Consider the following 115,170-nt stretch of genomic DNA (forward strand, 5'->3'; position numbering starts at 1 on the left):
GAACCACCAGGGCTGGATTCTGGTTCCCTACTCGACATTTTGCAGATTTTGTTCCACGGAGGATCCCACTGACACCGTGAGGGCAGCCTGGGCTGCTCTCAAGCGTAGGAGCCCAAGGACGAGCCCCAGCTCCTAACCTGGCAGAGCTGTGGCTGCTGAGCCGGGGCCCACGGCAGCCTTCCAGACGGGTCGCGAAGGGTCCTGCAGCACATGGGACGTGGGGGCCTGTCCCTGCCCAAGCTGCCCCACACCGTGGACGAGGCCGTGGCAGCGCATTCTGCCTCCTGGACACCTCAGGGGGCAGGGAGAGCAAGGAAGCCATGGGGCCATGCGGCGCGGCCGCCACGCTCTGGGGCAGAGAGCTGGCGGCAAGGAGCAGCTGATAGTGTGTGCACAGCACCGGGAGGGCTTCACAGCCACAGTTCTGTCTGTGGCAGCGCAGGCCTGGCATGCCCTGCCCGATCAGCCTCCTCACGGCCAGGCAGGGCCGCGTCCCGGGGACAGCCATCGCCTGCGGGCTGAGGCCGCCGTGCACGCGGGGAGCGCCTCGCCAAACACTCGCAGTCCAGAGCTGGAAACAAAGAGTGCAAGGAGCTTCTGCCTCAAGAATTTTCCTTAAATTAGGAATTGCTTTAAGCGAACATTACCTCTGCTTCCTGAGCACACACAAGGCTACTGCCCTGGAAATAATCTGCATTAGCCGTACTGGAGTGGCCACGTTGCCATAGTTACCGTTGGTTTCTCTGTACCTCCAGCCTGAAGTATTTACTGTGATTAAAGCCCATCCCATTCTTCCTCTAAAAATTGTGCTGAAAGTGTCACAAAGTGAATTATAATCTAACCCTTCCTTTCAGAAAGCCGTTGTAAGGATTCCAGGAACAGTCTCAGGCTGGTGTGTGGCAGAGATCACTGACCTCTGGCTGGACTCTCTCTCTTCAGACATTGCTGCTGCTTTATTTGTAGTGATATCTGAATAACAGAAAATCCTGACTAACCTCATTTCAGCTTTGCTTTTTTTTCTTGCACCTTTGTGTTGCAGATTACTTAGACGAAAGATGTTTAAGGTCCTCGATACGGCCATAAGCTCGGACTAACCTGGCAGGAAAATCAGAGCCTGCCCGGTGGCATAGCTGGGTAGTAGGGAACGTTGCGGCTCACTCGCCTAGTAACTGTGAGTGCTGCAGGGAAGAGCAACTGGCACAGGGATGGGCATTTAGAAACGGCCCAGCCTTCTCTTTTGCTGCGGGGTTGTTTTTTGGAGGGGGGAGAGGCAGCACACGGGGCCGGCCGTGCCCCGGCAGCGGCGGCGCCCCCCGCACAGCCCCCGGGGGCGGGGCCGCAGGGGCGGGAGGGGCGGGGCCAAGCGCTCGGCCCCGCCCCCTTCGACGGCCCTCTCCGCCCTGCCGCTGAGGGCGGGGCCGGCAGGCGGAGGAGGGGCGTGTCCGCGCCCCGCCCCAGACCCGCCCCCTCCCTCGCCCCGCCCCCTCGCCCCGCCCCTCTCCGGGCCGGCGGCGCCGCTGCGGGCAGCGGGCAGGGGCCGGGGCCGGGGCCGGGGCCGTGCGGGGGCCGCAAGATGTCCTCGCAGGGCAGGTTCAAGAAGGACAAGGAGATCATCGCCGACTACGAGGCGCAAGTCAAGGGTGAGCGGCGCCGCCACGGCCGGCTTTGTGTGCGGGGCGGCCACCGGGAACGGGAACGGGAACGGGGCTGGGGCTGGGGGCTGGGGGCTCGGGGCTGCAGCGGGCGGCGCGCTCCCGGCCGGGCAGGGGCCGGACCCGTCCCGCCCGGTCCCGTCCCGTCCCCGGCAGGTGCCCCTGGGGGTGGCGGGGCCGCGGCTCGGTGCTCCCGGTGCTCCCGGTGCATCCCCGGCCCGCCCCGCCCCGCCCTGCTCGGGGGGATGGCGGCACCGGGGCCGCACCGCGAGGCCCCCGCGCCCCGAGCCGGGCCCCGAGCCCACCCGCGGAGCGGAGCGGAGCAGCGCGGGGCTCCCCGGGGGCTGCGGGGCTCCATCAGCAGCCAGCCCGCAGCTGCTGCCGCCGGGCAGCCCCGGAGCCCACGGCGAGCCCCGCGCTGCAGCCGGTGTGTGGCCCAGCGGGAGGCAGCCCGGCCCAGCCCGGCCCAGCCCAGCCCAGCCCGGCCCGGCCCAGCCCCGCTGCCCGCTCGCAGCCCCCCGCTGCCCCGTGCCCCGCGGCTCCCCGCGCTGCGAGGAGGGGGCTCCCTTCGGGCCGGTCGCTCCACAAAGGCACTGCTGTGTGAAGCCTCTGCTTGAGACCGAATTAATGCCAATTAGGACGTGGCTTTTCTGAAAATCGGCCTGTGTGTGTGTGTGTAAGCTCAGCCCCGGTTTCTCTGGAGCTCACTGAGCATGCTGGGTCTGGAGCTGTGTTCGGCGATGCCTTGTCTGGTCTCCACACACCCCGCTCTGGGGCCGCAGCTGCGTAAATCCTGCAGCGTCGTGCCAGATGGAAGGGGTCTGGGGAAGGGGCTGGCTCTTGGTTTTGTGCCATTGTTTACTTCCTTGCGTTTCAGGCTTTTGTAGTTGGCTTTGAGGAATGATGTAACAGTCACAACACGCGCTGCTCGGTGCCAATTACCTTTCTGCTTGTGTATAATTTGGGCAAATTGATGTTATTGCACCCTGCAGTTAAGCAGATGAAATATTCCTGTAGGCTGCGGTGCCGCTCCGTGCTGTGGGAGGGGAGGGGAGGGGAGGGGAGGGAGGGAGGGAGGGAGGTCGCTCGCCGTCACCCCCCGCACAGCCCCGCCGGGCCCGGGGTGCTCCCCGCTGCAGCGGGACGGGGCCTGGTCTGCTCTGCAAAGTCGCTGCAGACACCGCTGATGGTTTTTGTCTCGGCGTTTATAGCTGGAATACTCATTTGCCGTGATCGTTCTTGGCCTGACATCTGTCGTGGCCTCCTGGTTTCCATATGGCAGATCACTGATGCTGTAAGCGTGGCTTATTGCACCGCGGCCATCGCATTTTGGGCCGCGTCTCTGGGCAGCCGTAACGCAGGCAGTTTGCTGGTGGGATCGTAATCGTTGTGTCGATGCTGTCTGTGACTGACTGCATCTCCAGAAACATCCACGGCTCAGGGCACCCGCTCTGCGTTTCCATCTGGGTAGCTCTGCCAGAGGCTGCGCTTCCTCCTCGAGGAGGCAGGCAGAGCTGGGCAGAAACGCAGAGCAGGGCACCTCTGTCGGGCTGCTGCAGGGCCCGAGGAGCGGGGTTCCCTGCGGGGCCGCGTGCCGTGAGCGTGGCACTGCTGCCGGCGGTGTCGGCGGGGCTGGCGCAGGGCTGCTGGGCCTCCAGCCTCACGGTGCCCCGGGTCGCTGCCCTTCTCCTGGCTCGGCCTGGGGATTCCCCGTGGGTCACCCCGCTGTCCCAGCTGCCCTGTTTGGTTGCCTGGGGGTTTAGTCCCTTACAGTCCTTGTTCTGCTCCTACTGGCTGTAGTGCCCTGGTGAAGAGTCGTGGACACCCAAATCTCCTGAGATCGTCTAAAAAGGAAAAGAAATGGGGGAGGGGGAGGAGTGAGAGTGAAGGAGGCCAGCGGAAACAAGATGTTGGCACAGAACAACTGACAGATGAAGATGATAAAAGCTGAACACTTGAGGAAGTGGTGTCTTGTGATGGGGGTCGGGGCTGGGATCCCAGCACAGCGCTGCTCCCCATGGCGCGGCCGGGCGAAAGGCAGGGGGAAAGCTGGAAAACCCCAGCCATGAACCGCGGGGAGCGTGTCTGCGTGGGTGCAGGTGAAAGCAGCTCACGGTGCTGCAGCCTTTAAAAGGTGTCAGAGAGAGAAACGGCTGCGTCCTGGCCAGCACGCCCTGCAGGGCACGCTGCAAGGTGTCACCAGCCTGCGGGGGCCTTGTGGGGCTGTAACCACCCAGCAGTGCCTGAAGCGCCTAAAAACTGGGCTCTGCAGATAAAGACCTGACAGGCAACTGGGCATAACATGGCAAAAAATGTAGATGTTTAATGTAAATATCTATGTATATTGCTTAGACTGATTTTTCGGGAAGTTCTGCTGAGAGCCTTCCTGCTCGGGCTGTTGAAGAGCAGAGCAAAGGCCCCGGGCGGGCAGAGCACGTCGATAAGAGCGTGGAGCCGAGCCCTGCCCCGACCTCCTGCGCTCCGGGGCGCTGTGGGGCCGGCGAAAATCGATGAGTCCACAGTTTGTGTGGGGAGCGCGATTGGCGTAAGTGGAATTTAACTGGTGAATAATCGTCGTGCGCAGGGGTGATTTATCAGCCATGATGACTCTGTATCTGCTTTCCCTCTCTGGAGAATCCTATCTGCTTTCCTCACGGCGGGAAGGAGTCATCCCGAAAGTGCTTAGGGCAGATAAGGGCGCGGGGTGTGTGTGCGTGCGCCTACACGTGCACAGGGGTCGGCCCGGTGGGGATCGCTGGGGGCTGATAGCGCGGGCACGGCTGCGCGTGGCACGGGGCGAGGCACGGCGCCCGAGCCTTTGGGCTGCTGCCTCCTCGTTTTGGGAGTGGAAATACCCAATCCGTGCTGCCCGTGGGGCTGCTGCAGGCTGCCCGTCCCGTTGGCTCTCTGCAGCGGGTGCCATCTGTCCGTGCGTGGGGACCTGACTCCGCTCCCTGCCGCCAGGCACGGCCCCGCGGTGCGCTCCCTCCTGCCCCTTGGGTCCCTGCTGCTGCTGCTCGGCGTCCTGCTGCAGCTCTCAGATGAGAGGGCTGGCAGCAGGTGCTTGTGTGACGAGACAAGACAGAAGGTACTTGTATTGAGGGTACCTTTTAGGAGGGAGGTTTTCTTATTTGTCTGTCTTGGATTCGTGGACAGGAATGGTTGCATTAAAAATAAATGCTAATAAAGCTGTGGCCACATATTTACAGCCACCACCTTGAAGCTGCTTGTGGAGTATTGAGTACAGGAGATCCTCAGACGCGTGCTTTCAGACATACAATTTTAATTGGTCTATCTGGGCAGAGTGATAAACAAATGTCGTTTCTTCCTCATTACTGTCAAATGCATGATTTGTTGCTTTAAATACAGCAAAATGAACCAGTCTTAATTACGTAGATGGAACCAGCTATGGTAGAGCATAATAAATCTTGCAGAAAATGGAGCATCCTGTTGAATGTCTCTTAAATTTCATACTGCCTCCTGAAGATATTTTTTTTAACCCCAGCAGAATTCAGGTCATTGTGTGATCTGTTGGGTTATGTGGGCAGGAAGGCCGCTGTGATTCAGTAGCATCTCGTTCTGTGCGTCGGGCAGGTGCAGAGCATCCATGGTGATCCTCGAGGCTGCAGGCTTCAAATGCTGCGTCTGGCTGCAAAGTGGTGAAGAGAGTTTCTCGTACGTTAAGGACTCTCAGTTGTTTGAGTTGGGAATAGATCTAGCGTCTTGATGGATTTAGCATGCAAAAATATCAAAAAGGTTTACAGACCTGGGGCCAAAGAGAACCAAAGTGTTGTTTTTTTTTTTTTTTCCCTATTTTCACAGGAGAACTGCAGGTTAGGTTAATTTATCATTGCTCGTTAGCTTCATTGTATTTTTCTATTGCAGCAGCCGCATCCTTTCTTTTTTGTCTCTTCTCATTTCCTGCCTAATGGCCTCTTTCCATCTTGCTCAGAGAATTTTGGGAAAACTTCCATACCAGACTGTTTTCTAGGATTATGGTTTGCTTAGGTGGAAAGCTTGGCTGCGCTTGGAGGAGGCATCGAGGCTTGAAACTCGACAGCCCTGATAACACGGCAGCTCTGTGCAAAGAGGGGTGAGTTCCGCCCTCTGGACTGTCCCGTACGTAACTGCTGGACATTCGTGGAGCCTTGCTTGTGGAGCCACCTGCAACAGACAGGAACGAGATCCGATTCCCTAGAGCCAGCCCCTGGGCTTCAGAATACCCCTCAGCGGTGCTCCTCGTTCAGCTGGCTGCGGTGCAGGTTTGCCCCTTGTTACCGGCCATTTACCTTTGTGTTTCCTCGCTGGGGTCTGGTGGGGTGGTGCTGCCAGATGGATTTTACACGGGACCCCCACCCGCCGGGGCTGGGAAGGCCACGTCTGGAGGAGAGCAGAGGCGATCACCTGTGCAATTCGTAATAAAGATTAATTGGTGGTCTCTAAAGGAAACAAATGGGATCCATCGGAGATGTTTCCTGCCATGCTAACGTCCAGCGTGCATCGGCAGAGGCTGGGGCGGTGCAGCTGAAGGCAGGCTCCTGCTGGAGGCTGCAGCTGGCAGCGCTGTGCCTCTGCCTTGCCCAGAGGCAGGGGGCTTGGGCCTCTTCTGTGCTTAGAGGGGAGAAAGAGCCAGCGGCTCGCAGGGCCTGGTTAGGTGTGTGTGTGTGTGGATGTGGATGCCTCGTATCTGTGTGCCTGTCTGCATGAGGCCTGGTGCTGCCAGCTCTGAGTGGGGACGATACTGGGTTAATTGGTTTTAAAGGAAAAGATTGGTATCACTAACGTGTATTTTCCTTATAGCACAGAGGTCTTCAGCACTAGCAGCTTTTGAAGCTCTTTCAGCAAATGCTGCAGAGTGCCCCTGGCAGGGTGAACCAGGGAAGCCCTGCTCTTGTTTTGCAGATGGAGGAGCTGGGGAAGGGGCAGGCCGTGGGTCCAGGGCCTGAGCTGTGCTGCGGGGCTGCGCTTCCTCTGCCCGCACCTCGTCACTCCTGCCAGGTTATCAGCCAGGTTACGTGTGCTGGGCTTCTCCTCGCCACGTCCTGAGCTGGAGGGGGAAGCTGAAGCACTAAAGCTCTGTGGTGTGGTCTGACCCCTCGCAGCAGGGCAGGAGTGGTGTTAGCAGCGGGACTGCTGGGGGCCTCCGAGGGGCTCTGGGGGCAGGTGGGGCTGTGGGGTGAGGCTGGGCGCTGCCCCCACAGCCCTGCAGGCTGCGCTCCCTTCAGCCTCCTTGTCACTGACTTTCTTCTGAAGCATGGGAAAAGTGAAATCCAGCCGTGCTTGGGACCACGCTGTGGTGAAGAGGGCTCCCTTGGGCTTTATCCTGTAGGAGGCCTGCTTCATGTCCTTGAGCCCCTGCCTCGGGCTCAGGGCCTCGTGGGGAGCCGGGGTGGGCGCACACACGCCTGGAGCACCCTCGGCAGCTCCTGTGGGGTGAGCGTGTCCTTGGGAAGGCGTCTGTGCCGTGAGCCTCTGCCCCGGCACTGCCTCTGCTCAGAGCCGTGCTCCAGCAGAAAGCGAGGGTGTTCTGAGCTTGTCAACCCAGTCACTTTCTGTTTGAGCAGCTGATGGGTGTCTGGGTGTAGTGGGTGTCACTTATCAGCCTGCCCTTCTTGTGGTGGTAATGGAAACCTTGCTGCCCTGCCTCGTGGCCTGCAGCTAGTCCTGCTTGCAGGCGAGGAGTTTTACGGGCTGTAACTGCAGCACCGAGTGTGCTCCGGGCACTGACAGCACCTGAAAGCCTCTGCAGGGGCTGTGTTTGAATTCCTGTGTGCACGAGTTCAGCCTCTGTTGAGAGCAGGGTTTACTCCCGTTCTGCTGGCCCATTGAAAGTGGGGAAAAAACCCAACCCTTTGAGCTCTTACATTTTTGTTGCCTGGCTTTGGCCTTGTGTCAGTAGCTGTTCTGCAGCCCACCACCCGCAGCAGCATCACTCGCTCTCTGAAATGCGTGTGCCGACCTCAGAGGCGTTTGTGATCCTGACGCAGTCAGCGGCTGCACTGGGGGGCAGCGGGGTGGGCACTGCTCTCCTCCAGCACATGCAGTGTCATCTCCCCTCCTCACAACCTGGATGGCAATTTGATCCTGAACGTTCATTTAATCCCAGAAGGCTTTTGCTGTGCTGCCAGCAAAGCTTCCTCTTTAACGAAGATGAGTGTTTCTTACTAACAAGCATTGTGCTGCTTGCCCCACCTCTGTGTATTTTATTGGTATGTATCATAGCAGCAAGGGAGGACATAGAAACGAATAAACAGCACGAGCCCACGCAATGACAGTGGTAATAATAGTTTATGCCTATCATTGATGACCTCCTTCGGGTTTCCAGGCTTCTCCCAGTGCGCCTGCTTTGTGCCTGCAGTTGCTGGATGCACTTTAAGCCGTTCACATCTCCAAGAGCTCGTAAGCTGTTCTCTGGAAAACTGGCCCGAGCTGACTTATTTTGATGTCCCTTTTCTCACCTCTGGAAGGCAGCTGCAGGGGTTTGGGAGAGGCAGCTCTGAGCAGCATGTTGCAACATGGTTTTAGGAGAGGAAGCGGAGCATCGAAGTCAAATTGCTGGGGCAATCACAGGGTGGTAGCACTACTCCCCAGTCTGGGATGGAGTTGGTGTGATTGGAGGAGTGTGCTTCTGGGTGCCACAGTGCTGTGAGGTTGTGTGTGATGGTGAGCGCTCAGCACCTTGGGTTTAGAGTTCGTGTGAAGAATGGCACCAACAGCACAGCATCCCTCACGTGCCTGGCCAGGGAATATACAGCCTCGTTATTTATCCCAGCATTGTCGTTACTCAGTGAGCAGGCAGCTGTTAGGATCCCGTCCATGGCAGGGAGGGAGTTTTAAATCACCCTCTTTGTTTTAAATCATGCACTTTCTGTTAAATCATCCTCTTTATTTTAAGTCTTAGCCTTTGTTTTAAAAACAAAGGTACGTAAAGAGGTGTAGTGTTATAGTTCCAGTGTGGAAATTGATGCTTCTGTGGCTGTGCTTTCTGGAGGGCTGGTCCCCAGCTTTAGCTCCGTGGGCGCCGCCTCGTTGGAGGGGAGCAGCAGCCGCAGGGCAGCTTCGCCTGTGCGTGCAGGCGCTGGTGCTGGCAGGTTTGTTGGGACGTGGCTGTGCAGTGGTGTCTGTCTGTCCTGACATGACTTCCACAGTTCGGGAGCCCCTGCTATGGGACCAGTGAGGAGGCTCAGGGATCTGGGTGCTGGGAGAAGGGTATGGCTGTGGGACTCTTTTGCTTATGCATCTTGTGCTGCGGTGCTGGCTCAAACCAACGTGCCACCCGAAATGGTGGTCGCTAGCGACAGAAGAGTTCCTGTGAACTTTACTGATGGCCTCCGAGTGCTGAAGCCGTGCTGACGTGCAGGGGAGGCGCTCCCTGACAACACCAGCGCTGCAGGCTGCTGGTCCGGGCGCCGGAAAGTTTAGGAAAATTGCACAGCCTCTGAGTCCAACAGCCCCAGGGAAGAATTTGCATTAGTGTCTGTTACTCTTCTTTCCTTTGGAGCTAAGGAATTGCTTTGAAGAGGGAGCGAAGAAAAAAAGGTTTTACTCTTTTACCTAGGCCTCTGGGAGGATCTGCCGTGTGTGCAGGGATTGCAGTCGCTGTGCACCTTGCTGCTTGAAGAGGCTCAGTAACACACTGCTCCGTCTCGTAGGCAGTCCGACTGCAGGCGTTCTAACAGAAAGTGTCGGAGCTTCTGTGCGCTCCCCATCGCTACAGCTCCTTGTGTCCTCGTTGGACAGGCACAGAGGAGAGGGGGTTGCTCCTTAGCAGAATCTTGTTGATTTTTAGGTATGTTCCAGTGCCCCAGACTCTGAGCATCGGGGCCTGTGCACAAAACAAATGTCAAAGAGGGGATGTGGCTGCCTGGATGGCCACAAACACTGCTACTCCTGGGACCACTCAGGGCTGCAGCTCCTTAGGATTTTATCTGGGAAGCTCTTGGTTTGGTCATAATCTAGACAGCAAAGCTGGCGGGAGTGGTGAGGTGAGAGTCAGTGTTGTTTTACTGTCTGGTAAGACTAAATTCTCGAAAAGAAAGTGGAACACAAAGCCATGTACATGCACTGGAGTCCCCGCTTTCTGCTTTTCTTTCTTCAAGGACATTTAGCTCTGGTGCTATCATTTAATCACTGACGTTCGAGAACAACTTGTAACAGGGTGAGAACCGAGGGTGAAGCTGGTGGTGCTGCGGGTTCACGCCGGGGCTGCAGCGTGGACGCGCGGTGGCTGTGGAGCGGGGTCGGGTGGGGACCCCTGCTCTGCCCTGGCCCCGGGTGCTCAGACCGCTTGGCCTCAGGGGTGGAGGACACGCTGATAGCTGGGGACACATCAGGCCCCCCAGGAAAGCATTACTGCAGGCAGCCGTTTCTGCCGCTGTGCCCTTGGGAGGCTGTGCTATCTCCTCCGGGACACAGCGTGCCCGAGGTGACAGCGTACGGGTGGGCACATCCCGCTCTTGTGTAGGGCTGTCTGGGAGGGACTCGGCTGCTGCTGAGCACAGCTCCTGCCGGAGGGCTTGGGGCGAGGCCCCCCGAAGGGCTGAGATGCCTCCATCAGTGCTGGCACGTGCTGCTCCGTGCCCTTGGTGCTGTGCCAGCATCCTTGCTGGCAGGAGGAGGCAGGCCGTGTACACTGCGAGGCTCGGAAACAGTGGCAGTGAATCCTTCTCCTTGCTGCTTGTACCACGGCCACTGAAAGGTCGGCCCCGGCCTCCACAAAGCAAGAGGGGAGGCTGGCAGGGGTCCCCTCCGTGCTGCTCTTGTGGTGGAAAGCCTCGCTGGCTGCCACGGGGAGCAGTGCTCCAGGGGCAGCGTGCAGGAGTGCTGATCTCTCGCTGGGAGACTGTTGGTGTTGCTGCTCAGCAGGGTTAAAATCTGCCGAGTGTAGGCTGGAGCATTGTGATGTGGTTTTGCACCGCGGCCCAATGATTGTTTCTTTTTGGAGACGGGCACATTTTTAAAGGGCTGAGTACTTTTGCAGTCGATATTATGTACAGTTAAGCATGCTGAAGTCAGCACAATCAAACATCATGCTTCAGGGCTGAATGTGATTGCTGGAGAGATCAGGAAACAATTTCTGCTCCCGTGTAGAGCATTACACAACTGGCTGGGTACGTTATAGCTTCCCCTGCAGCATCGGAGTGCTGCTCTGAGAGAGGCCGCTGGATCAAGTAACACCGGCGTCTCTGTAAATACCCGTGGAATTGTTTCCAAATACGTGAGAGCACCAAAGGCTTGGTTCCCCTGCTTTGAGAGGCAGGGGCAGTGCTGCGTTCAGCAGCTCCAGGCGGCAGCGCGGGGCGGCAGGAGCAGGAGCCGGCTCCTTGAGCCTTGTGTCCGAGGGACGGAGGCTGCTCGGGTGCCGGCGGGTTGCTTCCATCGGACGTGTCCTCTGTGGTGCCCCAGTGGCCAGGTGCTGTGTGTGCTGTGTGATTTGCCTTCAGCCTGCTGCTCAGCTGCCGGTGAGGTCCCACAGCCCCGGGCTGCTGGTGGTGGTAGGGCTCCCGGCGCCCCGCTGCCCTCCCCGCCGAGCCGAGCGCTCCCCAGCCACTGCTTCCTGCTGCGGGGCCAGGGGCAGGGACGGCTCCTCGTCTCCGCCACCCCGGGGACCTGTCCCCAGCCGCGTGCTCCGGCTTTGCTGCAGCCTGGGCTTAGACCTGGCACAGGTGGGGAGACGTGAGTCCTGTGGGTGTTGTGCCGACACCCCGGTAACTCAGGACAGCCAGCCTCGCTCTGCTGGAAACTAGAGCGCTTCACACCCCAGGGCAGCCGGAGGGCGTTTTGTGGCTGGGGCTGTCTGTGTGCATCCGCCAGAGACACGGCGAAGGGGGTGCTCGCGTTGGCTCTCTGCAGCACGTGGCTGCCGAGAGTGCTGTGCAGGTGGCAGCACCTCCCGTGTGCCCAGGGAGGCTGGGGCTGTTGTCAGCCCAGTCTCATGTCTCTGTTTGGGAACTCTGAAATGGCCGTAGCAGAGTTAAATAACTCTATATAAGAGAAACTCTGCAAGGCCAACCTTTTACTGTGCTGCATTTTCCTTAAACCACTCTTTATTTTACTTTGCACTGAATACAGCCCATGTTTTGTAGGGACTTTATATTGCCCGTTCGTTTTACTACTAGAGTGAATGGAACTTCTACTGCTGGAATAAATGGAACTGGGAATTACAACGGAGATTCTACGTGTATTTTGGGGTAGCTGAGGATAAACCCGAGGAGGTATGGTAAAAACTGAAGAAAAATAGAATAGCAGCGTTGAAGCCTTTTTAACTTAGAGCACACCAAGTGAATTGGGAATCACAGTCTCAGCAGCAGGTTCTTACAAAGCCTTTTCGTTTCTTTTAACACTCTTTACATGATGGCATTCCAAGTGATTCATGTTTTAAAAGCAGTTTTTCCTGTGCAGCGCTTCTCTGCTCTTGACGTACTCTTGCTAAAATCTCTAAAGAGACAATAAGCAAACATGCTGTAAGTGAGAATGTCATATTTATAAACCCCTGGAAGTGAAACCATAACAAAGAAAGTATTTACGCAGCCATTGTTCTTGTGGGCTGGCAGCTCGAGGTACTCTGCTTCATCTGGTCAGATCAAAACTAAGGGCGAGGAGAAGAAAAACACCCGCACCTTGATTGCTGCTCCTATCACACGGCAGGTTCCCGTCCATCTCGGGCTGTGCTGTTGATGTGGTTCCCTGCATTGCTGCAGAAAGGGGCACGCAGATGTGTCACTGCCTCGTAGGTGCTTCTGGATGCAGCGAGCTGACTCCGTGGCAGGCGGGAGAGGACCGTATGCAGACGGCTTGCCTCTCCTGAGGGCTGTGGGCAGGAGACAGTTCTGCAGGTCACAAAAGCAGAGGAGAACTTCTTTAGGAATAAACTTTCATTGGGAATTTAAGAAAAATGTTCAGGAGGCCTTCTTGGGGATTACTCCACACAAGTTCATAGATAGGAGTGTTTGGCTGCTGTTCTGGAGCACCTGGAGAACGAGGTTAGCAATGCTGGCTTTTTGGAAGAGAGGTTTCCTGAAGGGGGTAGGTCGTGCTTTGAGGCTTTAAGGCGTTGTATTGACGATGAGGCACGCCAGCAGCACTGGTTCCTTGGGTTAAAGGTGGTGAAATAGGGCTGTTTTCTCAGCCACAGCGAGCTCTTGTGGAGGTCGTCCAGTTGCTCTGACCACTGGTTTGTGCAACGCAGCGGAGATGAGCTCCGTCCGAGGGCAGCTGCCGGTCGTGGCAGTAGCCATGGGATTCCCTCGGGTCCTGCCGTGGGGTCAGAGCACTGAGGGGTGGCCCAGCTGGTTCCCGGAGCACTGAGCATGGCCAGCATGCCAGGGCCTTATCTGCAGGCTGGTCACGGCACCGGTGGGAGTGGTTGCTGCAGCGTCCTTCTGCATGGTGTAGTTTGTAATGACAATTAAAAAAAACCACAGAAGGCATTTATGGCCCCCAACCTAACTCCTAAGCCTGCAGAAACTCCTGATAGTAATATGCCTTTGAAAGAAAGAAAAATCTCCAGTGAACACTTCCTCAGCTTTTTTGGGGCTTTACCAGCCTGCATGTGTGCAGAACTCTCTGGAAGGAGCTCAGCTCCTCGCCCCCAGCCCCATCCTTGTGTTTAAGCCTGCCCCCAGGTCACTCGGTACCTGCCCCTTGGCAGGCTCTGCATGCCCAACGTCTTTGCTGTGGCCCCGTGGCGACTTGGGTGGGTGTGAGGCATCTGGGAGGGGGCAGAGGCCGTGCTCCACTCCGTGGGCGCTCTGATGGCATGGCCGGCTTTTCCCAGCTCTTCCCTCCTGGATGGCTCTGTCCGGGCTGCCCTGGTGTGGAACCACGCGTGTGCCATCGGTGCTGCTCCCGGTGCCCTCCTCGGCTCTTGGCCTTGCCATAAAACCCGTTCAGACACTGGCTGGGGGAGCTCTGCGCTCTTTAATTGTTGTTTGTCGTCGTGGGAATTGCTTGTTCTAAAACCAATTACAACCTGACAAAACTGATCTGTCTTATTTACAAATACATCCATCTGGTCGCGGGCTGCCTGCTAGCGCTGCCAGGACAGCGCGGGGTAACAGCGGGCTGCCGAGCTGCTGGAGGGGGCGCTGCCACCGCCCCGAGCCGCACCGGGGCCTGTGTGCGTGGGGGTTGTGGGGTAGGGGGAGTTAATTTCTAAACTGATAATAAATTCCGTGTGAAATGAATGTGGAGAGAACCTAGAGTGCTGGAGCTCATCGTCAGCTGGCGTGTGTGATATGGCCGGGGCTGCTGATGCTGAAGGCAGCTCCCAGCTCCTCTGGGCGCCGGTACCGGGTGCGGGGCCCCTGTGCAGAGCTGCGGGCCCCGGGGCAGCGTGTGCTGAGGGCTGGCCGGGCTTTGCTCCGTGCTGAGGGCCACGAGCTGCTGCTGGAGCCAGGCTGCCTGCGTGGGACACGCTCCGTTTGGGCCTTGTTTTCTAGAAACCTGCTCGGTGATCGACGTAGGGCACCAGTCCTGCCTGCAGCCTCCTGACGGGCTTCGAGCAGAGCATGGGCAAGGGAAGCAGGCAGAAGTGTGAGGAGTGAGACTCCTGTGTCTGTCTGTGTGTGTGTGTGTCTGTCTGTCTGTGTGTCTCCGTGTTCCTGGAAATCAATTTTGCAAAGGCTCAAAAAAAGGAAAGAAACGGATGACTGGTGTCAGGAAGTTGGAACTTAAAAACCATCACCACTGGTAGCCAGCGCAGTTTCCGGCTATTTCATTTTTTCCATGGATGTTCGGTTACAGCTGCAGAGAGAGGCGAGGCGCTGCGAACACCCCCGGTCTCACCTCCGGCCAGCCCCCAGCTGGGCACGGCGAAGCTCAGAGGCGTTCCCTGAGCCGCTGCCCCTTGGTCGCTGTGCGCTGCCCACGGAGGGCAGGAAGCAGGCTGATGGATGCAAACACGTGTGGCAGGAGGGAAAGAGGGAAGAGTTGCCCCCTAAATTAAGTAATTACAATTAGCACAACGAGGTTGGAGGTTAGTTATTGTGAACAACGTAGGCCTGACAACCTCGGGCCTATTTTAGTTTGTGATGCATCTGAGGACGAACTTCAGCGCTGGTACTTACACGCCTGTTTCTGCCGAGTGGTGAATCAGTGCGAGCTGCAATCCTCAGCCCTAAATCTGCCTGTGGGAGCCTGTCTCCAGAGCTGGGTTTTTCTCCATCACCATGGCAACCCAGTGAGCTCTGCAGCAGCCGCTCCTCGCACCGCAGGGCCCTGGCGGTGGCCTGAGGCAGGGTGCTTTGGGGAAATGGGGTGCTCTGGGGAGATGGGGTGCTCTGGGGAGATGGGGTGCTCTGGGTGCCCGCCTGGCACTGTCAGCCCTGGGGTGCGTCACTGCCCGGGGCCAGTGCTTGGGGTGGCACTTTGCTGCTCACCCCTTGGCAGGGGTACAGGGTGCAGCCCCCGGCCTCTCTTGGCTCCTTTGGAAATTTACGTTGGATAAGGACGTACTGCTGGGTGCAGCTAAAAGCAGGGGGATGCAGAGGAGGACACAGGGTACCATTGGGGAAGGGGAGCTTGCCAGCAGCTCTCACAAGGCCAGCTCTCAGCTCCATCAGGGCTCAGCTCTTGTGGCTGAATAGTACTGTGTTTCTGTTCCTTCTCTTCATGCGGAGCTGCGCACCCAAGGTGGCCGTGCCCCACGGGGTGGGTGACACCCCCGGCTGGTCACGATGCTTGTGGCTGCCCTGCTGTGTCTCTGCAGCGGGCGTTAGCCCCGGCTGAGTCGCTGCAGCCCTGCAGCCGAGTGCGTCTGCTTCAGCTCCTCCAAGCAGGCCAGAAGCGTGGAGGTACTCGGAATGAGAGGTTCTACACTTCAGCATTGGGGGTTAAATTTATTCACTAGTGTTAAATCTACATGGAAAACCATTTTCTTTGAAACATAATTATATCTCTGTATAATACAGCTGTTCTTCATCCAGTAGTTACTAAAATATCCTAGCTGGAGGCACCGTTTTGGACACTAACTTATGTGTAAAGGGATCTCGTGACATTTTTTGGAGGGAGCGAAAATAATCTATTAATGTTTACAGTAAAACTGTTACGGTAAAATCCAGATATTAAGAAAAAAGTGACTTTGCTTATAATTATTAATACATTCTATGGCTAAATTTGCTTATGACTTGGCTGGACAGTTTCCCTACCCTGTTTATATTCAGCTTGTGTTTGAGTCACAAGACTCGAGTCAAAGGCTTCTGAAGCTAAGGGGAGATTTTTGACTGGATTCAAGGGTTTGGAATCAATCCCTAAGAAGTTGGACACACAACATTTATACGTCTGTTATTGCAGGGAAACACTGATGCAGGACCATCCACCTCTTCACTACCGTGACAGCACTGTTATTCATAACTTACATTTTAAAAACTTTTGAGAAAAGTCTCAATCTCCGTTGTGATCTCGAAATGCCTTGAGCGGCACTAGGCCAGCCCGGCAGCCCGCAGGGCTCTCAGCTGTTTTCTTCCCCGCACTTTGCCTCCCCCATGTTCTGTCCCTACCCTGCCGCCTCCCCCGGCTGCAGCATATTCGGCTTAATGAGCTCCCCGAAGGCCATTATGCGCTGTTTTGCCCAAAAAGGGAAGGAGCACAAGGCCATCAAAATGATAAAGACCTTGAGGCCGCTCCGGCTGTTGTGTGGCATTACCATGTGAATGGGCGCCCGCTGCTCCCCGTGTGTGGGGCTGGCTGGGGGCTTCTCCCCACCCGGCCCCCCATCCCAGCCGCTCTGTGCCCAGCGGGTAACAGGCCAGACCAGGCAGCCTGGCTCCATGCGTTTCCCTGAGTGCTCATGAAAAGCAGTTGGCAGGCCCTCACAGAGCAGCGCTCCCTGCGCCTTACTTCTGCCCTGCCCTTCCAACGAGCACAACTTTCCTCTTGGAAGGAGGCCGTGAGCACTGGAGCTGTGTTTTTAGCACGCTTTACTTTTACCAGCTAGGTAGGCCATGGATCCAAGCCAAGCATGTTTTATTCCTCCTGTAATTCAGATTGATGTGTGCTGAACAGAACAGACATCCTCTGGGAGAAGAGAAACACAGCGCACACACACAAAAGCAGATAGCTACATGGGTTGAAATGTTGTTCCTCTGATATTCAAAGAATTAAAAGGCGGTATAAATCTCCTTTTATGCTCGTTACTGTTCTGTGACCGAGGGGGGGGAAATATGAATTGTTTTTGCTGGACCAGATGAGTTGGTTTCGCTGTGATGGATGACGGGCGATGCCTTCACAACTCATCATTCATGGAGGTGCACAAATGGCAAGGCGGGAGTGCCTTGGTTCATCAGCATGTGCATTTATCATCTAGTTTAAAGCAGCATCATTAGTTGCATTGGCTGTTGTGCGCTGTGTGCTCTGTTGACTTGGTAAGAAGTGAAACGTGGCCTGGCCTCCGTGCTGGAAACTACACGGTAATGAAACACGAGCAGCTTTTGGAGTGAGCCTGCGCTTGGAGACAAAGGGCAGCACGGGGAAGCACTGTGCCCCAAGGCGAAAACCCCTTCAGAGAGACCATTAAGCTGTTATTAGAGTCCCGTTATATCCTAGGTGAAGCGAGCAAATAGTTATGGTGATCCTCTACCTGAAATGTCCGACTGACACGTTGAAGGCTTCATGTTCCCGAGCAGGGGCAGTGATAGACCAGCCGGTGCTGCCGGCTGGTGGGGAGGAACAACCCCAGGCACCAGCACAGGCCAAAGACCTGCTGGAAGACAGCCCCTGAGAGAAGGACCCTGGGGCTGTGGCGGACGGGAGGTTGACCAGGAGCCAGCAGGTGATGGCAAAGCAGGCCGGCAGCACCCTGGGCTGCGTTAGGGAGGGCTCGTCGGGCAGGCTGAGGGAGGTGGTCGCGGTCCCTTCCCTCTGCTCAGCACGGTTTTAGATGGTGATTGAACAGCAGGGTGGCTGCCAGGAGGGGTTGTCAGGTCCCCATCCTCGGGGACTGGGCCGGAGGGTCTGCAGGGATCCTCTGGTGCTCCTGGCTGAGACCAGAACTCGTCGGTGTGCAGGTAGGCAGGAGGACACGGGGCTGAGCGGCTGCTTGGCTCCCCTGCCGCCTGTTTTCTGCGGATGTGGGGCACGTTTCCCCCGGGGCCCACAGGCTCCCTGGCCGGCGCTGTGCCTCCCCACGCTGAGCTGCGGCCACGATCAGCTGCTGGGCGCTGCCTGGCACTGCTGCAGCCCTTCCCTCTGCGGTGTGCAGCCTCTGGGCAGCCCGCTCCAGCGTCGGATCGTCATTTGGAAACAGAAAACCACCAAGCTTTGTGGTGGAGCAACCGTGGCACGCTGCTGGCTGCCATCCCCCTGCGCCCCTTCGCCTTGTCCCCCAGCACACGCCGCAGCGGGGGGCCATCGGCAGCCTCGGGCCCGCCTCGCCGTGCTGGGGGAGATAGATAGGGCAGGATGATGTTGCTAAATACTCGTGAAGTACTGTAATGCAGCTTGGAGGACTCGTGCTTGAAAAAAAGTCATGTGCCAAGAGTACCTTTGAACAAAATAAAAACAGAAGCGTTAAATCTGAGTGAGTGTGCTCCAGAATTGGTTCAGGATGCAGGGAGGATGAGAGGTGGGTCTCCCAGTGTAGCAGGAAACTCTTTATGCCCGCCGCTGATGATCAGTTGTTCTTTCCTTAAGAAAATAACTACAGATTAGAAATGTAAACAATGCGGAAATTGGTTTCCTGCTTGCTTATTTAAAGCGTGATTGAAATGGTCAGTTCCAATCAGCCCGCTCAGACCCAGACGGGAACGTGGCCGCTCGCAGCCTTGTGGCTGAGGGTGTGTTGGTAGGAGATGGTTTTGGGATTGGGCCTTGGTAGGTTGGTGCCTGTTCCAGGCAGCTGCTGGGAGCTGAGGCTTAGAGAGCGGGGTAGGCCTGGCTCTTAGCTGTTAGGTGTGGGGGAACCGTGTGGGGAACGGGGGTGGTTTCATGTGCTTAGGAACAGACAGAAAGAACAACAGCAAGGAGCATGATCCGAGGGTGCTTCAGCCTCTAATAGACTTAGTGAATAGTGTCTGATGAAAATTCACAAACTTGAGTCTCTTTCTCCATCCTGCTTCCTGACAAGCTGACTTCCTGAACCGTATTTATAATCCACTTTGGAAGGAGATGTGCCAAGGCAGTGCAAATGTGAAGGTTGTGTGTGGCTTTGGTTTTTTCTTTTTTTCCAAAGACAGAGGCAAAAGTCCTTTCAGATTCATTATACCTTTATATGCTAAACTTTTTAACAAGTGCACTAATAAAATGGTGACGGGCTGGGTTCCATCTGCGTTTAAAATACTTCACAGATTCACTCGTGTCTTTCCTATCGTGATGCCAGAACATGTGTCACGACTTTGGGGAGGCAGCAGCTGCAGTCTGGAGGGAGTGCCAAGCAAGAGTCCCACATCTGTGCGTTGAATGGGATCTTCACTGGTGGAGCTCCCTACCCTTGCTAAGAAGGCACTGAAGCGTCTCTTCTTCTTCTTTTGTGCCATTAAATCCAACCAGTGTGCTGCAGCTCCCTCTAAAATAAAATCTGACAGAGGTTGCAGACGTTCAGCTCTCGGTTGTGGCCGTGCCGTGCCGGGGCAGTGTGTGCGGGGCTTGGCCTGCAGCTCGAGCTCCTTCAGGCAGCTCCTGTCAGACACAGGACACCACGCTCCGTGGGCTGGACAAGGGAAGCTCCCCAGAGACCTTCTCCCCCAGCTGCTGCAGGGCCTCTGGCTTTGTGCAGCTTCAGGCTGGCTCTTAGGAAAGGCAGGCCTGGGCCAGGAATCGCGGCCTGCAGCAGCAGGAGTATCTCGCTGCTGTGCTGCTTGTGCTCCGAAGTGGTAACCCCGTGTCAGACTGCAGGGACTGGAGAATGCAACCCACACACGCCTTGTGCTGCCGCTGCTGGCGCCTGGTCACACCGGCCGCGTGCTGAGCAGCACCCGGGGACACCGGGGGCTCGGAGAGGTGCTGACGGGTGTCTGCACCACTGCAACCTTCCCTCTTCTTCCTCTGCTTGGGAATAGCCTCTTCTTCTTGGGGATGTCTGCTTCATTTTCTCGGTAATACCTTCTTCCTCTTTTTTTGGTAATACGATGTATTTTTAACAATACGTATTCCTACAGCGTTTTGCTAAGAGAAAGCAGTATTTCGCTGGCCACTGTAAGACTGTGCTTCAGACAAGGAAGTGAGGACTGTGCTTCTGCCATCCTCTGCCGCATGGAGGAATTCTTCACACTTGCAGTAAGGACACAGCTGTCCTCCGTGTTTCTTTGCCAGTGCTCAGTAGATGCTCTTTTAGCAGAGAGGGTGTCATGAGGAGGAACTGTTAGTGGCAGTAAAACTTAGCATTTTGTCCTATTTTGCATTTATTAGCATGCACTAATTATTCATAGAGATAATTACCCTTTACCAGTTCACATTAATTTAGAGCGCTTCTGAAAAGCAATCAAGAGGAGCGGGGAATGATAATACATCAAAGTGAATAAGAATATGGCACAAAGGAAATATGGTGCATTTTAATGTAGGAGACCACGTCAAGTCACTGTCAGCCTTTTCCTTCAAACTGTAATTATTTGAGCTCAGTTTGATGGTCGGTGCTAAAGGCCACCAGTTAAAGGCATTCCCTGTTCCTGAAGTCCATTCATGCTCTTCATCTCACGTGTCTCTTCAACAGGGAAAAATGTTATCTTACGGGGCCACAGTATGGGGTGGGACAAAGATGTGGTGGGTTGTTCTGCCATTCAGATGCTGCTTGCCTGGCCCCGAGCACGTAGGTTGGATTTCCGAGTTGCTTTTGTTGTCAGGAGCATCTGAAACTTGTCAGTAACTCCGAAGAAATCCCCATTCGGGAGCAGCTGTGGGTGCACTGGGTGCCCGCCTGCCCTGCCCTGCTGGGATGGCAGCCTGGCTTGTCCCACATAACGCAGCGGTGCGGGGCGGCTGTGGGACCGGGCAGTGCCTGCTGCTGCGGTTCATTAGCAGGCGGCAGCACGTCCCACCTGCATTATTGGTCTCTGAATAAGGAAGCAGCATCGGGTATTGGTTCACTGCCTCATCTCTGTGCTGTCAATGCAAATAAGGGTGCTGTCTGGAGCGCCGTGCTGTATCCGGAGATGTGCTGATCGTTCCACCAGAGGCTGGTGCTAAGGGAAAATCACAGTTATTGTGCGATTACAGTCGTCTGTTTATTCCCAGCCTTGATGGCAGGATGTAATCATAAAATTAGGAATTCGTGTGAGGAACGCTCAGGGCATGTTTTCATCTAGGTACAAAATCTTACATTAAAAAACCAAATATCTGTACACAGCATAAGGACACGAGGGACCTTGGGTGACCTTCACGTAAAGGCTTTCTCTTCAGCTCCTGCAATGGTCTCCTCAGCCTTCCAGACTTCACCTTCCCAGCTCTGCACCGCAGCGGCCTGCAGGCTGGGGGCTCGCTGGCCACGCCGAGCTGCTCGGGGCTGCTCCAGGAGAGGACAGGAGGGGCTGCGGGGCTGGGGGCTGCGGGGCCGGGGGCTGCGGGGCTCTGCGCCGTGTGTGCCAGACGGAGACACCACAGCGGGCAGAGCGCTGCGGCAGAGGGAGGAGGGCACGCTCCTGCGCTGGGAGCTGGGGGGACGGAGAGCAGATGGTGCAGGGGCGGGGAGGAAGCGTCCCCAGCTCGTGTGCTAAAATAACTCACTGCGATGACGAGCCTGTGCTGCGTCCTGATCCCACCAGCACCCAGCCTGCTCCGTGTCCCAGTCCCACCAGCACCCAGCCCGCTCTGTGTCCCAGTCCCACCGGCACTGCTCTGCCCAGGGCCAGCTCCCCGCTGCCGGAGAGGTGTCTGTACAGCAGCCGTGTGGGCCCGGGGCTTAGCCCTTAGGGCAGGCCAAGCTGTGGGGGGAAGAGATGGCACCACACAAATCTCAGTGGCGCAGATTTGGGTTAGTCGATGCGTGGAAGAGCAGGAATTACACACAGAGCAAAGCAAGGAGGTGCTGGCCCAGCGAGGAGCTGGAGGATGCCTGTTCCTTGAGAGTTGGTCAGGGGTGGGGGCGATCAGGCTCTCAAGGGCAGGGGGGCACAGTGCTATGGAGCGAGCAGATGTGCCTGCTGTGAGAAGCGGGGTGAAGCCCGCTGTGATGCTGCTCGCTGGAGTAAAAGGTGGTGAAGTGATGTGCACAGAGAACTCGGGCTCCGGGAAGGAGAAGGGAGATGAGGTGGAGCCTGCCGGTGAGCTGGAGAGGGGTGCTCACAAAGGAGCTCTTGCACCGAATTGTGCAGTTTTAGGATGGGTAATGTTGTGGCTGATCCTTCAAAACAACAACCAGCTAGTGCAGGAAAGATAACGTGTTTGGAACTGGAAGTCTAATCTGAATAAATAAAAAGGAATTTGGAATCTTTTAATTATTCCTGACAAATAGATGAGGTAAGTGGGATAGATGTCAGAGAGGCCTGTGCTGGATTCCAGCGAACGCTGTTTGCTCAGCTTGACCCGTGTGCTGGAGCAGCAGTGCTTGCAACAGAAGAGCTGGGCGTTGGGAAACCGAGGAGAAGGCAGGGGGGAGCGGGGTGCCAGACGGGGTGCTGGGGAGGGAGCTGGGAGGGCTGACCCGTGGGCTCAGCGGGGCAGAGCCAGGGACCGGGTCTGGTACTGACCCTTTGCATTGCACTGCACTAAGTGCCCTGGGGCTGCCCGTGCGAGCAAAGGTTGCGGGATGGAGCGTTGCCATCGCTGGCCTCTGCTGCAGGGCTGCTGTGAGAAACGCATCTCAGAGCTCGCCTCTGCTCCCCGGGCATGTGGCCAGCGCGGTGCCCTGCAGCCAGCACAGCAGTGATGGGAAACGTGCACGTGGAAAGGGAGCAGAAGCCGTAACAAATATAAAATAAAAAAGAGTCCTGAAGCTGGGGAGAGGACTGGGAGATCCCTGAAAGCAATCTTCAAAGTAAAGCACGGAGCAAAACGAGGAAGTACAGCGAGCCTTAGATAAATGGGAATATTTTGACTAATCCTCAAGGCTTGGAATTTGTGCTCGCACCAAGAAGGAGCGGGGGAGAAAGGAAGAGAGCTGTCTGCTCTCCTGAAACAACTCATCAGGGAAGCTGGAGGCTGGGGATAAGGCATGGTACTGCTGTGATGTGTTTTGCAGCTGTCTCGGAGGTTGGAGCGCTGCCTTTGGGGACAGCTCAGATTTCCTGCCGTAGCTGGCTGGGGAGGCACATGAATGCCGAAATGTGGGCTTGTTTTCTGAAAGCGTTGCCTGGTCTTAAAAACAGTAACGCGTAGGGTCCCAGCAGCTACAGACGCGCTGATACTTGCCAGGGTTGCGGCAGCAGTGGTTTAAGGCTAAGTGGTCTGCCGGGGAGATCGCTCTGGGGAGGGCAGTGGCGTGGTGAGCGCGGCTGATGCGTGCCTGGAGAGCGTGGTGCTCCCTTGTGTGCCCGGTGCTGGAATTTCTAAGAACTTTTCCAGGGGAAGCACTTGCCTTTTTGTTACCCCTGAGTAACTTCAGGGCTTTTCTTTGTGGTGAAAGCATCTGCATTGCTTATTCTTTCTTTGTTGAGCTTTCACTGGCCTATGTAAGCGCTGACGGCAGGGCCGCCTTGTCTCAGTGCCTGGGCAGGCGGGCAGGGCACGCAGCCCAGGTGTGCCCACACCTCCTGGCCATGGCACTGCCCTGCTGAGTGCCCGAGTTCAGTGTGTCGGTCACCTCAGCCACACGTACAGCCACCCTTGTGCCACCTGTGCACGCGCCGTGTGCTCGTAAGGAAGGCGTTCGGGCGGTTACCTCTGCAGTCGCTCTCGCTGAAGGAGCAGCGTGCAGGTGTGGCCACGTGTGTGTTGTGTGAGGCAGGTAACTTGGCGATGAGGGGCTTCCCGACTTCACGCGTGGGTTTCTCCTGGCCTGATGTGGTGGTAGGTTTCTGTTCGATGGGAGGTTGTGGCGTTTAATGGCTGGAAACCAGCTCGGTCCTCCTGCAGGGAGGTAATGGAGGAATTGGTGGTGTTCCTGTGTTTGGAAGCGGAGATGGCTGGCAGGGATTTTGGAGCAGTGTGCCTTCGTGCTAAGTGGTGGGTGTGCGTTGAGGTTGTCACAGTCGCAGCTGACAATTCAGGAAGATAAAGGGAAAACTGTGTTTTGATCTGCTTTTGCTATGGAAGAGTATCTGGTGATACAGTCATGAGATGCGCTGCGTGAGGGGTTTGTTTGCAGCGAGGTTTGTGTCCATAACCACGCCTGCTGCTCGGTGTGGCCGTCTGCAGCTGCAACCTGCAGCACGAGGCTCAGCCCCGCGGCACGCTGCTCGCTTTCCCTGCGGGGCCGTGCCACCGCCGAGCCTCCCCGTGCTGCCCCAGCCTGCTCTCGGCGATGCGGGTTCCTGCGCGTCCTTCTAGTCTTCACTTCCAGCACCGCTCTACCCTCCATAAAACCCGTGGCTTTGCAGAGAGCGGTGCCCGCGTGCCCCTGCAGCCTGCCAGCGTGTCGCAGGGACCAGGGGCGCTGCTCGGGGCGCGGGACGGGGCGGCAGCAGAGCTGTGGGTGCTCAGAGCCCCCCAACACCAGCTGACACAAGCCAGGGGTGTTGTGCCGCATGCAGGGCGCAGCCAATTTGGCATCAGCGTGGGGTTCCTCCCCGTGCTCCCTGACCTCGCTGGGTGCTCGAGGTTCCTGAGGACGCGGGGCCGCACCGCGCTGCGAGGTGTCCGTGCGGGGCTGGCCCTGGTGTGCGGCAGGAGCCGTGCCCGCGTGCTGCGCCTTGCTGGAGCTCCAGGTGGGCGGGCAGTTCATCAGTCCTCCTGCAGCATCTATGCAGATTGCAGTCTGAGCTTATTTTAGAAGAGCAGAAATCAGGAGCAATTAGCAATCTGCTTCGGGAGGAATTTATAAAAAGCAGACAGCAGCTACACTGCACGCAGCGTGCGGGGCTCTTCGCTGACTGCCAGGCCCCGTGGCCTGTGGGGCTGCACGAGCCGAGGCCGAATGGCATCTGTGTGCCGGTGGCTCTGCTGACAGCCCGCAGCTCACACAAAGCAGCTGCAAATAACTAACACGGGAGCTCCTGGGCTTGCTTTTTCTCTCGTGTGTTTTAGCTGCAAGGTGCAGTTTCGCAGCCTGAGGTACAAGGAGGGAGCTCTGGCAGCAGTGCTGTCAGCTGTGTGCGGCCCGGGGTTCAAACAAGGCTGCAGGAAGCTGAAGGGCAGGGACTGCTGCGGGCTGTGCTGCGGGGCTGGTCCCGCGCTGCCCGGCACGGCTCGGGTGGGTGCCAGCTCCCGGGGGGGGTCAGGCAGTGGGAGTTCGGGCTGGCACTGGGCAGGGTGTTTGAACGAAGGTCAGATCTGCTTCCAGGTGGTTAGTGTGCAAAGAAACAAACTGAAATCTTTATTTGCTTCACCCTGCTAGGATGGCACATTCTTTTTTTTTTCCTCTTTAAAGGCAATGTTATTTGATTTGTACCTCAGTCAGCCCAAAAGCCCCGTATTTTTTGCTTTGCATGAAGGGATGTGAATTCAGAGAACCTGAGAATTCTGCACATCTGAGTGTGAGCGGAAAAGAAGGAAGGTATTTGCTGTTTTTCTGCCGTGCTTCAGCAGAAGGAATGCTTACATCCAAACCTTGTCTTCCTTGCAAGTGCGATGAAAGGACAGCATGGCAGGAGAGCCCTCCAGAGACAGCACTGCAGACCTTCTGGCTATGTGCATACCAAGTGGATGCAGTAAAATATTTGCGGGATTATTTTCTAGGGGTGGCAGACACCTGCAGAGCCAGCTGACCTTAGCCAGAGCTGTAGCTGCTGGGAGCACGCCCTGGTCCATGGTCCTTCAGGGAAAGCCATGTGTTTGGTGCACATCGCCTGCATTTGCCTGCAGCCTCTCGTCAGCTGCCCTATTACCTTTGGAGCTTTAGTGCCCTTTGGTATTTTAGTGCCCTTTGGTATTTTCTGGGTGGGAATTTAATGCTTTCCTTTCGCTGCTGGCCCAGGGAGGGGTCCGCGGGAGCGTGCCCATGCCCTGCAGTAGCTCGGGGGTCTCTGCATGGTGAGGCGGTGCCAGGAGAAGGAAATGGGTGAAGGGTGAGCACAGAAGAACCAGTGTGGTCTGGGGACAAAAGTACAGTGTGCACCCGTGCCATCCCGCTGGCAAAGACAAGCGCAGCACGAGGCTGACCTGGCGCTGGGGCCAGCAGGAGCTGAGCTGGGCTGGGTGTGGAGGCGCCTGCCCTGCTGCTGTCGGTGCCGGCCCCTCCTCTGCTTGCTCTCGAGGATGCATTGTCTGGGAGGAGGAAGAGCTCGGTACCGACAGGATATTTCTGTGTTTTCATTCGTATTGTTTATCCATCTCCAGCTGGTTCTGTGCCCACTAATAAATAAAGCCTGGGATGCTGGGGAAGATGGTGAGAGGAGGCAATACGCTTTATGCTGATCTTCCTGGGGGAAGGAAGTAACGGGATCGCTCCGTGCCACAGGAGCTGATGGCTCGTACAGAAACGAAGCGCTGAGGGCGATTCTCCCTCTGCTTTGTGGGCGGCAGCTGCACAAGCCAGTGATCCCAGTGCAGGGCATGTTGTTAGCCTCCAGCTGAGCTGTCTGCAGCCTGAAATGCACTCAAGGTCTGTGGTGGATGATGAACTCGTCATGGAACGGTGCAGTGTGTGTTTGGGATCCTGTCTGGCATGGAAAGCCCTTTAGAGAGGCTCTGCACCTCGTGGTTTCTCCGTGCACACTCTTTGCCTTCTGAACGTCCGCGCAGTCCTGCAGTACCGCAGTGTGTCCGATACCTCAGGGAGTTTTTCTCAGCTGTTCCATTCAGCTGAAGCTGACCGTGCAGGTGCTAGGGAAGGGCTGTGCCGGCTCCCTCCTCTCACAGAAAGGCACCGAGGATGGAATTCCTCCTTATCTTCATGCTTCCTTCCTGCAGTTTCCAAGCTGGCTGGGCCTGCGGACAGTGTTCTTTTATTGGCCATGGCATGGTTTTCTCTTACTTCTTCCAACGTGAGGCTTTTTCCAGGAAAGGAGGAGGAGTGCAGAGCAGTGTCAGCCTCGGCCTGACGTCTGGCTGAGGCAGCAGGACGAGGAGGAGGAGGAGGAGGAGGAGGAGGAGGAGGAGGAGGCACCGTCGGTTCCCCAGATGACTGCATATGGTCGCGTGTGCCGCAGGGAGGTCGAGGGGCAGATCCCAGCAGGCAGTGTGCGATGTGGGTTCTGCTGGAGTCACACGGTGAGGATAATTCACCAGGAGGACATGGAGCATTTCTAGGTGGTTAGGACATGCTCCAAGTGAGGTACCCTCAGCCCCTGGCGGTGCACAGGACGTTTCGGAGCAGGGGCATGGTCATCTGCAGGGGTCACTCCGTGCCGCCTGGCTTCCCCTCCGTGGGGTCGGTGCTCAGCAGTTGCACTGCCTGGCCATTTGCTTTAATGCTCTTCCCGAAAGATGTGCCCGTTTCTTGCATTTCCAGCGCGTGTGCCTTACAAGCCTTCCTGCTCAGCGCTTCGCTCGGAGGTTTCCTGGGGAGGATGCTCTGATCCCCTTGCCCATGCAGGGCGCACAGGCAGCGGCTCTGCTCGATGGCCCGGCCGTCCCCACCTTGGCAGCTTCCCCTCGGCAGCTTCCCCGCGCCCCCAGCCTTGGGCAGTGCCGTTGTCAGACACGCCAAGTTCTTCGTGCTCCCGAACTGGAGACTGCTGTTCTGCACTTTGTTTTTACTTGTCATTTTCTGCAGCCTTCCCAGGCTGTGAGCCGTTTGGCCTTGGCGCAAAGCACGAGCGCGTTTGCACGGCAGAATGGCACAGCTGGGGGCAGGAACGGCGAAGAGTGAGGAAACAATTTATTCCTGATCTGTAAAATTGGCCTAGCAATCCCTTCCTCCTCCTCAGAGGCTGGGTGAGGTTTGCAGTGCTGCAGTTTGCAGGTTGCTTTGAGATGCTAGACGAAAAGTTCTGCAAGGAATGATTGCACCTTACTCATGTACAGACACAGAGCAGCAAGGCACCTGCCTGCACGAGGCTCCTTGCGGTGGGTTTGTGGCCGCCCAGACCCCTCGGCTGCCGCGGGGTGACCCGCACAGAGCTGGGGCTGTGCTGGGGGTGCTCTGCCGAGGGCTGGCAGTGCCCTGCCCGCAGGTACCCGCGGTGGCTGCAGCAGCCTCTGCCCCTGCAGCTGTGCAGCTTTCCCTGCCTGGAGTAAGGGGCGCGAGGTGCTGGAATGAACCACTTAATGATCTTCTTCATTCCCTTTCGGTGGCTCGGGGTGCGATTCACATTCTTGTACAGCTCCCTTTCTTTCTCCAAGTTTAAATAGACTCTCTTTTGCATTTTAATAGCCCAAAGCAGAGAGTTCTGGTGACGTCAGCGGGGGCATTCAGCGCCTGAAAGGCTTCCTCCATCCGAGCTGGCAGGGACAATGCCCCTGGGCTGAATGCGCTGGTTTCTCAGCCGGGAAGGGGCCTCAGAGCTGCTGCACCCCCGAGCCCTGCGCAGAACGCCCTTCTCCCCAGGGAAAGGCACGCCATCTGCTTTCGTGGCACTTCCTTTTGTTCTTCTTAAATCTTGAGCAAACACAACAACCGGGCTCTTTGGCTCCTTCTTTCTAAGCTTTAACCGTCTCTTATGGATGTCTTGCTTCTTTCTTGTGTTCCTACCAAGCAAAGGCAGCAGTGCAGCAGCCAGCTGCCGGCCGTTCGGCTTTCCACCTCCCCTTCATGCTCCCATTCCTGCATCCCTCACCCGGGAAAGCGCCTGACTTCGTAACCTGGCCTGCCTCCTGTCCAGCAAACCGAGCTGCTCGTGTCCTCTGAAAGCTGACGGGTCTGGTTTTGTCTCTGTTTCTTTTGTCAGACTTGCAGAGCGGCACAGCAACCTGCGTGCTGAAAAGCTGTGGGTGGCTGCTGGATGCCCCTAGCCCAGCACAGAGCTGGGATTGTTCTTTGTGAAGGGCTTTGCAAATCTCTTCTGAACGTTTCAGCCGGACCTGCTCTGACTCCTTCTCTGCCCCTTTGTAAACTCCACCAGTTTTTCCAAGGTGGTCAGAGAAACGTTTTCCTGTAGCTTAGGCCAGATCTGAATCAAGCATTCGTGCTGCTGGATGTCTCCTGGCTGTGTTTAGTGAGGGATCGGCCTAACCCAGTCTGGGCAGTGTTTGCCTCGCCTCCTCTGTTGTGTTTATTTCGTTTTGTGTGTGCAGATGTGCGTTCTGTTCAGGTGCTGTGTAGTCACTACATCAGCACGCTTACAGCTGGCTGCGGGGCGCTGCGGGACGGGGCCTCTGAGGAGAGGCAGGGGATGCTCAGGAGGGTCCACGGGATGGGGGCTCGGAGCTGGCTGCTTCCCCAGGGCTGGTGTCCGTGTGCTGGTGGCAGTTTGGCTCGTTGGAAACCAAGACAAGCCAAACCAGGAGCCACGTCTTGCACTGCTAAGTGCTTCCTTGGGCTCGTTCCATCCCCAGTCCCATAAATCGCAGCCCCCAGTACCTCAGTGCAATCAGTGCGGGGCAGCGTAGCCCAGACAACAAAGTGCACAGGCAGTAAATGAGATTTACGTCCCCTGTGTCGCTCACGGTCAGACAAAAGTGGAGGCAGATGCAGGCAGTTCAGCCTGTGGGGAACTTGGCTGTAGGTCACAGAGGTACTGGGGCTGCCCACGGTGTGCCCTGCAGCTGCTCAGCGCAGTGCCCCTCGCTGCCAGGGGATGCTGTTCTCCTTCACAGCTCTTGTGCTGTGTCCTCACTGCTGTCCCTAGGAGAAGAAGGAAAGGAAAGGTGGAGGCAATGGGTGGTTACGGGGATGGTTAAATAAAGGAAGGACGTGTCCAAGCCATGCAGGGGAGGTGAGGGGGTGCTTGGAACGGGGCAGTCTTGTGGCTGGCAGCAGCAGGGCACTTGCTCAGCGTGCTGGTGTGTCGAGGTGTGACCCAGCTGTGGCAGCCTGTCCCCTGGCAGTGGGGCTTGGTCTTTGCTGTCCGTGCTCACCTGAACTCTGCTGGCCGTGTAACAGCAGACCCGTTTCCTAAACACTGCTTATCTCTGCGTTCAGGGAGATGGTATGTTCTTGCTCCTGCTTGCTTTAAAAAATAATTAAAAAACATAATCTGCAAGTCCTGTTCTTTGCCGAGCTCCCACATTCATCTCCTGGGCTTGGTGTCAGGGTCTGAGGTCCTTGTGGTCCTTTTTACATTTCACATTTGTGTGAGCTGTGGCTGTGCTCTGAGAGGTACCAGACTAATCCTCCTGCTGGCTGGTCTCCTTACAAAGCAGGAGAAAACTTGAAAGTATGTGCTTTGGCTGCCTAGATTTAGCCCCCAGAGCTTGTCTGGTGTCGGCAGCAGCTCGTGGTAAACCACAGCTTGGAAGTGAGGGTCAGCCGCAGCTCCAGCATCCCCCCTGGGGCCGTGGGTGACGACCTGCCGAAGGGGCTCTGCGTGTGCACGTTTCTCTTCCTGCAGAGAGGAAGGGAGAAGATCCGATTCAGGTTAATTTTTCAGTTTTCTGTGGAATGCAGTGAAATAAACCAGAGCCTACTCCGAATGGGGGCAGCCTCAGGAGTTACCCAGGCTGGGTCTGAGGAGGCCGGCCCCAATGCGTGCCAATAGCGGGGTAAGGGTGATGCTCTGGTGAAGAATCGCAGCGCACACAGCTTCTCCTCTGCTGCAGATGTTTCTGGCCGCAGCCTCCCCAGCCCTGTGTCCCCTCCCACCACGATCCAGGGCTGTCGCGGTGCCTCCCGGCCATCCCGCGGCGTGAGCAGCCCGCGTGTCCTGGCGGATCCCGGAGCTGCTGTGTGAGCGCTGGCTTTGACTCCTCGCTGGGTTCCTCTGTGCTTTTGTCTGGTCCCATTTAAACGGTTGCATTGGCACTACTGTATGTCCCGTATAGCTCAGGGGCTGCTGTAAGAAGTAGCTGTATTCTAAGATCTGTTTAAACATCCTCTTGCTGTAGTCCTTTTGGACCACCTTCAGCAATCCTGGGCTACTCCAGGAGTAACGCTGCTGCTGCCCAAAGCCTCGGCCCCTGCCAGCGGCCCCGGGGCTTGCAGTGCCCAGGTTGTGCAGGGAATGGCAGCAGGGCATCGATCCCACTGGGCACGGAGGTGTTACGGGGTGTACAGAGGTGTTATGCACCGAGGTGGCACCTTTCTCTGCAAGAGTAAAGATTCATGGCTTTAAATGGATATTGCTGGCTTCATGCACTGCCGCGGGCGTTGTGTGTCTTGAACCCAGAGCACCTCTGGCACCCCTCCTCCTCTGGAGGAGGGGGCCTGGCCGCTGGCTGCTCCCTGCTGTGTCCCCCTTCGCCCTTCCCCACCATGTTCCCAACGTGCTGCCGGCCGTGCTCCCGGCGGGGCGTTGTGAGCCCTGTCCTGACCGACCCATTCAGTGCCTGTGCTTCAGCTCCGTTCTGCCCTGCGTGCTCCGCAGGGGTCGGACGTCTGGGCTTCTGGCTGCCCCCAGCAGGACGTGCACACCCGCGAGGACACGCACAGCTGCACACGCACGACTCCTCTGCTGCTGGCTGCATGACCGCCCGCTGTGGTTGGAGGTGTGCTGCGTGTGCAGGAGGCTGCTGCAAGATCCTGGGTCAGTTCTGACTGACAAGGCAATTATTGTGAAGAGAGAAGGAAAATTACTCTCCAGAAAGAATTACTGACTACAGGAGGGAGGCTGTCATACGGCTGGCTTTTCTGGACAGCTCACAGTTTAGGCCAAGGCTTGTTGGAGACTGAAATCAAAGAAAACTTCTCTATGGTGAAGGTGAACTCGATATTGTCCAGACTGAAAACTGGACCTCTGAGAGCTGGCGGCAGCTGGGCCGTGAAGCAGGGGTTTGGCTGCTCTGCCCCGGTTTGTAGGTGGGACTGAGCTCGCCGGGATGGCGCTCTGAGGAGTGACTCCCTGCTGGGGGAGGACAGCAAAAGCCTCTCCTGAGGGACTAATGAAAACTGCAGGATGCTGCCGATGTCTCTCAAAACAGCTCTGATCCCTGAGTGCTTCTGGTGGGAAGTTTGGAGCCAGGTTTGTGGAGCTGGCTCCTCTTGGCATCAGGCCCTCGTGCCTCATCTTCCGATGGAAATGTCTGCAGTTACCTTGACACAGCATGGGTGTTTCTTCAGTTATTGGAAGAAAAGGTATAAAATGACTGAATTCTGCTTTATGTTTTTCCTCTCTTCTCTAATAATGCTGAACATCTTGCCAAGTTCTTTAGAAAACAGTGCAGTCATCAGCGCATTGAATTCATTAGGGGCTGGCATTTAGGCGCTCAGTATGTGAGAGCTGCTGACGCCCCACGAAAAAATCTGCAGTCCGTTCACTTGAGGACCAGTTTTGCTTATGGATTTATCTGGGTGTTTTTTTGTCTATGCTTGAATTCATTTGGAAATTTGAAATTCTGTTTCTGTTTTTAAATCAAACATAATTGCAACACACCATCACATTTGTTATCAGACAGTCCTGATCCGTGGAAAGTTTTGGTCCTGAGGCTATTAATATTAATACTGTTTTTTTTCCCAGTTGCTGTCCAAGGAAAGCAGGCTTTCCAAGCAGGGAGAAGTTGCGTGCATTCGGGAGCGCTGCATGCTGATGGAAGAAAACGGGCTGCTTTGCTTCACCCAAAGCTTGTCCTGCATTTCTGCTGCACGGTGCCTTTCCAGCGCGAGCAAGTCTGCTTGCAGCTGATGGTGTGCGAGGAAAGCAAGCAGTCGGTGGCTTCTGCAGGTGCAGCCTGCAGCAGCCCCTGCCAAACGCCACCTCCCTGCCGGCCGAGCAAGCGCTGCCGCGTACGTGGCTCGCAAGCAGAGCGGGCTGTGAGCAGCAGCCTGCGAGATCCGCGGCTGTGGTCCTTCTCCGTGGGAGAGGTTTGACTGGTTCAAGTGCTTGACCAGCTTAATGACTTCAAGCCTCCATTGTCACCACCTCAGCTTTGATCCGTGTTCCCGGGAGCTGTCTGGGAGCTGCCCGGCTCTGCCTTTGTTCTGCACATGGGCCGGGCGGTGCTGCGCCGAGCCTCTCCCCAGCTGCGGAGGGGCTGAACGCCACCAGCCTGTGCCAGCATTGGTGGCGTTGGTAGGGGCACAGAGCCCTCCCCGCTGGGGTCCTGTTGTACCTGAGGATTTCTTCTCTCCTGCTACCTGCCACGGGAGCGGTGTGCTGGGGCATCTCCTGGGGCTCCGACAAGTCCGCTTGGTGGGTAAAGGCCTGTCAGAACAGTGCGACCTTGGGTGTGCTGTGACTGTCCCAGCACCCTGTTTTGAGCAAAACCGTGGTTTTTTAGGACTGTTCCTACATCCCCAGTGATAGTGTTCTGGACACGTGAACTGGGCACATTCTGCTGTCAGTTGTCTCCTGTTAGTACTTTAATTCATAAAATCGTGATGGTATTTAGGTCCTGACAGGGGCTTTATGGAAGGGGAAATGTAGAGCTTCAACTCTCACTTCAGCTCTGCCTTGTCAGAGACACCTGGAGTGACGAGGACTTGCCCAGCCCTGACCCCAAACTCCCCTTTTAAAAAAATTATCTTACAAAGCTTTCTTCAAGCCAGCAGTTTTTGTGTGCTCTGGTAAGAGTGCTTTGGTTTGAGGCTGCCAGTGGCTGCAGACCAAATGTGATGCTTTTTGCACGTACAAAGCAGGAAAAGGATGATTTTATTTTTTTTTCCTCCAGGATCCTCTCTTGCTGGCAGCCTTTGCAGCAAGCTCAGCCAAACCTCTCCTTCCTGAAGCAATGCCATAAATCGGGGCTGGCATTTGTCTTTCTAACACTACCGTTGCAGAACACAGACACTGCAACGCATCTGCTGCGTGCGGGGGAGTGTTCGTTAGGAGGCTGACTAACGAGGTGCATCTCTGAAGCAGGAAGGACACAGTTGTACTGGGGCACTGGTGTTAGTTGCAAGAAGGTGTTACAGGCAAGGCGGTGTTAAATATGCTTCTGAGCAGGAGGCCAGGAACAGCCCTGCGGCTCACTGCCATTCCCTTGTCACTTGAGCTTGTATGTAAAAAAATAGATTTCTCTTTGTTCATCATTTGTTGTGCGTATTTCCTTTCTGACCTATAAAGAAGGCTAGTAGACGTGCTAGTGCAAACTGCTCTGAAATTCTTTGAAGGAAGAAACAATGATGAGAAAGAGATGTTTTTCGTAAGATAAGGCGAATGTGAAGTTTCTTTTAACCAGAAAGAAACGAACGCAGTTTCCTGGAAGCTGCGTCTGCCAAAGCAGCGTGATGCCGCTTTGTCTGTAGGAACAGTGACAATCACAGGTGGCTTTTACAAAATAAATCACTTTTTGCCCCAGATCTGTTCCCACCAACTTTTCTTTGGCGTAGAGCACTCCTGTCTGGCGTCCTGCATGCCTGCAGATGGCCTTGGCTCGTGTGCAGTTAGGCGCAGAGCCCGTGGCCTGGAGGGGAGTGGGAAGTGAGGTGGCTGCAGGCAACTGCTCTGGAGCTTCCTCGGCTCCGGCTATTTCTCTGGATCGCTGTGCTGATCGCAGCTCTGGTCTCTCAGGATGCCTGGTCTAGTTTCTGCAGGCTGGAGAGGAGGGGATAGGAAGAGAAGGCTGCCATGGCTGGCAGGGCTTTCTCTGCATGTGGCATTCCCTGTTACGGTGCCGCTGCCCGCGGGCTGGAAGGTTGCTCAGGCAGACCTTGGGCTTGTGTTGCTTTGCAGAAGGCTGCTGCTTGCTGCCCCAGTGCAGAGGCATCGGCGTCTCGGTCGGGGAAGGCACAATCGTCTCCCTGCACCCTTCTGACCAGTGGTTGCGTGTGGGTGCGCAGGACCTGTCTGTACTGGGATGGAGGAGCAAACACATCTCATGAAAATAAGACTCCAAAGAGCAGGCCGTGCTACGCACGCATGTACACTGATGTCTGTGTGCATCTGTCAGCAGGGCTGCTGCTCCAGGAAGTGTGGCCGGTGGGAAAGAGCTGAGCTGGTTTATTTATCCGCTGGGTTTTCTGCGGAGGCGTTAGCTTTGCAGGGGAGTCTCATTAGAAACAAACCCGGCAGGTAACTGCGGAGAGCGGGGAGGAAGATGGCCCATGGGCAGCAGCTGGAGGGCCACAGTCATGTTTCTTCTGCTGGGAAGCCGTGGCCCAGGGCACTCCTCGTGGTGCTCCTCGTGGCTGCGGCCTGGGCTGGGGACACGCTGCTCCCGGCCTCCCCGCGCCCTGCGGGGCCTGCAGGGCAGGGAGTTTCTTCTGAGGAGGAAACTACTCAATTTAAGATCTAGTTTCACACGTTTTCACTTCCTTTTTCAGCAGTTACAAGCCAGGAGGTTACCTCAGAGCCCAGCACATGGTGCCCTAAGAGCCCACATGGGCAAGAAGGCCCAGCCCGGCGGTGTGGTGTGGTGTGGTGTGATGGAGCCCCCCGGCCTGTCTCCTGCCGCACCCGCCTAAACTGGGGGTTAAAAAAATGCATGAAAAAAGTTGAATGAAAGAAAGCCAATGCTATAGGATCAGGGTTTGGACTTGAGCAGTGTTTTTCTTCCTTTTTTTTTAAATGATTTTCTAAAATCTGAAACTTCCAGCTTTGGATTAAAGGCTTGTCTCTGTGTTGCTAAGAGCCAAATACCTTGTCTGCTTCTGGACAGGATTGCTGATAGCAGCATGTGTGAGGAGGGAGGCATGGTTACTCGCCGTGAGCCATTTGTTCTGCTCCTTCCCCAGGTCTCTCAAGCACCTCTGCCACCAGGGGTGCTCCGCGGGCAGTGCTTTGCTCCAGGTGCTCCCGTCTGCGTAGCTCCAGTGGCCCCACTGGCATTTTAATTCTGAACCAGGCCCAGCGCTGTGTTGGATGGTGTACATGTATGCAAGGGCTCTGCCGAGGGGAACGGTGCATATGGTTGAAAAACAGGATGGCAAAGTGCTAGAAAATACATAAGAGGCAGTTCTGCTGGAAGAGGGTTGGGTGTTTAGTGAAAGAAAAACGTGCTCAGTCTGGAGGAGAAAATAAAAGAAGCTTGGAGTCAAGTAGCCCTTGCAGTGTATTCCATATTTGTAGAAGAACTGGATTCTCCTTTGAGTCCAACTTGCCATATTATATTTGCAATAAACTATTGGGTCTAATCCCGGTTGTGAGGAAAATAATGGGTTTTGTTGCCAAGCATATTTTCTCACTTGTCACGAATCAGTGGGGTGAAACATATGTTACAGGAACAGCTCTCCTAGACTGTCCATTTTGGAGATCAGCTGAAGACATTGTTCTCCTGGACAGAGAGTTCAGCATCTTCTCAGGCACTAGGTTTCCTTCAAAATCACCTGTGTTCTTTGTGTGTATTGTTCAGGGCAGTAAATGCCGCAGCTCTTGGAGATCTCTGAGCCTTAGAGGCGATTCTATTTTATGGTGTTTAAAAATAATATTGTAGGTATCTTCTTTTTTTTTTTTTTAATGCATTTCTGAGTTTTTTTGCAAGCAACCTGTCTCAGCTCTGGGCTGCAGAGGTGCGGTGCAGGCCAGAGGAGGCCCAGTGCCACCGCTGCTCCGCTCCGCGGCCAGGCCCAGGCCTGCTCCTGTCACCCCATGGGTGCTGAGCCCCTCAGCTTGGTCCCGCCGTGCAGAGGCAGCCGGGGCAGGAGGAGGTTCCTGGCAGCCTTCATCGCGCCCCGTTGCCAGAGAAACCCCGCTTTTGTCCGCAGCATCTGAGCAGCTGCCCGACGCCGAGCCTGGCGCTGGCGGGGCCCTGCGGCGGGGGCCTGCGACAATGGGACCTCCTGGGGAAGGAGCGTGCTCGGCCTGGCGAGACCAACCCTGCCGGGAGGCCCCGCGGGGCGAGGACAGAGTCACACAACTGTAGGGCTTGGAAGGGCCCTCCAGAGATCCTCGGGTCCAACCCCTGAAGGATGGGCAGGTTGCGTCGGCTGCAGCACCGCTGCGTGGCGGGGACCGTGCTGCTGGCCCCAGGCTTCCCTCCCGGCTTGTGCTGCCCTGCTGTGACTCTCAGTTTCAGTTCAGGCTACCGACCCTCACGAGCTTTAACTTTCAGGCTTCTTCCACTGTAATTTTTTTACCTGCTTTTCCCTGTGTACGATTGGTTTTGCTTCATAAGCCTGTCCAAAACTTGCGATATGATGCTCATTTGTGGACTTTGTAACAGGTCTGTTTTATTTCAGATAAATTCTGAGTTACTACCTTACTCAAATTAGAAACTTTCCTCATTAGAAACTTTGCTTAGTAGATAAACAGTGAGAAATGCCTTCTTATGGCATTTCTGAGCCAGCGAGTGGTCTCCAGAACAGACAGGACTATTCAGGTATGATAACTCCTGCCGAACATAAAGCAGTTCTGGAAGGTGAGGTGACCTGCCAGCACATGCCGGTAGCAGTTCACGTCTGGGGGGATTATTGCTTTTTTTTTTTTTGTTCACTTTTCTGCAGATGAAAGTTGCTCAGCCGCTGTGGAGGAGGGAGTGGTGTTTCTCTGCTTGGTGAGTCCATCACCAAGGTTGCCTTGGTTGGAATTTCCCTTGTTCTGCCCTTTGCAAATGCCCTAAGCCTTACTCAGGGGTGTTTCCTTCTGTGTTTCTTATTACCTCATCTCCCCATGAGACCAATTTTTTTTTTAACCCTGGATTCCTAAAGAAGCCAAGCACAGGCTGTTGCTCTGCGTTCATGTGCGACACCCGCCAGTAGCTTTGGTGGTCAGAACCAGGGTTCTCGTGTCTGTCTTATGTATGGGATATTCATGAGAAATTATGGCTGGGGAGGAAAAAAATATCTCAACTTCCTCCACAAAATAGCAGCAGGAAAATCTCCCCCAGGAGCTCACTCCTTACTAGACACCAGAGAGCTCGTATGGGTCAGAACAACCTTGAGTGCCCCGGCCAGGGACAGCTCCAGTGGGCACCCTCTGGTGGGGCTGGTCCTGCTGCAGTGCCCGTGCTGCTCTCTTTGGGCAGCAGGCTCTGGCGGGATCTGCCTGAATTTGTCACACTGGGGCAAATACACAGGTTGATGTAAAGGTTGTCAGGTTGTGAGCTTCGTGTTACAGGTATGACGACAGAAAGTGCTGCTATTCGTTATCAGGTTGTTTGCCCTCAGATGCGATGAGGAAAGGTGCAATTACCAACAGTGATTCTGCTGTTTAGCTTGCAGTTGTTTCACTCAGACTTACTTTGATTTTTTGTTCAAGATTTTACTGTTTATGAAGAAAGTAATTGTTAGAGTAGATGTACATGGCAAAGTAGGGTGCCAATCAGCTTACAACCATAGCATCATTTAGGTTGGAAAAGACCCATAACATCATCAGGTCCACCTTGGATTTTGTGGGTGTGTGTTTGTTTCCATTGTGGTTGATGCCAGTCAAGGAGCCTGGCCTTTATCAGCATTTGAGGTAAGAAGTATTGGAGCCAGGGGTTACTGGAAGAGGGAGAGACTTGCAGTATAACTTCTGGAGAATGTGGTTGTCTCATTTACTGCATTTGCTAGGATGAAATCCTAGCTCCATTGAAGTTGGTGGGAGTTTTGCCACGGTTTCATCCATGGCCAGGATTTCAACATCGTGTTTGTGAGTTTCTGAAAGTCAGAGTTTCTCTTGCCCAGGAGAATATGTGAAATATATGAGGACACAGTAAGGGAATAATAAAAACAGACACCACTGGTAAAAGTTGCATTAAACTAGCAGCATTCATCTGGGGGTTTCATTGTTAGATTAAAAAAAAAAAAAAAGAAGGAAAATAACCTTCAGTAAACTGAGGGCGGACCCGGTGGAAGTAGCAACACGTTAATAATGACCTGGAACTGAGCGTACTGTATTCATCTTGACCTCTCCACACAAGCATGTTACTTCTCATTTGAATGCTCAAATTGGCCACAGTTAGCCCCAAAGAATTTTGTTCTTTGTAAAGCACTGCATCAGCTGTGTTGTCAGAGGTATGTTATTTGAACACGTGTAATCACACTGTCTCTGTGCATCCTGCCAATATTGTCCTCACTGGGGAAGGGATGAGATGAGCAGCCTAGGATAGGAAAAAATGAGATTTAATCTGATCTACTGGCCAGCATGTCAGCATCAACCCAAGCAGCACTGTTCCAGAGCCTTGAAAAACCTAGAGAAAGTGCCTGTTTTCATTGGCACACCTGTGGATACCAGTTTCCAGCCCGAATGCAGCGCTCCCTGAAGATGGGAGGGTTGGTCTTGCTGTGGTGTAGTCACACTGGCTCCAGGATTTCTGAAGGTCCGTGTCTGAAGTCAAACACCAGTACCTCAGGTTCAGTTGGTTGCATTGCTGGTGCGAGCTGCCCTCACCCCGGGCTGCTGCAGTAAGAGTGGGGCTCAGCCGTTGTCGTGCTGCCAGCCCCATGCGCTGTAGCCAGAGAGAGCACTTTGGAGAAGGTCTGTGTCAAGAAAACGATGACAAAAACACTTTTCCCTGGAGATCTTTCTCCCACTTTGTGCAACCGACCTCTCTGTTGATACTGGTTGAGCTCTGCCGCTGCGCGCGGGCATCGCAGCGGCTGCTGCCTGATAGATGTCTGAGCAGCTGCAAATCCTCGTGTGGCAGCGTGGGAGCAGCGCCTGGTGTTACAAAGGCCGCATCAGAAAGGATTGCTTCCTCTCTGTAGCTCTTTGCCGTTGTCTGTATTAGCCCAGTGTTTTGTTGCGAGTCATGCACAAGATTTCAGCCGGGTTCAGTTTTGTAACTGGGTTGTAACAATCGCAATGTCAAAATACAGCTCCCCTGAGCCCCCGGCCTCCTTCCACCGGCGTGTAGGGCCGCCGAGGAGCTGCCGCCCAGACATCCAGCCCAGCTGGCCACGAGCAGCTCCATGTCCCCAGCACGGTGTCATCAGCTGCCATCCTCAGTGCAGCGACGTCGCGTCACACGCCTCCGGCTGCCTGGCCCAGGACACTACAGTTTTTTGATTTCTCACCTGACTTTCTTCATGGCCAGTCTGCTCATCTCATGCTAGTACTGATTTAAATCATTGCTTTCTTGGGGCTGTTTCCACTTTGGGGCTGTTTCCACTCCCCTTCCTATATTTGTACCCAACAACTGCATACCCACTCAGCTCTCAGTTTTCTGAAAGGTTTTGAATAACTCCAAGTTTCTGGGTTGTGGATTTTTTTTTTGATTGCAATTTTTACTGTTGCCATTCATTTATAAACCCGCCGTAGCTTAGATGTCTGAGGTTTTTCTCGTAATAAGATTTTCTGGTAATCTTGGATTGACCGTGGGATCTGTCATCCAGGCTCTGCAAGGGCCGTAGGCTCCTGCCTGGGGAGATTCGAAAGTCTTGGAGGCTGAGGTTTTGCCCGGCTAATATTGGGTGTGAAGACACCAGAGCTCTGTGCTGCCTGGTGGGGTGTCCCATCCTGTCCTGCCCTGTCCCGTCCCGTCCCGCTGGCTGCCCTGCCAGCCTGTCCTCGGGGAGGGCTGCGGGGCTGCCCTGCGTCCCCCCTGACAACCCCGTCCCTGCTGGCATCTCCCCTGGCCGGATGCATGGCCTGGCAGTAACGAGCAGTCAGTGGGTGTGGGGTGGGGTAATTAATTTGAAAATAGTTAACAAAGCCAGCTCCCCAGGACTTCTGAGTGCAGCTGTTCCGTGTCTCGGCTGGATTAGCAGTCCTGCTGTTTGTCCAGAGCGTTGTTGCTGTGCCTTCGTTTGCCAAGGAATTTTGTTTTCTCCGATATCCCTGCCATTGTATTTCAGAAGAGCTGAGGAAATAATTTGTCTTGCTTTTGCTGCCTCTGATTCTGCATTTTAAGTGGCAGGACTGTTCACGCTGCAAACTGCTTTCTTACAAACAGAGCCAAACAAACTGGGGGGAAGAAGCAGCAAACGTGGAGAGCCGGTCGTTCGGCGGAGTTCAGGGAACTCGGGGGGCTTTCTAGCGCACTTGTTGGGAGAACAGCTCATTTTGGCCTTCTTACTTGGCCCTGTTTGTGGTTTCATATATTGTGTATGGAACTGTGGGATTATTTCGCACAAACGGGTGTGGAAATGTGACCAGCCACACGACTTTCTTCATGCTTTGCTTTCTGCTTTTTGGCAAATGCTTTTAGCTCGTCCTAAAGCAAACGTTCCTGCAAATTTCATGTTCAAAGACACAAACTGTGAGGCAGCTATACTCCTGGTGGACTTGTGGTGTTTGTGTTTACGTCCTAATGGTGATGGATAAAAGCCAGAGCTGGAGAGTTTTTCTAGTGAGGTTTGCTTGTCATGGCAAGGAGCCTTTTTTCGTCCTAGCAATGAAAGCCATAAGCGTGGGGTTTAAAAATAAATAAATAAGAATATCAGTTTGGAACCAAGACAGAGTCCAGGCTGGGCTTGGGCTATGTCATTGAGACATGTTTAGCACCGTTTAGACGGCCAGGCAGGGCACGGGCAGGAGGGGTGCTGTGGCGGCGAGCCACGGGGTGGAGGGGACGGTCCCTGAGTGATGGTGAGCACCCAGTGGGCTGCCAGCACCTCGGCTCCTGCTTGTGGCCTTCGCTGTGCCTCCAGAGAGCGTGAGCTGTCCTGTGCCCAGCTGCCTGTGCTTTGGGCTCGTCTCACTCAGGTCTCTCCTGAGAAGCATTTCTCCGTGAGGCGAGTCGGCCGAGTCGAGCCGTGGCAGTGTGAGGCCTGCACGCTGGGCTGGAGCCCATCATGGCACCCGGGGCGCTGGTTGTGCCCTCCTCCTGTCCTCCTGCCTGAGGGAGGCCGCAGGGCACCGGGCGCTGTCGGTGGGGCTGGGCCCCGGCTCCACCTCGAGGCAGGACATACGGGTGTCCTCCGAGTGCGCCGTGTTCCCTAGGCAGCAGGCAGGAAAGGTGGAAAAAGGCTTTTCTGCCGGCCTGGATTGTTCATTATTTTCTGAAAAGGCTACTTAAGAGCAAGTGCGTTTTAATTGAAACGAGGGTGCCTCTTGCATGCAGCAGAGCAGTAACTATGGGAGCGGGGAGCAGCGAGGAAGGCTCTGTCAGGTGCCGCGCTCGTGAGTGACTGACTCACGGAGCCCTCTGGAGCTCAGAAGAACGTCGTTTTCTGTGTTATTGCTGCTGCCTGCTGCATTAATGATGCCAGTAACCCTTAATTTTGTTTTCAATTGCAACCCTTTTCCATTAAAAATGCTCCACGAGTCCTAAGGGTGAGTGGCCGTCTCCACCTGCCTGTGTGGCGGCTCGGCGCCCAGTGGCTGCGGGGTCGCTGCTAATGGGCTCTGGGTCTGCAGGGGCCGCTCACTGCCGCGGTGTCCTCAGGTGCTGCTGGCCCCAGTGAACTTGTGCAGGGGAGCTTGGAAATGTCACAGCAGTGCCTCACAGGCAAAAATTCTGCTGAAGACAGTCAAAATGTGCCTCTCCTGGTGCCCGGCTGACCAAGAGCACCCTTGCTGCAGCCTTGCTGAGGTGCTGCTTGTCGCTGGTGGCTGAGCTGCCTTGAGTGACCACTGCCAGAGATGAGGAGACATTGTGTCAGACACGAAGATCAAATGGGCAGCAGAAGCTCAGATCTGGGAAAAAAATAGGGAGATTTTTGAAACTGAAAAGATTGGAGGAGCATTATTGATATTCTTTGTATTTCTGTGCATTGCCACAATTGTTAAGAGCTGTTCTAGAAACCACCTCAGGCTGTAATCCTCTATGACGAGGGAACTAGAGACCAAATTTGTGTTAAAAAAAAAAAAAAATCTATATCAAACTTGCTCAGCAGAGCAGAGAGCTGTAAAGCAAGTCCTGTGTTGGCACCAGCAGGAGTGGGAATGTAAAATCCATATGGGATGTAATGAAATTTTCACTGACCTTGTGTGGGAAGGAAACTCTTGTCAGCAGGGGAATGTGAAGGTTTTAAAAATGTTTTGTTACGAAACCGGTACCTTTGTATCCTGGAGGAACGTAGCAGAGATGTTTAGGAGGCTCAATCCACAGGCAGCTCCCCTTTCCCCCCGAGCTCCGGTGAATGCCACCGCTCGCTGCCCAGGGCTTGGCGGCGCGGAGCAGCGCCGTGCAACCATCGTGCTGCCCCAGGGGAGCCGTCTCCGAGGAGCTCTGCGGATGACAGCGCCAGCTGGCCATCTCGCATCCCGTCCCTGCTCGGCTGCAAAGCTGGGGGCTGCAGGAAGCCACGGCTGCGTAGGTGGCCGTGAGGTGTCACCGCTCAGAGCAGGCTTTCTGATGACAGCAGAGCTGCAGTGCTGCGTACACGAGACCTTTCTGAAAAGCCTGGGCTGTTTTTCAGCAGCAATTGCAGTCACAGCTACCAAGGATGGGACCAGCCTTCAGGCGTGACGCCTGACTTCTGCAACGTGGAAGCTTCTCCAGGCGTTGTGGTCCATGTCTGTAGCAAAACCAGGGTTACTATTGCCCCGTGGTGTTAAAGCATCCTTGCCCCATGTAGCAGAAGCAGCAGTGAAGCGCTCCGGGTGCCCCTGTGCGGCTCCTGCAGAGGAACCCTGCAGCACCACAAGCTGTGTGTGGGCCAGGCCGTGGGGCAAATCCCAAAGAGGTCGGCGTGTCCTCAGTGCTGGCTCTGTGCGGGTGCCCAGGGGGATCCCGCGGCAGGTGACTGATTAAATTTGGAGTTACCTTTTTGTTTTCAGCACGCTCATTATTTCCAAGGAGCTTTTGCTTTTAGGTGACCTTCATGAAGCCTGCAGCCTCCGGTCCCGTTCCTGCCCTTGCTAAACGACCCAGTAATGAGGTTGCTGCGGGTGCTCTTGTTCCTGCAGCTCTCTGAGCTCACCTGCCAGGCTCGGAGGGGCTCGCTGTTTGGTATGTGAAGGGAAGTTGAAGAAGAACACATCCTTACCACAGCAGTTTTAACCTCCTCCACGTGGGATCCTTGCGAATTTAAAGAGCTCGGAATTGTCCATAAATGGTTTATGATTTCAGTCGGTGCTCTGCATGACTGTTACGTAAAACCTTGCCAGTTCAGCAGCCAGCACGGAGCAATGACTGCTGATGTGCCACTGCAGCCACCAGCTCTGCAGGGCAGGGGGTGAGGAGTGCCTCTATAGCAGCGGCTTTCTGCAGTTCCTTGTCAGCTCCTCTGCAGGTGTTCAGGTGACAGGAGAGCAAACAGCGAGTTGGTTTGTAAATGAAGAATTCAGAATTTCAGGTGGTAATAGACAAATTGAAGCATCGTTGTCTAGTTTCAAGTAGGCGGTTGAACAGCTCTGAGGGTCTGTGTCCTTATGCAGCTGTTTATGTTGACAAAGAACAAGGTTTTAATATGAGGCTGGTGAATGAAATTCTTCAGCTCTCACTTGGAAAAAAAATCTGTTGACTTTAATAAGCCTTGGATTAAATCTCAGGCGCGTGAGGGAGCCTGCTCTAGCAATGCCTGTGAGATTTCCTCTATGACAAGACAGACAACCCTCCTGTGAGTGTTTGTTGCTTACGCTGTGTTTTCTTTTCCTCTTGTGTGCATTCAGAGATCCGCACTCAGCTGGTGGAGCAGTTCAAATGCCTGGAGCAGCAGTCGGAGTCGCGCCTGCAGCTGCTGCAGGACCTGCAGGAGTTCTTCCGCAGGAAGGCTGAGATAGAGCTGGAGTACTCCCGGAGCCTGGAGAAGCTGGCTGAGCGGTTCTCCTCCAAGATACGCAGCTCCAGAGAGCACCAGTTCAAGTAAGCAGCATTTGCAGGAGCAGGGGGGTGCAAAACCATGGGCTGGACACTGGTTCAAGCGCTAGGTCTGAGAGCTTTTCAGGACTTCTGCTGCAGCAATACTGAGCTGTGCTGCTTGGGTTGGACTTCCTAGGTACTTCTTTGAGCAGTAGAATAAAAAATGTGGATTGGGGGCTTGGAAAGAGTCATGGCCCCTGTATTTTTTTTTTAAAGGCTTGAATTCGGTCACTGATTTGACTGTGAATAATGGTAGGCCCATTTCATAAACCCTGGTTTCTGTGCGCAGCCCAATCTTTCAGTGTCAGAACGCTTCCCATTGCTCATAGATCTGCTTACAGGCTCAGACTTGGAAGCAGCTTCTGGAAATCTAATTTATTACAGTTTTTTTGAAAATGAAATATGTATGCTTTCCATGTAAATATTTTAAAACAAAGCTTTGAAATGGGACGTATGAGTTGGATCTGGAATAGTGTGAAACTCAAACTGATGATGAAAATTACAAAATCCCTGAATGTGTGAACGTGTGCAAGTTTTCAAAAGCAGTCTCTTCAGTGTAACCACACTTTCAAGCTTGCCTAAAACGAGAGATCCAAAAAAAGGAAGCTCGAGGCAGGATCTGAGCCTGGAGGTGAGCGGGTTTTGCAGCCAGGATCTGGAGTCAGTGCTGCTGGTGGCCGGGACTCCCAGGCTCCTGGCCACACCGCGGTCCTCTCGGAGGAGCTGCTCCCTGGTCTCCTGCACCCCGCGGGCGTGCTCCCCGCGGCCTGTTGGGGACGGCAGGCTGGGGTCTGCAGGACAAGGCTCTGTGAGCACATGTGCAATTCAGCAGCCGCCGAGCTCATCGTCGGAGCTGCTGGCCGCGTTCCTCACGAGGATCAGAGAGAGAGAGAGCCAGGACCAGCCCTCTCTGGCTCCTCTTGGGGCACGGGGCTCCTGCTGGCAGCGTGAGCGGTGCCCCCGTGCCCTGGCCGTTGGGGTCTGGGTGCTGGCACCACGCAGCAGCACTGCAGCACGGAGGCTGATGCTCCCTGTGGCTGGTTCCCCTGCAGCGCTTTGAAATTCCCAGCCTTTGTCTCCCCACTGACAGCTGCATCCGTAAAATATTCTTTCATCAGGGAGCGTGTCCTTTGCTGGAGATGAAGCTGGTGTAATTGGCCAACAACTACAGCCACTTTCCTAGAAAACAGGTCTTTGCCTGCCGGATGCACTTAGCTTGCTAGCCCCTGGCACTTTGTGATCTCTCTGACCTCCTGTGATTATTTTTCCCCATTTCAGCCGCAGCAGCAGCAATTTCTGCTGTTTCATTACTAAATCCTATTTATTCCATATTACTAAATCCCATTTAATCTGTTTACTCGGTCTCTCCAGTGAGCAAGGATTTGCTGTTGTCTTATGCATAAGGCTGCTCAACACGAGCTGCCGTTCAGGTTCTCTCTGTCCTTTCTGCAGCTGGCTGCTGCTTGCCAGCTGTGCGCTGCTGTCTCGTACGTCAGGGATAATGATCCTGGGGAAGGAGCTGTTGGGTTTGGGCTCACAAAGTTGTTCTTGGAAAGATGGGCACCTGCGAAGGCCGCCTGTGTGTGTGCCTCCTGCCAGCTGAGAGCCGCATCAGGGCACTTCTGAGAGAGCTGGGGGCGTTGCTTATCTTATGTAAGATGCCAGGAAGGCGCTCTGTACTGTACAGTGTCCGCAGGTGACTGATTCTCTGCTTCTGTAAAACACCCAGGCCCCAGGGCCCCGTGCTTTGCAGGGTATTGGCAGCGTTCATAGGGTCAGCTGGATTTGTGCACGCTTCTGCCCAGTCCTCGGATGCCTCGCTCCATCTCAAGAGAGGGACACCAACGTTTTCTGTCCAAACCTCTTTGTCCCTGCCTGTTGGTAGGTTCATGTGCAGCGTGTTCAGCGCAGAGGAAGGCAGTGCAATGCCACGGCACGTGCTCACTGGTCTCGGAGCCCAGCCCCAGCACAGCACAGCCCACAGCAGCACGGCGGTGTGACCAGAGGAAGCGGTGTAGGTGAAGTGTTGGCAATGAATCGTTTCAGCTGCCTTGTTCAGAGGGTCTCAGCGTGTGGCTGTCACACAGGGGTGTTCTGCTTTGCTTGTATCATTTTTGAAAATTTTGATTTGCTTTAATACTAAATACAATGCGTGGGAAAACAGCGCAGGCTGGTTTTCGTGTTGTTGAAACGGAATGTGTCAAGATTACTCGCTCTCATTATGTGTGAAATACTCACAGAAATTTGCCTCAGAGGAGAGTTTTTCTGACCCCCTCTGGCTTCCAGGTGGGTTGGGGGCTCGGATGCCCCTCGGCTGCTGTCCCGGCAGAGCCAGGCGTGGACGTGCTCGCTCTCGTGGTGCTCTGGCTCCGGGGCACTTCTGGGTTTCCCAACCCGCCATGTGCTGCAGTTCACGGGAGCCTTTGTTGTCTGCAGCGTGGGCTGGATTAACGCGGCGGTAAATATTCAGCATACATGAATATTTTCATGTTGTGCACAGACACTTCGTGTTAACATTGGATTTAAAACGTTTTCTCCAGCACTGTTTAGCGGACTAAATGCGATGCAACAGATTGCGTGGCAAATGGGCTCTGTTCTGAGAGGAAAGTGACAGCTGTATTAATAGCACGAAGCGGAAAGAAGCAGCAAAACTCCCCTCCCTGGCAGAGCCTCGAAGGGATTGCTGCCTCCCTGACTTCACTGCTTCATCGTAGGGAAGAGGCAGGTTTCCCATCTCATCCAGACCAGTGGATGGCGAGGAAGGGCGTGCTCCCCAACCAGCTCTGCCGGGCTGTGGTTGCCTTCCAAGAGCCCTCCCTCTCCTCGTGGCCACCAAGTGGCCATGTCTTCCCCCTGCGCAGGGCTCCGGGGCTGCCAGCCATGCAGGGCAGCTCCACGGGCTGGCAGAGGGCACGTCCCAGGCCATTTCTTCTGGAGCCCTACCAAAACTGGGGGCAGTTCCAGCTACACCCGCCTCAGCAGCTGAGTTACAAGGTGGGGGCATTGCTACAGCTCAGAGCTGACCTGGGCAGACGCAGCAGTGATGGGGAGACGTGAGGGTGAGCAGGAATTGCCCTTCAGCAAGGGCCAGCGTGAGTCACTGGCGCTGGGGCAGGGGAGGGCTGGCTGGAGCCAGTTACGCTGCAAGTCGTTATGCCAGGGTAATTAATTCACCTGTGTCTGGTGCCATATCAGCATTGTGCTTGGGACAAGTCCAGTGCTCAAAATAGAACCTGTCAAAGCACTGCAGATAAGCGGGTGGCTGTCGTCTTACTTGTCTGGGATTCCAAAGGTTGGGGAAATCGTGGAACCGCTCTAAGACTTTGCTTTCTCCCTAACAATTAGGGCAAGATCTGGCCCCCTGGTTTAGTGGCAGAGAGTGGGGCTGCAGCCCTGCGGGGTGGGTGCTGGCAGAGAGCTGGTGCCTGCGAGGTGCTGGGCTGAGTTCTGTGGCTGGCAGCAGCGCCCTGCAGCCTGTGCCGCGGGGAGCCGAGGGGCTGGCAGGCAGCACGCGGGGCTCGGGTGGGGACACGGGGCTGCGCCTTGCCGGTGTCACCTCCGCTTTGCCGCGTGGTTTCTTTCTCTGCAGGGACGAACATGAGACTCGTGGTGCTGTTTTCTCATGAAAACTGCTTCCCTGCAACATTTGTATCTGGGGGATGGAGCTCGCAGAAGAACAAGATGTCCTGGGATGTGCAGTAGGGTCGGTGGCCGGCAGCGCGGTGAGGGACAGCACGCAGCAGTGTGGTGGTGTTGGAGGGGGATGAGCTCTGATCTGACCAAATCTGAATGAACACAATGAGATGAGAGTTACCACCTTTCCCCCCGGTACATATTTAGATGGTGGCTGTTACAATAAACCCCTGATACCACCAAAATACCGAGCAGTGAGCTCAGTGATCCGAGCTAGCGGCGTCTAAAGCAGAAGGGCTGGAGGAGCTGGCATTGTGGCTGCTGCAGGGTCAGGTGCTTGGCCGTGTGCTGCAGTGTTTCTGTGTGAGGAGACGAGAGCAGCTCATGCTTTTCTCTGGGGGCATGGTGAATTCTGGCAGCCCTGTGCTGTTGAAGGAGGCAATGTTAATATGCTAACTGCATTCATTTGAAAATCGTGTGCCTTCTTGACTTGTTCCCTTGACATTTTTGCTTCTTTCCAAATTTCCCTAGGAAAGATCAGCACCTGCTTTCCCCTGTGAACTGCTGGTACCTGGTTCTGACACAGACCCGCCGAGAGAGCAGAGATCATGCCACCCTGAATGACATCTTCATGAACAATGTCATCGTCCGGCTGTCGCAGATCAGTGAGGATGTCATCAGGCTCTTTAAAAAGGTAACCCCCGCTGTGTTGGAGAGCCCTGCACAGGCAGAATATGTCCTTATGACTTAGTGTGTTTTGTTTTTGTTTTTTAAAGAAGTCTTATGTGGACTTCTACACAAGTTGGAAACTTTTTTTGAAGATGGAAAACAAATTTACTTACTGGGCATTTGAATTTTTGAGACTGCTTTTTGCCCTATTTTTGGCATGGGAGTGTTTAACATTATAAAACACTTGGAGACGCCCTAGAGAAAAGCCAGACTTGAAATCAGTTGGAGAATAGCTGGTTTTTGATCGTGGTCCAGCAAGGCAGAGGGGGTTAGTCCACAGAGATGGAGTCAAAGTTGCACCCAAAGCTGCAGCCAGCAGTGCTGGTGTCTGGGCACAGCCTGTCCCCTCTGCCCAACAACGGTGTAAGTGGGTGTAAGAAAGCCAGCGTTGCTGAAAAGCAGAGAAGGGTAACGAGACTTTTTAAGAAGTGCAGGTCACCTCTGGTTTTCTCACTGAGACAGGAGCTTGAACCCTGTAATGTGACAGTGTAAAGCCATAGGACGGCAGGCCAAGTAAAATTCTCAGAGGCAACTTGCTGAAGAGATGGAGCAGGGTGAGCCCTGCGGGATGGCTGACTGCACAGGAGAGGAGCTCTGAACTCAGTGGTTATCTTGAAATTTTAGCCACATTTTTAAATGTGATATTTTTTTGTGGCTAGTTTCTTCTAGTTTATGGATCTAACCTAGAAATGAAACTGCAGGGGCAGGCTTGGACTTCCTGTTCTGATCTGGGATGTCATCCCTTTTCCTGTCCTGGTTAGTTCTATGTTGGTCTCAATCTCCCTCCCATTTGCACTTTACTCTGAACCCAGTTTTGAGACGTATATCAAGACCATCCTTCCACTTCATAAGACTGTGGTAGTATTTATTGTTTTAATCTGTAGGACAAATCCAGTCATCACTTAAACAAGGGCGTAAAATGAAGTATTTTGACTGTGGTAAGTCAATCCTCTCCCATGTGACGATGAAAGTATTTCATCCATTCAGCAGGATTATTTCTTTGGTTTTCCTCAGTCCTCTCCCTTCTTCCTCTTTTTGGATTTTAACTTTTAAGACACAACACTTACATTGCATGGAAGTTGTTGCTCCTTTTTCATCCCTCCCCCATCCTCTGCCAAGTGAGGTGAAGTAGCACCGGCTTCATCTGCAGCCTGCACAAGCCAGCCCCTGTTTTAATCAAAGGGAGGCTTTGCAGTTGGGTTGTGGGGATCTGTGATTTCACTGGCATTTGTCCCTTGAGGCTTGAATTGTAGCAGGACTCACATGTCCCCAGGAATAATGATCAGCTAAATCACTGAAAAGGCCTATTTTGTGTCATCGTTTGCCCTTGATGTGGGTAGGAAGGTTGCCGTTTTTGGGGATACGCAGGTTATTTTTTTAACCTATTGCACACTGTGCCCAAAGTGGCATCGGGCAGCACTTTGCAGCAGTGCTTGGTGAGAAACGTGTGTGGAAATCAGAGCATCCTGATAAAAGGTTGTTTTAGATACGCAGTCCAGCCTTGCAGCTGGTGTTAGATTGCTCAGAGCAGGCGTCTTTCAGTATTTTACCCACTCTGCCTTTGAGTATAATGGCCAAAGCTCCTCAAGCACTCCTCCTGGGGAGACCGTGCCACACAGGGCTGGCAGGCAAATAAACCAACACCAGAAGGGTTAAAGGCATCCGCATCGTGGTTCAGCTGTTTGGTTTGGTCGCAGATTGCTTTTTGATGGTAAATTAGGGTAACATTTTTTTCCAGAGATGTCACTCTAAATTCCTCCCATCTAGAATTTATTAATGGGCTGTGACATGCTGCGGGAACGTGGAGGGACGGGCAGGTTTTGTGCATTGTGCTTCCATTATGTCAATGTAAACAATGGCAGCAAAGCAGCAGCTCCGTACTCTCTGGGCTTTGAGGACGGGCGTAATTGAGAAGCAATCGATCATCGCAGCGGTAATTTGCCAACAAAGGTGCTGAGCGCTGCGATGCTTCTCCCCGTGACTTCCCCCACTCTGCTCAGTGCTGGTGTGGGCCGTTCGTTACTAAATGGGGGCTCTGTGTTTTGTGCAGCTCCACTCAAGTGTTGTGCCCTCCCCGTGACCTGCAGCGTTTGCTCCCTTCCCTTCCCCTCGTCCTGGTGTTCGCCATTCATCGGCTGGACGCGCGTTTCGTGGTGAGAGCCAGAAAGCCTTCTGGGGTGACCCAAATCCAGGAGAGGAAGAAGTATGAGGTGCTGGGGTTGGGTTTGCAGCGTGTGAGCGGGGGCTGGCGCAGCCAGGTGTCTGCAGGGCTGAGCTCACTTCAGCTCAGGTCACTGCTGGCAGTGCTGGCCGCCGCTGGTGTAAGAATGTGTAAGGTGATTATCAAACACCAGAGGAGAAGGTGGTGGCTTACAGTGCTCGGATCACTGGTACATCACTGGGACATCACTGGGACATCACTGGTAAATCCGCTCTTGCAGGCTGTGGCTGTGGCTGGCCAGCCGTGCAGGTCGTGTGGCTGCAGGGCCACCCCCGAGTTGCAGCAGTAGTGGCTTTGCCCAGAAGGGAAGCTGCGTTCCCTCCAACGCTGAGAGGAGCTCGCTGCCCTGGTGCTGGATGAACCGAGGGCTGCGGGTTTCTTCTGCGGAGGTTCAGCTCGGGCTGGTGGTGCTGGCAGCAGGGAGTCTGCCCGCTGCGTCCCTGCCATGCTCTCCACTTCCTTCTTGGCTTAGTGAGTGACAACTTGGTTAGCTTTGAAAGTGAGGAGGAAGCCTTGTAGGGAAAAATGCAACCCCTCCTCTCATTGTTCGTTTCTTTTTAATATCACAGAGTGTTGTGAAATAGAGGGGAAAAAAAAGAAAAGAAGACTACAGCCCCTGGGGGATCAAGTTAGACTGCAAGCTGGAGAAGTCTGCAGAGGACTCAGCAAGGGCTGGTTTTTCAGGACAGTGATGAGCTTTAGGGTTTTGATGAGGTTTGGTGGGGTGGAACATGAGTGTTTGTCTGCAGCCAGAGTTTGAAAGTGCTCCTCCCTGAGCATTTTTATACAGAGTCAAAGAGAAATTATAAAACCAGATGTCATGCTGGTAAATCAGGGTTCATCGCTGAAATCAATGGACCCACTTTGTCCATGGGCACTGCAGGCAGTATATATCCCGTGTTGTGGCTTTAAAGCATAGATGTGTTTAAGTTGTTAGTAAGGTGGTCCTGATATGTAGAAATAGCTTTTATTATTATTTTAATTTTATTTAGGTTTGGCTCATTCTTCGAGCCCATGTCATGCAGCTGAACCCCTGCAAACTGAAGCGTAGCGAGTGGCAGCTCACTTGGGCAAACGTCCTTGGAGCTTCCAGTCCGAGCTGCGCTGCTGGGGCAGGAGGAGATGATTAAGGCAAATATTAGCATAGCAATAGGCAGGCGATAAATGGAGGTGCCAAGGCACAGAACTGCAGAGATCCGACTGAGCTCCTCGCTGGGCTGCATCGTGTCCCCTCGAGGCCTTGCAGCACTCCTCCTGGCGAGCCCTGGGCACGGGATGTGCTGCGGGGCCGGGCAGGCGTCCCCCCCTCTGCCTCCCCCTGCGGCTGCTGCTTCCCGGCACAGGACAGAACTCACACTGCAGACAGCATTGCTCTGTCCGAAATAACTGTGCCGCGGCATTCCCCAGCGAGAGGTTTAATTACGTGCCGTGACAGTGGATTTCATTATGTCCCGTAGTGCCGTGCCCCGGATGGGGATTTAATGAAGAAGCGGTGTCTGTCTGGAAGGGAGAGCTTTTCTTCTTCTTTAACCAAGTGTTCTTTGTTGTCCGTGCTCATGGTGCTTCTTCCTGTCCCCGTGTCTGCAGCAGCAGGGATTTTAACAGACCTGCTAACTGAAGGAGGCTGTTCCGCTAAGCAGCCGTGTTTTTAGTGGGAATGGCAGGCATGAAGCAAACAGCTAGGTTGGAGTTTGGGCTTGGTGAATGGTGCCAGGGGGTTTGAGTGTGCTGCAGGATGTTCTGGCTTTGTCTCGTGAATATACAAACGCAATCTGCCTGTTACAAAGAGGGCGGGCAGCAAGCTAGGAGGAGAGGTGAGGCTGTCAGCTTCTACCTGCCGGAGGTCGGGACGAGGCTGGGTGCTGCTCTGCTGGGAGGCTTCTGGCAGTGCCGCAGGTCCCTGTGGTCCCCATCGGCAGCTTCCAGAGGCTGGTTTGCAGTGTCTGTAAGCAAACAGGCCCTGAAACGTAGTGCATGTACACACCTGTGGTCCCTCAGTGGCAACGTGACTCATGTGAACGCCAGCTGAGCCAGTTTTGTTGCTCTATTTAAGAGTCCAAAATTAGGTTTGAAAATTACAGCTTCGTGGACTTCCCCCGGTCGCACAGGAAAGCTGGGGCAGAGGCAGAAGCTGCAGCTGCCTCTGGGCCCTGGCTCTGCCCACAGGCCTGTCCTCCGGCTTGGGGAAGGGCTTGTTCAGGCCCTGGGGGCTTAGGTTTGTGCAGGGGGGTCAGCGGAAGGGTTAGATGTGACTGCTCTGATCCCTTACAGCCGTGGGGTCTTTGGGGTCCGAGAGCCCGCTCTCTACAGCCCCTGACTGAACAAGCCCCGTCCTGGAGGTGCCCCCTGCCCGGGGTGCTGCACGCCTCCAGCAGCGCTGCTGCTTGTGAGCGAGCCACCAGAGAGATCCTGGAGACGAGGCGGTGAATGCTGGGTTTGGTGGCAGGGGAGAGGGGCTGGGGTTTCCTAGCAGATGAGGTTTCCAGATGGCTGGGGGTACTTAGCACCTCCTGCTAATTGGCATCTTCTTGGCACCTCACGGGAGTGTGAATGGGAGCAGCATGCATCGGTCCTCTGACTCTTCCAAGTGCTCTGACACTAATTCACAGATAAACTATAATTACTGCATAATTCACCGAATGCAGAGCGCTTTTAATCCTTAGCTTCCTCACTTCCCTCTCTGCATTAAATGCTAACTTTTAATAGTCTAGGATTAAACTTGTACTGTGTGTGGGTTGGCCAGGCCTCTGGGCCATCACCCACCCAACAAGCCAAGCAGACCATGCACAAAGATGTTTGAGCTTAGCTGAGAGAAATCTGAAAGGAACTATTTTTTCTAACTTTGTTTGGTGTTTTGGTGGGGATCTATACTTAGTTTAAACACATCTTCCAGTTCCAATTAGCGTTTCCTAGCCAAGCAAGTTCCACGGAGAGATGTGGGGTATAATTAGGAGGGAGGGCAGGAAGGCAGTGCATGCACATCTGCAGCAGCATCCTGAGTGCTGAGGAGGAGCTGGCCTGACCCGCAGCCAAGCTTCAGCGAGCAGCAGCTGCCCCCTGCCTGGCTGCGGGACGGGGGCACCGGGGGCTGCTCCGTCCTGCAGGGAGCGAGGGGGAAGCGCAGGGAGGCGAAGGGATTTCCACAGAGAAGGGGGCGGGGGGAGGAGGATGCCAACCTCGCAGTCAGCTTTATCCTGAGCCTGCTGAACTTTGGCTGTCGCAGTTGGGAAATTGGAAACTTCATTATATAACCGTGGCGTGGGCATTTCGTAACCGTGTCCTGCCTGAGACAGCCTTTGGGCTGCTCTGGTCAGAGCAGTGAAAATGAGCTACTGAAGACAAATAGAAGAGGGAGGTTAGGTCATGGCCGAGGTGAAAGGAAAAGGAAATATTCAGGCTGGGAAGCCCTGATAATCTTCACTCTGAAATACCAGAGGTGGTGGGAAATTGCAAGTCCAGCAGCAGGTGTCCTTAATAAACCTATCACAGCAAGCTGGATTGGCAGGTGGTGCTGGGTGGCTGGAGACTGAACTGAAGTGATTAGCGTGCCCACGGGTGTTTATGGTATGATTTATTATACAGGAGAGTCCGTCCAGTGCTAACGCAGCCGGCTCTGCCAGGAGAATGCAGCAGCCACGTAACCACGCTCAGGAGCACAGCTTTTGTTGGGAAGTGGGCAAAGGCAGGTGGGAACACACTCCTCTGGCAGGAGACAAGGCTCTGCTTCTGTGCATGCTGCCAGTCTGCGTGAAACTGGTCACCAGAAGGGAGGAGAGGGCACGTGCTAGAGCCACACGGGGGCTGATTGTGGACTGGAGATAAATTTTGCCAATGGAAGGGAAAACCAAGATTGCTGGTAATTCCTGCTTCATCCCTGTGTGCTGGCAGGAGAAATAAATGACACCGTGTGTGAGGTTCTGCACTGGGCTCGGAAGCCCAGGCTGGGCGATGCGTGGACAAACGCGGACCAGAAGTGAAAATGCAGCAATTCAAATAGCACGAGGGCTTGCTGTGCTGCGTGTATTCCTGTTGGTAATTCTGCGTTTTATTTTGTAAAGGGTTTGTAGGAAATTAAAGGAAATCAAAATGCTGGTTTATTTCTAAACTTCACTGTCACAGGCAGATTGGAAGAGGAGGCCATCTGTATTTTGGTTTTAATGTTTAGAAATGGAAAAAACAGCCCAGATGTGGGTTGGCAGCCCTATTGATGCTGTCTTTTCAGCTTCTGGAGCAGGAAGGATATTAGACAGGATTTGTGAAGTGTCGTAAATAAGGCCCCTGGGGCATTTCTCGTGCTGCAGGGCTGTTTCATTAAAAAAAAAATGTCTGTAATTAAAATGTGCATAGTTTAGTTAACTCCAGTGCAGGGCAAGGAGCAGGCAAGTCGTGTGTCTGGCAGGGGAGCCAGGAGAGGGCAGGTCTCGGAGGGGCAGGAGGCATTTAAGGCAGGCATTACCAGAGCCCAGCTGTGCTGCCAAGGTCCACCCACTGCATTGTAAACTGAAAGAAGGAAAGAAAAACCCTACAGGCATGAAAGCAATGTGAAAAATGCAGCTAGATAGTGGCGGCATAAATATGTTGCTGTGTTTTTGTTCTCTGTGGGATGGGTGTGAACGCATTTGCTGGGGATTACCAGGATTCTCTTGGACGCAGGAGCTGGCGGGGCTTGGAACAAACCCTGCTCGCTGCACAGGGATCGGCTTCGCCCTCGGTTTGTGAAAGTTGGGGGAAAACAATTCTCTGCTTCCTGCCGGCCAGCCTGGCAGCGTTCACGGGCTGTCTGCCTGCTGCTGGTGCCCCGAGGTGCCCCGAGGTGCTATGAGGTGCCCTGAGGTGCCCCGAGGTGCCGCGGTGCCGCACCAGCGCCCTGCCAGTGCTCCGAGCCTCCCGCACGCCTCTGCCCAGCTTGTCAGGAGAAGTCTGTGACCTTGCTGCCTCCCCGCCTGAGCCGCACGTTTGTGTGGTTCCCGTTCCCCCTCTGTGTGCCTTCTGCCTGCCTCCGCAGTTTGTTCTGGTGCCCCTCATGTGAAGTCCTCTGGGCCGCGGGGTGCTGGGGCCGTGGGCTCGTCGCAGAGCGCCCGAGCTGCGTGGGGCCAGGGAGCTCCTCAGCGGGGTGAGGGCCCGTGGGGTCGGGCTGGCACAGCGGGGTGGTGCTTGGGAACTGTGCTGGGGGATCGGGATGGAGAGAGGTGCACGGAATGGTTGGCAGTCCTGGAGTCTTACTGCCTGCTCCAAAAGTGTTTTCCTTCCCCAAATGCATGTTGTGAGCATAAGAGTCTCAACCTTTGCTCTTTTTGTCTTCCAGAGCAAGGAAATCGGCTTACAGATGCATGAAGAGCTCTTGAAAGTCACCAACGAGCTTTACACGGTAAGTGATGAACTCATCCTGCTCACGGCTAACCTGTGCAGCGAGGGGGGCCCAGGAGACTGGTTTGTGAGAACAAAATGTCTGTTAAGCATTAGTTACCTTAGGAGTCTCTCTCACCCTCGTGCCATCACGCAGTACAACACGCTTGCTAGAAACATTTTACTCTTGGCTGGTTTTGATGGAAGCAGGGAAGAAATTCCCAGCTGTCCTGCAGGGAAGAGCTTCCATGTCTTCATCAGGCAGTGGATCCTGCCATCTAACTGTGCCACCTGAGCACAAACAGAGATGTCTTGGGCATGATCCAGGACGATCCCTGGTGTCTGCAGTGTTCTCACCTGCCCTGCCTTCTTCACAGAGTTGCCCCTTTCAGTTTTCGCTTGCTTGGTGCTTTCTGCCAGGTGCTAATGGCTCGTGAGTTGTGCTCTGGGTTGTCAGTGCTAATTTGTGGCTGAAACTTGACCTGCTCATGAGTCTGGTAGCCTGTGGGTGCTGGCTGAACACACCCTCTGCTGCTGAATTCACAGAACTCCTAACTAGCATGTGCTCCCCCTCATCCCCTTGCTCTGAGCGCCTTGGTGGCAACGCAGTCTGTGCCTCCAGGTGAAACCCTGCTGTTACAGGACATCGCTCTTCAAGTAGGTTTTCATAGTAAAAATCTTTGTGTTGCTTCTGTCTCTTGCCTCATAGGATTTTGTTTTATTTTATTTGTGGTTTAAGTTTAATGAAGCAATGTAACATCTGTCTTATACAGGAAAGTTGAGATGATACATGGCTTTCTTCAGCTGTAACTGTTACTGGCACAGAAATGACACTGTAGTAGGGTTACTCCTAAACAATGATTTTATTCCATTTTTTGAAAAATAGGCCTAAACAACAGACCATGAGTGACATTACTTGATATTTCTGCCACAAATCTTCCTCTTAATAGTTTTTTTCCTGCACTGGTTGTGGGAGAACTCGGCTTTTGTGAGTCCCGCAGTGGGGGTGGACAGCCAGGTTGGATTAAAAAGCTTGCAAGAGGGTTGGGTGGTTGGTTGGTGGATGTCACAAGGTGTGTTAGTGCTAGTGACTAATCCAGATTAATTGCAGCAGCATGACAGGTGCAAAACAAACAACGAATAACAGGGGTTGGGCTGACCTTGGTGCACGTGGACCGGTGTACTCAGAACCCACATGTGGGACAGGAGCATGACTGGAAGCACACAGTGCAGTCAGTCTGAGGATCAGCAGTGAGCTGGGGGCTCAGCTGCAGGAAAAGGGAACTGCAAGGAAAAGCAGAAAGTGTAATTTTGGTCCTCTTGGGTCTGTGGCAAAACTCATCTTCAGGGGAACTGAATTTTCACTCCATTTACTGCTTTGCTTCCGCGTGCAGAGCAGAATGCGTTTGAATGGGTGGAAGAGCTTTGTGCTTCTTTTGAGCTGACCTTGCTGCTAAGATAACGGGGTAATTATGTCACAGAAACACAGAATGGCTGAGGTTGGAAGGGACCTCTGAGGATCATCTGGTCCAAGCCCCCTGCCAAGCAGGATCACCTGGAGCACGTTGTGCAGGGTGGCAGCCAGGCGGGTTTTGGACATCTCCAGAGAAGGAGACTGCACAGCCCCTCTGGGCAGCCTGTCCCAGTGCCCCAGCACCCTCCCAGTAATGAAGAGCCCTCTCATATGCTGGGTGCAGTACTCCAGGTGGGGCCTCCTGAGGGCAGAGCAGAGGGGGACAGTCACCTGCTGAATGGCAGCAAGCCCTCTGGTGTCTGCCATCCTGCTGGGAAACAGTGTGGGGAGAGACAAGTGAAAACTCACAGTGAGATGTGAACAAAAGCAGGCAAAAATCTCTGCAGTACAGACCAGCTCTCCTCCAGTCCATGGTTTTTGTCCCGGAGATACCCGGTGGAAGAGGCCTGACTGCATGCCTGGCTTGCAGGTTGGCCCACTGTGGTTGTGTCGTTTTGGGACGTCTTTGGGGCTGGACTGCTGCTGGCAGGTCCCTCACAGCATGTTGTGTTCCCAGGAGCTGCACGTTCAGTAACTGTGACTCCTGACAAAACCAGGTGCAGAATAAGGACAACTGGCTCACAGGTGCAAAGCTCATTCTTGTCAAATGTCATTCATCTGTCGGCCACACCAGGAAACCATTTCCATGTATCTCGCCTGTGGCCGAACCATGTATCTGTAGTTTGTGCCCTGGACAGGCTGCTTTCTCGGGCTTTGAGAGGGGAACTCTCTGCAGAGTGTAGAAATAATATATTTTTTTATAGGCTTCTGAGGCATTCAGTTTCAAACTTAAACCAAAATAACTCAATTCATTTTAGTTCAGCCTCGTTGCTGTTTTGATGCAAGTCACCCTGCAGACTCTCTCTGCAGCAAGACATAAACCCCCCAAACCACCCCGATTTTAATTAAATAGGAGGTAGATGACTGTCATTCTGAAATAGGAGTACCTGTGAGCAGTTTTGTACAGAAATAAGCTCTGAATTAAAGCCGGTTTCATTAATTTGATTCTTTTTTATAGACTCCTGCAGATAGGTTGTCAGGTTAGAGTCTGCATGGTCTGATGTTGTATGCTGCTCACGGGCCGCTTTCCCCATTGTAAGCATTTGTCTTTGAAGAATTCAGGCCAAAATTAGGGCAAGGAAAAAGAATGGCCCCACAGCAACGTTCTAGTGGTGTTTCCTGTAAGCGCTGTGTAATGCTGTGCGCTCTGATGTATGGCAGTGCCGACGTGCCCTTTGATGTGTGGGGCTAGCCACAGTGCAGGCAGGCTCTGGCTGAAGGCGGCACGCTCAGGTTGGTGTCTGTGATACGGACTGGGGTGATCCTGTGTCAGGAGGAGATACGGAAGGGGATTAATAAGTGTGAAATGAATTGTATTGCCGTGCCGCCCTGCTGAGCAGGTATTTTCTGCAAGGGTCGTGCTACAGAACTCACTGACCGGCTCACACAGCAGAAATACAGTGGTGCACCACAGAAACCCACTGAAAAGGCCTCGTTTTTCTTTCTTAGAAGAGTGGTTTGGCTGCATCGCGGGCAGGGAGGATGGCAGTGGGTGCCTGTCGGTCTGACGGATGCGCCCCTCTCGTAGAACAAAGAGGGGACGGGCCCGGGGCTGTGCTCACCTCCGCCCTCTGGGGCCCCTTGACCTCAGCAGGGCCCGAGCCTGTGCTCAGCAGGGGTCAGGCAGCCTCCGTCTGAGCGCAGTTGTGGGTCAGGACCTAATGATGAGCTGTGTGGGAGGATGAAGCAGCCCCAGCTGCAGGCAGCACGCAGCGCCGTGTATGGCTGGTGTTTTGGCGGTGGCCTTTATTCAGAACTTGTTATTAATATTGGAAAACAACTTGTGTTGTTAAATAACTAATGAACATTGGAACACATTTTTCTCCTTTCACTGCAGCTAATTAACTTATTTGCAGAGCAGATCCCGGGGACGCAGCTGTGGCAGTTTTGCTTTATGAGACAATAGCACAGGACAGGGGCAGCGCCACTTTGTTCCAGGCGCTGGGAAGGCATCGGGGAATTGCGGATCAAAGGGCTGATTGCTGCAGTGTGGGCAGACCTCATTCAGAATCAGGGCAGATATTAAAACAATCAGAAATAGCCCCTGCATTTCCAAGCACAAGCTGCGCCACATGGCAGCAGAGGAGGAGCGTGGCTGGCAGCGAGCTGTTCCAGGAGTCGTTTCAGCCGTGTGAGCGCCGAGCTGTGAGGACAGCGGGTTAGCTGCCGGCCCTGTTCAGTCCTTCGCACCTCGTTACAGAGACCTTCGGGGAAGCTGTACCTGTGGCTCCCGTGGTGCTCCTTCAGGGGCAGGCGGGAGGAAGGAGAACCCTTTGGAGCTCCTCTGGCCATCACAAAGAGCCGGTCCCGTTGGGGCAGCCGGGGGTGGGCTGTGACAGCGCAAAGGTCGGGGCTGCGGGGGCCTGGGGTGAGCGCAGGCAGCTGGAGGAGTAATTCGGCTTTTCTTGTTAGGGAACTGGGTCGTAACCTTGAGATTTCACAGAAATTGTGCAAATTGGTCCATCACCCAACCGCTGGGCTTTGCTGTTGTGTCGCCTTCTGGGTGCTGGAGGAACCTTCCTCGTTACTGCCAGGCTGTGCTGGAGTGCAGGGCTTCTCTATTTCCTCTATTTCACTTTCCTACGAGATTTGCACCAAAAGGCGGTGGCAGACGATAAGGAGGTCTCAGGGAAGCCCTTCGGTCCTTCTCCTTAGGAAGAACCCAGAAAGTGCCTGTTTGATGCGTGCTGTGATGTTCACTGCCAAAACTGCAGCTTGAAATCTGTGGCTCACATTTGCACGATTTTGACACTGACCATCTCAGAAATCAGGCACAAGCCTTTGCTTGCTATCCCTCGCAGTTGCCTACAGGAGCTGGCTCGTTTGTGCAGTCCGTGGTGCAGCATGTGGAGCTCATTCGGAGCTGATGTCGGTGGTTGGTGGGAGAGGCGATCCGATGCTTCAGGCTGAACGCACCGCAGCTCACGCTGCCAGCCGCAGCCGAGGAGAACTCTGTTTTCCTCACCCAGGGTTGCGTGAAGTTGCTCGGCATTTGTGGGATCGTGCTCCTTCTTAACTCGGGGGTCTCTGACCCTTCAAGGCTGCTCTGGCACTCGTGGTGTTGCCGCGCGGTGCTGGGCTCGGTGCTGGGCCGCGCTTCTGGAGCCCAGGGAAATGTTTGCCTTGCGGTGCTGACACTCAGCCGACATCTGAGGGGAGCGTTTGCTGAGCGAGGAGGGCGTCCTTTATGTTCAGCTCTGCCTTTGGCCAGCCAGCACGGGGTGTGATGTGACCACGCCGTGCCTTCGCTCCCCTCCAGCCGCTGTGCCCCCTGCCCGCGGGACAGGCACGGCCGCTTTCCTTGCGGTGTGACAGCACCTCTCCTGCAAGGGATCGGCGCTGTCCTGCTCCAGTCAGAGAAGGAGAAACGCTGAGGTGGAAAAGCTCATCAGAGGGCACGGTGCAAGGACGCTGCGTGCAGCTCTGGGGGCACGGGCAGAGACCCGGCCCCCCCGTCGGCAGCCACCGTGGGGCTTCCTGCAGCGCTTGGTTGCCTTCAGCGCTAAATCTGGGTCCTGCTGGCATTGTGGTAATCGGTAACGACAGAATGAAGGATACAGTTCTGTGGTAGTTTGAATAATTTGATGTTGTTAGAGCCTGTGTGTAATGGTGCAGAAAGGGGAAGGAATCAGGATGTTTGCCTGTGGGGTTACAATCTGTCCTTAAACCTCGTGGCAAGAGAAGTTATTTTGGTTCCAGTCCCATTTGCAGCCATCTTCCTTAAGCAGTTCTAGCAACCCCAGTTGGAGGCTTTAATTATTTTTGCATTGCTAGCTGCTTGTTTGCAGGGGTAACGTCAGTGCCCTGGGATACTGTCCGTGTCGGGGGGGTGTCTGACTGGCGCTGGCTGTCCCTTGGAGAGGGGCTTTGGATCATTCCCTAAACCTCTCAGCGGGGTGCCATTGGTTGGTAACTGCCTGGTGGTCTTGCTCCCCGCTGATGCCCTCCTCAGCATGGTGACTAACGTGTGGGGTGAAATGTTCACAAACCTCGTTGATCTGAAGTTGTGTTTAATCTTGGGCCATTCCAGGGGAATTCTGTGAGATGAAGCCAAGTGATGCTGTGGGGAGAGGGACAGGGTGCCTGCAGTGGCTCAAACCCTATCACAGTGCCATTGCTGGGTCGGACCTGCTGGCAACGGCCCCCACCCTGCTGTGTGGGCCAGCAGGGCTGTGCTAAGACCTTTATGTGCCCGATCCTGTTCTCTGCAGCAGTGCTGTACGTACCTGGCAGAGCCCTCACAGCAGCCGTGCCGCAGCTCCCCTGCGCTGGGCAGGAGGCAGAGCCGTGCCGTGCCCCAGCGAGGAAGCAGCAGCACCAGTAACAGCTGGGGTTGTGGAAGGGCAGGGGGCTGCTGCCGTGGGCTGCCCTGCACCTCTGCTTCGTCCAGCCCTGGCATCCACACCTGTACCAGCCCCAGTCCCATGGCTGCCAGCGCCCAGGCACTCAGAATGAGACCGATCTTCAGCGAGAAGTCGGGCATCTCGGGCCTTGTCAGGGCAATGTGAACTAAGGCATCCGGATCCTGAAGGGAGATGATACAAGGGGACAATGTGACTACAGGCATAAAGGGAGAAGAGCAGATGCATTCCTCTTGCCAGCTCTAAAATGATCACTGCAGGGCACTGGAGGTGATTTCTCATTTCCCCACAGGAAGGTGAGCAGTGCTCGCTGAGTGCAGGCGTGTGCTGGAGTCCTGTTTTAGGCTGTTCCTGCAGCAGGGACTGAGCGGGGTCTGGTAGTTCTTACACCTGCTACAGAATAGTGATGAGGTGGCTCTGTGATAGTTTTCTCCTCACCTTGTTGTTCCTTAATGCCAAAGTGGCCTCGGACAGCCCTGGCAGAGCAGAGGCAGTGCTCCATGCTGCCCGTGGCTGTTGTCCTCACCTGCTGCATTGATGCATCTCCTGGTCACAGAGGAGGTGACTCACAAAGTCTCGTTTCCTCAGGTGATGAAGACCTACCACATGTACCATGCAGAAAGCATCAGTGCTGAGAGCAAGCTGAAGGAGGCCGAGAAGCAGGAGGAAAAGCAGTTCAACAAGTCAGGGGACATCAGCGTGAATCTGCTGCGGCACGAGGACAGGCCGCAGCGGCGGAGCTCCGTCAAGAAGATTGAGAAGATGAAGGAGAAGGTGGGTGAGCAGGAGCCAGGCATGGGCTGTCTGCAGGGCTCCCTCTGCAGTGGGGGGAGTTTGGCTCCGGCCTGTTTCATTGCACAGAACAGCACTGCAGCTTCAGCAAATCCTCCTGGAGGTTGGAATCTCCAAAACTGTTTAATTCCTGTGTTAATTTCTGAGAAGGAGCAAAGCTTCCTCAGCTGGGAAGCATTCTCATGCGTGCTGACCCAGCACTGGGATTTTGTCCCCCAGCAAGCCTCCGTGAAGGGTTAATCTGTGCTAAACCTTCAGACTAGTGATCTTTCTGAACAAATGCCCCAGATCCAAGCACATCTGCTATTGTACAGAGTCTCGAATTCTGGGCCCTGTTCTAAATTCTGTAGCTTGGGCCTCTGGGCTGGATTCCACTTTGATACAGCTGCATAAATCTGGATTTAGTCCAGATGCATGTCAGCATATCTGGGAGGAAAATTTGGCCCTCTAATTTTGATTGATGCCAAAACCTCCACGACCGTACAGATAAGGCAGAACAGCTGTGCTTCGGGTGCACGGGGTATGGCTGAGCAGAATGCCCTTACTGTGCATTGGCTGGTTGTGTCCGTGCTCAGATGTGCTCTCCTCCAGCCTGGCAAGGGTGTCTGTTATCACACTGATATCAAATGTTATTAATTAACATGTCACACCCAGGCTCTGGGATGCTGTGGGGCCCTGCAGGAAGAGAAGCTGTGTAAGGAGCATCCTATTTATGCTCTAACGCTCCGTTTTGCTTTTTCAGAGACAAGCCAAATATTCTGAAAACAAGTTGAAGTGTACAAAAGCCAGGAATGACTACCTGCTGAACCTGGCAGCCACCAACGCAGCTGTCAGTAAATACTACATCCACGATGTCTCCGACCTCATCGATGTAAGTGCTTCCTCCCTCTGTGTGCATCCTACTCTTTTTTTCTCCTGACAAGTGCAGAGCTAAGTCTTAGGCACGGTTTGGTTCTTAAATGCACTCGCACTTAAACACGCTTTCACTCATACATGATGGTAATGAAGGGGGATTTGTCGAGGCTTTAAAATATGCTTAATTGAGGCCTGATAACGTGCTGTAAACTTGGATTTTTTCCCCTGTTTTTTTCCCTTGCAGTTACACGCATGCATTTGACTTCCCCCTCAGCTGACATAGGCATATATGGGTAGAACTGGAGCTGCCATTATATGGGTCAGCCTTCTCTGAATTTTGTGGTGGCCACATGATCACACAACAAAGTAATTGATTTTTATTTGTGCTCCGTAGAACCTTCTGTCATCAGTGTCTGGAAAAAAAAAAAGATGGAGTTTTTTTGTTATAACTGCATGGTATGAGCCAGCATACATGGCAACACCTTTGTGAGAGCATAAGCAAGGAGTCCAGGTTTGGATCCAACTCTGTGGTTCAGGCACCTATAACATACAGTTACAAACTAGAAACTGGATGTTTTCTTCATCTTTCATGTCGTATCACAAGCATGTTGCGGTCTGGTTGTCAGTGTATATTGTATTGGTTCTTGCTTTGGGACCGTGCAGAAACAGTGCTTTCCTTCACGTTAAAGTGACAGCTTCTTATCTCTGGCTCTCACTGGGTAGGATTTCCTGCAGCTGCAGCTTTTCCAAGTCCAGAGCCTTGGGAGTAGAATTTGCCATGGGGCAGGTGATCCTGAGGTTTCCACCTAGCACGTTGATTAGTCTGCATTTCCAACAGATGCTCTCGTGGAATCGCATACATTTTCAGTTTTGTTGTTGAAAACAGAAGAAAAAATCTTCCTGTTACACATATCTGCAGTTTTTACCAGTTTGAATAGGTGCTCAGCCCTCTTCAGCTGTGGTGGCAGCCAGGTGTGCTGGCAGTTAAGCAGAGGTGGAAGTGCTTCCTTGGCTAGGGGTGGCGCTTGCTGAGTTGAATCCAAAGTGTTCCCTGCACAACGTAGCCTCAAGGCAGCGACTCCTGGAAGCAAGTTTTGTAGTGATGGCAGGAATTGAACCTGTGTGTTTATCAGTGACTCCTACAAGCTGCCTTTAAATGATTCAAGAGCAGGCTTTTCCATCTCCTCCTTTGATAGGTGTCTTCATGGTGGTGTAGATTGCACTACGCAGTTTCTTCCTTCTGAAGTTGCTTCAGTGAGCACATAAATTACTAATCTATAAGTACCGGGTTCGCCTTCTGGCTTCATCATTACCTAAATGTATAATTTAAAAATGTGCTGGAGTGTTTATTTTTTTTCCTAACCAACTGACGTTTATTTATTCTTTCAATCATTAATTAAAATAAGTCTGAAGCAAAACCCCTGAGGAATATCAAGATTTTAAGATTTTAAATAGATTTAACAAAATCTATTCTTAGTATGTCCTTATTCTCTTTATTTAAGATGTGTTCAGCCATCTTATAAAATACACTGAACAACTCAGTCATGGAAGCAGTTGAACAGCGAGGTGTGATAACACCTTGATTTATTCATGGGGTTTCCGTTTCTTGTTGTGTATTTTCTCTCCCTCCCCACACACACCCTTCCCTCCTTCATTTTCTTCTTTTTTTTAATTTTATTTTTGTGTAGTTTTTGAAACTTAGATTTCCTGGAGAACTGAAGAGTTCCAGTCTAGTTCTGGCTGTTTATATCACTCCTCCACACTTTATTCCCTTGTGCTGACACTTCCACTGGAGCCTGCACATGGCTTTTGTTCCGTGCTCCAGGGGTCCCTTCAGGGACTCAGAGCCAGCAGAGCGGCGCTGGCAGGGCTGAGCCCCGGCGCTGGGCTCGCCTGATGGTAGGAGTGAGGCTGGAGCAGGAGAGTGATGGTGCTGGTGCTGCAGAGGAGGAACACTGTTTTGTTTCAGCTTGCAGTCTGGCTGGCCGTGCTTTAATGGGACCCTGGCCGGGTGGGCGCGTTGCGGTTGTGCTCATTCTCCCAGCTCCTCCACGCTGCCTCGCCGAGAGGGATGATTAACGATGTAAGGGGCTGTTGTTCGGGGACACAGGGGGGTGATGGGGCTCTCGCACACCCTTCACATCAAGCACAAATTGCCATGTGCAGTTTTTTGATTTGTACGCAAATCTGAACCGTCAGAACACTGGAGCAGCTAATTTAGCAGCGTTTTCCCCAAATCCCAGATGGCTTGGTGTCATCTATTAGGCACAGCCTTGACATTTCTTCTGCCCTCAACATCACCGCAGAATAGTGACTTTTATAACAAAGCCTTTCTGCTAATCTCCTGCTCTGGTGAAAAACGAGGTCCCAGCTGCTCCGGGAGAGCAGAGAGTCCTCCCAGGGCTTCGCTTTTAATGAGAAATGTAAAACTCGATCAGAGGAACCGTGAAGTGGCACAGGGCGTGTCTGTCTCCTTCTGTCTCCAGTGGCCTTTTTGTTTCCTCCTTTAGAAAGGAGAAAAGGAATACGGAGACAGCTCAAATGAGACTTGCACTCAAAGTGCACTGCTCGCCTCTTCCCTTGGCAGAAGCGTGTTTATATCCAAACACCCGGTTCGTCCCTCATTTCTGCCATTAACTGTGTGACCGAGGTAATCTCTGTGGTCGCGTGTGTAAAGCAGAGATAAAGCTGTTACCATCTCTCTGGAGCTCCGTGTGAAATAGCTGTAAAATATTTTGAAGTGTTCGCACAAAAGATAACGCTGGGTTTAGGAGGCACAACGAGAGGATCGGTGTGAGTACGAGCTGACCACCACACTGGCTCGGGCTCTGTTAAATCACTGGGAAATGCAGCGTGCCTCCCTGTGTGCTGGGGTGTTTGCCGTAGCTGAGGCAAACAAGCAAGTAAAGGAAAGGAATTCTTAGGAATTTAATATTACTGCCAAATCTTTTGGACACTAGGAAGGTTAGTTGATGGCATTGTCATCTCAGGTGCTCTTTAGCCCAGAGAGGAAACAGAAATGTCAGAATTGTTACGCCAGGAGTCTGCAGTGAGCGTCACTTACATCACAGCAAAGCAGGGGCCAGAAAAAGGAACAGAAAATATCTGTGTGCTGAAAAGAGAGAGTCGAGGGAAATGAAGGGGACTGTATGTCTCCAGCTACTGTTGGGGGCTGCAGGGTAGGGTTATGCTGCTGTCCCCGTGTGAGTGACGGGGTGGGAGGCAGCAGGGCTGGCTGCGGGGCACCTGGCTCCTGCTGGGGAGAAGGGGTGCTCGGGGTGCTGAGGCCAGGTGCCATTTCGTTAGGATGTAATTCTAGGCATCTCTTGCAGCTCTCCTTCTTGTCGTTTCCATCACCAGCTAACTGCTGGGGTGCCTGTGCCTGCAGCCCAGCAGCTCTGCTGGGCAGTGCTCCCCTGCCTGGGGGCCGCACGCGCCTCCGCTGGCTCCAACAGCAGGAACTGGCGTGTACGGGTGGCAGGGCTCTTCTGCGGGGTGCTTGAAGCCGTATTTCCAGCATGAAGAGCCTTCCAGTTGCACAGAGGTACAGAAGTGCCGCCTGCGCTGTCCTTAGAGCACAAACAAAACGTGTTTTTAGGAAGTGCCCTCACTAAGCGTCGTGGCAGCGAGCTGTGCCCGGGGAGGCAGTGGTGCCAGGCGGCCGCACAGCGCCAGGGCCGTGCTCTGGGAGGCTGCAGCAAGTGGCGGTGACACTCGGTGACACACGTGGGCATCCCAGGGCACGTGCCGGGGCTGCAGGGCTCGCTGTGCCTGATTTCCCGTGGCGCCGTGAGTCAGTTGAGAACAAAAATCTCAGCTGTTGTGGTTGCAGAGGTGACCTGCGAGCTTTAAGGCACGCCTGGCCTCACAGACAGCCCCGGGCAGCATTGCTGGGGCGTGGGTTGCCCAGCCAGGGCGGGGGGGTGTCAGTGGAAGCAGGTGAGGAAATCGGAAATAACTGGTTCGTTAAGGGCTTTACGTGTTGTAAGAGAATAAATGGGTAGGGATGTGTGATCCCTTTCAAAACAGGGCTTGTGTGGATGAAGAGGAGGGGAAGAGGTGTGCTTGCTGGATTTTCTTTCAGGAGTTTGACGTCTTTTGTTCGTACACTAGTACCCTGCTTTAGTAAACTTACAGTCTAATTCTGTACGCAGGGTATTAATAATAGCTACCAGAGCTACCCGTTTGGTGGGGAAACCGTAAATCACGGCACTCTGATAACAATGGGTTTTTTCTAAGCTGTTCTTAGAGCACTGCATTACACTAGCAGAATCCAGCCAACACAGATCTCGTACGTTTTGTCTGTCCTGGCTTTAATAGCATGGCAAATCTGCATTTTGTGCAGACCTTTGCACCTAGCAACAACTTCTTCCTCATGCGGACACTGTGGACGTTGAAATTGGCTTGCTAAATTAATTAAGCCCTGGTGCTGATTGTTTGATGGCTTAGAAGTATCGCGCGGGCTGTAAATTTTACTGCCTGGAGGCAGTGAGCAAGGTTCGCTGGACCTTGTAGTTTATACAAAAAAGCAACAACATTCCTGTGGAAGAAAGAATTCCCTCCCCATGCTTTTTGCTGCTGCTTTTCCCAGTAGCTCGGAAGAATAGCCTCGAGGTTTTAATGTCCTTTAAAAGATTAATTTGCCAATGAGTTCATCTTGGAAAAAGAAACGAAACAGCACACGCACAAAAGAAAACGCACACAGAAGAGGGGTTGCTATAGAGAGATTAAGGAGCAAAATAAAATGTGGGTTAAAGATCCTTCAGAAAGAAACCCACTCCAGGGAGCAGAGAGTTAATTAACTATAGCTCGGTTCTGAAAAGGCCTACATAACGTCGGGCTCGGTAATATTTGCAGTTAAGGAACCTTTGATTAGAAGTAATCAAATCTCACGCTTCAGGGTGTGAGTTGATGACTGTGTCGGGAAGGATCCCGCGCTCCCCCTGCCCCCACCCCTACACGTACACCCTTCAGATTTGGCTGAGGATGAATGGGATGTGCAGGGGGTTTATGTCTCCGTGGCCGCCTCAGGCAAAGCGCTGAGCTCGATGCACCACGACCGCTCCTTTGGCAGATTTACAGTAACTGCTGCTGATGGCAGGCCCGGCCACGGCTTGCGCTGGGGCCACGCTCACCCGGCTCAGGACCTGGCCGTGGGCTGTGGCAGAACGGCACGGGGGGTTTCTGTGCAGCCGTTCATCATCACGGGCTGAGCAGGGTGCCTGTGTAATGCAGGTGGTCTCAGCGCAGTGGCTGCAGAGCTGTGGCTGTTTCTCTCTGCGTTTTTGATGCCTGGCCAGGAGCTGCTCCCCACGGAGGTGGCCGAGGACAGCAGCAGCGCTGGGTGCTCCCGGAGGGCGCTCCTAGGGCCTGGGGATGCTTTCAGGTGTGGTACCCGGTGTTATCGAGGCCAAGGGCAAATGTTACCCTGGTAAAACATGGTTTCATGCTCTGCAACAGGCAGGTTAAATATCTTTAACTGTGAGGAAGAGATGGATGAACTGGTCACTTAGAAAGCATTTCATTTTTTCTACCACTTTGGCCTTATACCAACACCCTCACGTTTTGCCTGCCAGCAGAGATTTAGCGTCCCGCTAGCGTGGGGCTCAAGGCCCACGTTCAGTGCCCTGCTTCTCACCAGCTCTCCTCCTGCCCTTGGGCACACCTCCCCATTTCCCTGCCCCTCAGAGGCACCGTGTGCTGTGTGCTGCAGCGGCCGTGCTGTGCCTCGCCTCGGGGCCGCGCTGGCTTTGGCCGTGTTCGGGGCACTCTGACCAGAGCCAGCCTGCTTAACCTCCTGGGTCTCACTTGGTTCTTGGTTGAACACTGTAATATTTCCAGCCCTTGCAGGGGTGTTATGAGACTTAACGAATTAATATATGAAGGGCTTTGAGCTCTCTAGATGAAAGGCACTGCAGAAGCACTAAGGATTATTATTTGTGCTTCTAATTTATTTTCCATCAAAGGGGATGAGAGGGGTGAGAAGATGCCGTTTGTTCTGGAGCTGGGAGCAGGAGTTTGAAGTCTGTCTTTTTTTTTCTTCCCTGCCCTTTGTGTGTTTCCCTGAGAGTTGTGTGAAAGTCCGTGCTCTGCCTTTCCCTCTCTGGGCACCAGCGTGTGGAGCACCAGGCTCAGCGCTAACCGCCAGACTGCAAGGGCTGCTCCGTGCGAGTGAGCTGGCTGCCCTGCCTGTCCTCTGCAGCCGAGTGCTGGCAGTGCCGATAGCTGCCAGCTTCAGCATGAGCCCTGCATTCAAAGTAAAGGAAAGATTTCACATTGCCTTTCTTTTTTTTTTTTTCCACAAGCATCTGACATTACCTTGAGCTCTGTCTCCTCAGATCCTGCGGCATTCAGTGATTTTCCTCTGTAGCAGCTCACTTTCGGAGGCTCTGGAAGCTCCCACCCCGTGCCAGTGGCAGGTATTTTCTCCTGGCATTTGTTCCCAGGCGAGCAGCAATCATTTTCCAGGGAGCAGAACGACCGGGGCAGGTTTGGAGGGGCGCTGAGAAACCTGTGCAGCCCCGTTTGGGGGGCAGGCCTGCAGTCACCTGGCCCTGGTGTTTCCTCTGCTGGGTCCTGGCCCCGTGCCCTGCTGGGGACAGCTGCCCTGGGGCTCCTCGGGCAGGGCTGAGCTGGGCAGGCTGCATCGCCTGGGCTCCTTCCCTTTCTGTGCGCTGCCCCAGGATGGTTGGGCAGGAGTTTGTGCTAAAACTGCCCTTGGGAGACACTCCCGGGGCTATGGCTAGGTTTTGCCCTGGGTTCACCCCATTTCCCCAGGAGCTAGCTTTCTGTGTAGCTTGCTGGCTTATGGAGGCAGAGCTGTACCAGTCCTTAACCACCCACATTTTCAACTCATCACATGAGGAGTTAAGCAGGCAGGGTAACTAGTGGGTTGTGAGCATTCGATCATTCCTGCAGGAGCCCCGTTGCTCCATACGTGGTTTCAGCTGCTTTAAAAGACTGGATGAGGACAGGCAGACCGTGTTCGTGTATCTGCAAGCAGTTGTTGTCCTGTTTTGCTGTTACTGCTTGTTTTAGCACAGGCTGAACCAAGTACAACTCTGTGACATGATCCGAGCTGAGGGTTGTCTCCTCAGATGGGCAGAAAGAGCGAGATGACTTCTTCGGCTGGAGCTGCTTGTGGCACCGGCCGAGTTTTCATATTTCACTTCAAGTTTATCAGTGCTGATGTGCTGATGCAGAGTCACTTTTTGTGCCTTTCTGCCGTGGTTCAAAGTAATTCCTGTGGACACTGCAGAGCTGGAAAAGGTGTCCCTGACATGGCAGCCCCGAACAGGGAGCCCTGTACCACGAGGCACAGCCCGATGGGGTTTGGGGAGATGGCTTCATACTGCCAGAGGCAAAAGGGAACCTGGTAAATGATCCGGGTTCTGGGTGTGTTTGATTATAGCTCAGACAATGAGGATTTTCCTCTTATTCTTTAATTTGTGTGGCAGCACAGCTTCACAGCTTCTCTGACAGAGCTTGTCCTGTGGCAGCTCTCGTGCCCTTGGCCGGCAGCGTTAGCGCGGGCTGCTCGCCACGGGAGGTGTTTGTGGTGGGGTGCCCATCTCAGCAGGTTTTCCCCTCTGTTCCTCCTGCCTGTGTCCCGCATCCCTCCTGCGCTGGGATGCATCTCTGCAGCTCACAGCTGGGGGTGTGTGGCACGGGGCTCTGCTGCACCGGCAGGCAGAAACAAGCGTCCTGGGGACATCTGGTTACGAAACTCCTGGCGATGGATAAAGCCGTAACTGTCCAGCTTGGTCCTCTCCCAGGAGCTTCAGCCCTCTCCTGTCCGAGGAATAGCTGAGCTGCATTTCTGGAAGGCAGCCCTGTGGTTCTCTGCAGTCTCCCTGCAGCCCCTCTCGCAGGGCTCAGCCTGCTGCGCTGCTCTCCTCCTACTCCCAGCCCTCCTGCCTGTCTCGCCGTGCCCCTCCTTTCCCCGCAGAGCTGCTGCTGGCATCCACACCCTGGGTGCTTCTCCGGGCCTGCCTGTGCCCCCGCTGCAGTGCCGTGGGCAGGGGCTGGTGGTCGCACCCAGCGGCACAGGGGCTCGCTGTGCCACGGCTCCCACCCGGCTCCCTTGGGGACTGGCAGTGGGGGTTGTGCTGAGCTGTGATTATGCATTCGTAGCAGCAAACCCCCGTGCTGGTGCTATACTTAGCATGCCAAACTCAATTATATTGAGAAGAGAGTTTAAAAACAGGCTTTTGCTGCCAAAATACTGTACATGAGGCAATTAGCTCAGAGTTTTATCATTTTCTCCGAGGTGAACGTGAGAACGATCAGTTATGCACGAGAAACTGCTCCATGGTGAGCGAGGCAGGCAGCTCCCTAGCCGGGCTGGAAGGGCTTGCACATGCTGCAGGGCATTTCTCAGCGCCACCCTGCCTGAGCACCGTCTGTCCGTGAGAACCTGGGGAATGGTTTCTTTGCACAAAAAGTACCTGCAGGGCTGCTCCCCGGGCGAGAAGGAATGCCCTGGGACAGTCCGTGGTGTGGGTCCTCCAGCCCTTTCTTTTCTGGGGACTCCTGCAGGGCACAGGAGAACCGTGCTTTTCCCTGATTTTTAACTCTGTCCTGCCTGAGCACCACCCGCATCCTTCTCTGCAGAACCAAGGCCACCAAACCCCAGTGCTGTGGTGAAGGTCCCACAAGGTCGCACCATCTGGCTGGTTGTACCCCTGGTGCCTGTTCTCCTGCAGTCTTCTCCTGGCCCTTTCATGTAGTATTGCAGTATGCTATTAAACGTATCCCTGTACAACAGGGCTGGCGTTTCCCTGGGCCGTACGCTGCTTTCTGTGTGTTTAATGTGTGCCTGACCCTCCAGAACAGGGATGGCAGTGCTTGTGTGATACCTGTGCTTGTGTTTCTCAGTGCTGTGACCTGGGGTTCCACGCCAGCCTCGCTCGGACGTTCAGGACTTACCTGTCTGCAGAGTACAACCTGGAAACCTCCCGCCACGAGGGCCTGGACATCATCGAGAACGCCGTGGACAACCTGGATGCGCGCAGTGACAAGCACACCATCATGGACATGTGCAACCAGGTCTTCTGCCCTCCGCTCAAGTTCGAGTTCCAGCCCCACATGGGGGACGAGGTACTGTGCCTGCTGCCCGGGGCTGTGGGGCTGCCTCGCAGCCTGGCCTGGGCTGGGTCTCTCTTGTTCTCTGCCATCGCCATTACGTTATTCCTTCCCTTTCTGTTCTGTCTTCACATGCTGCTATTCATGTTTCCTTTCTTAATGAGACATTTAGCTCATTAGGGCTCCTCCTTTCAGCGTGCCTCTTGCTCCTTGCCTTTCCCAATTAGAATGCCTGTGGCTTGATCCTCAGCTGAACTGCCCAACAGATTTGTAAAGCGGGGCTTTGATTTACCTGCTGTAATTGGGAGACTTCAGAGCACAGCTTTAAAATGCTGGGTAAGAATGCCTTGTGCTGGCCCAGGTCCAGGGCACTGCTGCGTAGAAACTGGGCCACGCTGCCCTGGGGGATGTGAGGAGCTGCGAGAATCGTGTAGGTGTTCAATGCGTGTGTCTGCTCAGTGCGTGACCCACTGAATCCTCTCCTGTCTCTGGCATGGCTCTGCCCCAGGTGTGTCAGGTCAGCGCCCAGCAGCCTGTGCAGACCGAGCTGCTGATGCGGTACCACCAGCTGCAGTCGCGACTGGCCACCCTCAAGATAGAGAACGAAGAGGTAAGGACTGCTCTGGGTCTGGTGGGCGGCCTCACAGGCAGCACTGCTCAGCCCACGATGCAGGGGGGTTCCTGGATTGGGTTTGGGATCCGTCGGTGGCGGTGCTGAGGGCTCCCCTTGCGGCTCATGCATGAGTGAGCCCAGGATGAGCTGCTTGTTGGCCAGTTGTTTTGGCTCAGTGTGGTGTTTTCCAGTCTGCTTCAAGAACATGCTGTCTTCTGTGTCTGATAGGTACGAAAAACTCTGGACGCCACAATGCAGACTTTGCAGGACATGCTGACAGTGGAAGATTTTGATGTTTCAGATGCCTTCCAGCACAGTCGCTCCACTGAGTCGGTCAAATCAGCTGCTTCAGAGACCTACATGAGTAAAATAAACATCGCCAAGAGGAGAGCCAACCAACAGGAAACTGAGATGTTCTATTTTACAGTGAGTCTCATCTCATGTGATACAGGACACAAAGCATTAATTGCTAGGGCTGAGTCCCATTTTAAATGCTCATTAGTGAAGAGCAAGAACCAATTCAGTCTCTTCAAGTATTTGTCTTCTGTCTGATTTGGGATTGGAATGCATTTCACAGTGGCAGGGCAATGCACAGGGAATGACAATTCAATGTCTGCCTTGATTTTGAAGGAGCAACTGGAGCAACCAGTTGTGACCAAAAGCTTACAGAAGCCAGCAGGAGTGGCTCAGAACTGGGCAGCAGGCTTGTGATAAGTATGTACACATAGGAAAGCTGCTAATTTCTCTAGCAGTGTTATTATTCCGATTTACGAGGGGAGGGGGATCATTGCAGTTTAGAGTTGTGCTTGTTTTTGATAAATTTTGCAAGAATTTGTGATTTTTCCCATGTTTTTGTCTTTCATTTTCTACATCTGTTTCCCTTACTCCTCCATGAAATTATTGCCCTGGGGTGTTACTGGGCGTACAGCAGGCTCACAGTGGCCCACCAAGCAGCGCTGCACGGTTTGTGTCACCCAGCTCACACTGCCTGACTGCCTGGGCAGGGCTGGGCTGCACTGGGTGTGCTCGCTGCTGCATCGCTTGCATGCACAAAGGCAAAGCCCCTGTCAGTGCAGGGAAAACCTCTTTGATTTTCCAGCCTGTTCTCAGAAGCCTGACAAAAGAAAGCTTGCTTTGAACTCTTTTCTTTGGAGCTCCTCGCGTTCCCAGGCAGGAGGTGCAGCACCAAGGAGACTGGGCTAATAAGATCATCAGGGCTGGGGCTTGGGCAGTGAGAAGTGATTAGAGCGTGCTCCATCCTGCGGTGCATCTGACGCCTCATTTGTTAGAGCCTGACAGCTCCGAGGCCCTGTCAGTAGCCCCAGGCAAAAGTGTACATCAATTGCAGATGATTTTTGCTGGGAGACTTAACCCACCTTGTTTGTTTTGTTCTTAATTCCAGAAATTTAAGGAGTATTTGAACGGCAGTAATCTTATCACGAAGCTCCAGGCTAAACACGACTTGCTGAAGCAGACTCTTGGGGAAGGTGAGTTGCAGAGTTAGGTTCAGAGGGAGATGTCCCACCACGAGCAGTGATTTTAAATCAGGTTTCATCTGCCCATCTGACCTGCCCTCTGTGTTCCCTGGGTGACTGATGGCCTCCATGTTCGGCTGCTACTCTAAGTTTAACTAGTGACATGCAAAATAGTTATTTCCATGGAATATTACTCTTTTTCTAAGTTTCTTTGGTAGTGTGCAGGGGAAGCAGCCCTGTGTAGAAGATACAGGGCTAAGACTCCTATGGATCGGTGCAAGAAGTGATCGTCTCTTTGAGATTAACTTGGTCACCGTCCTGCCCTCCCACACAAAAGAACTCCTGCTCTTCTTAGGAGGAAGAGTGTGGTGTCAGTTGCTTTAATACTCCAGGAGCTGTGCAAAAGCAGCTGTGGAACGTTTTCACATGGAAACTTTCTGAATTTCTTCCAGGCCATGGGATTGTCGTGCTACGTAGACATTCAGCAAATGCTTAGCCCAGAAATGCAGAATGCTGTGTTTCAGCATGAGCTGATTCTCCTTAGGAAAAAATCTGGGTTTGCAAAACACTTGTGTGGAATTCTTTGCTTTTTCAGCGAGGAATTGGCTGCAAGCTTGCTTTCTGCAGGTGCCAAGGGAGAACAGGAAGGAGGCATGTGAAGCCAAATGCTTGCTTTTATGTGCCTTAGAAAAAGGAAGAATAAATCAGCTTTCTTGGCCTTGGGAGAAATAAACAGCATGTGAAACGAGTTTAGTTTTTTCAGTGGATTGACAAATACTTTAAAAAATGAACAGATCTTATCACTGGTAATATGCTGCCATTTATATGAAATCCAAGCACTAAAAATACACGAAGGGAATGAGAATATTGACAGCCAGAAGAGCGCCTGCCTGATTATGATTAGATGGGCTGTTATCTCATAGGAAAAGCCAAGGAGCAGAATTACTCCGCTGTATTCAGCTGCTATTAGTGGTCCTCCACGAGGCAGTTGGCTAATCTCAGCAGCCTCCCCGGGGGCTTCAGCCCTTATCAGACTCCCCCTTTCCTGTTCGAATTTGGCCAATCCCCAGCTAGTGTAAATGAGCACTTAGTGCAGAGGACCTGTGGTGCATCTGGTTATTTTTTTTTTTAAGATGAGCTTCATATTGCAAATAAACCTTTAATGTCAGTGGGAATAGAAGATGCTTCCCCCCCCTTGTGACTGAGCCTTGGACTTGTAACGTGCCTCTTAGAGGGAAGGGTTCGCATGGCAACCAGCTCGGCACCTCCTGCAACCTGCAGGGCTTTCAGGCTCACTCGGCTTTGCCACAAACAATTAACTCAGGGCTTACAGACCCAGAAGCAGGGGCGGGAATGCTTGTGCATCTCTGTTTGAACAGCCATTTTCTGGTGACTAATGTGCAGACTTGATGGAAACTTATGGTTTTTTGTAGGTGAAAGAGCAGAATGCGGAACAACCAGGTGAGAAGTTTCTTCTATTTGATCTGCTTTTGGGAAGGACCTTTGGCTCGTGCTGGCAGGAGGAGGGTGGTTGCCTTGGCTGCTGACACAGCTTGGTGGGGCTAAGAGTCAGCTATCTTCCAGCTGCCCTGTGCTGGCAGGCTGGAGGGCAGGCAAACCCAGGCTCTCCCGATCACTGACCTGCTTCTCGGCTGCATTGCCTGAAGTGGAGTAATTAGGGTGATGACGACCAGGCCCCTGTTTTTGCTGCAGTGTAATTTCTAGCTGGCTGGCTTGGAAGTGCCTGGAAGTGCTCTGTCAGCACAGTGCTCTACAGTGTCTTGTAGGCACAGCTGAGGCTGTGTTGTGTTCAGACAGAGCAATACAAGCGTGCCCACCTGCTCCCTGCCATCCCTGTTCTCTTAAGGACTTTGATACGTCTCCTGAAAACCTCTCCCAACTCCGGCTTCTTTACCCAGGAGCACAGAGGGTGTTTTTATTCTTAGACTTTCATCCAGTTACAGCAGGAGATATTGCTAGGGGTGGATGTAACAGGCAGGAGGCTTTGATCTGTGTCCAGTCCATAAAGCATCTCCACAGAGCTCTAGTGGCTCGCTCTGAGTGTGCTGGTTTCCTAACAGTAAGACATGGGCCAGCAAAGCCTGCAAAAATCTTCCCAGAACATTTTGAGCCTCTTTTTACATCATCTTTTTACAATCCTATTTCAGCGTTTAATTAAATCTGCAATACCAGGAGAAAAAAAAAAAAAAAAAAAAAAACAACAGACATTCCACGTGAGAAATGCTGAAGCAGATGGTGATGGCTTGGTCACCGGGCTGCCTTTCCAGGCAGGAAGGAGGCTGCCTGGGCAGAGGGCAGAGGCCAGCGGGTGCCCCGGCCTGCTGCCTCCTGGCTGGAGCTGGGCTGTGCTGCTGCTGCCAGGCTGAGAGCGGTGCCAGGGCCGGTGGGGCTCCAGCACAAGGTGGGGAGGTGCCACTGGGACAGAGCCTGCCATGGGCAAGAGAGTGGGGACAGGCTGAGAAACCCAGGCAGCCTCATGTCTCGCTGCAGCAGGATGCTCCGAGGAGCTGCTCTTGTGCGTCCTGGGAGAGCTCCTGTGGCACTGCTGGGTGCCCTGGGCAGGCTGGCTCCGTGCAGCCCCATTCTCACAGGCCCCTTCAGATCAGCAGTTAGGGCAGCTGCTCCCCCCCTGTGTCACTGCCTCCCCAGAGGGTCCCAGGGCTCTCACGTCTTCAGCGCCGCAGTGTCTGCCTGTGCTTGGCTGCTGAGCTGAGCTCGGGGCCTCTGGATGCAGCAGGCAGGGTTGTCTGCAGAGCTGGCAGATGAAAGCACACCGAACCAGCTGGGTAAAATCTCACAGAACTGGCTCGAGTACTTTCTCAGGAGTGGGTGCCTGTGGCCTGGTGCTGTGTGTTGCAGGCCAGAACAATCAGAGGAATGAATAACAGCCTCCTACATGAGGGATGATGGCACGACTCCCTGCTGCTTCTGTTTGCTTTTGTTTCAGTATTTGCTTTTACTTCACAAAGGAAAATAAACACGAGACAATCTCCTCCTTGTGCAGCAGCACTGCAGGCTGGGTCACAACAGCCCGAGGAGCTGCCTGGCTCCAGGGCATCACCCAGCGAGAGGAGATCACAGCGCAGCAAGCTCTGGGTGCCTTCAGTTCGCACACATGGCTGCTCAGCTGAGAGTCATGCGGGCGCTCCACTGGGCAGTCCTCGTGTCTGCTCCTCAGTTACCAGGAGTTGTAAAGTTGGAGGAATGGTTATAAGCTATAGGAGTGCACAGTCAAATCCTTTATTTTAATTAAGGATTGCAAATTGTATGTGTCCATTCAGCTCTGCAAGAACTTTTGCATGAAGGCTCCTAGCACCCATTTTCATCTGCAGTCATCATCTGTCCTCTGCAGATGTTGGTGTAGCCCGGGGGCAGAGGACAGATCAGAAATCGCTTGGAGAATTTCTGCTATTTTTCTCCCTCTTCTAGATCTGTGTACTTGAGTCTTAATGTCCTTCGTTGTCAGAAGAAGAAATCAAAATGTAATTGTAATTAATGGAAGCAGCCCTCCAGACCCCTGATCTCAGCACTAAAGCATTACGCATGCCCACGGCTGTGTTCCCAGAAGCAGGAGGTGTCCCCAGCTCTTGCTGGCATTGGAGGGTCCCCGGGATCTGTTCCCTCAGACCGAGCCCCGTAGCCCCTAGCTGCTGGGGGTGGGACACGCCGCTTCCCATGTGGGTGCCTGCCGTTGTTCCTGCACAAGTGTGGGTGGGTTTGCTCTTGGGTGTTGTCTGGGCTCGCAGTTTTGCTCGTGTCCTGGATCCCTGGCAACTTCGTGAACGCCTGCCAGAGGGACTGAAGACCACTCACAGTCCTGGGAATGTCTCCCAGACAAGTTAGTTACAGAGGTTTTCCCACTGACCTTTTTTGGACAATCTATGAGCAGAACGGGGTCCGTTTAGGAATAAGTGGGATTGTCCCAGGGTTTTCCAAGGCCCGACTGGTTTGTGTGGGATACATCGAGGAAGCAGCTGAGCGCTGTAACTGCTCGTTGTGCTTTTTAAGGCTGACAGAGTGCTGACGTGGTAGAAATAGAAGGCAGGTGTTAAAAATCCTGCTGAGCACCAACGCCTTCATCTTACTTCTCAAATGTCGTGCCATGCACTAGCTCAAACAGGAGCAGTGGTTGTGGTAGCCGGCACAGCGAGGGAGAGCTGTGCCTGCGGGCTGGGGGTGCCGAGGGCAGTGCCGCCGGCTGCCTCGAGCAGCCCCGTTATCCTCTGGCCTGAGTGAAGCCAGTTCTGCGTGAAGAAAATTCCTGACCCCCCGTCATTCGTTCAGGCTGAGGCTGCTGGCATGCTTACTGCTTTGTCACTGGAGACGAGGAGCCTTCAGCACACCCGTAGGACAGGGCAGCAGGGTGCTGTGTGACTGCAGCAGGGCGCAGCGCCCGTCCGACAGGCAAACACCGGGAGATTGGAGGGATGGAAAGTAACAGGCAGGTGGGCTTGTTGCTGCTAAATGTTTATTTTATTGAGATTAATTCGAATGCATTCTTGAATGCAGTCTTGACCTTGACTTGAACGTACGCACAGCTTGCACTGAACAGCTCTGACTTTGCTCCGGGCTGACTCCGCGTTAGCTCCGCTGAACGCTCAGGCGCCTTCCAACCGCATCCGAGCTCAGCTTGGCCTTCGGGAGCTGGAAAGCAAGGTCACCTGGCAGGGGGTCCAACGTTAGTTAGCGCCAGGGTTGCCTGCCCCGGGCCGTGGCAGGGTTTCGGGGTGAGCAAAGGGCTCGTCCCCAGGGTGACACCGAGCTCCTCGGGCTGTCAGCCGAAGGGGGAGCGGCCGCAGAGTGCCTGGAGCCCGTGCCGAGCCCTCGCAGTGGGGATTTTCTGTTTGGTTTATTTTTTATTCTCAGTCATAACCATTGAGATCTCACCCGTTCATTGCATTTATGTTGGTGTTTTGTTGATTTCTTTTGTTCCATTTTCTCCCAGGCCCCCATGTCTTCCCCCTAAGCCACAGAAAATGAGGAGACCTAGGCCTCTCTCAGTCTATAATCATAAACTCTTTAACGGCAATATGGAAACGTTCATTAAGGTACTCGCTGGCTGACAGTAAGAGTTTATGAACGCTGTGAATGTAATGGTGGCTTTCCTGTCCTCTCTGCTGACTGCTTCCTTCCTCGGACGGGGGCTCCCCGCTCCGCCTGCACCCACTCGGCGCGGCCAGCGTGCGCTTTGCCCCCCTGACGATTCCTCCCCGCCCGCGGCTCCTCACCCGGCCTGTCCCGGGACACCCACACCGGGACGGGAGGCTGGGGGTCCCCCGGGGGTGGCAGAGGTCTGACCCGGGGCGGTGGGCAGAGCTGCAGCCTCTGCCCCGAGCCCCCTCGGCACTGCCAGCAGCGGGAGAAGCTCAGACAGCGAGAGGAACCCGGCCGGCCCTCAAGGAACAGAGGGTGGCGTGGAAGGGTGCAGAAAAATGCTTTCTGACAGTCCTGTAGAGCTGAGGCTGGGAAACCACTGATGGTTAAACACATTTTTCAGGTGGATTTCCCAGGGATGTGCCCGTTACTTGCTGGGCTCCAGCCCCGCACGGTCAGGGAGCCGTAAGGTTGTCTTCCAGTGCTGGAGCAGAACGGCTGTCGGGTGGTTCCCTCCAAGCCATCGCTGATACTGTACAGCCCTGGTAAACCTTGACCAGTGTATTTTCTGTATCTAAGTGGGGATGAACTCAGCTGATCACAGCACGGTCCCAGTGAAAGGGGCTTTTGGCCCTGCTTGTCCCAGGAAATTACCCCAAAGGAGAGGTTTGGGGAGCAGGGTGAAGAGATTTGGCCCAAAGGATGCATCCAGTTGCCTACCCACTGGTCCTCTCGCACTTTGCTATCTGGCTACAGGAGGGATTTCTGCAGGAAGCAGTGCCAGTCCAGGTGTGCAGTTTTAGGCCTGCCGTGAAGGAAGTTTTAACGGCAATACTGTAGGAAGCAGCAGTAGGAAAACGTTGGATTAGGTAAACTCGTAGGCATTGCCTGGCTCTGGTTTATTCTTCCAGTGCAACCATAAGCCTAAAAGCAGTATTTATAAGCAGTGCCCTGTCCCAAGTAGCACACAGGCCAGGAATCCCTTTAACACTTGCAGTGGTTCCGTGTTTGAACTGATTTTTCAAAGAGCACACTCAGAGCCCTGCTCAGTGTCAGCAGTTAGCTGCAGTGCAGGGGGCCCTGTGCCAGCTCCGGGAGCAGCGAGGGGCACGGCCCCAGGGCCCGGCACGGGGCTGGGCGGCTGCTGGTGCCCCCGTGCTGGGTGCTGGTTGTGGTGCAGGCAGGGAGGAAATCCGAGGGGCCGCTGGTGGCCGGGCTGGGTGCAGTGTGGTGCCCACGGGGCTGGGGAGGGAGGGAGGGCGGGCGGCCCGACGGCTGGGGTTGGACTTTGCTAAGCTGCCATTGCATTTGAGCGTTCATGGCCTCCGGAACAGATACTTACCTCTAACTGAACTCATCCTTGCTTAATCTTTTCTTTTCTTCCCGCTCTGCTGCTTTTTTGTGTTCTCAGAGGAAGGAGGAATGCGCGAACAAGAAATCAGGTATTTACTGGAGGCCCGTCTGTGAGACGGAGCAAATTAAGCAGAGAGATGCAACTGTACTCTACTGGAAAAAACAGCCAAACAAAGCCCCTAAGGAAAACAAACATCCACTTAGGAAGGCAGGCACAGCTCACGTTCCCCTTGGCTCCTTCCGTGCGGGAAGCAGCTTTGAAAGAAAAGCCAGAACCCACTGTAGGTTCAGGCGCAGGCAGTTCATTTCACACACTGTGGTGTGTTTGTTTTGTGTTTTTTTTTCAGCATCTGCTGACAATAGCTCTTTCTTCAGGTAGAAATACTGCTGTAAGCTCTGTTACTAGAAGCTTATTTAATCAGACAGGTGCAGCGCAAGTTTTATTTTGACTCAGCATTACACCCTTGGAATGGAATAGCTGTGATCCAGTTGCATCAGTCCCCTATCTCAACCAGATAGTGAGCAAGTCTTTGTCATACACGTTAGTGAAAGCTTTTTTTTTTGTCAATAATTGAGCGCACCCAGTGTATTGAGCAGTTAGATGGCTTGATGTTTGTAACGCCTCCTTCTCTTGCCTCTTTCTCTTACTAAATTCAATGGCACTGATTTTTCAAATCTCTGTTTTTGCGATCTTTAATGCTTTTTCGGTGCAATGTTATTAATCCACCAGTAGATTTTTTAATTTTTACTTTTTTCTCTTTCCTGAAGGATTCAGGACAAGCTATTCCACTCGTAGTAGAAAGCTGCATTCGTTACATCAACTTGTATGGTAAGTTAATGCAGGAGCATCAACAGAGAAACGTCCTGTACAGGTAATTAAGTACTGGAGTTAGCAGTGAAATGCAGAATAGATGCCCTCAGCCCCTGCTACATGGGCTCAGGTTATAATTACAATGGTATTAACTGTGATGTAACGTTGCATGACTGACAAATATGTAGGTCTTGTTAGTACTTATTCAGGTTAAATTGTTTGCTTAGGCCCCAGGCCAACGGGAGCTCTTTGGGCACTTTGATACAGGTGGCCATGGTTGGAGAGCATGAGCAGAACTGCCTCTCGGTAGCCTGCTCGGTCCCCTTCTTGCTCTCGGAGCCCTTTTCTCTGAGAGCATCGACTTCTAGTTTCTGCTGTTGTTTTCCAGAAGGTGCTGCATGGCAGTTAGGTAAAGCTTGTCAAACTAATTGTTCTTTTCCAGGCCTTCAACAGCAGGGTATTTTTAGAGTTCCTGGCTCCCAGGTCGAAGTCAACGACATCAAGAATTCCTTTGAAAGAGGTGCGTTGGCAGGGTGTGTGGTGCAGCTGGGACAGCCGGGTCTGACCCCCCTGCCTGTGCTCTGGGGGGCAGACAGTGCCCTGGGGGTGTCGGTGTGCTGGCCTGGAGCACTGCGTGTTGTGTAAATCCCGTGCTAAAGGCCTTCCTGTGAAGAGAAGCTAGGAGGTTTTCTCTTCTTCTAGATACCCTAGCAATGTATCCCCAGCAATAGCAAAGAGTCACGTAGGGGCAGAACATCAGAAACAGGGAGGTGCAGAAATCCTTTCCCCAGCCTTTACATAACAGCACGGCAGCCTCAGATGAGAGCCATAACATAGTTTGTTGGGGATCTGTTTTCAAGGAACTTTCATCAGTTCCAAGGACAGCAAGGGTATCAGAGAAGGTGGGAACATTATTTCTCTGCTTTTGAGTGTATGTTTAGTGGTTCAACAATATTCATGTGGTATAATGGCATGCAGTGCTCTAGCTGGTGGAGTACAGTCATCACGTGGGGGTTGCGCGGGTTTTGCCTCCTCCCTGCAGTGGTTTGGCACAGAAGGAGCAGCAATGCCACGTGTGTCTGGTGGCAGTGTGGGTTACAGAGCTCCTGATCGTTCTGTTGGGAAAACAGCATCAGAGGTGTCAGGCTGGCAAGTCGGAGCAGAGGGATCCTGCTGTCACAGAGGACAGCTGAGGCTGTGAGATGGGTGTCGGAGAGAGGAGGGCAGCGGCCTCTGTGGCGCTGAGCTTCGAGCAGCTTGGGAAGGGTCAGAGTGAAGGTGGCCAGGCCAGTGAAGAAGGTAGTGGTGGGATTGCCAAAGACTGGAGGATTTGCACATCCAGTTAGAGGAATCAGTTTCCAAATCCCGTAGCTTTTGAAAGCTGTTTCTAGATTTAAGTTGATAAAGCGCTATCCAGAACTCTTCGGTCTGTTCCAGAGGCACGCTAGGCAAGCCTGTCTGCTGGGGCTCACCTGCCGTAACTGAGATCTGTTCAGCTCTCCGAGCTGTTGTCTTAAATGCAAAAATGCACTGGGATGGAAATGGTGAAATAGAACTGATTTTGTTTTTCTACTGAATTAGGAAAAACCCTTGCTGCGTTAGTCCAACTTGACGGTAAAGCTGGAAACAAAAACTGTTTTTATTTATAACTGGGCAGGTGAAGATCCCCTTGCTGATGATCAAAACGAACGTGACATTAACTCAGTGGCTGGAGTCTTGAAGCTGTATTTCCGAGGACTGGAAAACCCCCTCTTTCCTAAGGAAAGGTTTCAAGATTTGATATCTACTATAAGTAAGTATATGTGACGTGACTTCTTGAAGAATAGGTGGGACAAGGAAAGCTAGAAACAGGGGGCAAATACAGCAGTGTTCTGCAGCATATGCTGTGAGGAGGGCTGTAGGGCTCCAATGGAAGTTGTGAGGAAAAAGCACTAAGGATGTGCACGAGCAGCAGTGAAGGTGAGCGGGAGGTAACCATCTGGCTGTGGCTCCTCTGAGATCTTCCTAGCACCATGAAGATCACCCAAGAGTCACCCTCAGCCTTAGGCCAGTGGGCTGTACACACGTTTGCTGGTCTCTTGCTTGAACATAGCGGGCAGCTTCCTGCACAGGTCCCTCTGCATGTCCAACACGTTCCTGTGCTCCCAGCCCGTGCCATGCAGCTGTGTTTGCTGGGATCCAGCTGGGCTCTGCTGCTTTAGCTCAGGGTCCTCTGCTAAACACACGAGAGGTGAAATAGCCATTGGCTACTCAAAAAGCTTCTCAGTGGTGTGAGGTCTGCACAATTGGTTTCAGCCTCCCTCAGTCAGCTGTTCTCAGAGTATTTGCTGTTTGGTTTTCCTGTCCCAAGGAAAAACAGACACTGCTTTGGGATGTGAACAGAGGTGGAAGCTGAGCTTTTTATTGTGAAACGTCTGGGGTTGATTTCAGGGGAGAGCCTGGTTTCTTCTTGTTCTGTCCTGAATTCTGCTCCCAGCACCACTCATTTCTCTGCAACTGAAGAAACAAACATCCCAGCTGGGCTTTATTTCTCTCAGAACCTTGTAGTGGTGACATTTATTTATTGGCAAGTCATGGAAATTGCTCCCCTAGGGCAAAGGAAGAAGGCAGAATGAATTCGATGCTTCAGAGATGATGGAAGAGGGTGTTGTGCACTTTGGCTGCAGGATGACTTTATGTTACCAGAGATGTGCTGGGGGTGCCTGGGGGCTCGAGTGCCGTTCTGGGGGTAGCTTGAGGGGGGAGGTGGCTGGTGAACACGTGCCGAGTCCTTCGTTTGGCTTTCGGTGCTCCCTCCCCCTTTTAATGTCACCGTGCTGAATTGCTGGAGACTGAGCAACGTCAAAAAAGACAGATGATATCTGGAGGGGAATGACGCAAGGATGAGCTTGTTCCAGGAGGAGAAGAATGTGCTTTTATTTTTCAGGAACAGTTGTTTTATAAAGTAGCTTTAGGAAATTTGCTGTCGCCTTTCACTTTTGATGTGTAAAACAGTGCTGCACACCTGCAAAGCCAGGGAAGCTCGCTCTGTGCTAGCCGCGTGCCCCAGACAAGGAGTTTCAGTCTGGCTGGCGAGGGGGCTCCGGCTGCACACCCGAGGGACTCTGCAGCAGGGAGTGGAGCCTGAGGGGGTGCAGTCTGCAGCGGGAGAGGACGGGCCCCCTTTGGTGCCAGGAGGTGTGCCCGGCCCTCAGCGATGTGGCTATCTGTGCTCGCAGATAGGCTTGTGCTTTGGGGCCATCCTCCAGCACTCAACGTCTGAACAATTTGCTAAGCTCTTGGAAGCTTTTCATTGCAAACATAATCAGTTCACTTTCTGGGTAGTATTTTCTCCTACCATTCTCTTTATTTTTTATTTTTTTTTCTTTTTAAAAATTTGTTTTAACAAAGCACTTCCTTTTCTTATGTTTCTTTTCTTTTCCTGCTGCTGTTGCTACCTTTAGATTAAGGATGGTTTTAAAATGCTTTAAGGTGCCACGTTCCCACTGATAACCTGAACTCGACTGCTTCTGATTCTGTCACCCCAATACAGGCTGTGTGATAGGTGCCCCACCATTGCTTAGTGAAAGGCCGTCCGTGCTGTAAGAGATTGTTTCGTCCGGTTCCTGGGGGAAGGTTAAACTCAGCTGAGAGGTTTTATGGGACGGGGAAGCCGGCATTGCTGATGACAAATGAAAGGCTGTTTTTTTTCCTTTCACTGGATGGGGGACTGAGAGTTTACATGGAGACATTCCTCAAATGCACATGAGAAATGGATGGGCAGAAAAGGCACTTGGTTTGCAAAGGTTCACGCAGGGGTGTGCCTGTGTTGTAAAGTGATTGATGGTTGCTCCATTAATTCCTCTGAATTACAGCCAGTCGAAGCATTTTGCTAAGTGAAAAAAGGCAAGTGCTTCAAGACAAGTTGTTCCTCTGGGTTTCAGAACAGATACCTATCGCTGTAGTTTTTATCCAGTGTTTGTTTATTTGATTTTTTTTAAACAAATGTATTCTTAAGTAAAACCAAACTGAAGAAATAGCGAGCCCAGTAAGCATTTACAGGGGATAAATGCATTCTTCAAAAGGAAAAGATTTCCAGCGTGGAATTTTATAAAGATTTTTGAGCTGAAGCCAGATTTTGTTCAGAATTTTCAAAGAAGCGGCAGCCCAGCTACGTGTTGTCAGGGAATTTTATTTTGATGAGCAAGTGTCAGAGTTTGAAGCAGCACAGTGCAGCAAGCAGCTCTCCGCTGGTGTGGTTTGTTCCACGCATCCGAGGCTGGTCTCAGGAAAGCTTTGGTGCCCTGCCTGCTTTGAGTCAAATAGAAGCTGAAGGATTAAGTATCTAGGCAGCATATTGAGCAGATACGGGCTTCAAAAAAAAAAAAGTAGCCCTGGGGGCTGTGTGGTGCCAGCAGCTGCAGCGGCAGCGCCGAGCCCCCCGTGCTGGGACGTGGGGCCGGGCCCTGGGGCTGGGCGTGTGCTGGGCTGCTCCCTGCGAGGCTGGGGGTGAGCAGAGGGCTCTGAGCGAGGGGTCTGGCACTGAAAGCAAGGCAGCGTAACATCAGCCTCCTTCCAGCAGAAGGAAGTTGTTTTCCTTCAGCAGCTCTGGGCTTTGTGCGCTGCTGTGGAGGGGAGAGGAGAATCTCCGAGTGCCAGCTCGGATTAAATTTCTATTAAAGCCAGTGGGAGACTTAAGCAGAAGAGCTGAGGAGGACCTGGTGGGTAAACCCACGAAGGAGTAAAGTTAATAAAAACCTCATTTTAAAATCTGGACTAGAACACCAAACAGGGCACAATTTTCCAGTGCCATATTTGACTGAAGCTTTTGAGAAATGGGGTAGTTGTTGAGGAATTGACTAAATGTATAAGCAGGCGTTTTAAAAATGTAGCCGTGGACATGTCTTTATTTGCTGTGTAAGCTAAACCTTGACTATACGTATGAATTCATCTGTGGAAGATAGGTATGCCTCCTTCTCTACTTGCTGTTAGTGCCAAACCCATGGATCAAACTGGGAAAAGCACTATTGTTATCCTTGGATAGTAGGCTACAAGATCTGGAACAAGTCCCTCTGCTGCTGTGTTGTCTGGTCCTAGGAAGGTTTCAAGATGTGCTTTCTATCTGTGTGTTCCAGAAACTGAGAATCCCACCGAGAGAGTGCATCAGATTCAGCAGATCATCATCACTCTGCCCCGGGCTGTCATCGTTGTCATGAGATACCTTTTTGCTTTCCTCAATCAGTGAGTCTCTTTCTTTTTACGCTCTTTCACTAAGTTGTTCGTGTCTGCCTTTTTTCAGGCTTCCCCTCCTTTGTTGCATGAGTTATTTTGGAGCATTGTATTTTGCTTCTTCCTCAGCCTTGCCCGACTGTGGCAGTGCGTTCAGGGAGGACGTGCAACTCAGTGATGATTTTTGGGCAATGGGGAGTTTGGTGGGAGATTTTTCTGAGCTGACAGGGAAGGTGGGCACTGCACTTCCCTAACACTTGTTTTTGCAGCTTGTCACAGTACAGCGATGAGAACATGATGGATCCCTACAACCTGGCCATCTGCTTCGGGCCCACTCTGATGCACATTCCAGACGGGCAGGATCCGGTGTCCTGCCAGGCCCATGTCAATGAGGTCATCAAAACCATCATCATCAACCACGAGGGCATCTTCCCCAGCCACAGGGAGCTGGAAGGACCTGTCTACGAGAAGTGCATGACTGGAGGGGAGGAGTACTGGTAAGGAGCGGGGGCAGAACTTCATGCATTGCAGAACTTAGCAAAGCCATCTCCCCTCCTTGGTGGTATCTTGCCATGTAAATTAAGAGTGAAGCTGTGCCAAAATGCAGGGCTTTGCCTTGATTCCCTGTAGACAGAGAATTAACTCCAGCTCACATGAGTATAGGAGAAGGGTTCTGGGGGTCCCTGAGAGGATGGACTATGAAGAGGGCTTGAGGAAGCTCAGACTTGATATTCAGGACATCTGAGCCCAGGCTCATCACAGGGATGAATTTTTCTCTCTGCAGAAGCAGCATGCCTTTTTACATCTACTTCTGTTAAACATCACAAATTAGGTGTGCAAGAGTTGAGTATAAAATGCTAAAAATCATTGTGAATGAGTGAGTGGAAAACTTGACTTCTTATTTACACTGATTCGTTCTGCCAAATATGAGTAAGATGCACAAGCAACAGAACATGAGGTTCTGGGCCTGAAGGTTGTGGTACAAGTGTCTGCTGTTCTCAAAGCAAGTCCAGAGATCTGCTGTGATTTAAAATGAGTATCTCAGTCCTACAAAAATGAAAAGCAGAACTCCTTGGGGCCAGATTTTCCCTGAACTTAATTTTGCTAATTGTATTGAGAACAGAATCTCGTTCTTTCCTTTAAAGCACCGTGTATTTTATTTCAGTGACAGCCCCCACAGCGAGCCAGGCACAATTGATGAAGTTGACCATGACAATGGCACGGAGCCACACACCAGTGATGACGGTAAGCACAGGCAGCAGCAGCAGAGAGCTGGGTCCGTGTTGGAAGAGCTATGCATGCAGGGAAGCACCGTGCCCTAAATGGCATTAAACTGGACTGGCGTCCCAGCGTTAGTGGGGGATGATGCCTGTGGGCTTGGTTATGCACACCAACATTACTTACAGGTTTTTGTCACAGGATGTGCGTGGACCTTCCCTGCAGTCTGACTCTGTGGGAGGATACAGGGGCTGGCTTTGTGCAGCTGTTCTGTGAGATGCCATTAATACCATGTATGATTTTTTCTCTTCTCCTCGTTGTCTTTCCTTACATGCTGTGTGCTGGTAAGGACTGGCCATGTGAAATGGCTCAGAAGAGCCGGGGAGAGCCATGGGTGTTACCTGTGCCTGGGGACCAACTCTGCTTGCTCTAGGCCCTGGGATGCTTTGTGGGAACAGAACTTGAGCTCAGCAGCCCCGCGTAGAGTCTGTTCAAGAGAGGCAGTCTGCTGACTTTGTCAGGCCGTGGATCATACCCTTTCACACAGCCATCTTCCTGGCACAAACAGAAAGAACCTGTACTCAGATTGCTGCACCCTGGTTTTGTTCCCAGTCAGTTCTGTTTCCTTTGGTATCCGTGTGCTCATGTTTGCTCATGTCAGACCTGTGGAGCTGGCTCTGGAGGGCAGAGCAGGACGTGCTGTGAGCTGGTTGCTCCCAGCTGTGCTCCTTTGCGGCTGGGTGTGTCGGTATCCCACAGCACTCTGGAGAAGGCTCCTGCCCAGCTTCCTGTAAGCTGGTGCCTGCCCACACGTCTGTGTAAACGAGCCACTTCATAGCTCTCGGTAAGCTTGGAAGCTCACGTGGATCACAAAGGCGAGCATGGAAATGGAGCGCTGGCAGTGTCGGACAAGAAGTGCGTTCGTCACAAAACGCGGTGCCCGAAGCAGAGGAAAGCGAGGGGCTGCCTGGGCCCTGGGGGCACCTGCAGCTCCGGCACAGGGTGGGGGCAGCTGAGCTGGTGCTGCGGAGGGACAGCAAACGTGCAGCCACATGGTAGTGTTTTCATTGTGGGGCCTTGCTGCTTGGAAGAGAGCTGTGGAGCTGGACACCTCGCTGTGTGCCTCTCCTGGTGCCTGCTGTTCCCTCGCCCCCTGCCCTTGACAAAATCTTGGTGCTGTCCTGAGGCTCACCAGGGTGGCAGGAGGGCTGGCTGGCTAACACAGGGGGTCAGACAGCTCAAGGCACAAAAAAAAAAAAAAGGCCCTCCACACTTCTGCATGCTAGGAACAAACGGGAGCCGTGAGGATGAGAAGATGAAGGGGGGAGAGCAAGCTGCTGTTTAGCCAATTTTATGCCTGGGTGGTCACATTAATAGCTCTGATTGGAGTTTCTGGGTGATTAACTGTAGTGCAAGTGTGGAGAAGAGGAGCTTTATTTTGTGAATTTCCATATTCCTCCTTCTCCTCACCTCGTGCACCCTCCCTGCTGTGAAACTCAATATCTTATCAGGGCCCTGAAAGCCCTTCACCATTTGTCCTCAAGAGAGCATTCTGCACTGGTGCTGTGGTGGCGGTCCCGAGCACTGTGGGGTTTGCATTGGTGCAGACTCGTATTTTAAGCTGAGGAAAACCTGGAAAACCTATCTGCTGAAGCAACCTGTCTGATCTCAGATGGAGAAGAGGGTATGGTTCAGACCCAGTGCTTCCCACGTCCTTTTCCGATGGCTCCCCCTCTGCAGACCTTGTGGCTGAGCGGAGCAGAGGGGTGCATCCTGACACTGAGCCCATGGCTCAGCAATGAGGCAGATGTAACAGATCAATCTTCCCTATTTTTAATGAGAGCATGGCAAATCTAAGGCAACTTGGGCTAATTTGCTCTGTCTAGCAGGTGTCACAGCCTCATTAAGTCCCCATGAGGGTTAAAAACAATCGGGTACCTCAGACAATGAAGTTAGGCTATCTCTCCTAGCTGTTAGAGCTGGCTGGGTGGTGGAGCCTGATTTCTTACTTCAGCCTTGGATGGGAAGTGAGCATAGATCTCTCCCTTCCCATCCAGAGAGAAATGCTTTCTGCCTCGCAGTCAGTCACTGCAGCCGTTTCTCTAGGGCTCAGTGCTCCCAGCTGGAAACAGATCTGTAGAAGAGCTGTGCCCCTCTGTGGGCAGCTAAATGCAAACCAGGCACGTGCTGGGGTGCGCCAGCAGCTCCCGCTGTGACGCCCTGGGCCAGGGGCTCAGAGCTCCTCACGTGCTCACCGAGCTCCTAAAGAGAAGTCCTGCCTCGGCCCTCTTGAAATTTAGGCCCTGAGCTCCCAGTTTGTAAATCCTGCAAATTTGTAAAATTTTGGCATTTGGTAGAGCTTAAATCGGAAAAAAGTGCAAGGTAGAGAGCTGGGAAGGGTCTGCAGATGTGAATGAGTTTGTGGTGCTGAGCAGCTGCCCGGCCAGAGCTGGTGTCATCGTTTCTGTGGGGATCCCCAAAAGGGGATTCGTTATTCATCAATAATTCAGGCCAAACTGTCTCCAGGATAAGGGAGGGAATTGAAGAGAAGGTAAGTGGGGCTTTGATTGCTGTATCTGACACGGCTTGACAAGTTCCCAATCTGGAAGATAATGGGATTCTGTAACCAAAGAAATTACTTTGTTGGAAGAAAATATGAATGCAGTCGAGGATGCCATATGCACACAGAGAAATTTCAGCTGCTCCCCATCTGGTCTGCAGCTTTTTGTGGCTGCTGGAAGTCTGTGAGTTAGAGAGAAATTCTAAGGCTGGAAGAACAAAAGGAATTGATCAGTCTAAAAATAAGGTGGTTTGTACTCCACATAGGGTGTTTTTGGAAAGCTGGGGCAGCAGGATTAGAGCTGCTCAGGTGAGGTGGCTGTTTCTAGGATTTATTGTGCCCTCGTGATGGTTGTACTGAACTTTCCTGCTTGTGCTTCTCTCCTTTGCAGAAGTGGAGCAGATTGAAGCCATAGCAAAGTTTGACTACATCGGGCGATCTCCACGAGAGCTGTCCTTTAAGAAGGGGGCCTCACTCCTCCTGTACCATCGGGCCTCAGAAGACTGGTGGGAAGGGAGGCACAACGGTGTGGACGGTCTCATACCCCACCAGTACATCGTGGTGCAAGACATGTGAGTAAAGGCAGTGTGTAGACTCAGGATGTCAAAATCTCCTACCTACCCAAGGTCTGTCTTTAGCTACCTAAGCAGGTGGCCAGATTCTCCCAGGTTTAATGACTTCAGTGAGAAATCTGTATCTGTTCTCATATTGGCTGTAGATTGTTTGTAGTGCAAGCTGGTAAAGACAAAGAGTAAATACTGCACTTGGTGTGCCTAGACCCCGTCTGTCACTGACTGCTCAAAGCTGCTCGATGCAGGTGTAATATTGGTCTTAGCCTGTGCACGTACCTGGCGTTGTTCACCACTTGCTCTGCCTCTAGGCAGGTTTCAGGATCCTTTGCACATGCCAACCTGAGGGGGTTCTCCTTTTCCCCAGGGACGATGCTTTCTCCGACAGCCTGAGCCAGAAGGCAGACAGCGAGGCGAGCAGCGGGCCTCTGCTGGATGACAAAGCCTCCTCAAAGAACGACATCCAGTCGCCAACAGATCATATCGTGGACTACGGCTTTGGCGGAGTCATGGGCCGGTAGGGAAACTCTCTTTCTCCTGCGAACACAGAGAGGTGGTCACGGTCACGTGCAGGGACAAGTCAGTGTGTGGTGCAGGCCAGACAGAAGGGAAAGCTCCACTGTGTTCTGTGGAATAATGTGAGCATGGAAGGGGTTTTCGTGTGGATTGCTAATGTAGATCTTAACAACTAAAAAGGTACAATGCTGTCGATGCTGTCTCTTTCTTGGCACTGGCTAAAATGTCTGTCTCACCTCTTGCTTTAGTCTTCTGGAGCTGAAGGGCTTGAGTTCGGTTTGATCTGCCTTTTCAGAGCTGAGAGATTGTCTTGCAGCATGCAACCAGATGCTTCTGTCTGACGGACGGTGACCTAGTCTTGTGATGAATTCTTTGCAGAGTGAGATTGAGGTCTGACGGCGCAGCTATCCCTCGCCGTCGAAGCGGGGGGGACACCCACAGCCCGCCCCGAGGGATGGGTCCTGGCATAGACACTCCTCCTCGAGCAGCTGCCTGCCCTAGCAGCCCCCACAAAATACCTCTAAACAGAGGCAGGATTGAGAGCCCCGAAAAGCGCAGAATGGCGACATTCGGCAGTGCAGGGAGCATCAATTTCCCAGACAGGAAGGCCTTGTCTGATGGCCACCCGCTGAGATCGACCTGTGGATCGACTAGACACAGTAGTCTCGGAGATCAGAAATCTCTAGAAGCAGAAGCGCTTGCTGAGGTAAGAGGGTTGTGAAGTGGCTCTCGGTGCCCAGGGACCAAGAGGTAAAACAAAACTCACTGGGTGAACGCTGCAGAGCCCCTCTCATCGCAGAGCACTTCAGAGTGGTGCTGCTGTTGCAGCTGTGCTGGTTTAAAGACAAAAACGAGCAGCCAACAGCCTTCCTGCTTTTCCAGCTGTACTGGTGTGTCCAGTAAGAGATACTGCCTCTTCCCACGAACCTTGTTGCTTCGAGACGATAGACAGCAATGTTCGATCCACCGCTGGCAGCCCCTGGCTCCCCCAGGGAGGGAAGTGCATTATCTCCTTCAGGCACTTCACAAAGGGGAAAAACAGATCTGTCAAATCAGAATTTGGTAGGCGCTCAGTGCATGGAGGAAAACGTTTCAGGTTCATTACTGGCTGTTGGGAGCCAGGACCTCAGTAGGGTTCCCCCAGCTGTTCATCACCATCATTCGCCATCAGTTCCCCGGTGCTTGTTCCATGCATGTTACCTCGGCATAGCCTGCAGGCCTCCTCTGCTCACTGCTCGCTGGGGCCCTCAGCCAGGCCACACTAAACCTATTAACATCTGGGAGCGTGGTCCCTGCACGGAGCAGAGCGCAGGACTCTGCAGTGTCTCAGTGTGGGGGGCGTGGGCACAGTCCCTGGTTCCAGCATCTCCCAGGCCTTGGCTTCGTGCCGCGCTCAGCCAGGGGTGACGGCAGTGGGGCAGCCGGTGACGGCCACGTGGAGAAGGGCAGCTGCTGGGGACACCACTGCCCAGCACACGGAAGGAGCTCGTGTGGGGTTTGGCAGGTTGTTGTGTGTAGAATCAGCTGTTTTCAGTGGGATAATTAATGATGATTGCAGAAAGAAAGAACTTTCACTGTCCTGTCTGCTTTTCCACCAGTCATGCTCCTTGTTCGCTTGCTCTGCAGCACGCTGCCCAGCTTCTCTGTTCATCAACAGCTTACACTTGGTGCAAACAAAGTCACAAAGTTCTGGTTGTAGCCTAGTGCACATCCCAAGCGGGGGTTCGGGCGGGGGCACCACGGCAGGGCTGGGGCAGGGTAACTGTGAGCACCGGTCCCTGGGGCTCGGCGGACGGCAGCGGCCTCCTGCCCTGCAGCGGTGCCCCTGCTGCTGACTGCCCAGGGCCCGTTTCCAGCTGCGGGGCAGCGGGTGCCTCCGGAGGAACGGGCGAATGCCCCGTTTTGTTCACTTCTTGGTTTTGTTTGGTTTTGTTTTAGAGCTGTGGGAAGCATTCCCACTCAGCTGATGTAAATAAATATTTACCTTGAAGTCTGTAGGACCGCTGAGCTTGGTAGTCCTAGGGCTTGGCTCTGGGAGTTTATTTCCACTCATTTTCTGCACAGTTTAATATAATTAATTGGAGCTAACTTGATAATTAATTTCCTTCTACTGAACATTACCTGAGGCTTACCAAGAATGCTGTATCCATTAGAAACATGAAGGGCTTGTCTACACAAGGACAGTGAGCAGAGTTGACTTGGGGTTACTTTTTAAATGATCGATTCAGTTGACTTCAATCACTTTGCAGATGGGCTCTGACTTAAAGTGGCCTTAATTCGGCTGAGGCTGAAATAGGTGAAGGCAAATTAGGGCCTCTTTATTTCTGAACGAAAAGATCAGCACTACAGTTGTAGGCACTTTACCCAATTTGCTTTAAATTGACATTTTTCATTTTTCATTGTAATTTTTCATTTTTCATTGAACTGGGCTCCCTTTGTGGCGGATCTCTTTGGGCAGACCCAGGGATGCTGCGCCCCAGGAGCACGGCCCCGGTGGTTTGGGAGGTGCCCCTCGGGGGGGGCTGGTTCCTGCAGGGCCCAGTGGGCAGGGTGTCGGGGCTGGTGCCACAGCAGCACTCACAGCACACAGGGTTTGCTCCTCCTGGAGCTGGTGACCAAACTCCCATCGACTTCAGTCAGTGGGAGCCTTTGTGCTGCCAGTTTGGGCTCCGAATCTTCTTCACAAGCTCCTGCTCTGCCCAGAGGCCTGAGAGACCCCATCCTCAGTCAGCCCCCCCAGCCACCCCCAGCCACGCAGACACTAGGATGGGGGCATCTCTGCGGGCTGGGCCGCGGTGCTGACCCCCCTTTCTCGGTGGTGCTTGCAGGACATCGAGAAGACCATGAGCACGGCGCTGAACGAGCTGCGGGAGCTGGAGCGGCAGAACACGGCCAAGCAGGCTCCCGACGTGGTGCTGGACACGCTGGAGCCCATGAAGAACCCCCCGCTGGGCGCCACCAACTCGGAGCCCGCCAGCCCCCTCCACACCATCCTGATCCGAGACCCCGATGCGGCCATGCGGCGCAGCAGCAGCTCCACCACCGAGATGATGACCACCTTCAAGCCAGCCCTGTCCGCCCGGCTGGCCGGGGCGCAGCTGCGGCCCCCGCCCATGCGGCCGGTGCGCCCGGTGGTGCAGCACCGCTCCAGCAGCAGCAGCAGCTCGGGGGTGGGCAGCCCCGCCGTCACCCCCACCGAGAAGCTCTTCCCCAGCAGCTCTGCGGATAAATCGGGCACCATGTAGGCGGGCAGCGGGGGCGGCGCCTCCGCCCGGCCTCGCGCGGCCACCCCGCAGCTCGGACCGGGCCCACGAGCAAACCCCGCGGGGGCAGCGAGCGCCTCGCCTCGGCCCGGCTGGTGGCACGTGCTACAGACGTGTGCGTGTGTGTGAGTGTGCACGAGTGTGTGCGCACCCCCACCATGTGGAGACACCTCCCACGCTTGCAGCCCTGCGGCAGGAGACGGCGGGTCTCCGTGTTGTCACTGGAGAATACACATCCTATGTAGAAGTATATATTACAAAAGTGTACAGAACTGGGTGACTTTTTATAAAAAAGTAGATTTACCTCAGAAACTGGCTCTGAAACGTCCTCGCTAGAGATGCTGGGTTGTGTTTTGTTTTTTTTTCTCTCTCCCCCCTCCCTCCTCCCAGGCTATTTGCGTGTGCGTGCGTGGAAATACATCGCAACTGTGTGTCGAGCAATACAAGGCCAATCCTGGGGTTACATCCTGCACCTCTCGGCATTTAAAAAAAAAAAGGATGATACAATGGGTTAATGGGTTTTATTCACTACTTGGCCTATGGAGAAGAGTTGAAAATGCAGAAGTGCCAGCAGTGTCCGTCAGGCCGGCGGGATGTCGTCTCCAGCCGAGTCCTGAGACTCCTTCGTGCGCAGCTGAGGGCCCGGCCAGCAGCACCGGGCGCTCCCCAGGCTCTGCAGGGCGAGGAGCAGCGCTGGGGGGCGAGCGGGGGCCTCTGAACTCCAATGTTCTTGAAGACTTCAAAATGAACAAGGACTGGTGACAAAGCTGTGGTAAAGCATAAATAGAGTAACTTATACAGGTCTGAGACGCTTCATTTCACTCTCCCCATACACTTTTTTTTTGTTTTGTTTTTTAACTCACGAATATCTCAACAAATGGGACTAAACAGGCAAGGAGGCTTTGGTACAGTAACGTTCCTTTATTTAAAGTTGCACAGCAGTACATGAGGGTCTTGATTCAGATTGCGTCTTCTTGCATGAAAAGCATGAGCCATATTTGACCATATCAGATGCGTAACCGATCTGATGGGGCGATATTTTGCACTTTCTGTACTGTACTATATAATACAACAGTTTGAGTTTATGCAAAATAATTTACATTTTGTTTTTCCTCTAAACATTTAACCCAGAGAAAAAAAAATATGCAGAAAGAGCTGGGGATTGCATGGTATTTCGTCTGATAACCAAGTCTCTCTGTAATGCTGAAATCAAGACACTCTGTGCTTCTCCTGCAGTTTTCTTTCTTCTTGTACAGATTTCCACGCAACGACCCGTGCTTTAATTTGGTCCCTTCCACGTGATCACACACAACCCCAGCGTGAAACCGGCCATCGTGAGTCTCAGCTGCACAGAAATCTGCGCTAACAGCTCCTTCACGTCCACGCCCTCCTCCCAGTATCCGGCTCCTGTCTGTCCCTCCGCAAGCCCTCCTGCCTCACCCAGCGGCCATCTGCCCCCGTCCACCGCTTTTTTTCTCCCGTCAACCTCCTCTCCTCTCTCTCCGAGCCTGTGGGCGATGCTGGGCTGTGCTCTCAGCCACGGCCGCCCTGGGCGCGGGCAGGAGGCTGCTGCTGTCCGTGTGCGGTGCACGAGCATGTGTCCCTGCCACGCCTGCCTCTCCGGCCGCCCCTCGCCTGGTCGGGTCCCTTTCTGTATCGCTGTACTCGCTTCAATGCTGGAAAGTAACTGTTAAAATGTAAGCTGTACAAAATATAGGGTAAGATTAGATGAAAGCCAATGCCACTCACCAAATCTTTGCACTTAGTAGATAGATCAATGTAAAAAGTAATGTTAAAGAAATAAAAAACCAGAAACCTAACCTTTCGGTGTACAGTGTGGGGGAAAAAGTACTGTATGTAGTGGTTCTGTCATTGTTCCTCAGTATAATGCTATAAGGGGAAATGGTGTTTACGTACTTGTCTATTAACATAGTTGACATTTGTAATTACCACAATTAGTTCATATTGATGTTTATTTTTCTTCATAGTTTTTCCCCCCCTTTCCTAAACTTAGACTAACCCCGAGGTCAACGCCTCTGTCATTATGGGCAGCAGATGTTCACACAGTCTGTTCTAGCAATGAACCAGCAAATGGGCTCTTAGGGGAGGGAAGAAACCCACTTGGCACGAGAGTTGTGTATTCGTTGCCAGTAACTTCTTTTTTTTTTTTTTTTCTTTTTTCCATTTAGTTCTTGGAGAACACTTTGCCAGTCGTCTGTTTTTTTATATACTTTCAAAGATGACTTGATAGCAAAACCATGTTTATTGTTTGTTTTTTTCTTCCCTTCTTTTAAGGATACGGTACAAATTCCAGTGTTTTTCTATTAAATTATTGCCTTTTGTTTTCCTTTGTTTTGTTTTGTTGTGGGTTTTTAATACAATTGTTTTCTTATCTTTAAGTGCCTTTTTGAGCACCAGAACAAATGCTTGGAATTAATGTACTTGGAGCTGTACACATCATGATTTCCTTTGTACAGTTATGTTGTGCTGTGGGTGATTGCTTTTAAAATCCTTTTAAATTTTTTTTAAAGAAAAGAAAAACCAAGACATTTTGTTGAAGAATAAACTACCCCTTTTTAATACGGTATTCCAATTGTAGTTTTAACTACTGTAAATTTAAGGGGAAAAAAATGTATTTTTCTGTAACTTGGCACAAAATTTAAACACATTGTAGGAGTATCATAACTGGAACCCACTCACGTTTTATGAGTGACTTTATCCTGATCCTTGATACCTCTTTAAAGGCTCAAAGACTGTAGGCTTTAAGAGTTCCTAGAGCTGTTCACTCAAGCTGTGAAAATTTGCAGCCTGGCAGCGGTTAGGGGACGCCGGGCAAGCCCCGAGGAGGAAGAGGAGGGCAGCTCACGGGGTCGTTTCTCTGCTGTGCAGAGCCGGTGCCACCCTCCTGGGGGTCCCCGGGGTCCCCCGGGACTGCGGCTGCCCCCGCCGAGCTGCTCCCGAGGCAGCTCCGCGCTCGGCCCCGGTGCCGCTGCAGGGCCGTCGTGCCCCGGCCCCTCTCCTCTCTGCCTGGCTTCGGCGAGCAGCGCACACCTCGGTCCCGGGCGGTGACGGCAGCGCGTGTTCCTTCCTTGGGCTGAGGTACACCCGACAGCTCCCTTCTGTAACTCCTGGGCTGTTACTGAACGAGCAGTGTTGTGGTTTTCACGGCGCGGCACTAGGTGTCCCGAGTCTGATCTGCTGCTGAGTGGCTGGGTTGCGTAGTCTGAGGGGTTTTTTGGTTGTGCCAGGAAACCTTAGGACCCTGCTGGTTGGCTGCCCTCCCTACCGGTCGTCGTCCTCCCCGTGGGTGTTGTCTCTGTAACGTATGGTGAGATGCCGTTCAGCTAGAGTGTCTGATGGGGTCCTCTGTCCTGTATGCTGATGATGCCATGTAGATGGAGCCACTGGTCGGATGTGGACTCATCCTGTTGAATAAAACTGCTTAACTTTTCTCAAAAACACCCGTTGTGGTTTCAGAGTGTTCACCGCCTCGCTGCCGTCCCGGGAAGCCGCGTGTGGCTGGTGCCGTGTCCCCGTCCCTCCGTGGCGTGTCCCCGCCTGGTGCCGGTGGCTCTGCCGAGCTCTGCGTCTCCTCCCCGGCCCCGTGCTCAGAGCTTGGCCTTGGGGCTGGGCAGGGGCCCCGTGGCCACCCGGCTGCTTCCCCTGCCCGTCCTGCAGGCAGGCCCGCTGGGGGTGACAGTGATGTACCTGGCGGTGGGGCGCTTGTTTAGATGAACCGCTGAGAGCGCAGATGGACGCTTGCCTTTCAGCTCTGGACATATGGTGAAAATACACGGGGAAGGAGATGTAGGCCAATTAAAAAAAACAAAACAAAACACCGCAAACTCCACGTGGGTGTAAATTCACACATTCCCATGGATGTGGGAGGACCTCTGCTGATTTTCAGCAGTATAGATGTACCCTGCATTCCTGAGCTCTCATTTCTTTATTTAAAATGCATTTTGGAAAAAAAGAAGAAGAAAAAAAAAAGGGCACACTCCCTGTTACTTGACCCAATCTTTGCCTTGACATTCCCTGCAGGATTTGGGGTGCGAGAAGGGGAGGCCCCGGGGATGCCGTGAGGCCGAGCTCAGCCCTGGGTGCTCACCTCCAGCCCCCGCTCCCCCCGGCACTGCCACGCGCCCCCGAGACCCGGAGCTGGTGCAGGCTGGCTTGAAACCTGCCACGCTCGTGTGGCTGGGATGAGAAAGGAAAGAAATGGAGAAAGATCAATGAAATAAACCTGTTAATTAAAAGGTGCTGAACCGATGGCAGTTTAGGCTGAAGACCATGGTGCAGCAGAACGTGTCCTGCTCAAGCCTGAGCCCCGAGCAGACTCTGGGCGCTGGGCGCAGACGCTGACATCCCCCTGAGCATGGGGAGCCCCCCGCTGCCCCTGCCCATGTGAGCAGCTTTGTGCACGGGGCAGCCGCGCAGCGCAACCCTGCTGCACCCTCAGCATCAGCCATGCCTCCCCCTGCTCGCCCCGATGTATTTTGGGGGGATTGTGACTGCACTGCCTGGCGCTGCTCCTACTTTTCCCCAAACCCTTCACTCCGTAAGCCCCTCTAAGCAGTTTAGCGCATTAGCGCTCGCTCGTGTAGGAGTACGAGATTAGTATTGCTCTTGAAATGGAGAGAATTGCTTTGGCAGCGAAGCACTGGAGGAGTGGGGCTTGCTTTCCTTCCAAAAGCCAATTACGTGCGCAGTAATTATCCCCGGAGGGGCACAGGGGGACAGCAGGACTTGCTCCCGAGCCCTGCAGCCGCTGGTGCGGGGTGGGCACCCGGGGCGCTGTGAGGGGCCGCGGGCGGTGGGTCTCTGGCCGTGGGGCTGCTGCCCCCAGCACGGACACAGCCGAGGCCCTGCGCTGCCCGTCCCACGGCTCCGGGCCCCAAATCCCCGGGGGTTGAGCTCGGGCACCGCCGCTGCCAGCCCCTGCCCAGCCCCGCGCTGCCGGCCCCGCGCCCAGCAGGTGGCAGCGCGGCCTCGGGCTGGAGATTAAATTAGCCCCGGTCAAGATTTATTGAAGATCGGTGGCTGAGGTCAGGGGAAGTACGGGGACGTGGCTGGCGGCCCCCTCCCTTCCCCGGGATGCTCCCCCCGAGAGAAGCAGAGGGGCCGTGGCAGCGGGCGCGGGCTGGGCGCTGTGGTGGTGCTGGCAGTGCCCGTGCGTGGAGCCAGCACAGATCCAGATCCTGCTCCTGCTCCCAAAACACAGCCTCCAGCAGGACCCAGGGCAGGGCCGTCTCCTGGGCTGGCCTTCTGAAACACCTGAAATCCATCAGCACTCCTGGGCAGAGAGCTGCTGCTGCTCTTGAAGGGAAGTTGTTAAGGAAGGGCTGGGGAGGGGTGAGCATGGGCTTGGTGTAAGTGCTGTGGGCTGTTGGGCTCTGCAGTGGGACGTGAAGCTAAAGCAGGGGAGTGAAAGCAGAAGAAAGGACGGCTCTGTGCAGCGCGTTGGGTGGTGGGAGCAGCTGCCCAAGCAGCAGGATGTAACGCCAGGCCAGGCAGCACCCTGCGTGTTTTTGCTCTCTCCTCCAGAGCGTGGTGCAAGCCCACAGCCTTCCATCCTGAGCAAGGGCAGCTCCTGTCCTGTCTGGAAAAGGGCCATGTGCAGGTGTGGGTGTGTGGGGAAAGGAGCTGAGCCTCCTGGAGGGGCTCTGTGGGGCTGTGCTCAACGTGGGGGGCAGGAGCCTGGTGCCCCAAACCGCAGCATCGCCGTGTCCCCAGCCAGCAGTGCCTGCGTGGGCTGTGCTGTGACCGCCTGGCTTCCTGACCGTGCTGAGCAGGAGAGAGCAGACCCTGGAGCAGAGCTGTTCCTGCAGGTATGCTGTTGGTGAGCTTTTTTGCCTTCTTCTTTTCTCCCCCAGCAGTTCACAAAGCAGAAAGGGTGCTGGAGGCACAGGGAAGGGCATTTGTATGGGTGGGAGGCGATCACCTGCAAACCAGGGCATGGCTTTCAGATGGCATTTCAAGACCTGAAGTTGGTTGCATCACTGGGGACCATTAAGGAAGAAATCATGGTATTTTTGGGAACAAATCCTTCAGTCTGTCTCTTGACTGAAGCTGGTGACACTTTTATCTGAGAGAGGCAAGGCTTCAGATAAATGTTTCAAAGCACTTCACAAATGAATTAAAACTGGTTTTGAAAGATGGGCGTTTTTATCTGCGTCATGTTGCAGACCCATTCCGTGGCTCCCATTATTGCAATGTGTATAATCACAAGAGATTACTCTGGGCCCAAAGAGCCTACGGGCACCAAAGCAGAGGGAGGCAGCTTGTCCAGGGCCATGCGCGGTGACTCAGGCCTGCAGGCGTTAGTATGATCAAGACTTGCAAGCCGAAAGTGATGGGGCAGAAACGGAGCTGTGAAGGAAGGGTGAGCTGCAGCAGCCAGGGTCAGGAAAGCTCTGGGGGCAGGAGCTGCAGAGGAGGAAGCCTCTTCTGGTTCTGTATGCACGTTGTGTGCAGGAGGATGAATGGGGTCTGCGTGGATGGGGCGGTGCCGTGGCTGCCGGGGTGCAAGGCAGCAAACGTCCACAGTGGCCGTGCTGCCAGGGCTGCTGCTCCCTGTGGGACATCCCGGTGACATCCCTGTCACATCCCCGTGGCACGGACACGGCCGCTGCTCGCAGGGGGGGAGCCTCAGCAGCACCACACCTCCCTTCGCTGCTACACCACGAGACCGTGCTGAAGCACTGGAACGAAACCTTGGCCTCCTCCAGTGATCTTTTGGATAATTAATTGCCGAGAAATGCTCTGAGGGTAATTTGGCTTTTATTTAGGTGGATCCAATCATTCAATATTTAGGTGGAGCCAATGATCATTCGCTGCATGTGCTTTAAAGGTGCACCTAAGGGCAGCCTGTCAGTGGTAATGCTCATAGATAATGAATGAAAAGATGACACAGAAGTGAAATGGAGAAGAAATGTTGGTGGAAATTAGAGTGATTAATGCTTTGAACCTGGACTCAGAGTGCAGCAAGTGCTTTCAGTCTTGCTGACTGAATTAAATAAGCCAAATTAGTAATATTTTTAATTTTTCTTCCTCCTGTTTAAAGACATCGAAGTGCTTTTAGCAAATGAGGTAAAGAGTTTCCATCTATGTTTAGAGCAAAAACGGAGCAATGTGCCGTGCCACGTCCAGAGCCTGCAGTGAGCTCGTGGCACAGGGCCACGCACCCCATCCTGCCCCCCACGTGGCCTTGCTGGTGACGCAGCCGTGAGCCCGGGTGGCCCCAGGACAGCTCTGTGGGTGCTGCTGGGGGTGGCTGCTGCACGCAGGGCGGCGCGGTGCCGGGGGCGTTCATGCTCAGTGGCTGCGCAGCCCCTGCGGGGCGGTGGGACGTGGTGGGGTGTGCTGTGTCCTGCCCACACCGCCCGGCTTTGCTGCCAGGCAGCTTGCTGTGTGTCAGCAGGGATCTGTGTCACTTGCACCCCCATCACTCGTGGTGGGGACTCGCCTGTTTCTCCCTGATCCTTCCATATGCAGCATGCTTTGTTTGCAGCGCTGCGGCCCCCAGCAGTCCTCGGCATCACGGGGTGGAGGCTGAGGCTGTCCTCTGTGCCATGCGGCCTGGGGACATTCCCCGGGGTCCCACGTTCACCCCACTGCGGAGAGGGGAAAGGAGCTGACGGATGAGATCGACTCTTGAAACTGGCAGCGCGCTCTTCAGATAGCAAACTGCCCTGGGTTTGCCTGGAGACAGCTACTCAGTGTGGGGAAAACCTGGCACCAGCTCGCGCCGCTGTGGTTTGTGCTGGGTTTCAGCGCGTTCTTTTTGGAGTTTTAATTGCTTTATTTTTCTTCAAACGTCTCCCTCCCGCTCTGGTGCGTGACCAGAACGGCATCTCCCCAGGCTGCCTCCTTTCCCTCTGCCCTCCAGCCTGCCTGGCCGCTGGGTCGGAGCTTCCCTGCTCCATCAGGGAACTCATCTGCTCCTCAGCTGGGCACTGCAGGGTGCACCCCGCTGCAAGGGAGAAGTAAGAGTTTTCCCCACTTTGGTTAAAATGAGAAAAGAGGGGAAAAAAAAAAAGAAAAAAGATTGTTAACACACCCCTACAGGCTCACTCTCTGTGGAGACATTGGAAACCAGTTTTTAGCAGGCTTTAGGGATTGCAGCGTTATCCATCTTCTGTAAATACTGCAGAGCTGTGGAGTTGGGAGCGTGTTTATGATTGCGGCTAGGGCTGAAAGACTCGTCAGCGCTGATGGCACGCGGAATCGCTTCACTGGGTACCCAGCTGGAAGACAGCAGCTGTCCAAGCTTTCTGCTCTGAGTTTTTACTGGGAGCGAAGCACAGGATATGGGATTTGCAGAAGTATTTAAACACACATCGAGGTAAGGGTAGCTGTTGGAGGTAAAACAGCATTGCTGCCTGCCATAAAGACACCTCCTCCCTCCCCAGAAATCTGAGCCCCATGCTCGGAGTGCTTAAGCTATGGAGTGGCCACTGAAGCCATGGAGTTTGTGTCCTAGAATTGAAGCACCAGCACTGGAGTAAAACTTATTCCAGACCTTTAAATAATGCAGGTGGTCAGCATCCAAAGGCCAGGCGCCCATGTGACTGCTAATTCTGACCCGGGCACCCACCTGGCTGCTAAATTTGTGGGGACACCAGGCCTTGGGAGCAGCAGGGTACGAGGGAAGCCGCAGCAGGAGCAGAGCTAACGGGATCAGCAGCGCTGCGTTTGCTCTGTGGCTTACAGGCACTGGGGCTTGCAAACAGTGCTCAGCTTTTGGGGCAGCAGCAGGCTGTCAGGAGGGGAGAGGCGCTGTCTCGGGGTTTCTCTGAGCGTTTTGCACTGGGGTGTGAGCTGGCTTGGGATGAGACCTGACGAGGTGTGAGCTGTCTCGAGGCCACGCACGCCGAGATGTGGCACAGCTGTGACGGAGCAGAGCCCCACGCCAGCCGTTTCCTCCACAGTCCCAAGGCTCCGTGATAACTGAAATAACCCAGGGCAGGCGTCACTCGGGGAGCCTCCAGGGTGAGACGTAGTCTTTTTTTTTTAGGTAAAATTTTATTTATTTATTTATTTTTAAAGCCTTACATAAGTCAAAACATCTGCTAGTGCATGACTAATGCACCCCCTCCTCCCGCAGCGCGGTGACACAAGTTCACAGGAATTACATAAATGGCTGTTTCCTGTAAGAAGTTATAGGTTGTTCGTAGGTCTTTTGGGGACAAATCTCACATTCAACAGTCCATTAGCTTGCTTTGTTTACAAATAGCGCTGAACTGACCTGATTAATGCACTCTGCTGCCCAGCCTGCACTTCTGCGAGGAGGTGACAGGAACGAAGGCAAGCCCTGCTGCTGCCTGAGGTGGGCTGGCAGGGCTGCGAGGCTGCTTTCCTTCACACCAACATCAGCCTACCCGGGACAACACACGTTTCCCAGAGCACGGCCTGTGGGCAAGCAGCGGGCAGGGCTGTGCTGTGTGGGCATGGTAGTGCTGTGCCGGGGTGCAGGCACCCCGCTGAGCTGCAAGGCGCTGTTCCCCATGGGGGAGATGCTGGGTCTGGTGTTACCGGGTCCAGCAGGGCTTTCCCTGCCGTAGTGGCTGCTTCTGGGCCCTGAGGTGCTCGTGGCCCTGCTGTGGCTGTGCTCTGAGTGCTCTGAACGGGGTGCCGGGGCAGCGGGCCTTCGCCGGCCGCCTCAGGGGCGTGGGGTGGCTGTGGGGAGATGATGTAGCTGTGGATTGCGTTGGTTTAGTTCAGGGATGTGTACTGGCGAGCACCCAGAAAGCTCCGCTACAGCTCATTTGCCTTCTGGAAAGTGCAAGGAAGTAATTTAAAGAACTGCCAGCTAAACGGCCGTGAGACGTGACTTCATTCAGGCTGGTGGAGGGGCAGGAGGAGGATGAGGATGAGGGGGTGCCGGGCTCTGTGGTGCTTGTGCCCCTCCTGCCCAAGTGCTGCCACTGCCCTCCTGGGTGCCGTGGGGTGGAGGGGACTGACTGCTGTGCTGGTTGTGAACGTGCATCTCTCTGTTTTTCCTCCTTGTTTCCCAGAGCAGATGCCACAATTCTGGTCGTTCTGGGCCAGACCTTTGTTTAGATGAGTGCAGTTCACGTGCCGATGGCAGAAGGGTCGCAAAGCATGGGCTTTAACTGCTGAGCGTTGTGTCCTCCTGCAGGGCTCAGCTCACCGTGCTGTGGGTCTGGCTGTCCCAACCCCCTGGCGACTTCAGTATGGGGCAGGCCCGCAGGCTGCCCATGGCCCCGACACGTTCTCGACAGGACATGCAGCTCTGGAGCCAAGCCGCGGGCCCTCGTGGCTTTGTTGGCCAGATGGAGGGAGAAAACCAGAACCAGATGTTGCAGAGAATCCTGGCTGTTGTCAGCTTTGCTCTCCCCCCATGAGGAGCAGCCCAGCCGGGCCTGCGGTGCGTGAGGGAGCTGCAGCTCCGCGATGGGCTGGCCCCGGCCGCGTCAGACGCCTGCTGGTGTAGCTGTGCGCGGCGAGGGAAGCTGGGGGCTTTGCAGGATCTCCTCCTTGGATGTCTGTTTTAGGGAGCAGATGACTTTGAGAAAGCATGAGTGGAGGCAAATTTCTGCATAAATGTCGTGGAATTACACCTACTGTCTTTGAATATCGATCCCTGGGGATACTGGTCCTCAGAACAAGGCAGCACTTCGGTAGTTTAATGTAAAGCTTTTCCTATGCAATGTGGTTTCATAAAAAAGCTTGGATCTTGGAGGCTTGAGGACTGCTATTGCTCCATGAAGTTAAGACGGATCTGCTTGGAGTTTAGCTTTGCGGCACACCAGTGGTTTGGCCAAGTGGTGTTCTCTGTACAGAGGGAGACTGGAGTCATAGCAAGAGTGCAGCATTTGGAGAGAGTTACCAAAGCTGTAGCAAAACTGGAGGTGGAAATTTACACCTTGAGAATCCAGGGTTAATGCCCTAAAAAGCCTTTCTCCTTTGGAAGTAGATAGGTCCTTAGATCTTACATGCAACCTTCAGTTTCCTTTATAATGTATTTCTGGTCTACAGATTTCTGTGTTGTTTTTTTTTTTGTCCCCATTATATCTTGAGTTATTTTCCAAGTTGCTTCCTCATCAGACTTTTAAATTGTTTTTACTATATTAGCTGACAAATATAGGCAAACTTGAAGGTTTGACTTTTTTAGAATTCTAGGTCTTGTAATTTTTTAGTGAAAGCTGTAGAGTAATTCCCAAATTGTCTGGATAAAAACTAAATATAATTTTATGGGAGTGACATTTTCAGGGGGATTAGAAGATTGAAGATAATTGAGAAAATGTTTTCAAATTGCAACATTCAGTCTCTGCACAAAGCAGTATCAGATTTAGAGTCTGCTTCTTGGAGCTTTGATTACCTCAAATAGCATTTTTCTTTAGGAAGGAAAAAAAAAAAAAGCTTCCAGTGAGGCCTTTGTGGACGCCAGCAGGGGGATGGCAGTGGGCGAGGGCGGCGATTCGGGGCTGGGGCAGCAGCGAGGGCCCCTTGGTGGAAGCTGGAAATCCTCAGCTGATGACGGGCAGCGTGGCTCTCAGCGCCCTCCTGCACCAAGGAAGGGCCGTGGGATGTAAGCTGCCGCCCGCAGAGATCTGCACAGTGCTAAATCCACCCTGTGCAAGGACTCCATCTTCTCCCATTTCCTCAGTGTTAACTTAATCTAGACTTTTCTTCATTTTCCTTTAGTGCTTACCTCCTGTCATCTCTTTTATCCTGTTAGATGTTTGCCAGAGAACTGTGCTTTACTCAAAACGAAATAGTAGGAGTAGAAAAACCAGAATCACTCCCGTTGCTGTTCTCTTTCAGCGCAGGGCAGTAGGCAATATTGTTTGCTAGGCTCCAGTAGTTTGGCTTTTAGTCTGTTTTGCAGTTATTCACCTGCATTTCTCAGTTCCTGACTGCTGTCAGTGAGCTGATGCATGGGAAGAGAAGCTTCAATGGTGAGGCTGATTAATGACAACAAATTATGCAATCTAGAAAATGTGTCAGCCACTGAGTGCAGGATGTCTGGTGGGTGGAAAATCTCATTACTGATCCAAGGAGAATGGCCAGACACCATTTCATTCAAAATAAAAATGTGCAAATTAGCCACAGTGAAAGGCCAAGCTGTCTGAAACACGAGCTGTTTATATTTTATTGCAGATATGAAAGCCGAACCCATTTGATTATAAAAGATGTCACATCCTGGGGACTGGTCCTGGATGATGGCCTTACTTTTCCAATGGGAGATTCCTGCTTGTGGCTGCGAGATCTGACCGTAGGGTGCACCAGGCTGAGCATTCTCCAGGTGCAAGCAGCCCTCCTCCGCCAGGCTGCCTCGGCTGGACCCCTGGGGGTCCAGCAGCAGCACGAGGAGCTCTGCGGCAGAAGGCAATGCAGAAATTTTCCCAGATGTTGGTCATAATTCTCCTCCAAAGCTGGAGCGGATGGACTGGTTGAAGCCACCCATCTTGTCCTTGTTTCTGTGGACTCTGGCACTGGCAGTGACCCTGGTATAATTTAGAACTGGCATTTAGGGTACTCACTGAAGAAGTATTTAGAAAAAAAAAAAAAGTGGGTTTTCTGGGCTTGGTTCTTTTTAGCATGCCATGAATTCACTCAGAAACAGTTTTTATTAGCCCCAAATTAGTTGTAAGATCATCTCAATGACCCAGACAGCATTGGTTGGGGAAAAGAGGGGAGGGGGAAAGGGGAAATAAATGACCCGTGCATGTGATGCCTGCTTGTGCAGGGTTTGAGAGGCTTTGTGCAGGTGCTGGCAGTGGTGCTTGGCTCCCAGCCCTGCCGAGGGGCTTCTCCTCTCCTCCTGCTGCGCTCCCCGTGCCTGGGGCACCCCCGCTCTTTGTGCCTGAACTCCTTCTGAAAATTCTCCAAATAGATATTTTCCCCCATAATTGCACATTTAATTCCCATTGAATCGGCACCTGGAAGCAGTCCTGGACTCGTAGATCTACCATGTGCAGGAAGTTTTCTGTGCAGGCTGAGTGACTGACATTTATTTATCATCCCCAAGGCAGCTCGCTTGTTCACTGCAAGTACCACAAAGTGGCCTGAGCTGTTTTTTCTCCAGGTGCTCTGGTTATAAATTGCTCTTTTTCCCCCTGTTCAGTTTCACTGCTGATATATAAATCTGGGCAGAGAAAGGCTAAGTTGACTGGGAGCCAAAACTGCCTGCTCATAGTTCTCATGTTCTAGCTATTTTACAACCCCTTTATTTGATGAGCAGCAGTTAACCCAGTAAAATGCAGAGATAAATGCATTGTAGATGACATATACAGCTGCATTAGGAGCAGCAAGAGCCTTTGCTGAGGCACAGTAAGCAAAGCTGGGATTCAGGGAAACATCTCTTCAGTAGCTGCTGGAGACTCATCAGCATCTTGGCGAGACGATGCTGGAAGCGCTGGGGACCGCTGGTGTTTGCTAACTAGCGGGCTTGCTGGGGACAAATCCCTGCTGCTGGCAGCGTGGGCTGTCAGGACGGGCACGAGAGATTCATGTCCTCGGGGAATTCCAGGCAGAAAGTCCATAATGAGCTGTGCTCTTCGTGGGGAAAATTGTGTTCCTAATTAAAGTCAGAGAGTGCTTCAGGGGGTAAGAGCCCAGTGAAAAGATAGTCACTGTCTTGCACTTCGTAGTAATCAATGGTGGGAAAATAATCAAACATGTGATGGAGCAGCAGCAGGTTGGGGATCGATGACTTATTCATATGGGAAGTGGCCTCACGGCCACCTCCTTCCTGCTGCGGGGCAGGGGAGGGCAAAGGTGTCTGGGCTGCTTGTTCTGCAGCAGCCCCCACTTGAGGCCGTGCGTGGCTGCTGTTCCTTTACTGGTCTTGTAAACATTGAAATTGCCTTGAATGAATTTCATGACTTCTGCTCCATCTCTTTCCAGGTGTGTGAATGAAGTTGGGGAAGGTCCTTCAGTACGCAGAAGCGCTGCTCGGACACGGTCAACACCCAACTGCAAAAGTTTTGGACTGCCCAAGAAGGCGAGATTTTGGAAGTGGAACAGGAAATAAAGGTCTCCCCTTCTGGTACGTTAATCCGATACAGCATTTGGGACATTTTCTTCCTCTGGAACTCCGTATTTAGGCTACCATGAGACTGAGGTAGGTGAGCTCTGCTCTGCCACGAGCTCTGCTGCAGTTTCAAGGCAGCGTGGGTGCTGAAGCACGATCTTCAGCAAAAGGAGAAAGTCCCAGGGATGAGCATTTCAGTGGCTAATCAACAGATGCATGGGACCAGAGGCAAGGAATAATTTGTATCCAAACTGTGCTCGTGCCAAGTCCTTCAGCTGAAAAAGGCTAAATCTATGCAGGAAAGCTGAAATGTCAACTGAGAAACGCTTCAATTAACATACAGATGTTTTTATCTTCATATTTTATTTATTTATTTTGCCCATTTTTCCTCTGCATGAGCATGCAAAATGTTTTTTCCTATTTGGTGGCTACTGTCTGTTACCTTAATCGCAGCTCTTGCTGGGGTTGAATACAGAGCACTGAGCGTTATGTGCACACAGAGACATGTAACAGTTCCTGGGAAATCACCGAAAGAAATTTAGTACTGGAAAGTTAAGTAAGCTCATGCTGAGAAACGAAAGGTCTTAGCTCTGCCTTTCCTAGTGTTTGGATGCTAACTGTGAGGTCTTTCTGCTAGTACTGTTTCTCAAAAGCATGCAGTAATCCTTGCTTTTCTATAAGTAGCTAAATTATTTTTGTTCAGTTCTTTTTTTTTGGGGGGAAAAAAAAAGAAATTGCACCTAGGCTGGGAACTAAGCAGCTAAAATTATGCTCTCAAAAAGCTGGTAAAGCAATGAGCTGCTGGAGATGATCAACTGAAGATGAAAAAAGGTCCTACCAAGGGGTCTAGCTCTGTACGCAGCTTATCAGGTCCATGGTGGTTGTACTGCAGTAACTTGGAGCTGGTGAGATTCCTTGTGATTTTCATAACCTTCATTGGATCAGAGTCAGTGTCTAAGGGGAGGTAACTGTGTGTGCTCAGACAACGGCTCGCTAACGTCAATGAGCATCTGCTGCGGCAGAAGACCAAAATCAGCAAGGGCTCACTGCTGGCGGGTCTGTTATTTGAATTCCCACCCGTCCCTGCAGTCAGAGCTGTGACGGGTTAGTGTGCTGCCGGCTCTGTCCCCGAGCTGTCTGTTCCACACTCACTGGCATTTCACGCTGCCCTTTGGCCAGACCCATCTAGGTCAGCGTTGGTTTATTACCAAATGCCCAGAGTGACTTTACTCACTGTGTCTATCTCATAACAGTTCAAGAGAAACTTTAAATATTATTTCTGGCTGCTCCAGACGCTAACTCTAACAGCTTTGAGATGGAAGTTTCCACGCAGTTCTTCAGAGCTGTGACATTTTTTCCACTGATTTACATTGGCCCAATCCCACTGAAGGAGACGAACAGTTACATAAAGGAAGAAAGGATTTCATTTATGCTTTCGAGGCATTTCTGTGTGAAATGACCAGATATTCTTGGACCTGTGGCGTGGATAAATAGCAGTGAAATGGAGCTGAATGCAGCTCAGCGTGGTGCTACCTGCCAGTGTAACCTCTGCCGAGGGGGAGAAGGGATCTTTTGACACGTGGGCAGTGAATGCTGTGACTGAGAGGCGCTCCCCTGATGTCTTTGGGCTTGAAATGCACTGACCAAAACTCTCTGCACTGCTCCACCCGCGCTGGTGCAATCTGCTTGCCAAGGAAGTGGTGGTGGGAATTATCGTTAAACTGGAGGCTTTTAGTGAGTGGCAGAAAGAAAAAAATAGCACCTCTGAATCTGACTGGGCTGTCTTTGAATCACCAAGTGCTTTGTAAATGCTCATAAAATATAGCAAACAAACATTTTGAGGCTGACTAAGCATTCCCTTCTTAACGCCACTTTGATACTCTACCCACTGTGAAATCAAAATCACGCCTGGCCAAGGTGGAGCTGTGCCGGACCTCTCCCTCGGGGAGCAGTGAGCGCACCCGAGCGGGGAGCACAGCCCCTGCCTCTGGCCCCGTCTGCGTCCCCTGCCATGTGTCTGTGCTGCCAGCCGTGCGGCTTTCACCCCTGCAACATGTGCTGCTGCCCACAGGTCAAGGGCGGCACGGAAACGCAGAGAAGAGGAAAGGGGCTGGAGTGCACAGGTGTCGTGCAGTGTCAGTTCGAAATGTCGCCCATCGATCTGTAAACTGCCATGAAAGATGAATTGCAGTTTAAATTGGATTTTGTAAAAGCAGCCATAAAACATCTTGCTTTGCGATGCCATCTCCTTTATAAGGTGCCTCATTGTGCAAAACGGCCCCGACGCTGTGTGCTTCGGACCAGGCTGTGTATGGCTGCCCACCGGGGATTCTTCTGGTTGCTCGCGGTACTCCACCTGCCCAGGTCAGAGTGCTCCACGAAGTGACGGGGAGGCAGAATATCCCCTGTCAGCATCACACCTCTAACCTCCAGCGGTCCTGCTTGCTTCCTGCTGTGAGGCAAAGGTTGCTGCAGCCAAGGCCGGTGTAGGGCAGCAGCATTCCCTGACAGGCACTGCAAGGAAGCAAATAATTAGCATTCACAAAGTCTAACTTTCCATTCTGCCCCATTAATTGAAAGCTTAATTACACCATTTAGACAACGTGGGATCAATCACAGGAATGGGCTGCAGCGGTAGCTTAGCCAGCAGAACAGCCCCTTCTCTGTCTCTGCCACACCAGAAGCTTGTTTGGTCAATATTCCCTTCGCCAAGCTTGCAATATGGGAATAATCAAGCTATTTAATCAGTGGTTAAAGGCTGTAAACATTTCATGAACAGGCTTGTAATTTTTGGTCTAATATATTATCTCATTACAAGCCTTCTATTCATTTCAGAAGGAATTTAATCTATCGCTTGCTTAAACGAAGGAGGTCCACTGTTGAGAAATGACCGCGTTAAAAGGGAAAAAGGAGTGCCAGCAGTGAATGAAGTCATTGGCAGATCGGGAGCCCTGCGGTGTCCTGCCAGAACACATCCCTGCCTCCCACGGGCGTGTGGCCAGGGCAGGTCCACGTGGAGCTGCCCGCGCTTCATCCGCGGGTGTGCACCCGGGAGCAGCTTTTTGGCTGTCGCCTCTCCCCGGCTGCACCCCCAGCGGTCAGCTGTAGCTGCAGGCTGTGCTCTGCAGGCAGGAGATGCCTTTCCAGCTCGTCTGGCAGCCGGTATCGCTGCTGGGAAGGTCGTCCCTGGGGCAGTGTCCCGAGTTTCCCCGTGTGCTGCGGGGATGCTGCAGGCAGGGTGGCGGTTTCCAGCCCACACCGCTGCCTCTGTGGGTGCAGCACAAGCAGTGAGGGGGCACACCGCCACGGCTGGGATGTGCTCAGCCTGTGGCACTGTGCAAAGTCCCTGCTCTCCTAGGAGTGACCCGTGTGGGGCTTTCTGCAGAGCTCAAGGCCCTTCTAAGCGTAGTGCATTTCATGCCCTTTGCTGCTAGTGCTGTTAACTGGAAATGGTGCCCAGCCTCTTTCGCGTGGAGTCCTTCCCTGATGAGCTTCTACCTCCACAAAATTCATTCTCCTGCTTTCTCACCAGCCTTGAACCTGGCCGGTGGTGCCTCCAGCCAGTATTCTTCCCTGGGTGAAAAGCACTACAGGAGCTCATTTGCTGTGTGCTGAGGACAAAGCTTCTCAAGTTCATGGTAAGATAATCAACCTTGGGTTTTGCTATTTATGTATTTACTTTTTTTTTTTTTTTTTTTTGGCTTTGCTTTCTTTACATTAAAAAGATTGAGCAGGGTCTCTTACAACAATGTAAGCACATTTCGTTCCATGCTGTTCTTCATCACATGCTGTTCTCAGCTAAAACACCAGTAATTAAATGGCAGAGCTGCTGGACAGCGAGTCCTTACGGTGCTGGCAGGCCAGGCGGTGCCGCAGCGCCCACGCTGCCCAACATCACTCGTGTTCCTGCCATCGATCTGCTGGGGGGCTGATGCTGAGCGCTGCTTGGCTTCGCTGGGTGACTGACCAAGGCTGCTCCAGGTACTGAAAAAGTCTCACCTCCCTTGCAATGAAGATTCCTTGAAGCAGAAATGTTAAAATTTCCTCAGCCTCCTGTCTCTGGAAAGGATATGATAGAAAACAATTTTGCATAATCTTGTTTGACTAATGCTGTTATTTTGAATGAACCATTTCACACTGCGCCTTGAAGGAAGAAGGCAACAAAGGAGAAAATTTCCCACTTCTGGTAGCTCATTCTGTCTCAAAAAAGAGAAATTTGGCAAAAGTACTAGACATTTGCTAGGAATTAGATATTGACAGCGAGTATAGGAATGTCCCAGATTTCCTGCCTATAAAAACAGAAAATGCTGTCTCTGTTTAAGGAATATTAAGAAGATATACACATCGTATTAACGTAGTCCTTCAAATATTTATGTCCCGGTCTTACAGATGTTAACACGTTGTGGTCTTGAGCAGATCCTGTGGAGGTCACAGAAAGGTGTTTGTACTCCTCCAAGAACCGTGGATGGAGAGCCCAGCATCTCCGCTTTTGCGGGAGTTAAGTTCTTAAAGCATCACAGGCCAGGCCCTAAATTTTTATGTCCTAACACTGAGCACCCTATTGTGGTATTTAAAAGCATAGATAAAGATTTAGCTTTGTAAAATGATATCACATTTCCAGGATGAACTTTTTAGTAAAGTAATTTATGTGTCTCACTTACATTCTTTTCTTCAGCTTCATGCCCGAGAATTCTGTCTGCATTTTTTATAGTCAATAGAAGTTCTTAACTAATGGTCTGGGTGATAGTGACAATTAGTGGAAGATTAAGGCAGCCAAACTGAGTACACTCCAGAGAGACTTTGGATCCCAGCTTTACACACTTCTTTCCATATGAAACTTTAAACATCAGACTGTTAAGAGGCACTGGTACTGCGCTTCCAAAAGGGGGTGTCTGAAACAGAAGTGCAGCTCTCACAACTGGAGTTACTCTGCTAATTCCCTCTGATTCTGACATTGTAGAGTGAGTAGGTAGGTGCTGTTTTTTTTTGCTTAAAATGCTTGCACATAGCTTGGATAAAGCAGGGGAAAATGAGGCCGTATTAGAAGGGCTGATTTAGAAGGAAATAGATTGCAGACTCCTGAAAAAAATGTGCTTAGTGTTATGGGTTACTAATGTAATAAATGTCACAGGGAGGTTACGTTCTACTTGAAGCATAAAAGTAGGGTAGAAATGCCTTGTTGGACATTGAACTCTACCTCCAGTAGTGCTTCTGAACTATGGCATTTGTATTTAAATCTGTGTTCAAACCTTTGTGACTTGCTACATGACAAAGGTTGTTTGTACTGATTAAATACATGGATTTGTATCTCCTAATCTCAATTGCTTACAAGAGTTTGCGAGTAGAAACAGGACAAATATAAATTACTGATGTGTTCAGATGGTATTGTATTGTTTTTTATCTAAAAGTTTTTATCACAAAAAGATGACGTTTGTTCACATGCTAGCTAGCACCTAAGTCACTTTGGAGACTAAAAATTAAGGTCACACCATGGTGCTAAGCCTTCCCATACACCCGTGACTAACGGGTCTGTTGCAGGCTGTGTCTCTGCTGTGTTTCCGTGGGCTCTTGATAGATGCTATGCATTCAGTGTAGTCCGGGAAATCGGAGGAGTGCTGGGTCTGAGCGACATTTCTGGGCCAGACCTTGTCTTGGCTAACTTGCATTGTCTGATGAGGTGTTCACCTTATCTGCAGTGGAGGATGATAGATTTGAAATGCTGTTATTTTGCTTGG

At 53.2% G+C, this 115,170-nt stretch overlaps 1 protein-coding gene across 2 annotated transcripts; it reads left to right on the forward strand.

Annotated features, from left to right (window-relative positions):
• Window positions 1-1,515: 1,515 nt before the first annotated feature.
• SRGAP3 (SLIT-ROBO Rho GTPase activating protein 3) lies at window positions 1,516-95,932 on the forward strand. 2 transcript variants are annotated; one of them, XM_082768351.1, is made up of 22 exons: window positions 1,516-1,640; window positions 43,949-44,141; window positions 48,303-48,465; window positions 56,027-56,089; window positions 62,590-62,775; window positions 63,536-63,664; window positions 72,526-72,747; window positions 73,241-73,342; window positions 73,574-73,771; window positions 74,748-74,832; window positions 76,254-76,281; window positions 79,787-79,889; window positions 82,057-82,117; window positions 82,542-82,619; window positions 83,757-83,891; window positions 87,214-87,319; window positions 87,577-87,804; window positions 88,473-88,552; window positions 91,477-91,657; window positions 92,022-92,171; window positions 92,549-92,876; window positions 94,999-95,932. In XM_082768351.1, exons 1-22 carry the CDS (start codon window positions 1,574-1,576, stop codon window positions 95,413-95,415), a joined length of 3,303 nt encoding a protein of 1,100 aa, XP_082624477.1. In that variant the 5' UTR covers window positions 1,516-1,573; the 3' UTR covers window positions 95,416-95,932. The 2 variants fall into 2 exon arrangements, with proteins under 2 accessions (XP_082624477.1, XP_082624478.1); XM_082768352.1 differs by lacking the exon at window positions 92,549-92,876 and having other exon boundaries at window positions 94,999-95,151.
• Window positions 95,933-115,170: the final 19,238 nt, after the last annotated feature.

This window comes from Aythya marila (genome assembly GCF_965140915.1).
Source record: "Aythya marila genome assembly, chromosome: 10".
NCBI classification, from domain to species: Eukaryota; Metazoa; Chordata; class Aves; order Anseriformes; family Anatidae; genus Aythya; species Aythya marila.

Coding starts and splice junctions, on each gene's coding strand:
- SRGAP3 (XM_082768351.1), top strand. CDS start 1,574: ATGTCCTCGCAGGGCAGGTTCAAGAAGGACAAGGAGATCATCGCCGAC. Junction 44,142..48,302: donor TCCAGAGAGCACCAGTTCAA/GTAAGCAGCATT, acceptor AAATTTCCCTAG/GAAAGATCAGCACCTGCTTT. Junction 74,833..76,253: donor GAAGCAGACTCTTGGGGAAG/GTGAGTTGCAGA, acceptor GGTTTTTTGTAG/GTGAAAGAGCAGAATGCGGA.